General features: G+C 55.3%; 1 protein-coding gene and 1 long non-coding RNA gene across 3 annotated transcripts; one reads left to right on the top strand and one right to left on the bottom strand.

Moving 5' to 3' along the window:
• Positions 1–38528: 38528 nt before the first annotated feature.
• RUNX3 (RUNX family transcription factor 3) lies at positions 38529–101304 on the top strand. 2 transcript variants are annotated; one of them, XM_008532790.2, is made up of 7 exons: positions 38529–38668; positions 38916–38981; positions 72157–72443; positions 74279–74435; positions 82349–82453; positions 93299–93454; positions 98232–101304. In XM_008532790.2, the coding sequence occupies exons 2-7, from the start codon at positions 38924–38926 to the stop codon at positions 98774–98776; spliced, it is 1308 nt and encodes a 435-aa protein (XP_008531012.2). In that variant the 5' UTR covers positions 38529–38668; positions 38916–38923; the 3' UTR covers positions 98777–101304. The 2 variants fall into 2 exon arrangements, with proteins under 2 accessions (XP_008531012.2, XP_070453696.1); XM_070597595.1 differs by lacking the exons at positions 38529–38668; positions 93299–93454 and having other exon boundaries at positions 38794–38981.
• An 18341-nt stretch (positions 101305–119645) lies between these two features.
• Positions 119646–126963, bottom strand: LOC139078751 (uncharacterized). The gene is made up of 3 exons (XR_011531798.1): positions 126779–126963; positions 121304–121393; positions 119646–119800 (listed from the first exon to the last, which is right to left on the bottom strand). It is a non-coding gene; the product is annotated as an uncharacterized lncRNA (long non-coding RNA).
• Positions 126964–141082: the final 14119 nt, after the last annotated feature.

Raw genomic sequence — 141082 nt, forward strand, 5'->3', positions numbered from 1 at the left:
GCAACTTCAGAGGGAGGCGAGGGGCGAATCCGGCTGGGACTTGGGATCTGCGGAATTGTCCCAGAGGCGCTTAGTCGAGGAAGAAGGGGCAGGGAGTCTGCCAGCTTTTGGGATTATTTGCAAAACTTTACGAAGTTTCGGAAAATCTTGTTTCCCCCTTCATTGAAAGCATTGTTTTTCAAGGGAAATTGAATTAGAAGGTGGTGGCGGCTGGAGGGGGCCAGAGAGGGAAGAGTAAGCCACATGTTTTTCTAACTAACTGGGCGTCTGTCCTGTGCCAACAATTTCAGGAGCTCCTCGCATTCTGCGTCTGGGACCACCAGGGCTGCGGCCAGGGCTGGAGAGAGCCCCCAGCAGCTCTGGGGACAGTGGCAAGGCTGCGGGTGCCCCCCTAAATCGGCCCCCTTCATCTGGGCTGGAGGACAGCAGGATTTAGCTGAGAAGTGGGGTCAAGCCCCTGGTGCTGGGAGGTAAGCCTGGGAGGGGCTTTTGTAGAAAGGTGAGTGGCCTTGAGTGAGCATCGCCATCTCTCTGCCGCCAGTCATAGTGTCCTGAGTGGGGAGTTGATCAGAAGGCAAGATGGGACAAAAGCTCTTCAGTGAGGTGAAAAGAGCTGTTGTCTTCATTGAAATTAGCATCTCCATCATCAGCTTGTTAAGAGATGGCCAAACAGCATCATCCTTCAGGACAATACCAGGTGATGATAGAGACTGGCTGGGGTGCTACGGAGCTGAAACTGCTCAATGGGAGAAGGTGCAGGGATCGACTAGTGATGCCTGTTATGGATGTAGCCAGGGAAGAAATGATATGTGTGCCGGGTATTTGCCATCTCTAATCTAGTCCAATTTCTTCAACCTACTGATAAAGAAGCGGAGCTCTGAATAAGTAAAGGGACATCAAACTTTCAGAAAGTGACTCTTCCTGCCTCATACGCTTGTTGACAAGTCCTCACTCAAAAACCTTGGATGGCTCCTGCTGCCTAACGACTAAAGTCCCAAATCTTTAGCTGGTGATTCAAGACCCACTCTGACCTGGTTCCAAGCACACTTTCCAAAGGTTATCTCCCTCCCTAGGACTACGTTCCAGCTAAGCAGTGTCCCACCTCCAGGCCTTTGTCCAGGCTGTGCCTGTGCCTGGGACATCCTTCCGACGCCTCACCTGAGCAGCCTTCTCTCCCCCGACCCCCGCCCCAACCCCCCACGGCCCTCCCTCTCTGTTTTCCCTCCTGGACCTGCTCACACTTTATATTTTAACAATATTCCTCTGTGTTCTCTCCCCTGCCGAGCAGTAAGCTTCTGCAAACGATCAGGTCGGCTTCATTTCTTCCCTCCCCGTTTCCCAGCACAGGGCCAGGCACAGAGATCCTCAGCAAATACTCACTGAGCAAATGAAATGAATGTCTAAGCTCACAGAAGAAGGCAGTGGCCTCCTCGCACTAGACCCTGGGCCTCTGACTCCCTGTCCAGTGCTCCTCCCAGAGCCCCAGATGTCTCTCCCAGAGTCCGACTCTTGCACATTAGCTCTCTCCTGTCTCTCCCTCCTTCCCGCCCTCCTGTCCCCCTCAGAAGCATCAGGAGGACCCCATTCCAGGCTGGCTGGATCTGGACCACCGCCTGCCGGTTGACCCAAGAACCGAGAATGCCTGGAAGCCCGTACTGAAACCCACCATCATCTCCCAACCCTTTGGCTCAGGACATTCACCTCTCCTCGGGTGTAACTCCTCCCGTGGGCTGGAGAGGGGAACACGGGACCACCCTGCAGGGCTGATGATCCTTTATCCCGAGGCAAGAAGGAGCCCAGTGCAGAGGACAGAGCCCTGGATTGGGGGTTTAAGTCACATGCTCTGACTGCATGGCCTCGGGCAAGTCCCCTGCCCTCCCTGGCCTCACCTGCACAGGAAATCAAGGGACCCCTCCTGCTCTAACAGAAAACGCTCATTCATGCCTCCCAGGAGAGCAGGGGCCTGGGACCGTGCCCTGGAGGTGGAGAAGGGGCCGTCCTGCTGTGCCCTGAGGGCCTGGCCTCTCGGCCCAGCGGTCGAGCCCCCTCCTCTTGGGCCCGGTATGTCCAGCCACCAGAGAGGCTGTTTCTCATAAACCCAACTGTCACGAAAGCCTTCCTGGGCCACGTGATCCCTGAGCCGGAAACCAGGAGACAGCTCCGACTCCTCTCAGATTTGGCAAACTGAAATTCCCTTAAGGGGTCCAGTTTTGATTAAAGACATTTACCTTGTTCAAAAAAAATTATATATATACATATGTGTGTGTGGGTGTGTAGGTGGGTGTACATGCTCGTATAGACTCATTTATGTTGTAAAAAAACACATTCCTGCAAATGAAGGGAGGCTCCCACTGGGCATTCGACCCTGGCTCTCCCCCCGGCTCCAGGAAGCAGACCCCAGCGTCGAGTCTTCGTCCCTGCAGTGTCCCCACCTGGAGCGTCTTCCTGCCGGCTCAGTCTTGCCGTCCCTTGGGGAGGCAGGACTGAGTGGCGGATTCGGGCCTGGTTCCAGCCCTTCCTCTGCCATCTTCCTGCGAGTTACTTCACCTCTCTGAGCCTCAACACCCTGTCTGAAAACAGAGATGACAGCGACATCGCCCACGGGCTTTGAGGAGATGTGAACGCTCTCCAATGCTTGGAACGGTGTCTGGGATACACCACGTGCATAAGTTTAAGACGTTCGCTGTTAAATACTGATAAGGCCCGTCAGTGCTCCACTGACAGCAGCCTCTGCTGACCACTCAGCCCACGAGGCTCCAGCCTCACTTGGAAGGACTGACCCTGCATAGGGCACTGGGATGCAAGTGCCAGGGGCAGGAACAGGCCCCCCATGCCCTGGACACACAACGCCCAGCACGGTTCCCCGTCAGAGTTTGTGGATGAATGCATGAGTACTCGTCACGGCTGCCCCAGGAGCTGATTCATTGCAAGAAGCTTTGGTGGTGCACCTTCAGGACCCCGTGCTGGCATTTGTTAGCTTCATCTACGTCCTCTCCCTAAACCAGGCTGCAACCCTCCCCCCAGGATGCCCCTGTTAGGAATGCCTTGTTGCCCACGAGGCATGCATGCAGCGGGTGCTCAGCAAATGTTGTCACTGTGGAGGCTGCGGGTGGAGAGGCTGCAGCGTCTCGTCAATGTCCCAGCCTCTGGGCAGGCCTCACCCACAGCTGATCCCAGACGGTCTTGTCCATTTGGATTTTTGAAGCACATGACTGTGTCACTAATTGCCCCAGTTGCTACTGCTGCATAACAAATCACCCTAAAATGCAAGAGCCTAGTGCAACCACTTCATTGTGCTCACGATGGTGGCTCAGGAGTTCAGGAAGGGCTCTGCAGGGCATCCTTGTTTGGGATCCCATACGTAGTCAGATGCCAGCTAGGGCTGCATTCATCTGACGGCTTGACTGGGCTGGACGTCCAACCTGACTCACTCCCACAGCTGGCAGCTGATGCCACTTCAGCCGGGGGCTCAGCTGGACCAGCGACTGGAGCGCCTACACATGGCCTCTCCAGCACGGTGGCCTCAGGGCAGTCAGACGTCTTACACGAAACCTGGCTTCCCAAGCATGAGTGTCCCAAGGAACCAGGCAGAAGCCACATGGCCTTTTGTGACCTAACACAAGAGTCACATCATGTCACTTTTGTCACACTCTATGGGTGGGAGGAGACACAGCCCACTGCCCTGATTCAAGGATAGGGGACATATAAAGCCCACCTCCTGATGATAGGAGTGTCAAGTCATGGTCACTTTTTAACTTGCCACATCGATTTTAAAAATTGAATTAATTAAATTTTTAAAAAATTTAAAGAAACCTTATAACTCCACACCAAATAGAAAACCGACATCAAGTAACAGCAAAAATAAACATGAGAAAAGAAAAAACATGATACTACTTTCCTACTGCTGGGTAACATTTATCAGCTTGAATCAACACAACTGTATCCTCACTCAGTTTGCAGAGGTCAGGAGTCCAGGCACAGACTAGTTGGAGTCTGGGCTCAGGACCTTCCCAAGCTGCAACCAGGGTGTTGGCAGAGCTGAAGTCTCATTGGGGCTCCGGCTCCTCTTCCAAACTCACTGGTGGTGGCAGAATTCAGTTCGTGTAGCTGTGTGACTGTGTCTCTGTTTTCTTGCTAACTGTCAGCCAGGGACCGCCCTCAGCTCCCAGAGGCCGCCCACAGTTCCTCACCACGTGGGCCTCCCCAGGCGGTTCACAACGTGGCGTCCAGGCCAGCAGGAGCACACCACTTGACACTTCATCTTCTTTCAAAGGTTCCTCTGATTAGGTCAGGCCCGCCCAGGAGAAACCCCATCTGACTAACTCTAAAGTCACATGCACAGGTTCTACCCACACTCAAGGGGACGGGATGACACCAGGGGACGGGAATCTTGAGGGCCATCTTAGAATGCTGCCTACCACAAACGTTATGAGACTCCAGCTAGACACTGCAGTCGCTGGAGCCTCTGCCTCCGGGACTGTCTGTCTAGACGGGAGGCAGCAAGTCTGAGAGAGGTGTTTAGAACCTCCGGCACCCAGCTGAGACTGCTGCCCTGATGTAACCAGAGGCCCGGAGAAGAATGGAGACAGCCACCCTATCCTCACTCTGTGAGTCAGGGCCCCAGCAACAGCGCCCCGAATCACCCCACAGCCCAGCCTCTGGGGAGGAGGAGACCAGACAAGCTTCGGGCCTCTCCAGGGATGGACAACATCCCGCGATTCTGACAACCAATCTCAGCTCCGTCCTTTTGGATCACGTGGCCTTAGGCCGGTCACGGTGAGCCTAAGATTTGAGAACAGGCTCTGCAAACTGTTAAGTGCTGTGCTAATAGATGGAGTTAATATTATTAGTCCCGCCTCCTGAGCTAAGGCAAGCTGAACCTGGTAACTCAGGGTTCTCACAGCAGTTGCGCAGAACGGACTTCAGATCCCAATCAACTCTCAGGACATTCAGTAGCTTTCAGGGTTCCTGTTGCTGGGGGTGGCCCATGGGATCGGGCTGTGTCATCTCAGGGACCGGGGAGCCTCCAAACACATAATCCTCCTGATTACTCTTCAAGATTGTGTTATAAATGGTGTGCCGACCAGCACTGGCTATTTTTGCGGTTATTTAATATGTTTTAGGGGAAAAAGTCTCTACTGAATGAAACCTATGATTCCACAGACAAGATTTCTGAGGGTGAGGCTTAATTTATTTAAGTAACAAGAATGAATAAATTTTAAAAAATATGAAGTAAGGAATATTATGTGCGATATGAATCTAGGGTGAGAAAAGTCATAAAGTTGTTACCGGAATGACTGAAATTTGGAAAAAAAGCATCTTTGGGAAGACAGTTCACCACAGAGTGGCCCCGCCACCCAAGACTGTGGGGTGTGGCTGTGTTTCCTCCTGAGTCATCAAGCCAAAACTCAGGGGGTTTCAGACGGGTCCCTGTCCCCAGCCAAGTTCAAGATGCTCTTCTCTGACAATGGGCAGAGGCAGAGAAGCAGAAAGCGTCTCCTTGTAGATCTAGCGGCCTGGCTGGACCCGGCAGCACAGTGGCTCTGCTATGTTCCACAAAGTTGACCAGTGTATATAGTCTGCGGCCATCCCCACTGGGGCCAAAGGGCGACCTGGCCTGAGCCAGCTGCCCGTGGGTGCCAACCTCCTGCTAAGGACACCTGAGGGCCTGGAGACTCCTGAGTCTGAGTTCCGGTGGCTAGGGAGGGGACGTGGCGGGAGAGCTTGTGGCTAAGGGTGGAGTGGTCCATAGTGGGGTGGCTGGAAGACACGTCAACTCAGCACCGGGCAGGGAAAACCCAGGCAGGAAACATGGGCACCCAGCAGGCCTCCACCTCAGGGACAGAAAACCCAGCATGGGCAGAGTAAATAAACCGTCCCTGCCCGCCGGAGCCTGTGCAGAGAGGCCCCCCTTGTCTCTGGTGGGATGGCGGGCAGTGGCCGGAGGGGGACATGCAGGAGGGGTGACTTGGGAGAACCAGAACAGACACTGTGGACGGCCTGGTGTGGCCTCTTCAAGGTGCCCACGGACAAGCCCACAGCCCTGGGGACCACGTTCCAGGGACCACGAGTGCCCAGAGCTGGGTCTCTGCTGGCACACAGCGGGAAGCCCTCTCTGTTGTTGGGGAAGGCCTGGGAGGAGGGAGGCGGGATGAGAGGCAGGGCGGACAAGGAAAGGGAGAGGAACGCATGGCCGCTGAGCGTCTCCTCAGGGCTGTGATCATCGGAGCGGCTGACACCCGCTGAGCACTGACCAAGCGAAGGCTCTGCAGCATCATCCCACCGGCCCCTCCCGCCGCCCCTGGGAGGGGGGCACTAGCATCACCCCCACGTCACAGATACGGAAACCGAGGCCCACGGCTACAGGGCAGGGAGGCAGCCAGGCCCACTCACGTCCAGCCGTCACCTCTGCGCTCAAGAGCCAAAGCGCACTTCTACGGCAAGAAAACACATCCTTCATGTGAACATAATTTGCCAAGATGTGCTCAACCCTACACGCCGTTTTGTAATGGGCTTTTCCACTTGGCGTCCTGGGAACCTCTTGCCACACTACGGACCTCAGTCCTGACGTTTCTCAGGGCTGCAAAAACCCGGGCGCTGCGTGCCCAGCCCCGTGCCAGCATGGTGGGAGGAGGCGGATACAGGAGAGTATACAGCCTCCAGGACTTGCAGAGGGTGGAGCCTGACACCTGGTGACATTTAGCCAGGGGGCGTTTGCTGCTGTCCCCTCTGGGCCAGGCCCTGGGCTGGGCATGAGGGCATGGACACACACATGGCCGGCCCTGCACTTGGGAGCTCTCAGCCTCGCTGCAGCACGAGCAGGGCGTCAGATGGTTCCAGGACTAGAGCTGAACTCCAGGAAGAAGAAAGACCCTTAACCCTCCGAGCACCTGACCACACCAGGAACACCTGCTGAGGGACACTCTGCATGGGGGGAAGCCCCGGGTGGGGGTGGGGGGGGGAGGCGGGACTCTACAGATGGACCAATCAGAGACAGCTGCCTGGAAGAGCTCAGGCTGCGAGTTTCAGGAGGAGGCGTCTTCCTGGAGGGAGAAGCCGGAGCAAGGACCTCCAGGAGGAAGGAGTCTGGTGAACGATGCACCACCAGAGCCATACCCACTCGATGTACTGAGCGCCGGGCCGCCTGGCATGTGCTAAGCCCTGGACACACAGAACGTCACGTTAGATTCATGAGGGCGCCATCAGGGAGGCAATGATGCTCCCGTCTTTCAGAGGAGGCAGCTAGTGCAACCACCCATCCTGGTTGTCCTGGACTGTCCCTTGTCCCAGGAAACCCCTCCGTTCCAGGCCAACTGGGACAGTTAGTTGGTGACCATAGAACAGAGTTGGTAACCTCAGCACTACTGACGCTTGAGGCCAGATCATTCTTGGCGTGAGAGGCTGTCCTGGGCACTGTTGGGTATGTCTCTCCACTAGATGCCAGTTGCACCCCCCAGTTGTGAAAAACAAAAATGTCTCTAGACATTTCCAAATGTCCCCTTGAGGGGCAAAATCACCCAGGGTTGAGAACCATCGCCCTAGAGGAAACTGAGGCTGAGATTAAGACACTGATCCAAGGCCACACAGAGGTACAGCCAGCAGAGGGCCGTCTGAATCGCAAACACGTGGACTTTCACTGAGCCATGTGGCTGCTCCTGACGCTGGGTATCGGGTCATCTGGACTGGAGTCCTCGCCCTGCCTCTGATGTGCTCGGTGTCCCAAGAGAGGCACCCCCAACTCCCAGCCCGTTTCCTCATCTCCAAAGTACGGGCTTCGATTGGACAACCTCTGAGGCCCCTCGGGTTCAGATGCTCTGCCTCCCCTCCCAGGGACCAGGGCAGGGTCAGCACGGCTGGCATGGGTGGGATGGTGGATGTGGTGTGAGGCCAGGAGGCAGGAAAGCTGGAGGGGTACTGGGTGGTGAGTGTCAGGCCCTGCTGTCTGGGCTTGGCCACTGTCACACCTCTGCCCACACAGCACATCTTGTCTGGGCCCCGGAGGGCTCCGAGCTGCTTACAGTGGGCGCGTTCAAAGGAGAACAGAGGGGGCTGAGCAGAGGGAGTGAGAACACAGGTCAGCAGGGCCACACAGCCCTTCAGGAAGCCTAAGCCTGTTTCTGCAGCCATCACCATCGCTCCTTCCTTTGACTCCTGCCTGCCACGTCTCTGCACTTAGTGAGTGCTCAAGAAATCGTTTTTTAAGTGTATGAACGAGTGAGCACATGAATGTAACTCCCTCCCAGCTCCCCCCACAGCTGTGCAGAAACCAAAGTCCCAGGGACCCCTGAGCTCTCCCAGGCCTGCAGTTTCACCATCCCCCACCTCTGCTCCTGCCTCCCTATGCTGCTTCCTGGTCCCACCCTCCCCTTCCAGGCCTGGCACACCAGGGCCGCTGCAGGGAGGGGACGCTCCCCCACTGGGGTCAATCTCTCTCTCCCTGGCAGAGAGCACCTGGCATCTAAGCTAGGGGGATGCCTGGCAAGGAGGGGCTCGGAGCCCCCATGCTCCCCACCTCTCCCGCCCCCCACGTTGTGGTTTGCTCGCAGAGGAAGCAACAGCTGGGCCCGAACATGAGGCCTAGAGATGTGCTTGCTGGGGCCGTGTGGAAAGTTACAGCCGCCACCCCTGAGGTCTTTGAAGACCAAACTGTTTGTGTTCCCCACAGCTATTTGTGGCCAAGGCGCCCACCACCCCCCACCCGCCCTGGCTCAGAGCTGGAGACTGAGCAGAACTCAGAGCTCTGTGGCTAGCCCCCAGCCAGCCCGGAACCCAGGCCAGACCAGGTCAGCCCAAACCCAGCCCACCACACCAGCCTATCCCAAGCCAGACAAGCCAACCAACCCGACCTATCCAAGCCAGCCCAGTTCTAGAAACCCAAGAGACTATCCCATCCCACTAGCTCTACCCAACTAACCCTGCCCACACCAACCCAAACCAATCACCCAACCGACTAACCCAACCAAAGTAATGAGCTCAACCCATCAAACCATGCCTAACGCAACCAACCAGACCAACTCAAGCAGCCCTGCCCCACTAATCCAGCCTACTCAACTACTTAGCCCAACTCAACTCACCCATCCCAAGTCAGCCAACCCAACTTGCTATGGACCGAATGCGTTTGTCCCCCTAACTTCATATGCTGAAGCCCAAAGCCCCAGTGTGGTGGCCTTTGTAGGCGGGGCCTTGGGAGACAATTAGTCATGAGAGTGGAGCCCTCATGACGGGATTAGTGCCCTTATAAGGGGATGCAGAGAGCAGAGCTGTCTTCCCCCTTGTGAGGATACCAAGAGAACACGGCCACGTGTAAACCAGGAAGAAGACCCTCTCACCAAGAGCCTGACCATGCTGGCACCCTGATCTTGGACTTCCAGCCTCCAAAACGGTGCGAAATACATGATTGTGGTTTAAGCCACCCAGTCTGTGATATTCCATTACAGCAGCCTGATTGAGGCTCAACTCAGCAGCCTAACATAACTAACCTAGCTGAACGCAGCTAACCCGGCCCAAATCATCCCAACCACCCAACCCAACTGAACTAACCCAAACAAAGCTAGCCCAATAGCTCCGCTCAACTTACCTAAACCAACTCGACTTACCCAACTCAAGCCAGCCCAGCTCTCCCGATCCGGGTCATGTAACACTATCCAACTAAACAGGCCATTTCCCCAGCCGGCCCAACCCAACTGAGCCAACCCGACTCTACGAACTAGCCCAATCCAATTAACTCAGTTTAACTAATCCAGTTGGTCCCAGGTAACCCAGTCGAACCCAACCCGGTGGCCCGGCCCAGATAATTCAACTTAAATCTGCCTGGTTTAAGCTAAATCCTCCCCACCAGTTCATTCCTGTTTAACCGAATCCAGATCCAAACAGCCCGCCCACATCCTCCCGTCAAGGGGCACCCGGCTCAGCTCCATCCACCGTGTTATTATTAAGCAGCTGCTTTTCTTCAGTATTAAGCCCCTGAGGAGGGTGCAGAGACAACCCAGGCCCTGTCTGAGGACCCTCATGGTCTCCCGCACCAGCCGCATGTGATGGAGTGATCCCCCCTGTGTGGGCGCCCCTCCCATCTGAGCCAGGCCTGCAGGGTGGGAGTGGCCCGAGTCAGGGCTGCGGGAGTTCTGAGCACCAGGTACCAGGGCTGCATGACCCGTGTGCGAGTCTGCAAGGAGGGACAGGGCTTGACAGAAGGAAGAGGGGGGAAGGCAGCACAGGCAGAGGGAAGGGCAGGAGCAAGGCCTAGAGGAGGGGAGGCCCTGGGCCCTCCGGACAAGCCAAAGTGATGCGTTACGGCTGGAGAGCGGGAGGGTGGGGATGAGCGTGGAGGGCTGGGAGGGAGCACAGAGGGCCTTGGATGCTGCCCAGAGAATGGATCTCTACGTCAGAGAGGGTGCTGAGCAGGGTGGGGTCTGATCAGACACGTGCTCTTGAAGGTTCATCTTAAAGGACAGAGAGAAACAGGGGAGAGTAGAGCTGGCCTAGGTGAGCAGGCCACCAGGATGCAGCAGGTGGGATGCAGCAGGAGATGCCAAGAGAGGAGCAGCAGCAGAGAGGGGAGGAAGGAGGAAGGAAGGGAGGAGAGTCAAGAAAACATGGAGAGAACAGATTGGGAACACGCACGTGAGAACGCCAGCCTGGAGGGGCCCTCAAAGCTGTCCCAGCTCAGTGCCCCTTTTACAGATGGGGACACTGAGGGCCAGAAATCAGGGTGTGTCCTAGGCTTAGGACCCAGCCCAGCCCATCAGCCCAGGGTTCCTTGCCCAGCAAATACTGGAGCCCAGCTCTGGGGGTCATCATAAGGACCCTGTCTGCAGGCCCAGCTCCTGAGGTCCCCTTCCTGGGGGCCAGCCCCAACCCATAGAGACAGTCAAAGCCCCAGGGCCGAGTCCCTGACCCATGGGGAGCTGCAGCCTCCGTGGAAGACAGGAGCAGGCCCCAGGGATGGGGGCGGGGCGGGGGGGCCGGATATCATGAGGCCTTTTGAAGGGAAGTGGGCAGGAGTGTGTGGATAGGGGACAGTGATTGACACTCTGGGATGGCAGGGGCTGGGGTATGAAATGGGCCAATTAGACCCCCACAAGGGCCATGCCCACTCCATGAGTCCCCGGGGGACTGCAACATGCCCAAACAGGAGGGAGTATTATCACCACCATCACCGAGGGCAGAGCTGGACTGCCTGACTCATCATTGGTCTGACCTCCTCCTTTGACCCCTGGGGAAACTGAAGTCCAGAGAGCGCCAGAGACTTGTCCAAGGCCACACAACAGGTCAATGTGAGAGCGGGGTTCGGGGGGGGGGGTAGACCCAGATTGATGACCCCAGCCCAGGGCTGTCACCAGGCTACTCACAGGGTTCAGGGTCCAGGGCTGGAGGGGGACAGCAATGAGTTGAGGCACGAAGTTGCCAAAGCATCAGGATTGGCCCTGAGCCAGGAAGGTGCCCGGGCCTCTTCCTGCTCACAGGCTGGGACTTGCCAGCATGCTCTGCAGTCTTGCCAGGCCACTGGACCCTCCAAGCAAAGTGTTTCGGAAACTCAAAGGGAACTATTTCCTGGCTCGAAACCCTCCGCTCCCATCTGCTAGGCTGAGTCCCATTGATTTCAGATTTGGAGGAAAACAGCCGGATCCCTCGTGCTGACACATCGATCAATAGAAACAGCCCTGCTCCTCACCCGGCCAGACAGGCTCGAGTGGCCGATGGGTGGTGGATCTAAACTAACCCAGGACCTTTGGATCCGATTAAAGGAGGGAGGCGGGGAGACAGACAGCCCACTGCTTCTAAGAGCGAGTCCCCAGGCCAGCGGCCCGGGGGGGAGGGGAGGAATGGACGGCATGGGGCAGGGGTGGGAGTGGAGGGGTGCTAAGAGCCCGGCCGTTCCTAGACGGTAGACACGTTGATGGAGGAAAAGCGAGGCTCAGAGAGAAACCAAGACCTGCCCAGGGTCACCCGTGAACGAGGTCAGAGCTGGGATTCCCATTCTGCCTCCTTAAAACCAGAACCAACCAGGAAACCGGAGAGAGGGGCCAAGAACCACCACCCTTACGGCCCTTGCTCGGGGTAGGGATGCTGCCTCCCGGTTCAGCCAAGGTGGTAGCGTGAATTTCAGGGCATGAACGATGATGAATCACACATTTGAGTTCAAATCGCAGCTCCACCCCATATGGGCTGCGTGAACTTCCGTTGTGCCTCATTTTTCCTACCTGTAAGATGGACATAACCGCATTTATGTCAGATGTAAAGCGTGAGAGGCACTGGCCACAGACTGAGGACTTAATGAATCTTAGCAGTTACCACTATTTCCCGGAACTTGGCGCTTAACAAGTGTTAAATGAGAAGCCCTCTCCATGATCACAGACTTGACTCAGAGACAGAAATCAGGCTCTTGACTCCTGTTTCCATCTGTAGAATGGGGAAAACAATACTGAGACGGCTCCACAAACTTACCCGAAAAAGCGCCAGGCACGTGACAAACTCCCAACGGATCAGCAGTCACACTTGCTGAGATTCCTCCGCGGGGACAGAGGGTCAGGCTCTCATTGGCCCAACTGGGGTCACATGCCCGGCTGCAAACTAATCAGGGAAGCCCTAGGCGGCGGCTTCTGGGACAAGCGCCGCCCCGGAGATATGGGGCATGGCCAGGTCCGCCTGAGCCGCGGGACCTGGACCACCCGGGCCGGCGGGTGATGTTGCACAGAGAGGCCACACCCTGACGTCTACGACATGTGAATGTGAGCCGCCAGGAAGAGAAAGAATAGTAATTACCACCATCACTTTTCAGCCTTGGCCACGGGGGTGCTCACACCCATCCTATCGGGTGGGGGGACTGTTATAGCGCCCAAGTGGCAGATGAGGACGCCGGGGCAGCCCGCAGCCTGTTAATGATGCTGTCTGGGGGCGAATGCATGGAGACTGTCCTCACCAGAGGCCTCCTTAAATTTCAGGCAGCAATGTCAATGATGTGTGACACTGAGTGACTATTAGGGATGTGTAAATTACCAATAATAATAACTACTGACACTGATCAAGCACTTACACATACCAGGCATCGCTCTAAGCACTTTTCATTTATAATTCGTTTAATCAATGCAATACTCCTGTGCGGTACGTCCGGTTATAAACTCCACTGACACATTAGGAAACTGAGGCACAAATAGGTTAAGTAACTCGCCTAAGGCCCCACAGCCAATTATCGGAAGTTTCTCGTGGTTTTGCTGTATCACAGGGCAGACTGCAGTTAGCCTCTCCACAGAACACCTCCGATCCACTTCCTCCCCGCTGGACAGGTTGCTTGTGTTACCTCGGCACCACCCACTTGCCAGGCTGGGTGTGTCGCCTACAGTTAGCCTCACGGGCCAGACCCCAAAGTTGACTTCATCATCCCCATTTTACATATGAGGAAACCGAGGCTGGGAGAGGCGGAGTGGCTTGCCCTGGGTCACACCCCAAGCGGGAAGAGGTGGAGCAGGGCCTGGACCACGGGGAAGGGGGGCCCTCTTGCCCTGTGGTGAGGGCCTGGATAAATGGGGCGCAACTGTGGTGTGCGGTAGAATGTCCTGTCCCAGCCATCTCCCAGCGCATGTCCGGAAGACCGTCTCCAGGGAGGGCAGGGTGGCCTGGGCACCCGCGGGCAGCACTGTCTGAAGCCTCATTCCAGGTGACCTTGGCACTGGCTCGTCCAGGACCACAGCCTGACCCTTGTTTTGCTCAGAAACCCCACACAGCATTTCACACAGGAAATTCAACCTGGCCTTCTCACGTCCTGTTCTCAAGAAGAGGGGAAAAAAACCTGTAAAATCAGTCGCTGTGTTGTTTTTTAAACAGACTTTGAAATGTTTCCTGAGAGGGAGGGAGAGTACAAGAAAAGGAGAGAGAGAGAAAGCTGCAGAAAGAAATGGCAGGGAAGACGGTCAGAAGGACAAAGAATCCCAGAGAAAGAGAGACCAAGCAGAGAGGCTTCTGGGAGGGAGGCCCCGTGTGGGAAGGCGTCAGGAGTGGCCAGCAGAGTGGGCGAAGGGGAACCAGCAAGACGGAGGGAAGCACAGGGAGAATCTGAAACTGGTGAGGGTCCCTGCCCCACCTCCAGGGCCTCCCTCGCCGATCTCGGGTCCACCAGCCGGCCCTCCCCGCCTCCACCTGGTCCAGGGCACGGGGAGGAGGCCTCGCGTGGGGTCAGACAGACCTTCAGTGGTGTCCTGGGGCTGGCTTGTGCTGGCTGCCACCAGCTTGCAGGAGGCAATTGTGAAATACTTGGGAATTCTGCACACATGCTGTCGGGAGCTTGAAACCGGCCTTGGTGGGAGTATTTACACCATAGAAATTGGCCAACACCACAAATCAGGGCTTCCGTTTTTTTTTTGAGAGTGAGTTTGCCACCAGCACACCACTGCCTGGGGTCCAGTTCCAACCATGTCTCTTAGCAGCTGTGTGACCTCGGTCTTGGGGCACTCTCTGATCCTCGGTTTCTCCACTGAGCAATTAGAAGATGAATACCCATCTCGCCGGGCTGTCGGGGAAGTGAACACCGAGTCTGTGGGAAGCACCTGCACACGCAGGCCCCTGCATGTGCCTCCTTCTCCCCTGGGAGAGCTCAGAGGCCTGCCCCTCTTCGCCCCCCTCACTGCCCCTTACGTCTGAGGTGCCCCTGCTAGAGACAATGGGCTGAAGCCTCACCCTCATTCAGTAGAAAAATTCTAATCTTCCCGGTAGAGGAGACACTGGGACTTCCTAAGGCCTTTAGTCATCCTAATTCAGTAGCTGTTGAGTCCTTTCCATGCACGACATGCCAGGGAGGGCACGGGAAGGGGATGGGAGGAAGAGGAAAAGATGGAGGTGATTAAGACATATTTCCTAGAATCACAGGAAGGAGAGACGAGGCGGTACCTCCAGAAATGACTGGTGCTAAGGAATAAGTGACATGTGGCTTTGAAACATGGAAATCAGGGGAGGCTCCCAAGGAAGGTCACATTTCAACTGAGTTGTCCGTCCTTAATTCCTTCCTTCTTTCCTTCCTTCCTTCCTTCCTTCCTTCCCTCTTCCATCCCTCACCCCTTCTCTCTTGTCATTCAGTTACAATTTATCCCTTCATCATTCATTATTGAGCCAATATTTCCTGCCCACCTGCCCAGCCCGGGTGATGAGGACACAGAAAGACAGCACGCTCCCGTCTGTCTAGGAGCTCACAGGATGGCGTGGAGACAGGCCCAGCACAGCCAGTTTCAGTGAGATGTGGTCCCTTCTGCAGGCTGGCAGGAATCCAACAAATGGAGAAGGTCAGGAGGACACCCCAGGAGGAGGAGATGGCACAAGCAAAGGCCCGGGGGTTGGACCGGGCAGAGCATGTTCAGAAGTCCTGAGGAGCCTCAGTGGCTGGAGGGGAGCGCAGGAAGCTGGAGAGAGAAGTCAGGCCAGTGAGTACCTGAGGCAGGACATTTCTGCCTCATCCAGCAGGACCATTCCCAAGGACCGGCAGATAGAGACAGGCCGTGGAGGAGGAGGGTCCCTGGAACCCACGGTCCCTTCAGCAGAGCGGCCTTGCCCTACTCACCAGCCTGCTTGGGGGAGCTGGGCAGCCACCGCCCATCTACAGTGGACACCCGTGGTTTGAGTGCCCTCAGCATGCGGCCTCCCTTCCTTTGAGAACCATATCTGGATTTTCTCGTGTGGAACCGCCCCTCCTCCGTGCTCCTCCGTGTCGTTCTGCATCACCTGGTCGGGAGCCAGGTCAGGTCACTCCTCTGCTCAAAGTCCTCCTATGGCTCCCGCCATCCTGGAAGAGCAGACGAAACGCTCACGGGGGCCTTCCGCACGATGGGCTGCAGGCCCCGCCGGTCTGGCCCGAGTCACTCTCAGCTCCTCGCCCACCCTCCCCCTCGCTCCCCTGCTTGGTCACGCTGGGCTTTTCATTGTTCCCAGAACACGCCAAGCCTGCTCCCCACCCCAGGCCTTTGCGTGTGCTGTTCCCCTGCCTGGACGGCTCTTCCTCCGGAGGACAGTAGAGCTCACTCACTCATTTCATTCAGCCTCAGCTCACATGTCCCCTCATCAGAGAGGCCTTTCCTGACACCGGGTAACGCTCTGTCCTCTTCCCTGGCGCGTTGCTTCCTTTTTAAAGCTCCTGGCCGTCTGACCCAGTCCCTCTGCCTTTGTGCTTTGTGGTTCATTCTCTCTCTGACTCCCCCAGCAGAGGGTTGTCCGTGAGGCCGTGTCCCCAGGGCCTAGGACAGCACCTGCGACAGCCCAGGGGAGGGGGACAGTGCTGGGGGGCAGCACTGAGTGGCCGTGAAGAACCCGGAATCAATCACGGCTTCACATCCCAGCTCAGCCACTTACTAGCGTGTGACCTTGGGCATGTCACTTAACGTCTCTGAGCCTCAGTTTCCTCATCGGTTAAGTGGGATATAATAGCACCCACCCTGCAGAGTTGCTCTAAAGACTAAAGGAAATGAGATGCTACACTAAGACTCTTAGGAAGACGCTTGACTCTGAAAGCTCAGCATGTGTGTGCCGTAATTATTATTGGAGCCGCTTGGGCTAGGGCTCCAGCCATGTCCCTCTGTAAGGGTTCAAATCTTAGCTCTGCAGGCTCTGGCTGTGTGACCTTGGGTAAGTTCCATGACCTCTCTGAGCCCCTGTGTTCCTCATCTGCCAAAGAAGAATGTACTGCCTGACTCGTGGGGCTCTTGAGAGAACAGAGGATTAAGTGAGATGGTGGATGTGGAGCATGTGGCCTGTGCTCGGCACATGGTAGGTGCTGTTATTTACCTGTAACATCAACCAGCCAGGGAGGGACCAAGCTGACAGATGCCTTAAGTGGCTGTATGTCTTAGCTGGCTGGAGCCGTGGGCTGGGCTCAATTATTCATTCAACGAACAGTCTTTGAGTGTCTTTATGGGCCAGGGGCTGTTCTAGGTGCTGGGGACACAACAGAGAACAAGACAGGAAATGACCCCGCCCTCTGTGGAGCTGTCCTTTGCGGGATACTTGTGAAAGTGCTGGACTCGGGTCCAGAGCACAGTGGGAAGAGGCTGGCCTGAGCTGCCGTGTGTGGCGCAGGGAGCCAGCGCTTGGAGATGCGTTGTCTGGGTGATGTGGCTGCTAAAGGTGACGCTGGGATTCTTGGCTGTATTACTGAAGGTAGGGCACCCAGAGGAAGGAGGTGAGAGTCACCTTCTCCCCTGCAAGGCTCACACACACCCCTATCCTGAGCAATAGGGAAAGTTTGGTTCATGAGTGGACCTCCGCATCCGTGCTGCCATCCGTTCTGGCTTCTTCTGTAAGCAGCACCTTTACTCTCCTTTGGGGAACTCCCCTGACCTCATCGCTTAGCAAACACACACCGGCTTTCGGTCCATGTGGTTTGGGTGCAAATGACACCATTCTCCGGCTCCAGAGATGGGCATGTGACTAAGGCCTGGCCAGGCAGAGCACTGGGTCCCGTATCAAGCCACTGGATTAAGGGAGAGCACCAGACTCAAGCCCAGCCAAGGAGAGTCGGTCCTGGGACTTGGCCTAGAACGACAGACAGGGGAAGCGTGTTCCCCTGGGATTGCCAAACGGATAAAAAGTAAAACTTAGGCAGCTGAAGACCACTAAGGGGAAAGGCCTGCCTGAAAATGAGGTCAAGACAGAGGATAGCATGATGGAGGGCTGCAGAAGGAGAGTATAAGAGTCTGAGTCCTGATAATGTTGTTTGAATTTCTGGATCCAGCCATGCCTGAAGCCATATCCTCGTAGTATTTTCACTTAACTATTAAGCCAGTTTGAGAGAGATTTCCATAATATGGAACTATGAGAGTCCTGACCAATACCGTCCAGTCCTGGGCGCTCCACTTGGAGAAGCTTTGATAGGATAGCAGGGGCTTCTCAGAACTGTGTTGTCTGAGGAACAGTTGAAGGCAGGGTAGCCTGGTGGTGAAGAATGTGGGCTTTGGAGTCAGAGCAGGCCTCCTGCTCAGCCCCCTATGAATTGGGTGACCTTCAGCAAGCCCCTTTGTGTCTCTGAGGCTCAGTTTCCTCCTGTAAAATGGGCACAATAACAGTGCCCCGCCTCAGAGTGAGGACGTGAGGTCACAGGAGGAGTGTGCTCAGCTCAGCGTTGGACAACAGCTGCCAGGAGAGCTGACTTAGAGGCCTGGAAGGCCGTGGGGTGGATGAGGGCTTGGCATAGTGCTGGGCAGAGGAAGGAAGGGAGGATGGGGCGGGTAGAGGGCAGAATCGGGACTGATGAGTCCAGGTCCAAAATAGGACCCCAGCTCAACATGAAGCAGCACTTTCTCCCAGTCAGAGCTAGCCCAAAATGGCCTGGGCTGCCTTGAGAGGTAATGACCTCCCTGTCATTGGAGGTATACGACCACTTGGGAATGCTGTAGGAGGGGTTCAAGCATCAGGCAGAGGTAGGAACTGAAGGACCCCTGAGCCACAGCGGGTGGAGAGGAGTCCTGAGCCAGTTCCCTGGAGATTTCAGTTCCAGCCAAACTGCTCCCCGGGGGAATATCTGAAGCTCGGCTCCAGCATCACTCTGAGGAATCCTGGGGCTCCAGCACGTCAGCACGTTTTTCCTTCAGCTCTGCAGTTCCGAGTTCAGGCTCATGCAGTTCCCTGGATCTGCCTTAAGCTGGGGAGCAAATAAATATGTAGGAGCCGTTGTCAGACCACAAAAAGGATGGCCACCCGGACCTCTGGCCAGTGACGGGCCAGCAGTTGGCTCAGGAATAGTCACATGACCTGAGCGAGGCCAGTGGGTGTCAACCCCAGAACTTTTGCTGGAAAGAGTAGAGAAGAAGCCCCCTTTCTACTGTTTGCATAGTTTAGACGATGTTAGAAGTGTTGGCAGCTTCCTTTGCGCCTCCTGGGAGGGCCAGCTCGAGAAGGAAGCCAATGCGGAGGAAAGCAGAACCGAGAGGGAGAGGTCGTGAGGAACGGGCTGGCTCTATGGTGAGGGCTGGCAAGTCTCCATCTGCAGGGTTGGCCTGCAGGCCAGAGCCCCAGGCAAGAGCTGATGTTGCAGCTCAGGTCCAGAGGCAGCCTGCCGGCAGAATTCTCCCTTCCTCCGGGGAGGGGAGTCTTTTTTCTCTTCAGGCCATCAACTGATTAGATGAGGCCCACCTACATCCTAGAGGGCAATCTGCTTTGCTACTGATTTAAATGTTAGTGTCATCAAAAAACTGCCTCCCCAGCAACATCTGGACTAGTATTTGACCAAATATCTGGGTATTATGGCCTAGCCAAGTTGACGCATGATATTACCCACCACAGTTGGAAATAACCAACTGAGTCCTGACTGGAGGCAGGGAGCTGGGCCAGGTGGCCCTCTGCCCTTATCTGGCTCAGGGACTCCACCTGGCACAGAGGCAACGAAGGGAGTGTCTCAGAAAGAGTGCTGGATTTAAGGGTCAGACCTGAACACAAATTTCTTTTGTTCTAAGAAAAAAATAATAAAGAAGAAAGGGCAGGTTTGAAGCAAAGTCTGCGTGGAAACAGCAGACGCTCCTCTCTGCTTCTTCCGAGACCCTGTTCGATGGAAAAGCCACAGGGTGTTCCAGCTGGAAAGACAAAGTATGGAATAGAAACATGCAGATTCTGAACTCAGGAAGGTCTCAGAGTAATCTCAACTCTGATACTTGTTGGCTGTGTGACTATGGGGTATTCCTTAGCCTCTCTGAGCCTCTATTTCCTGTCATGGAAAATAGAGACAAGGGGTACTGACATCACCACATCAATCATGCAAATTTGAGGAGGCCAAGTAGGTGAAATTTAAGGCCTGCCTGCAGTAGGTGCATAATATACGTGAGCTAAATCTGAACAGGGTAGAAAATTCAACGAATGCAGTTACTAACATCCATGCTGCACACCGCACTGCGCCAGGCACTCAGGGGCACACACAAGCGGAAGCTGACATCTGGGCTACAGAAAGCACAGAAGAATAAACAAATGAGGTTGGCAGCTGGGGACTTCCTGGAGGAGGGGCATGGGAGCTGGGTCACGAAGGATGAGCAGGATTCCAGCAATGGCAGGAGGAGGGGGCACTTCTAGGAGGAGCAACCTGGTGAACAATGATCTGGAGGTTGAAAAGCGCAGAGCAGGTTCCTTCCTGGCCGGTGCAAGATGCACTATGAGAAACAGCAAGAGGGTTACCCGGAAGGCCTCAGACTCCAGGCCAAGGAGTGGGGAGGGGATGCTTTGGGTCCTAGGGAGCCATGGGAGGTTGTAGACCAGGAGATGATCAGGCATTTTGCATCCCCTGGGGCTGCCATGGGACTGAGGATTCCACCCCAGCCCAGGCTCCAGGAGTGAGTGGCCTCTGGCCACGCCCTCCCCAGGCTTCCCAGAGGCCCAGCGAGGGGGCGAGAACCACGGAGGGAAGCAGACAGCAGGCGGGGCCGTCTGACACCTCGACCACATACAAGACAAGAGGCTTGTCTGATGTGCCTTAACGTGCAGCGCTGACAGAGCAGGCGAGGGAAGCATCTTGATTTCTCTCTTGCTTCTGGCTAGTCTGCCTTGGAATACCGTAGCAGCCTCACTGGGGGCTGGGGGGTGGGTATTGGGCTGTCATTATTCCACCGAGAGTGGCAGGCCCCAGAATTATATCGGGGCCAGTCCCCTAATGGCCTGTGGCAGCTGGCTCTGAGACGCTGGGAAGACCTTTCTCCCTCCTCTGTCCCCCACTGCCTGGAATCTCAACCCCAGCTGCAGGCCCCTTGGCCTGAGGCCTGCGTTGTCCAGTGGCCAGCATTCGAGGGGTGGGAAGGTGGGTCTGGGGTCCAGGCTTCAGACGGAAGGCATCTCTATGGTTTTCTGGGAGCTGACTCTGATGGGGAGAGGATGGAAAAGCATGGAGATTCTGGAGAATGGGGGCAGGAAGAGTCAGGCAGGGTACAGGACAGACTGGGGCCCGGTGACTTCTGAAGCCAGTCTCTGCCTTCCTGGGCCCAGAGTTCCCCACAGGGCACTGGAGCTTCCTGTGCCTCCCCTATCTCCCCACCGCACCGGACCCCCGCCGGCCTCTGGGGCCCCAGGCCCGATTCACCAGCTCTTGGAAGACACAAGATCTTCAGGGAGCTTCTTTTCACCTCCCTCCTGCCCTGAAGGAGGACAGAGGACACCACCTCCCTGCAGCCCTCTGGGAGAGGCTGCCTCTCTGTCCACGCCCCACTACAAGGCTGCTTCCAGATGCTGCCCAGAGAGCCCCCGCCGTGTCTCCCATTGAACCCTCTGCTCCTCTAGGCTGTCCCCTTCTGGTCCCCCCTCCCCAGTCCCAGTCTCACCCTTTCAGGCCTTCGAGCCCTTGGCTCCTGGTGCGTGAGCCAGTGAATGGATGAGTGGATGACGAATATGGTCTGGCTTCTGCTGCCCTCTCCTGCCCTCCCCCACCGCCCATCTGAAATTGCACCTGATTGATCCCCAACAGCATCCTGGGCACCAAATCCTATGGCCACAGGTTCTCTCTCAGCATTTTCCCCTTTGATGACCTTCTGAGCCCTCCCCAGGAGCCCCCTACATTCCCAGTCCCCTTTCTGAGCTCCCCTTCCCCTCCCCATCCCTCAGGCTGGTGCATCCCAGCTTCCTGCCCTCGGGCTGGATCTCTTCAGGCCTCACATCTCAGGGCCCATCCTTCTCTCTTCTGCTTCAGAGCTGTGTGTCTACCAGCCTGCTGGACACCTCCTCCGGGAGACCTCCTCAGACACGGCAGGACCACCTGGACCCCTCACAGTTCTGGACCTCACAGGCTCCGCCCCACAGCCCCCAACAGGCCCCACCCCTGTGTGCCCCACCACCAGCCACCCAGTCTCCAGCCCACAAACCCAGAGTCGTTGTTGGCTCATTCAGCCCAGCTTCCTAAATGTCTTGTACCCACCTCAGCCCCTTCCACGTAGCTATTGTCCTGTTCCAGGCCCGGGTGCCCATGCCTGGCCATCACTGAAGCCTGGACATCTCCTCGCCTCCAGTTCCCCCTCACCTCCCGCCAGTAACTCTTCTCAGATGCGCTCGGAGCCCGTCGTCCCGCCCCTGCTCCATCCCCTGCACAGCTCCCTGCTGCCAGCCAGGGCCAAGTGCAGATGCTGTTGCAAGGAACACGGGCTGTCCCCTTAGAGCCGACCATTGCCGCTTCGGGGCCCACCTGTGCACGGTCCAGGCACAGGCCTGAGACTGCCGGAGAAAATGTAGATAAATTTGAATTTCAGATTCACAATGAACCATTTTTAGTATATCTCATGCAATATTTTGCCTAGTGTGTTTTTATTTGCCAAATCTGGAAACCCTAGGTCCAGAGTCAGCTCGAGCCACGCCCCCGACTACCAGTGGCCTCACCTGAGGGTGGCTAGGTTGACCCTTGGCATGCCACGCTGACCTCCTGCGGTGGGAAGGCCAGGAGGCCACCAGCCCTCCTCCTGTCCCCCCGCACAGCTTCGTTGTTGGGGTTCCCTCACCCCCTGGTTTCCTTCGGGTCTCTGTTCACACGTCATCTGTCGAGAGAGCTCCCTGACTGCCCACCTCCCTCCCTCTCTGTCCCTTTTCTGCTTTCTTCTCCCTGCAGCACAGATGCCCCTGCCACAGCGCGCAGGGCCCTGTCTGCTGTTCTCTACTGTCTGTCTCCCCGACGAGGACACACGCAGCTCCAGGATAACAGAGACCTCCCTTTGTTCGCTGTGAATCCTAGAGCTGAGATTCGTGCCTGGCACACAGTAGGTACCAAATAAATATCTGAATGGACGAAAGCAGTCCAGCCTTCCATTTCGGTTCACTGCCCCGAGGAGCCACACAGGAGGTGGCTGGACATGCCTGCCGGGCTCCAAAAGCCAGGGGGCACCTGGGGCAGCAGAGGGCTCTTCCCACACTCGAAGCCCCAGGGCTAGAGCAGAGCTGGGGGCTCTTGGGAGGGTCGTCACGCAAGGGCGGGCAGCAGCCGGGCTGCAGGGGGGTCTGTACTTTCACAAGCCCTGGTTGCAGGGGCCACAGATGGTTCCCCAGGGGACACTCGTGTAATCAGGGTCCTCATGCCAAGAGGCCGCGGGTGCAGCTGAGACCACATCGCAGGGCAGTCACGCCCCAGGGTGTCCCCAAATGGTTAGCCTTTCACAGTCACAGCTCCTGACTTGTGCTGCAAGCAGAAGAGGGGTCTTAACATTTATTGGGGTCCCAGGCTCTTTTGGGAAGTTTATGAAAATGAGGGATCCTCTTGCGGGAAACTCCTTGTTTTCCGTGATTTTGTGTGTGATTTTCCAAGGTCCCCAGACCCCTGAGGCTTGTGCACTCCAGGGAGGAATGCCCGTCGTGGAACAATATCTAGCCACATGGGAGAAGATGCGTGAACATTTAGGTCTGAGGATGACACTGTGGGAAAGGAAGAAGGAGAGAGAAAAAGACAGACGTTGACTCAAGAGAAAAGACAGACACCCAAACACTGATGGCGTCTCATTCCGGGTGATTGCACTGCTATCACGACAATTCTTTCTTTAGTCTTTTCAGATGTTCGGCCGTGAACCGGTGTCCCTTTGTGATTAGGGAGCGGAGATGAACAGAAGCACAGGGCAGGAGAAGAGCAGTGGGTGGCAGGGGTGTGGAGGGGGGACAGGGGTGGGGCTGGTTTTGTCTCCGGGCCTGAGCAGGGCGTCCGAGGGTTGGAGCCCAGCTCTGCTGGGCCCCCTGGCCATCAGGGTAGTTGACGTGCCTGGCCTGAGTCTTGGTTTTCCTACCCACTGAATGGGGACAGATGGTGAGAGAGAGCGCCTGTGGAAATCCAAGTGCACGGCACGCCGAGAACAGAGCTCGGCCCCCACCCATCAGCCCTGGGCCCCTGCCCGGGCCTCCGGGAGGCAACTCCAGGTCCTTGGTCTGTTCCCTGGAGAGGGAGACAACAGGCAGTGCTCCTGAGGGGCCGGGGCGGGTGGGAGCTGGGAACAGAGCGGGCAACTCCCCCTCAGCCCTCAGGAAATCTGGAGGGCACCTTCTACCCCGGGGACAGAACCATTTTCTGATGGTCCTAGGCCACACAAGGGGCCTCTGGGATGGGCGGATGGGCAAGTCTGAGCCTGTGCAGCTGACCCCTGGGGCCAACAGGACCTACTGAAACCGCCTGCCAATGAGTTGCCCGAATCCAATTCCCTGAGACCTTCCTGACCCTCAACTGATAATAAAACTTCAGAGAGGTTAAGACGCTGGCCCCAGGTGCACAGCTGCCACAGGCAGAGCTCCAGGTGAAACCCCATGCCGTCAGACGCCACAGGGTGATCGGATCCGGCCCCAGGTGTGGCCTCCTTAGGGCCTGGGCCCTCTCCATCTGCTGCCTCGTCGGAATCCACGCTGCCCTGCGAGATGAGTGCTGCGTCACCCCCACTTTACAGGCTCGGGAGCTGCGTCATGTGCTGTGGCTGACACAGCTGCAGTCCCTGGCAGGACGGGGGTTTGCACCCAGGCTGACAAGCCCGTGCCTTTCCACTTGCCAATTCCGTCCAGGGGACCGGGACTGAGCTGCTGCAGTGTGGTGAGCCCCGTGCTGGGCGCCCTGGAAGCGTCGCTTCAGCCAGGCCTCATGAAGGGAGGTAGGTGCTGTTGGCCCGTGGGCAGAACACCCAGCAGCCAGCCCAGGATGCCAGCAAGGGTGCTCTCAGCTCTGGAGGTCCACCGAAGCTGACGGGCTGCTTCAAACAACAGACATGCTTCCTCTCACAGGTCTGGAGGCCAGAGTCTGAAATCGGGGTGTCAGCAGGCCTGCACCTCCAAGAGGCTCTGGAGAAGGTCCTTCTTTGCCTCTTCCAGCTTCCCGTGGCCACCTTGGGCAAGTCGTGGCATTCCTCGACTTGCGGCCACGAAACTCCGGCCTCTGCCTCCTCCATCCTGTGTTACCTCCCTGGCCTCTTTCTTATGAGGACACATGTGACAGCAGTTGGGGCCCACTTGCATAATTCCAGATAATCGCCTCATCTCAAAACCCTTAATGTCATCACATCTGTTGCCGTACAAGTTCACACGCCATCTTTCGCCATATGAGGCGACGTTCACAGGTTCCAGAGGCTGGGATGGGGCCGCATCTTTTGGGGGATCAGCATTTAACCCGCTAGAGCCAGGCAGGCCTGGGGGCGGGCAGCTGGGAAAGGCCGCCCCTTTCTCCAAGGATGTGGGACCACCAGGGCGGGGTCCTGGGGGGCCGGTTTAGAGGAGACACGCTTATCTCAGGGGTAGTTGGCACGGGACCCCCAGGGCTAATCTTAGCAGGAAGCCCCCAGCAGAGGGGATGGGGGAGTAGACAAGGGGGGTCTCCCTGCCCTTCTGTCTTTGGCAACAGAGGGCTGCAGACTGCGTGCATGTGTATGGACGGACGCCCCGACCCCAGTCTCAGTCCCGCTTTCAACTAGCTCTCCTGAGAAAACTTAAAAAATGCAAATCTGATTGTGTCACACGCTCACCCCAAGACTTATCAACAGTCCTCACCTCTGGTCACCTTCAACAGCCCCCACCTGCCTTGAGCTGGTCCCGCCTACCTGTTCAGCCTCTCCTGTCCCCGGGGGCCCACGACCTCCTGTCAGCTCCCAAGCCAGGCCCGCCTTGGGCCCCCCTCTGGCCCTTGGCCCATGCTTCCTCTCCACCCGGCCCACTCTGCACAGACCCCCACACTTGGGTCACCTCCACTCCGGACGCTGTAAACGTTGCTTCATGTAAACGAAGCCTTCATGAGTAAATTAAATAAGTATTTGTGATTTACTTGCTGAATGTCTGTTTTCCCATCAGACTCTAAGTCCCACGAGGGGAGAGATCATGCCTGTGGTGTTAACTGCTGTATCCTTAGCACCAAGCATAAGGTATGCACAATACAGAGCTGTTGAGTAAATGAAATGAACGCCAAGCCTGGCTACCCAAGCTCCCCCTTCTTCATTATTTCAGAAGAGCAAGAGCATTCATTCAATCTCTTCTTTCGTGATTCGATCATGTATTCATTCAACAAACATTCATGGATGCCTGTGCTGGGAGCTGCGGACATGCTTCCTGTCTTTGAAAATTCACAGAGCGGTGGAGGGACAAGACATAGGAGGGAATGTGGCTGGAAATACGGAGAGGAACGGTTTCGTGGTGGAGTAACTTCTCCTTGGACAGGGAGCAGGGGCAGGGAGGTGGCAGGGAGGGGCCAGGGAGGGGCCAGGGAGGAGGCAGGGGGAGTAACAGCAGTGGCAAGTCACAGAGACATGAAGCCGACTGGAGCGCTGGCGTCACCACACGTGGTCTGCAAGGCTGGAGCTGGGAGGAACAGGTGGAGGGGAAGACAGGGTCTTCCCCGTGGGAAATGGGAAGCTGTTGAAAGCTGAGGCAAGGGACCGACTGGGTCCGCCCGCACCTACCTGGCTGACAGGTGGAGGGTGAGCAGCTCATACCACCAGAAAAGAGGGGGCTGGGGGTTATTTTGAAGGCAAACTCAACAGTAAATGCACAGTGGAGAGCAATCCAGGATCCAGCTTGGTGACAGGGTGGATGACAGTGCCATTCACGGAAGAAGGAGAAGCTGGGCCCTGATGAGGTCGCTGCGGGAGCTGTGCATTCGCATTGTCTGGGGACCTCTGAGTTCAGGATCTAGTAGGCGGTTGGCTATTTCCACATGTGTTTGTTATTCTCCATTCCCCTTGTTCAGCTCTGCTTTTCCCCTTTCTCTCTCCTGCTCTGTGCACCTGGCGGCTGATGTCGATGGCCTGCCTGGCCTGGTCTCTGTGCCCTCTGGCCTCCCAGCTGGGCTCAGCCCGTGGGAGACCCTGCAGGAGGTGCTCCCTCGCCCCCTGGCCAGCCATGGTTTGGGCAGCGCTGCATTCTCTCACTGAGTCGCCTCCTCTCCCAGAGCTGGTGAGTTCCTGTGCCGTCTCCCCTCCCTCGCCCCCTCGGGCTGGCGTGGTGGTTTCCCGCTGCTGCTGACTCTGGGTGCATCGGCACCCCTTGCTGGCTCCCTTAACCCAGCCCACACCCCCGCAAAGAGCCGCTTCATTAGATGCTCCTCAGTTAAACCCTGCAGGGTAACATCTGTTTCCTGCCGGATCCTGGCTGATGTCCCCTTGCAGTGGTGTCAGTTTCTGGGTTCTTTATTCTGTTTCATCGGCCTGGTTGTGGTCTAATGCCAGCCCCTGTCTGACTTCATGAGTATAATGTATCCTACATCCTGGTATTTGGTGGAGTGACCCACCTCCCTTTCTCGCTCGTTTTTTACTGAATCGTCTTGGCTTTTCTTGGCCTTTCTTGGCCATTTATTCTTCCACGTGAGCTTTAGGAATAGTTTATCAAGTTCTATAAAAAATCCTGTTGGGGTTTTGATTGGACTTGCTAATATAATTTATAAATTAACTTGATGGGGCCGGCCCTGTGGCCGAGTGGTTAAGTTCGCACGCTCCACTCGGCGGCCCAGGGTTTCGTGGGTTCAGATCCTGGGTGCAGACATGGCACCGCTCATCAGGCCACACTGAGGCGGCGTCCCACATGCCACAACTAGAAGGACCCACAACTGAAATATATGCAACTATGTACCGGGGGAAAAAGCAGGGGAAAACAAAAAGAAGATTGGCAACAGTTGTTAGCTCAGGTGCCAATCTTTAAAACATTTTTTAAAAATAAATTAACTTGGGGAGAATTAGCATCTTTTAAAAATGGAGTCTTCCCCAACACAAACAGGATATAGCTGGAAGGAGTCTTCCCCAACACAAACAGGATATAGCTGGAATCCTTGTTTCAAACAAAATCTCCCCCACAACCTAGAAAACAGAAAGGAGCGGACTCAATACGTACATTACCTCTGCCTCTGTCTATAAAGTGTCGTTGATTGGTTGGTGATAATATGTTTTCTGGTTTGGGGTTTTTTTTAAGCACATGGGCCTACAGGGTCAAAGAGAACAGGAGAAGAGATAACAGCCACACGGGGTAGGGACCTGGAAAGCGTGTGTGTGAGGAGCCACTGAGGTGACAGCCCTGAGAGACCTGAATCCCCATGGACACGGCAGCGGGGACGTCGGAAAGCAGCTCAGCTTCTTACACAGCAAAACCCCCGGAGACTCAGGGACTGGGCACAAGAGACATCAGCGGAAATGGGCGGAGGGAGGGACTGAGAACTGGAGGGGTATTTGAAAGTCTGTAGGAAGCCGTTGGACCCCCAGATCCTCTCGCCTGCCCCAGGAGAATATTTGAGGTTTACTTTTTGGAGAGAGAAAAACAGGGTCTCTGGTCAGGGTGAGGCCAGCCACGTCAAAGGCAGAGGCTGCTGTGCTGGAAAGGAAGGATGGAGCGAACACAACATGTGCTTATAGCCCTCTTACCCCAGGACCTTGGCAGGCAGTCCAGTGCCCTCCACGCAGAGGAGAAGAGTCTGCCCCAGGGAATCAGGGCAGACTGTGGGGGAAAGTCTAAAGATACTGACCGCGGAAATGACCGACCAGACGCCCTCTGTCAAGCCCGGAGTCAGGCAGTCCCACACGATGACACAGAGCTTCCAATCAGAGTTCGGTACCCCACTATTAAAGAGAGGCAGACAGCCAAGGCTCATGAGCCATATGAAGGAAGCCTCCTTCAGAAAGGACCAGACAAAACAGAATGAAAAAAAAAGTAACTTGAAGGAAACAGACTATGCAGGGAGATGAAATATTCTTTTAAAAGTCTATCATTAAGGGGCCAGCCCTGCGGCATAATGGTTAAGTTCAGCACACTCTGCTTCAGCAGCCCGGATTCACGGGTTCAAATCCTGGGTGCAGACCTACACTACTCATCAGCCATGCTGTGGCAGCGTCCCATGTACAAAATAGAGGAAGATTGGCACAGATGTTAGCTCAGGGCCAATCTTCCTTAGGAAAAAAAAATTCTATCATTAATATCCTTGGAGAAATAAGAGAAGGTACTGCATCTATGAAATAAGACTAGGCAGTTATAAAATGTAATAATTAGAAAACCAAAAAGTACAAATTCAGATTGTTATAATATAAATGAGAAACTCAATAGAGACATTGAAAGAAAGAGGTGAAGATCTTTCTCCCAAAAAAACTGCAAAAACAAAAAAATAGAAAATAAGGTTAAGAATTTTAGAGTTCATTGGAATCTTAGATTACTTAGAATTTTAAAAGGCCCAACAGAAAGAGAGAACAATGAAAAAGGAAGGGGAAAAACTATCAAAGAATTAATTCATGAAAACTACCCAGGACTGATCAACATGAATGTTCAGGTTGTAGGACCAATTGAATGTCCAGAACAATAAATGAAAATAGCACCACACAAAAGAATATGGTTATGGAATTTCAGAACACTTGGGACAAAGAAACTACCTTCAAAGCTCTCAGAGAGAAAAACATAGGCTACTTTCAGAAATTAAGAACAGAAGTCTTCAGAATTAACAGCAGCACAAGAAGCAAGAAGACTGGAAAAATACCTTTGAAGAGGGAAAATTATTTCAACCATGATTTCTATACCCAGCCAAACTACCTGTGAGTACAGCTAAAGACATCATCAAATGTAACAAGCTCAGAGGTAAATCTACCTCCCGTGCACCCTGTCTTAGGAAGCTACTGGAAGCTTTGCTCCATCAAAATAAGAGAGTAAACCAAGAAAGAGAAAGGATCCAGAAAACAAGGGCTCCAATGTAGGAGGGGGCAAAGGGAATCCCAGGACGACAGTGAGGGGAGATCCCAGGTTGACAGCTGAGCGGCAGGCCTACAGAGCAACCAGTCAGACTGGAACAGTTTAGACGGTTCCAGAAAGAAGACTCCAAAAAAGATGAAAGGAATGGAATACCTGATGTTATTGAATTTCCCACTAGGAGGTTTGGACAACTAATGGAGAGTTTGGGGATGAATTAGCAGTAAGCACACAGAAAACTATGCAAATGAAAAGTTAAAGAAATTATAACTCCAGGGAAAACAAACGGCTGTGCAATCGAGAACTTGTAATTAGAGCATACTCTCTGACTTGGCTGTGAAAAGCATTTACCAGTTGTAAACAGGTACAAACCAACAGTTAACCTGATCAGCATAACTCTCCTGGGAGATAGAAAGGGTGCAGAGTAAGGAGAGGGTCAGATAAAAGGAGCCAAATCCTCCTCCATTGTGGAAGGTCAGTAAATAATGCCTAAAACAGAAAAGTCACAATGAGCTTAGCAAGCATGTTACTTAGAGAAGTAGAGTGAATATGAAAAGGAACGGTTAAAGGAATTGGAAGTGGTTTTCTCCGAGGAGTGGGAAGGAGAGCCTTATAGAAATATTTGACTATTTAAACCATGAGCATGTATAACTTTGAGAAAAAAGTAACAAAAGCTAAAATAAAAATTAAAAGACAGACGAAACAGGTTTCTCTGGCCTAAGTGGTAAAGAGGACAGGGTCCCCTCCTCATGTTCAGCCTAATCCTAGGCACCTTCCTCCTCGGGGTGGGGGGTGAGGGGGGTCCCTGAGGCACTGCCTCCCGGGGTTCCGACAACGACACTCTTCAAAAACCAATTGCCAACATGCAGAAGCATGCATAGGGGAATCTCAGGCTCTGGGACAAGTGGCGTGGGAGCGATTGGGTACCCCACCTGCTGTGCCAACACCTCACTTCCCTGATGGCATGGCTGCTCAGAAGGACTGAGAGAGGAGATTGGTGAAGATGCATGTGAAACCATGGATCCTCACCCATCAGAGCTGAGAGACGCCCTAGGAATCATACACCCACCCGAAGAGACCCTTCCCCTGAAGGATAGGTTGGCCCGAGGAGGCTCTCGGACCTGAGTGAGCATTGCCCTGGGGGAGAGTCATCACTCCTGGAACAGGCTTCAACCCACGAGAGCTGGGAGTCGGTGGATACGAACCGCAGCTCCCTCTCCCCTGGGGAGCCGTTCTATGAGGTGCTCCACCCAGTTCCACAGAGGGGCCCAGTGGGGCTGAGCTCCAGGTGCCCACAGTGGTACACTGCTGCTGGCTCCTGCACCTCGTATGGGCTGCCTTCCCTTCCCCGTGTCACCTCCCCACTCCCCCACCCCTGCTTCCTTGGATCCCCTCCCAAATAAACTGCCTACACCTTGTTCCTCAGACTCAGAGTCTGTCTTTGGAGGAACCCAAACAAAGAAAACAATCTCACCCCTCCTTTCACAGAAGAGGAAAAGTGACCCAGAGAGGGAATAGAACTGGTCTGATTTCACACAGCAAGTTCCTTGTAGAGCCTGGTATCATGGAAAGAGCATCAGGCCTTGGGCAGGTGATGCAGATCTTGGCCTTAGCTGTGTGGCCTAGGACAAGTTCCTGTCCCTCTCTGAGCCTGGTCCCCCCAAGTGTCAGCCTCTGCCCGTAGCCTCCCCGATCAGGGCTCTTTCCCTGCTGTGGGAAGCCCCTCTTCCTACAGTGCTGCCTCTTCTGTGCAGATGCTCGAGGCGTCCTAATTCAAAGTTGAGAACAGGCACACACACAGCGACAAGGAAGCCACAGCCCTGGATGGCGGCTAATTCTCTAATTTCCTTGAGGGCTGCTCAAATTCCTGGGATGCTAGATCGGTGGCATACGAGATGCCCCACCATTTCCCGACCACATAATGACACCCCCCCTTCCTTTTGCCTGGGTCAGCAAATTTGCTGGCCGGCACACCCCTGCAAATGGGGTCATTATGACTGAAAGAGAGAGAAAGAAGAGGGGGTGGACATGAAGACCAAGCCATTTTTTAAAAAATTACAACCAGATCCTGGTCTCTCCTGGGACCCAGCCCCCTCGAGGAAAGCAGCAGGGGCTGGGGGCAGGGCAGGAGGTGGGGATTGAGGCCGCAGCTTCCAGCAAAGGCTTCGAGGATTCCAGCAGATGGGGTTCAAATCCTGACCCCACCACTTCCTAGCTCTGTAACCTGAGTCCCTTTTTCTCTCAGGCCCTCGGTTTCCTCCTCAGTACAGTGGGAGATGGGGAGAGTAATAGTGCCCCCAACACACACACCACTTGTTGGAAGAATTGACCAAGGTCATAGGAGCCACGCCCTGGAAGCCCAGAGGTCGGGGTGAGTGTTCTAGCCAGAGGGCCCTGGGTCAGACTGCCCTGTCATGAACCCTGACCTCATCATTTGTTGTCTAGGTTATTTTGGCCAAATTCGTCAGCTTCTCTGAGCTTCTGTTTCCTTAGCTGTTAAATGAGACTAAATAACGCTGTGATAGACTGTCTGGGCTCAAATCCTGGACCCGTCCCTTCTGAGCCGAACTTGGGCAAGTCAGCTGACCTCTCCAGCCTCAGTTACCTTATCTATTAAACGATCAGATTATTGTGAGAATTGAGTGAGTTAATTGATGTCGGGCTCTTGGAAGAGTGCCTGGCACGTGGTAAGTGCTGGTTTATGATTATTGTTATCGTTATTATTATTAGGTTTGTGAGGAGAAGGCACAGAGAGGAAATGGGGGTGGAGGAACCAAGGCCTGGCCCCAAACAAAGTGCCCCCTGAATGGGAAGGGAAGGAGCCCGGGCCGGAGGCCGAGCCTGCGGCGCTTGGAGGCCCCGCTCTGCCGGCCCTGCGAGGGGCGGGGGGGCAGGGGGGCACCCTTCCTGGCCCACCCAGCTGAGGATGCCCGCCTCCGGCAGGGTTTGTGGTCACACAAAGCCGGTCCCTCAGCAGGTCTAAGCCCTGGCAGAGCTCTTTGATGCTAAAAATAGATTATCCCACCAAAAGACCCAGAGAAAGATCGTTTTATGAGCCAAAAGGGGCTGCAGCTTGGAGTTTTCTTTCTGCCTCCGAAGGGCCTGGGACTCTGAGGGAGGGGAGCGTCTTACAGGCAGGCCTTTCCACGTCTTGAAGGAACACAAGAGAGGCCTCTGGGCTGACCAGCATCTCAGTGGCCTGAGGACCTCGCCAGCGCCCTGTCCTGCAACCTGGGACCCAGGTTCAGGCAGCCCTTGGCAGGGGTTAGCCTCAGAAGCTGAGGGAGCTCAGGCCCCTCCCCAGCAGGGCCTCCATGGGACTAGGTGGGAGGGCTGGAGTCTGTGGGGGGCACCAAGGACCTGGGGGAGTTGTGGGTTGGTTCCATGACCTCCCCAACAGCCCAGCTCTGCCCTCCTCCCCTCCACGCTCACCCACCCATCTCACGCTGCAGCCTGGACCCTGTGGCCACAGGACAGTAGCAGCAGAAGAGCTAACCTGGGCCAGGGCCTGCGTGCGCCCTTCCCAGGGCTCCCTGTGCATCTGCCTGCCGGAGGAAGGGAGGGGCTCGACGTCCCGTCTCCCAGGGGAGGGCAGTGGGGTGCTAAGAGGCCCCACTGATGTCACAGGGCTGGGATGCGCCAAAGCTGGGATCTGGACTCACTGCTTGGATCCCAAGGCCCCAGCACCTCCACCAATCTGGAGGGGACTTGTGAGAGAGTGAAGGGAAGTCAAGGGTCCCCGGGACGACTGGATGTGGCAGCAGCAGGCCTGCAGTTGAATCGCTCTTACCTCATGACCACATTGAGCCCTTCCCCTCCGCCAGCCTAGTTTCCCTGGCTGTAAGATGGGAGAACCCTGTCTGTCCGGCGGCTCGGCTTATCCGTGCAGGAGGTAGTGGACGGGGAGCACGTGTCATTGTTTGAAGCAGTGGGGACGCTCTGGCCAGGGAGAGAGGCAGCGCGCCCCTCAGCGGGGGGCTGGGGTGACCCAGCCTGAGCTCTTCCCACAAGTCTCTAAACCCCCTCAGGGGCCCCGTTGCTCCTCCACCCAGTTCAGCCTGCCTTGGTAACAGAGGACTGAGGGCTGAAACGCATCCAGACCCAAACGCGCACTAACAGGGGAACTTCAGGCACGAGGAAGGGAGCTCTTGGGGTCCCTGGTGAGGTGGATGCTGTGGGTAAAGACAGTCGTAAGATTGTCCTCCGTGCCACCAAACACGTGGTGCAGGAGATGTGAAGACACGGCTACACGGGGATGGCAGGGAGGGGTCCAGCAAAGGGGGCACCCTGGAGAGCGGCTGAGGCAGGAAGCTGGAGTAGGCAAGGGAGGGGCTTGGTTCTGAAGGGGGCATCATGAGCAGTTTTTCGAAACAAACAGGAAAGAAAGAGGCTGGGGATGGAGAGGGGAGAAAGAGCCCAGAAAGCAGGTGGCAGGCAGGCTGGGTGTAAGTCCTGCCTCGTCCACCTGCAGACTGGGTGACCTTGGGCAGGTCTCTTCACCTCTCTGACTATCCCTGCAAGCTGGCGGGACAACCACTTAGAATGGATGGCTGTCCTGAGAGCCCACCGTTGGAGACACTGTGCGCAAAGCTGTCAGCATGTGCGTCCCACGTGGTAGGTCCTCAGCTAATGATCCTTTGGCTTGACCTGGGTATTCCCGTCCCTGGGCGGGCTGTGTGTCCTGCAGGGGCTCATCCTCTACCCTGAGCGATGGCCTGTCCTAGAACAGGCGGATGACCTGGCTGGGGTCCTCTGTGCTTGGGCCCAGCCCTATGATTTGCTGGTAGAAAGCCAGAATTTGAACTCCAAGGCCAGCGTCCATCCAAAATCGCTACCCGTTTGGTCCAAGCTGGCTGCGCTGACTCCTGGAGGGAAAACTTGGGGTTAATCCCTGGGATGAGCCTTTTCCTCATCAGAAAAGTGAAGAGAGCCGCAGCTATCCTGCAGGTTGTTGGGAGGGCCCCATGGGTTGAGGGGTGTGCCGTCTTTGTAAACTGTAAAGAACATAGACGGGTCTCAGATCTCCCCCATCGCAGTAATCCAAGGTTGTGGTGAAAATACGAGCTCTGCACACACAGGTGAAGAAAACACACTTCACCACCACTCACAGGGGGAGCTTTCTTAAGCGACCTCCGTTAACCAGCTCACGGGGTTCATTGGCACTTCCGGTGTAATACGCCAATCGACAGATGCCCTTGGCTGGCAGGTCCCTCGCTAGGCTCCACCCCTTCTGCTCCCACCAGCCCACGGAGACGTCAACTTGCCAAACATCAGTTGGGTTTGTTCCCAAACCTGTTTACGCCAGTTGGGTTTTGTTGGTTACAGAGCTTCATTGGGTATTACGCCAGTCCAGGGCCAGCCTGTCCTCAGATCCATTCTACCCCTTCCCCTGTTTGGCTCTGTAATGCAGGAGTCTGATTCCACCAAGCCAGCTGGTTCCAGTTCCATTCCACCCATGGGAGGCACTGGGAGGAGACTGAAGAATGAGAGGAAGAGAGAAGTCCCTTTATTCTTTGTCTCGGGGGCATCTCCATAATGGCTGAGTTATGTGGCTCCAAAGAATGCTAGACTGGTCTACCAGGCTCCTGCTTCTGCTAGGGGGGCCCTGGCAACACCCCCTCTCCCATGTCCCTCTCGCCAGAGGGTAGCAGCGGCTTCCTGCTCTGGCCAGTCTTGGGGCTCCTCACCACCCCCCTTTGGTTTCTTAGCTCTTCCATCCCCTGTGTTGCCGATAGCCCCTGAATTAACTTCCTTCAGTTTCCAACACTCAAAGCAGCTTCTGTTTTCCTGATGGGCCCCCACTGAGGGCAATGCGACGTTATCAATAACACGATGCAAAACCAGAGTGTCGGTTTGTGAAACTAGGTTGAACACCTTGAAAAGACTTGGTCAAGTCAAGTTGCTTAAATATAAATTGAATTCAGTATGGGTGGGACCTTGTGAAAGGTTGGGGGGAACAGTAAATTTGAGATGCTGCTGGATGCTGATTGCTTCGTATGCGTCTTTACATGCACGTTCCACTTTAAAGAGGCCGAAGCTGGAAATGGTAAGCGACGCCTTCTGGGCTGGCTTAAGTCTGAAGAACGAGAGGAAGGCCATTTAAGGCATATTTATGAGTTTAAAGTCAAAATAAAGGGCTTAAGGAACTCAAATACTATTTTGTCATGATTCCCTTCTTCAACCCAATTTTTGGATTAACCTGATCTGATTGGTTCAGAGGCTTCCTCGGTGTCGGATACTTTTTTCAGTGGAGAACAGAGAAAACCCGAGTGCCCGCTGCATGCCGAGGGAATGCACATTCGGAAGTTGAGGAGCGAGAGTTCGGGAACGGGGCACCTGCAGTGTGGCAGGCACGCTCATGGTCATTTCCCATGTAAGCCTCTCTGCAGTTTTGGGCAGTGGGTACCGCCTCCCTCACAGGTGAGGCAGCAGGCTCAGAAGTGAAGCCTGCTGCCCATCTCACAGCTCGTAAGGACCAAAGTCAGGCTTCAGGAATGTTCTTTCTGCTCCCCCAGGCAGCCTCCAGGGGTTCGTTCAAAGTCTGGCCCAGGCTTCTGAGGCACTGTGTGGAGATTATAAGCCTCTTGAGGGAAGGACCGAGCCTGGTGCCCACCAAGTGCTGGCCACATTGCCCCAGGAATGTATTAAACCACCCGATGTGCAGCTGCGCCCTGGTCCAACACAGCCCGCTGCGCCCCTCCTGGTCCTGGGCCTGGACTCGGCTTCCGGTGGGGAGAGGCCCTCAGGGTGACCGACTTCTGGGGGCCATGGGGGGCCTGCTCTTACGTGTGGAAATTGCGTAGGGTGGTATGTCAGAAACTGGAGGTGGTGTTGGCAGAGTGGAAAGAACTCCTGGGCTGGGAAGCAGGCGCCCAGGTTCCACTGACTCACGGGGTGAGTCCCTGCCCCCTGGGGGCCTCAGTTTCCACTTCTGTTAAAGGGGCTCTTCCCAGCTGTGTCCCTCTGTGACCTATGTCACAACGTGGCAGACTCCAAAATGCTCCGAACTCAACCAGGAGGCCAAGGCGCCTCGGCAGGTCCACCTGTGCCCCTGACCCCCACGGCCCTGCCCAGACTGGGCCAGCTGATGGTTACGGTGGGGACCGTCTGTCCTCTGTGACTGTGGGGGTTCCCTACCTGAGCTTACTCATAGTGGAGCCCAAATGACGTCACCGAGACTCAGGCAAGGAAACCAACATCGACCGTGCCCCTACCCAGTTGCCTGTCCCTCTGAGAAAGGTGTTATCCCCATTTACAGCGAAGGAAACTGAGGCCCAGAGAAGGGGAGTGGTTGTCCCACGGTCTTGCAGCTGGAGAGAGCAGAGCTGGGAATGAAACTCGAGTCTGACTCCGGGGCACTGAGGGGTTCCCCAGAAACCTGCTCTCTCCCTGGGCGAATCAGAGCCCCTCCCACCACCCACTCTCCACTCAGGGACAGAAGCCTGAGCTTCCCAGGCTCCAGAGGAGGCGCAGACAGCGGGTTTCCAAGGGCATCTGGCCCCCAGGCCACCCAGTGCAGCTGTGAGCAGAGACGAGCCGCTCCTCTTCCCGGAGGCCCCTCCGGCTCCCTGTTGGCAGCAGAGAGCACCATGCGTCCGAGGCTGCTGCTGGTCCAGCCCCAAGCCTGGGCTCCCTGGGAGAGGCCAGGGCAGTGCTCCGGCTGCAGGGGGCTTTCTGAAGCCTCAGGACTTAGTTTAGAGGGCGCTGTGGTGTCATGGCGGAGGCCCCAGCTGGTGAGTCAGAGGCTGACCTGCACAGGCTGACTCCGACGTCCTGGGCCTCAGTGGTCTGAGCAGTGAAATGGGAGAGTAGAGGTTGAGAGAGAAATGGTCAAAGCCACCGTGCTCCCCCTGACACCTGACCTGGCTTCTGGGAACACAGAAGTATAGAGTTGAGTCATCGTCTGCATCCTTTCCACTTTTGAGTCCCTCTGAGCTTGAACCCTCTGGGACGTGAAGGATTCAAAAAGGGGCTGACAAAGGGCACCTGGGAGGGGAACAGCATGAGCAAAGGTCCTGAGGCAGGAAAGCCCAGGCACGTTAGGCTGGAACAGAGAATCCCAAGGGGATGATGCACCAGAGGGCAAATGAGCAAAAAGGGCCTTGAGTGACAGGCTCAAGCCTCAGAACCCAAATTCTACAGAGGGCCCCTTGGTCGGGCTGTGCCACCCGCTTTCAGGAGGAAGGCCTTTCTTGGTGGGCAGGCCGCCGGGGGACATGAGCGCTGGCGATGCCGCTTCATGTGTTTCCCATTTGTCCTTAATCCCAACTCCCATAAAATCCCCCTGAAGTGCCATCCAGCCACACATGTGGACGCCTCTCCTGGCAACGGTAGTGGTGGACAATGGCAGGGTGTCCGCCACAGCCCGGGGCTGGGGCATGGAGGGGAGCCCTCTGCCCGCTGGTGGCCCTGGGCTCGGGGCAGGGAGAGGGCCCTGTGGGACTCCCAGCCTGCCCAGGCCAGCAGTGGCCTGAATTCAGGACTCTTCCCCAGCATCCAAACCACCGCCCGGGCCCCCCCAGACACACTGCTTTCAGTTCTGCTTCTGGGCCGCGTGCTGAGGCCAGCCCCACAAATAAAAGCCATCACTTTTCTTCGCTCTCTTTCTTTTTTTTTCCGAAAAAGAGAGAGAGGCAGCCACAAGATCTTCTAAGAGGCCGTGACATCACGGCCCAGGTGACCGCAGCCCAGCCAATGGGCCAAGGCCGCGAGCTGGCTTCTTGCATCCTGTGAGCTGAGGTTGGGTTGACACTGTGAAGGCCTAGTCCCTCAACCACAGAACCACAAGGCCAGGCCCTCACCGCCTTCGGGCCCTGCGCGGGAGCTGGTTGGCTCCCGATCCTCCCCACCCCCGGGGCCGCCCTCGCACCCACTGGGGCCTGGGCTCCGCCGGGGGGTGAGCCTCATTCATTCATTCCCGGTGGCTCTGATGCTGGGCCTGGCTTTGCTCTTGCTGCCCTGCGAGCTCTCCGCCCTGGCTGCCGAAGGCCCCTTCCCGCCATCTAATGATACACTCTGCATACGCTTCTGTTGAAAATTTGTGGCCAGACATTCCTGTGGGACCGGGAATCCAAATTCTTGGGTACAAACAGAAACTTACTTTCCTTGGGGATTTTTTTTCTCTCTCGCTCACACACACACTCTCGCGTTCTTTCCTTTCTTCTTTTTCGTAGCAGTAGGGGGAGAAAACAGAGACAAAACAAAAAAAACAAAAAGCCATACCGCCCCCCCACTTTATTTTCAAAAGTAGCTAGGAAAAAATAAAACAACAGCCAGCCAAGTCAACCCCAATCCAACCCCCTGAAGGGCTGAATTCTTGCCTTCCTCAGAGCGGGGCATGGCATCGAACAGCATCTTCGATTCCTTCCCGACCTACTCGCCGACCTTCATCCGTGGTGAGTAACGATTGCCCAGGGCCCTGGGCTGGCCTTTCCGGGTGGGGAACTGTGGCCAGGCCGCGGGCCACGTCCCTCCACCGGCCAGCCTGGCTGCCTTCGTGTGTACGGCCTGTCTGCCTAAATCCAGTGGAGGTGGGAAGAAGGGCTGGGGGTCTCCGTGGTCGCCTGGAGTGGGACATCTCTGTGGGACTTTTACCCTCACCTGGTGGTGGGGGCAATGGCTACCATAAGACCTCGAGACCTCAAAGGCCAGACTTCAGGGGGTCCTAGGGTGGAGAGGACATGGGGGCTGTCCCTGTGCCCCGTGGCTTCCTGCCTCACTAACGGGGCTCCTGGGCCCTGCAGCCCCAGCCTCCAGCCGGTCCGGAGAGCTTGACCCCTCCACCTGGGCTCAGGCAGACACAGGCTCTGAGAGATGCTCAGCTTTCCCAGAGCCAGGCCGGCTTCTGACGAGAGCAGTGGAGAGGCGGGGGGCCAGGCTGCACCCGGCTGAGATCCCACTGGGGACCTTCTCCACAGTTCTCCGAGTGATCCCTGGGGTAGCGGGAGCAGAGGGAGGAGAAGAAGGCTGGAAGCTTTGGTTGGGAACTTGCACAGCTCCGGGTCGCACAGACGCCGGAGGGCCGTGGGGGGAGCCGGCCTCGCCAAGGTTTGTGGACTTGGTCACGGGGGGGACGAATGTGTTCCTGGGCGGCTTTTATCTCTATTTGCGGCCTGGAGGGATCCGGACCGCTGGGTTGAGCCCTTCGACAGAGATAGGGTTTCAGGATCCCCCAGTGGGAACCTCCAATGGAGGCTGGAACTCAAGAGACGGTTTTCTTGCCTCTGTCTGGCCCACAGGGCTGATGGAGCCTGGCCTCAGGCAACTCCCTGCTGCTTTCTCCCCGACCCCCCAGCCAGAGCCCAGAGGGGGCTGTGGTGCCTGAGATCCTTGCGCCCAAGTGTCAGTTCGGTGTCTACCTTGCTGAGCAGACTTAGGAAAGTTATTTAACCTCTCTGTGCCCCAAACAGAGGCACCTCTGGCTGTGACATCCGGATTGTCTGAGGCTGGGAATGGACTGTGTATGAGGGCAGTGCCTCTGGGTTGTGCATGGGCCCAGTTCTGCTCCAGAACAGAGGGGATGACTGGAATCTAGAATTCTGAGGTTTAGGAGCTGGGGCTACCCTTTCTCGGCTGAGGTGGTCAACTGAGATGCAGAAGTCAGTCTGAATGTCTGTCTGCCCTTCTGCTCATCTGCCTGCCCCCCCCCCCCCCCGCACTGGCTAGCAGGGTGACTTAGAGCCAGTCCTTGGGGGCCAGCTCTGGGCAGGGACTGAGGCACATTTGGGTGCTTATTGTCGCAAGTTTTCTGCAAAGGATTGTCTAAGAGCGGGACCCGTTCCTCCTTCCTGGAGAGAAGCTGAGGCAGGCTGTGTGGCTGCGGTCGGGGACTGGCGGGTGGGGGTAGAACGGGTCTACTGTCCCTGTGGCCGGGGCGCTCCCACCCAACCTGGTGGTGGCTGGTGACAAGCAGCAGCCCAGGGTCCGGGAGCCGCGAGCTGTGGGCTCCTTCTTCAAGCTGCTCCTATTATAACACTCTTTCCTTTGTAGCCCTCAGAGCTAATTAAAGGCAGTTCTGTGGCAAGAAAATAAGAGTTTATAAAAACCATTTGCTGGGTCTTTGTAATCTGTATTTCTCCCTCCAAGAGCAAGATGCAGAAATGTAGGTTTAAAACAAAGGAAGCTTGGGGTACAATCCTACAGGGCCGGCTTCCTGAAATGGGCTCCTGATGCCACAGAGCCCTGGCGCTGGCCGACAGGGAAATGAAGGGAGAGGGAGAGGAGAGCCGGCGGCTTTGGGCCCGGCGTGAGCCCAGACAGGAGGCCACTGGGCAGAGGGGCTGACTGCTGGTGGACAGGGATGCAGACGTGCCTTGTCAGCTGGGATCTGTGGGGAGGCCTCGGGGTCTGGGGTCCGAGGCTTTGCCTGCCCTTCTGGGGAGAGGTCCTGTCCATGCCGTCCGGCCCCCTCTCTCCTCCCCAGTTCTATTCCCGGTGCTCCACTTACAGCGTGCTCCCTTCAGGGGCTGTCTCCCAAATTCTGCCCCTGGGGGCTCGAGGGCTGCAGCTGCCCGTTGTGTCCCCAGCCTCTGGGTCCTGCAGAGCTCTGCTCCATGCTGCCCGGTGCAGGGTTCTTACCTTGTTCTGAGCCAGGGACCGTTCAGGAGACTTAGGAAGCCCACAGACCGCTTCTTAGAATCTCATTTTTAGAGACACAAAACAAAATCCAAAGAACCGCAAAAGAAACCAAATCTATGGAAACACAGTTATCAAACTATAAAAAAGCAAGTTTGTGAGATAGTGGCCATGGCCCCTGTACTAACCCACTGAGTGAAAAGACCTCGCAGAGGCCCCGGTAACAGCTGTGGTGAGCATTTCAGGATGATCTGTGACAGCCCTGATGAGACCGAAGAATAGCTATGATTTCTGGCAGTGACAAAATCACTGTGGAAAAAGATGCTCAGACGTTGTGAGATGTTGGTAAAGGGAAAGATGTCCTGTGTTTCCCCCCAAGTTCACAGAACCCCTGGATTCTGTGCAAGCAGGAACTCCAGGCCTGCGGCCCACGACCCTCCGCAGGATGGGATGGAACTGGTGGGTCTCAGGACACCGCCACGCCCAGAGAGCTTTGAAACACCTGGGTTCCCCATTCCAGAGTTCCTCTCAGCTCACTGTGGAGAAGAAGGTGGGGAGGTATTGGACCCCCGCTCTGCAGTTGAGGGCGAGGGGCAGACGAGAAGAGGGCAATGCTTAACACAAAGAGCTGGCGTGCTGATGGCAGAATCCCTCACACTGAGATGGAAGGCGTGCCCCTGTCCCTCAGCAGTTCTCCGTCCTTCCATCTCGTCTCCAAGGACTCTCCCAGGCAGGACGAGGGGTATTTATTCTCTCCTTGACAAATGGGGAAGCTGAGACCTAATGGCTGTGACTTGGACATACTGGGTCACTGTGGGCAAGGCCCTTCCTCTCTCCGGGCCTCGGTTTCCCCATGTGACAAATGCGGGTGATGGCCTGGAGGATGCCCACCCACAGCTCCACTGAGGGCCAGCACCTCTTCTGAATCCATCCCATGAGGCCCTTCTCTGCACCCCGACAGGCAAAAGCTCTCTCCCCAGGACATGGAGGGAGTGGGGGAGGGTACCACTCAGGGAGGAAACTGGAGGAAATGAGCCTAAACTGCCACATGCAGGATTTAGGGAACTCTGGGGACGCAAAAGTTTTCATTTATTCCGTAATTTCACAAAAGCTTGTCGAGGAGTAGAGTTTCGAGGTTCAGGGTTGGGCTCAGGAGTCAGACTCTCAGGGTTCGAGTCCTGACTCTGCCCTTCCCTAACTGTGCAGCCTGGGGCAAGTCCCTTCACCTCTCTGTGCCTCTGTTTCTCCATCTATAAGATGGGGGTGATGGTTACACCGACCTCACAGGGCTCTGGAGAGAATCAAGTGAGTGGGTGCCTGGCACAGAGTAAGTGCTCATTGTGCTAATGTCTTCCTTCTTCTCATGACTGTGAGCCTGGCCTCGTGGCAGGAGCTCAGGCACCAGGGCGACTGGGCCAGGCTCTCGGCCCTTGAAGAGCTCGTGGTCGGATGTGGAAAGAGATGGCTAAACGGAAAACTGCCCTGGGGTGTGATAAATGGAGTGGAGGGAAGAACGGGGGGCTGGGAGATCAAAGAGGGGCACTGGCCCACCTTGGGGAAGAGAGAACTAGTCTTGGAGAAGTGACACTCTAGCTGGTGTGTGACACTCCAGGTGGGGGAGTGTTACCTCCCCACCCACATCTTGCAGGGTGAGGAGGTGACAAAGGGGGACAGGACGTCCCAGCCAGAGGGAAGGGCCTAGGCCAAGGTGTGAAGGCAGGAGAGAGTGTGATGGCTCCGGGCGCCCCCCAGGATGCCTGGAGGGCATGGTGCAGACTGGGATGCTAGAAGGTGACTAGGACAGGCCAGCCTGTGTGGCTTCGACTGTCCAGCCGAGGTGCCCCTTGGCAGTGGTTGGGAAGTAGGCCGGCAGCTCCTCCCTTGGGAGAAGTGGAAAATGGTCTTTCAGGCAGGAGGCAGGCCCCTGTGGAGGCCAGGGGTGGGCACGATGGCCCTGGGCAGGTCTAGCCCGGATGCTCTGACTCAGAGGTCACTGGACATGGAGGAAGCTGCCCAGACCGGAGAGGTCGGTCACTGTCCTGTCCTGAGCTCTGGGCAGTGGCCAACAGCAGAAGACTCTCCCAGTTCTAGCCCTAAGAGTCCCGAATCCCAGGCACCCCAAGACAGTTGGTCGCCCTGAGCCCACGGCAGCCTCCCCCTCCCCCGCCACACTGGGCGATGACCCGACCGACCGCCAGCCGTCCCGCGCCCACCATGGCGCTCGCCTGGCGCCACGTCTGCTGGGCCCCTTTGGCGGCGGCTCCCCGGGCCGCCCTGTACACACCCGTCTCCCAGACCACCCTGTCTGTCCAAAGTGCCCCCCAGGCTGGAAGGGCATTCCTGGGAGCCCCCCACCGGCCACAGGGTCTGGGCGGGCGTGAGCCGGCCCCACACAGTGGGACTGTGTGTCCAGCCCTCACCCGCACCCACGACGGCGGCCGGCGGCCCCCAGCGGCCCCACCGGTCACATAGAGGGCCCATTGACGCCGCGGCCTTGAGGTGGCCGCATCAAAGCTGAGGCTTGCTGGATTACCTGAGAGGGTGGGGAGTTTACGCAGGGGAGGGGGGCCCAGAGAGGGATGCCCCTGAGCAAGAAGGCCTGAAAACCTGACCTTCCAGAAGGCTCTGAGAGGCAGGGGGAGAGCAGCGTCCTCTGATCCCAGCCTTGCTTCTGAGCCAGTCTAGACTCCTTGACGGGCGGGGAAACCAAGGCCTGGGCTCAGGGTCCAGGGTGCAGCCGAACCAGCAGGCCGTACTCCTGTCTCCTGGGGATGCATCGTCCGCAGACCCTTCCTCAGATCCACCACCCAGCGTGCACCCCTCTGGTGCTGGGGAGCCTCGCTCAGTGTTCAAGACTGAGCTCAAACACCCCCTCTGTCAAGAGTCTTCCAGGGACCACCTGCAGCCACCAGGGAGCCCTGGGCTCCTCTGAGGTTCCGGTCCCAGGGCCAGCCTCGGTGCCCCCCTCAGTGCCGAGTCGCCTGCCTTCCTCTGTGGAAGTAAAGGGAAGGGAGGGAGGGAGGGAGAGCTTTGGCTTTCAGTGGATTTGCAGCCTGGGCCCTCCATCATAGCCTTGAAATAGCACCTCCTGGAGGAAGCCCCCCGAGACAGCGCAGTGGGGCCATGGGAACTGTGGGACTAGGGCTGGGAGTGAGACCCCGGTCATACCTAAAAAAGTCACAGGGATCAGGAACAGCGAGCCAATCCAGTAGAGTGTTGGAGCTGGCACAAAAAGAGCGCCCCTCCTCACTGTATAGGTGGGGAAACTGAGGTCCAAAGAGGGGTGTGGGCTTGCGTGAGGTTGAATTCAGCAGTGGGAAAATCAGCTTTGCTCGGCTACCTGGGGACCAACCATCTGCCTTGCACAGAGTTACAAGTCAGACAGGCCAGGCCTAAGCTGCTCGGTAGCAGGGACACCCAGCACGTCAGTTCGCCTCTTAGAGTCTCAGTTTCCTTCCCTATAAGATGGGGCTGGGAGCTCTGACCTCAAGGGAGGTTGGGAAAAGTGAATGTGCCCCTGACCCGAAGCCCAGGCACAGCACCTGGTACACAGTGAATTCTCGCCCAGCACCGTCGGCCTCCTAATGGGCTCCACACCCTCGCCTGTGCCTCCGGTTTGATCACGTGCCACTTGGCAGATGTTCCCACATCTGGTTTTCTCAGCGCTGGAGAGGGGTGAGCATGGAGAGACTGTAGAGGGACTGTCGGGCCCTTTGTCAATGGCTCCCAGGGGTGGGGGTGGAGAAGGGGGCGCTCTTTGGGGAGGAGGCAACATAAAATGTGGTGACAAGCCCAGGCTGAGGCCCAGAGGCACCATTTCCTCACTATGTGGCCTCGGACGAAGTGCCTCACCTCTCTGAACTCAGTTTTCTCATCTTTAAAATGGGAAGAACAAACAGTAGCCACTTCAAAGCTTGTTGGGTGGACTTAATGAGATAATGTATATCATGTGCTTCCTCCAGGGCCTAGGGCAGAGTCAAGCCTTCCATACGTGCCAGAAGTTATTGCTCTTTAATGTTCCCCTCCTCCTGGGCGAGAGAATCTGTCTGACTCTGAGCAGGGTGGAGAAGCCTCAGTTTAATGGCCGCCCCTTCTGAGGAGGCTTCCCAGGCCCTTCACCTTCTCCTTCTCCCCTCCAGGCCTCGGGCAGACCCTGCTCCTGTCCCCACTCACCCCTACCCCCGGTTGTTGGGAGGGATGCTCCTGGGAGCAGGTCAGGCTTGCAGGAGCCGCTCGGTGTTTCTTGCTAAATGGATGGAGGAAAGGAAGGATGGATGAATGAATGAATGAATGAATGAACGAACGAACGAACCAATGACTGACCGGCCTGAGAGGTTTCCAGTGTCTCCCTCACTTCCCCCTGGGCCGTCTGGCTTGTTCTCTGAAACGCTCGGTGGGGAGAGCCTGAGCGCCCGCGTCTAATCGCGGCCAGTTGGCCCGGCGGTGTGAACATTCAGGTTCCTCTTTGGGGTTTTCTTTCACGTCTGGGAAAAGTGCTTTTGGCAAAAGGTTCTGAGTTACACGTGGGCGGACAGAACGGATGCCCATAACTTACGATATGCAGGGGTGACCAGAGTCAGCCCCCCCAAAACACCCTTCGATGTGTGACATGAGGGCTGAAACTCCACCAGGAGCACTTGGCGCCTTTGGCAGGAAGCGTTGCTCATCTGGGCTTTTTAAAATGCAGAGTCCTTCTGGCCACGCACACTTCAGCATCAGTGAGTCTGCCTGATCCGCTCCCCTGTGTTCAGAGGAGAAAGGTGGCTGGTGGAGAGCAAGCCAGGGATTAAGAGAGAAAGGAAGACTCAGGGCATTCGCATGGAAGAGAATGAAGTGAGAGGGCGGGAGGAGAGGAGAGGTCCATTTTGGTCATGCCCCTGCCCCAAACTCAGCTCGCCTGGGTGCCCAGTGGCTGAGGACCAACACCCCATGGCTCCAGGCAGTGCCCCCACCCTGAGGGTTTCCCTTCCAACCTCCCTCAGTGAACCTGAATTCTTCCCCCCACCACTCCCCCCACGGAGGAAGCAGGGCAGGGGGTTAGACCTGCAGAAGTTCTCCTGAGGCTCTGAGCCCCCTCGTGTCGTAGGTCAGCTCCAGGACAGCTGGAGTAGGGAGCCCCACGTTAGGGGTGTAGGGGGCCCATGGGGAGAGCTTGGTTCTCCCCTACAGGTCAGCCATATCCCTTCCTAAGAGGAAAAAGAAGCCACCTCTGAGAATAAGGCCACGTTAGAAAAAAGACTGGAAGGAAAACACTAAAATGGGATAGTTAATGCTATAGGGGCAATTGTGGTGGGGAGCCTTTATTTCTAATTCTGTTGGTGATTGTGTATTTCCCCAATTTTTAAACATTGAGTATATTACTTGTAGGTATAGGGGGGAAACTTTTTTTTTCTTCAAAGAGAAAAAGAGGAAGAGGCAGCCCCGCCCTCTCAGGAGCAGGTGGGCTGGGCCTCCCGTCAGCCCGGGCTGCAGCCGGGTCAGCCTGCTCCTGCCCAGCCAACGCCCCACAGGCCATCCTTCCTCTCTCTTCCTCTTGCCAAGTTGCTGCGTCTGTCCTCTTCCACCCCAGCCCCGCCCTATCAGGCTGTGGAGCAAGGGTCTGCCCTGGGCTGGACAGAGCGTGTATACAGCAGGTACTCGGGAAATGCTTGTGGTCTGCGCCGTGGCCCCGATCAGGAGAGGTTTCCCTGGAGAGGTGGGGCTGGTTTCCTTGGATTCTCACATTCCTGGTACCCAGGACTCGGGATCTGATGTGGGCAAGTTGGCACCGCTGATCATTCGGCAGACGCTTATTGAGCATCGCCTGCATGCCAAGCTCCATTCTGGGCACTAGGGATTCAGGGAATGAGCAAAATAGCAAAGATGCCTGCCCTTCTGGAGCTGACATTCTAGTGACACGTGGAAAGATTCGCCTCAGGAAAATGTCCCAGGGAGGTGGGCCAGCACCCCTCTGTGCCCTTCCTCTCTATGCAGAATCTTCTGGGACCTCTATAAACGCTCCTCTTCCCCCATTAAATCCTCATCACAGCTCTGGGGGCTGGGCATCACACCTCCATGGCAGAGATGAGTAAGCAGAGCGATAGGGGCACCTGCTGAAGCTGACATTTGTGAGGAGGAGCACAGCGAAGAAGGGAGAGGGGAACCTGGTTTGTCGATGACTTACTGAGTGCCAGGCACTGCGGAGATTCCTTTGCAAATGTATCTCATTTCACTTAATCTCAACAAAAACCCATGTAGTAGGTGTTATTGTTATTATTCCCATTTTACAGATGGGGAAACTGAGGCTCAGCAAAAGGAAGTGACTCGCCCAGGGTTAGACAGCTAGTTACTGGCAAAGCCCAGATTCACACCAAGGTCTGGCTAACATCAAAGCCAGCCCGACAAAACTTGCTCTTCTACCTGGCAGACATCTATTCTTCCTCAAGGTCCAGGCTCACCACCTCCATGGAGCCCTTCCTGATTCCTCCAGACAAAGTGACTCATATCCTCCTCTATGCAACCAGAGCACCTTCAGGCCTTTCTCAAATACTCTAAGAAGGTTTCCCAGAAAGGGTGGAATCTGAGCTGGGTTTAGAATAGGTAGATCCAGCAAGGAAGGAACCTTGGGGGTCCAGGCAGAGTGAAGGGCACGTGCAGAGGTGTGGAAGGAGGACCATGTGGGGAGGGCTTTGTGGAGATGGAAGGCTTGTGGGTCCTGTGGACAGGTTGAGGGGAAAGAGGCTGGGGAGGAGGTGGGCCCAGCCTGGAGGTTGAGCATGGCCTTCAAGGCAGCGGGGGTCCAGGCAGGATCCGAGCTGGGCAGTGATGTGGGGCAGAGCATCCCGGATGCACCGGGCTGCTCTCTGAAATAGGCCAGTGTAGACGTGCGCTTTGAGCTCATGTACGTGTGTGAACAGAGACCACAGAGGCCCTCCCGCACCCGCTCAGAGCCCTATTTTTATCACTCTCTAGACATACATCTGAGCAGCCGAAACACTCTTGTTCTGAGACACGTACAGGGCTCCATGGATGGGCATGTCTGTGGTCTGACAAGGACAAGGCGATGGTTCAGAGCAGTCAAAATGAGACCTATCCTGGGGAGAATCCCAGGACCAGCGCAGGCGACACAGTTTGCAGGGCACAGTGCAAGAGAAAGCAGGGAGCCTTGTTCAAAAATCATTGAGGGCCCGTCCGGTGGCATAGTGGTTAAGTTTGTGCGCTCCGCTTCAGTGGCCCGCGGTTCACGGGTTCAGATCCCCGACACAGACCTACACACGGCTCATCAAGCCACGCTGTGGCGACCCACATACAACAAATAGAGGAAGATTGGCACAGATGTTAGCTCAGCGACAATCTTCCTCAAGCAAAAAGAGGAAGATTGGCAACAGATGTTAGCTCAGGGCCAATCGTCCTCACCAAAAAAACAAATAAATAAAAATGATTGAGAATTTCAAAACGGCGACCACAGGAACATTAAACCAAGCGTGGGGCTCTTCTAGGCAAGGGACCCTGTGCACGGCGCGGCTTGCATGCCCAGGAAGCCGACCCTGCCCAGAACAGCCCTGGGCCTGAAAACAAACCTCTGTCTGCCTTTCTTTCTTTCGTGCTTCGTTCCTTTGACTTGTGCAGGATTCCACTCTTCATGCGTCCACAATTTTAAAAATAATAATAATGAATTAAGCCTTAGGCGAGATCATACCCTGAAGATTTTAGAACCAGCTAGAACGTTAGGGAAAGCATGAATCCACCCAACACCCCCACTCTACCTGCATTTTATGCTGTAGATGGCCTGAAGGATCTATGAAATTTAAAAACAAACTCTGTGCTTTCAACACCTAGAGAAAGCCGTTATCACTCGGTGTATTTCCTTCCAGACTATTTCCCCGGTGTCTGGTTTCTGCCTCTAGAGGGTCTCTTCCCTCCATGGGCGGCGCCATCCTGAGACATACGACGTATCCAGGAACCTCACCCGGGATGTTAATAACCATCGTGCACATGTGTCAAGATGTGTCCAGGAAGGGTTTAGAGCAGAGCCGTCCAATAGAATCGTGTGTGGTAGTGGAGACGCTCCGTGTCTGTGCTGACGGATCCGACCGCCGCTCGCCTCAGGTGGACATGGAGGACGTGAAATGTGCCGGCCCCAGTCCACAGCTAGTGTAACCGACTCTTCCGTCTTATTTCATTTTAATTATTTTAATGTAAATAGCCACGTGTGGCTAATAGCTACCTGTTGGACCCTGCAGATCTAAGAATATACACCAACTGTTAACCCAGGTTATCTCTTGGGGTGAGATTATGGAATTTTTCATTTTCCAACTTCAAATATTTGGAAAGTCTTATACACAGCAAGCATGGATTGCTTTTGTAATCAGAAAAAAGCTACTGAAGATTTTAAGTTTTTAATATATTCACTGCTATTAGGGGGGAAAAAACTTTAGATTTCTAAAAGCATATCCCCAGGGAAGATTGATCCTGGCAGAATGAGATCTATTTTTATTTTTCTTATCAATGTGCAGAAGAAAGAATGTGGGGTTTAGAATCAGACACTGTGGGTTTGTCTCCCGGATCTGCCACTTACTGGCTGTGTGGCCACTTAACCTCTGTGAACCTCAATTTCCTCATCTGTAAGATGGGGATATTGACGCCACTGACCTCCTCAGGTTGCTGTCGGGACTGAATCAGACAATGAAGGTGAGAACGCGGGGGGACCAGCTGAGCGATGGAAGCGAGTTACTGGAGATGATTTCTGTAGAGGTGGAACCGCTTGTCTCTGTGAGGGCGTTACTCACCATTTCCTAGAAACCAGGAAATGAGGGGGGCGTCTCTCAATGTGTCTTCGGCGTATGTGATCAGTTGTTGAGCAGAAGTAAAGGGGGCTCTATGACCAGATAAGACTGGGAGTGATTGCATCAAACGATGTTCAACAAAGGGTTTACTGCAGGACTTTTCAGAGCCTTTGATGTGCAAACAAACGTAGGCTTCTCGAAGGGGCTGGAGTGCTGCAGAGACCACTTTGGGAAAAGCTGCCCTCAGGAGAGCTATTAAGCCAACCGTGGCTACAGGTGTGCTGTGCAGGCGGGGAATTCTCTTTTCAAGGACCTAGGCAATTGTATGAGAGTTGAAAGGGAAATTTGCTGGATCCTAAATAAAAAAGGAAAAGTACAAAATTGGAATTAATAAATGCACAGTTGTCTAGAAAATAGAAATGATGACAAGTCAACTCTTAGTTATAGTAACAGCAGTAAACACTTACACGGCTCCTACCGCATGCTGGGCACGAAGCACTTTACACGTCTCCGCTCACGAAATCCTCACAACCCTACAAAACAAATGCTATTATTAAGCCTGTTTTATAGATGAGGAAACTGAAGCCTAGAGAAGTTAAACCACTTGCCCAAGGCCACCCAGCTGGGGTTCAAACCCAGGCAGCCTGCACCCGGAGCCTGTGCACGTCACCACAGCAGGGTCGCTGTGAGTTAATCCAGGCTTTCCTGGATCAAGGAACATCCCTCGACTTCCCTGGGCCCCTCTCCTGGGAAGAGCTGGTGGCACTGCCCTGAGCCCGGCCAGTCAGAATCAGCTCTGCCGCTTTCAGGCTGGTGGGTCACTGCCTCCTCGGGGCTTCAGTTTCCTCGTCTGAGAAATGCGCCAGTAATCATTGGAGGACCAAGCGAGGGGAGGTTTGCAAAACAGAGGGCACGGTCCACTCAGAAGGTGCTTGATGTATGGTGGTCCTCTCCTTCACCCATGCATAGTTGGGGAAACTGAGGCACAGGGGTGGGGTTCGGGGGGATGCTTGGCCAAGGTGAGCTCGGAGAGCACTCCAAGAAGCCAGGCCGACATGGTATGGCTGGCCAGGTCCACGCGAAGCGCAAAGGGCTTCTTTCCATCTGGCAGACGCCCGAGGCGCCCTTCTCATAACAGCACTCCGACCACTTCGGCGGGGGCCTCTCCCTCTGGGCTCCTCTCCCTGGGCCCCGAAGCTCTCCCAGGGGTCCCTCCCACCTTGTGCAGGTTCTGTTTGATCCAGCATCATGCCCCGAACCTACTGCCCTGGGCATCCCGCAGAAATCCCCTAGAATTCCCCCTTAGGTCCCCTCGTGGGGTGAGGGGTATGCACGCAGACACGCCTCTGCCCTGTTCATGGACCCCCGTGCTTGTCGGGGGTCCATTCCTCTGCCCTGAGTCACCTCTGAAACCAACTATACACCAGTCCCGGGCTCAGCACGTTCTATACGTCACTGCTCTCTCACAACCCCAGGAGGTCAATGCTTTTGTCCCCATTCTGCAGAGGAGGAAGGTGAGGCCCAGGGAGGTGAAGTCACTAAGTTCACCTAATTTATAAGCGGTGGAGGTGGGTTTGAACCCAGGCTCTGCTCCCCACTGCTGCTGGGTGGCCCCTGGGCACAGCCCAGCACAGGCAAGGCGGCTCCTGAACACGTGTGCTCGACCGCACACCCCCCCACGGCCCCTGCACCCCTGCATGCCAGGGGCTTTGTTGCTGGGATGGGAGTCAGGCGGCCGACCCTCCCATCTGAGCTGGGTCCCTCCCTCCGTCAGGGCCAGCTTCTCAGAGGGACACAGGGCTCCAAGCTCTCTAGGGGGCCTGCGTTTGGGTTTAAGGCTCTGCAGTTACCATCTTGAAAGTCGTAGTAATTTTATCTTTGGATTGGCGCTTTGTGAGTAAGGTCCGAGGGACAGTGGGGCTTGCTCAGGGACCTGGGGCCTGGGCTCAGTCCCGTTGCCGCCCCCCCGCGGGCGGGGCCTGCGCATGAGTACAGCCAGGAGGAGGACCAAGTTTTGGGGCAGGGCCTGGGTGTCTGTGACGGTCTGCACTCACACCACGAGAATCCCCATCCAAGTAAGTGTGACATTAAACAGCAAAAACAAAACACCATGACAGCTCAAGAGAGATTGCAAAAAAAGGAAAATGCTTTTTTCCTGCTTTTCGTCAGGGACCCTGTGTTTTCATTTTGCACTGGGTCCCGCAGATTAGGCAGCTGGCCCTGCCTGAGGATCGAGGGGAACACACGGGGCCCCCAGAGGTGTGGTGCAGACGAGACGGAGCCCAGCCCAGCCCTGCCTTTTTCCAAGTGTTGCTTTTTCCAAGTGAGAGGAGGAAGCAAGTGCTCCCCCGGGCTCCTGGAAGTCACCCAGTTTGAGGCCTTGGGGACAAGGATGCCCCCCCACAGTGGCTACCCAGAGCTCAGCAGTGGTGCCTGGGGCAGCTCGGGGGTGCACACCAGCTCAGACTCCCGAGGTGGCCTGACACTCTGAGCCGAGGCTCACCCTTCGGCCAAGCGCAAGAGGGGAGCTGGGCTTCTATGCCCCCTGGCTGGGCCAGGACCCTGCCCCAGGGAGGCTCTGCCCAGAGCAGTGGGCCTGAGGTGGTGGGTGGGCTCCTGATGGCCCCTGTGCCCACGTGGACAACGGACTGGTGAGGTGGGAACCTGGCCTTGGCTTTGGGACACACCTTGGTGGATGAAAAGCTCATAGAAGTCCCTGCTGATTGGAGCAGGTGGGATTATGGCTCAGTCAGTGAAAGCCTGGACTCGGGATCAAGGGGTGGTCCAGGTTGGGGCTCAGTCTGTGGCCATTTGGGAGCTCAGATTAGGGCCTCACCTGTGGTGTTCACAGCCAAGACCCCAGTGCTGAGCTAGCCTGACTCATGGGAGGTGCTGGGTCCGTCCTGCCAGAGGAATGAGTAAGTAAACACGCTTTGCCCAGCGGCTGGGACCCTGGGAGGTTTTGCACTTTCAAATTCGCCAGACCTGAGTTCACATCTTAGCTCTGACGCTTACTCCCCGAGGGAGATGCTAACCTCCCCTTCACCCTCTTCCTCATCTGTACAATGGGAGAACAACAGTTCAGAGAAGTAAGGTAATATTCAAAGTGCTCGGCTCCACCCGCGGCCCACGGGAAATGCTCAGTACGTGAGAATCAACTCGATTCCTGAAGCCGCGCAGACCCCTGCCTCCTCAAGGAGGCCCACGCGACTCCCTCTGGCTCTAAGATTTCAGCCTTCAATGTTTTTTGTGTTTTTCTGTATTTTCCAAGTTTTTTCATTGCGCTCATATGACTTGTAACACAGGGGCAGGAATGTGTTGTGTGAGGGGATTCAATTAACGTTATTTATTAGCAGTATTGTTGTAAATGGACAATAAATAAAAGGAGGCAAGTCAGAGTCAGTTCCCCTCAAGGATTCACTGGGGTCCCAGCTCCCTGGAGGCCCCGACAGCATTTGGGTCCTGTACCCTCCCTGACATGCACCCCTGCCCTACATGCACCCCTCCCCCAGGTGCATCCCCTCCTTGGGTTAGACCAGCACCAGCCAAGGGTTCTGGCTGGGATCCGTGAGTGTGGTGTGGCCTCTGTCACAAGTTGCCCCAGCTCAGCAACCAAAGTCTGGTCACACCCCCACCTTAGGCCCCTAGGCCTGTGTGCCCACCAACCTCCACACTCACCCCACCCCTACCATGTGCGTGTGAACACACACACACACTCACACAGGCAAACACATGTCAGAGGCTGCACCCACTGGAGAGACATCGACTTTTCAGGAACCCCTGCCTGTGGGGACCAAGGGACACCTGGTGGTGTGGTCTGAGGGAGGCCACAGGGGGAAGCTGCTTTGCCCCTACCCAGGCTGGTCCCCGCTTCTCTGACCAGAAAGTCCCTCCTCTTCCTGGGGGTCCCCAGACACCCGCCACTGGCCTGTCGCTGGGCCGGTGCTTCTGGAGGGATGAGGCCTCATGGGAACCCAGGACTGACGGGATGGAGTGGAGGCCCTAACTCAGAAGGAGGTTTTCCAGCTGGGAGAGGTCTCAGAGATACCTGGAGGGGAGCCATCATCTGACAAGTGAGGAAACTGAGGCCAAAAGGGGAGAGGCCTGCCCAGGGTCACCCCCAAAGGTGCAGGTGGAGGGCACGGCCTAGCCTGGCAGACGTGCCCAGCAGGGAGTGCATGGAGGAAGGCAGGCCTGGTCACACCTCTCTGCGCTTCAGTTTCCTCCCCCATCACATGGGGACCACTCAGGGACCTTCCAGCTCCAACAGTCTGATCTTCTGGGAGCTCTGGAAGGCTCCGGGGAGCTCCAGGTGAAGTCCACGTGGCTCCCTGGCTGGTGGGGGAAAGAGGATGCAAATAGGAAGGGTCCCCAGGGACGTGGGTTAACCCCCGAACTCATTTCTGGCCTCTTCTTCCTGTGGGGTGGGTTAAAAAATAGCCTCCCATCTGCCAGGGCTGGGGGCCAGGCTCCATCTGAGGCTGTCAGGTCCTCCCAGCCCAGCCTGGGACTGAGACCTGCCCCCTCCAACCCCCAAAACCAGACTGGCTGCTGTGGCGAGGTGGCTCGTCTGTCACTGTCCTTTCTCCCTTTGACTCAGCGCTGAGCGTCACCACTGCTCTGCTCAAGCAGCCACAAGCCCAGGAGGTGCTCTGAGTCCTTGCTCTCCCATTTCACAGAGGGAGAGGGTGAGGCAAGCGACCTCCCGGGGCACTCCTGGAGTCAGGACCGGCAGCAGGAGCTGGCTGCCCAGAGCTTAGTGAGTGCTTCCCAGTGGTGCCAGGACTGTGCCTCCGTCGGGTAGCAGGCAGCAGGTGTAATGGGGCGGGGTCTGCCTTTGCTCCCCTCTGGATTGCACAGCCCACAGCTCCCCAGGGCAGCATCTGGAGGATGGGAGAGTCAACTTCATGCCCAGTCAGGCCAAGCTGGGGTGGATCCCAGATGCCCTGTTTCTCTTCTCTGTGACCTCGGCCAAGCCTCTTAGTTCTCAGACCCTCGGTGTTCTCATCTGTGAGATGGGAGACAGCCATCCCTACCTCCGAGGGTGACTGTGAGGACACACTGAGATGCACAGCGCCTGTGTGTGGCGAGTTCAGTCGACGGATTATTAACAAGATGAAGGCTACGCAGGCCTGAGACCATGAGCACCCTCAGCGCGTGGTCGTCTCTGAGGCTGTTTCCATTGGAACCGAGCATCTGAGATGGGAACCACGAGCCTTAGAGCATCATGTGGACAAATGGCTGATCAATGGGTATTTTTAGCCCGGGTGGAACCAGTGAGGCCTTAGGCGTAGATGGGGCTTTTCTCCCGAGGAGGTCAAATAATTCTCCCAGTTTCTGCCAAGCCCAGAAAGCTGCGGCTGCTGGTGGGAGTGGGCTGGAGAGCAGCAGGCAGACAGTGTCCACACTGGGCTCCTGGTCCTGGAATCCATCCTAAGGGATAAATCAGGGGAGTGGCTAAGACATCCATACCAGCGTGGTCCCAGCAGTGTCTTCATAACAACCCAGAAACACCCTAAAGGGCCAACCACGCGGGAACACTACGATGGTCCAGCCCGTGGGGTGGGGTCTCCACACTCTTACCCCCACCACGCCAGACCAGCGACCAGCGCAGACATGTCCCCTGCCGTCAGGGAGAGGATATAATGACAGGGGACACATATGACACGTTGGTGCCATTCAAAAGCAGGTTCAAAACAACATGTCCTATATGTTCCCAACGTTATAAAAGAAAAGAAGGAAGGAAGGAAAGGAGGAGGGGAAAGGAGAGAAGAAATTAGACTCTACACACAGTAAGAATGCCAGAAGGCCACGAACCAAAACGCTACTCATTGTTCTGGGTGGCAGAATTATGGGTGGTTTTAATTTTCTTCTTTATAATTTTATTATTTGCCAATTTTTCTTTAGTTAATGTGTATTATTCTTACAATTAGGAAAAAAATGTGTTTTGTTTGAAGAGATGGAAGGGGGTTAGAGGTTGTTCTTCCCCTTTCATCTGCCCCAAAACTGAGGCCCATGTGGGAAAGATGTTCATTCGTTCACTCACCCAGCCACTCATTCATTCCTCCTCAGATGCTTCTGGAAACCAGAAGCGAGGCTCAGTTCTAAGTTCCATGGCCACAGAGCTGAAGGTGACCCATCTCTGTCCTCAAGGAGGTCACAGTCTGAGGGTATAGGACGCAACAGAAAGTCCTTTCAATTCATTCCATCAAGGGGCTGTGGGAGTAGTGAAAGGAGGGGGGCCAGGTCCTCCTGGGAGTGTCAGAAACGGTCTTACAAAGAGGGGAAATTAGGACAGGGCTTTGGTGTACGAGCAGGAGTTCTGCAGTCAGAGAATGGAGTAGAGCACTGCTCGCTAAGACACTATGGGCTATTAGAGAGAGAGGAGCCGCCCTTTGTGGGGCAGTGCGTCAGATTAAGCTGGAATGCTCTGTGAGCTGGGTTCTTCGAGGGCCTTGAATTGCCTGGCTCTGCCACTCGATGGTGGGGTGACTTTGAGCAGGTTACTAAACCTCCTGGGCCTCAGTTTCCTCATCTGGAAAATGGGCCAATGACCTCACTGAGTTACTGCAAGAACTGAGAGAGTTAATAATGGTGGCGCACTCAGAACAGGGCCTGGCGTATAGGAAGAGCTGTGAAAACATTTGCTTTCGTTATTTGCTATTAGTTCCACTTTATCCCATACACATTCTGGAAACCAAAAGGATCTTTAAGCTAGAAATTCATGTTAATTCGTTCGTTTATTTATTTCACTCATCCAACAGATAATTGCTGAGATCCTCGCAGGCACCAAGCACTTTTTTAGGCTCTGGGGACAGAGTTGCCAGACAAAATACAGGACACCTAAATTATTTGAATTTCAGATAAACAATGAATAATTGTGATATTTGGGACAACTCTAGCCTAAAAAAGTGTTTGTCGTTTATCTGAAATTCAATGTAACTGAGCACTCTGTATTTTTATTTGCCAAATCTGGCGATTCTGCCTGGGAATGCCGCACCAATGAAAAGCAAACCGTGGCCCCCCTCCCATCCCCGGAGGCTGAGATTCAGGGCCCAAGACCGTTCGTAAGCAAAGGGACGGTCCGCCAGACACCAAGGAAGGGAGACCATCAGCTCCCCATGGCTGCTGGAACAAACGACCACAAATGCAGTGGCTTAACGTAACACACACTTAACAGCTCACGGGTCTGGGGGCCAGACATCCCCCTGACTCTCACTGGGCTGAGATCAGGGTGCCGCAGGGCTGTGTCTCTTCTGGTGGCTCCAGGGGAAAGTCCATCCCCGCTTGTCCAGCCTCTACAGGCCGCGCTCTCCTCTATTGGTGGCTCTTTCCTCTGCCTTCACAGCCAGCAACACTGGGCCACGTCCTTCCCGTGCTACCACCTCTCTGGTCCCCCAGTCGGTTTTCCGTACCACCGCTCCCTCTGACTGTCCTCTTCGGCCTCCTGCTTCCACTTGCAAGGACTCTTGCGATCCATCGGCCAGCCCGGACAACACAGAAAAATCTCCCCATCTCAGAGTCCCCAACCTTCATCATTTCTGCAAAGTCCCTTTTGCCATGTAAGGTGACCTAGTCACAGGTGTGGGGGTTGGGATGTAGGCATCTTTGGGGGGCTTTGTTCTGCCTACCACAGGGGTGTAGAGAAGGCCTCTCCTGGGGGGCGATAGGGACCTGAATGAGGTGGGGAGCTAAGCCATGCAGACAGAGTGTGAAGGGCTCTCCAGGCAGAGGGAACAGCACGTGCAAAGGCCTTGTAGTGGGTGTGACTGGTGTGTTTGAGGACCAGCAAGGAGGCCAGAGTGGCTGGAGCAGGATGAGGGAAGGGGAGAGTGGAAGGAGATGAGGACAGAGAGACAGAAGTGGGGGGTGCCGTGCAGAACCCCAGAGGGCTGACTGGAAGGGGAGAATGGGTGAGGCCCCTGCCCGCTCCTGGCCTCAACTGCCCCCATCCCCCACCCCCGGGACCATCTGTTCTGCTGAGCTGACACCCACTCCACGGGTACTCACAGCAGAGGTCACACTCCTCTCAGAAGTATTGCAGGATGAGAAGGAAGCATCCCAGCAACATGAAGGATTCAAGTTAGATGTTTGCGAGAACTTCCTGTGTGCTTCCTGTCAGTTACCAACCAGGAAGGGTGGTAACATGTGGGAGAGCAGGTCTTGACTGAGGGTCAAGGGGGCCGGTGCCCTCAGGGGCCTCGCATGCAGGGACCAGCCCCACTCCTGGGATGACCTGGGGGAGTGGTGAGTCCTGACCTTGGACTCCCCTCCACCCCGGCCATCCTGTGATCTCGGGATCCACGTCCCCTCCCCAGACCCGTTTCTCCAACACAAGGGAGTTGGACTCAAAGATCTTCAAGGTCCTCCCAGCGGTGACCAGCTGTGAATCCCACACTCTAATCCTCTCTGATTCTAGGGGTCTTCTATTCTAGGACAAAACCTCACAACTGTGTGACCTCAGGCAGGTTACTTAACCCCGCTGAGCCTCAGTTTCCTCACCTGTAAGTGGGGATGATCACAGAACCACCTCTTGGGGGGAGTGCAGAGGAAGGCAGTGTTAAACCCCGTGCAGGGCAGACTCGCGCCTGGCACACAGTGAGTGCTCAATTAATGTGAGCCCCCGAAAAATGCGAGCCCCGAGATTGAGGATTCTAACGGCCTCCGCGTCTGGAGCCTGAGTCCGTGACCCCATCTCCGGGAGCCTGACATCTGCCAGCTGTGGGTTCCAAGTCTCCAGACGCCCCCACTGCCAGCGTGCCCCCCACGCCCTGGCCTCCCCCACGTGCTGGGTGGCATGCCTACCCCACGACCACATGAAAAGCCATTCCCCCAGGGTGTCCCCACACCTGGGAAAACCGGCAGCCTGCCCGGCGCTGGCCCCGCCTGGTGGCTGGAACACCGGGCAAGATCAATGGAGCCCGGCTGGGCTCCCGGTGCCGCCACCTTGTTCCAATCAGGGCTGGGCGCCTTCCGCTCCGGACCCCCGCCCAGCACCGGGCCCTGCCCAGCAGCCCCCGTTTCCAGCCCCGTGACCCCCAAGGAGCAGTGCCCCCACCCTGACTCCCCTCTGGCTGCAGCTGCCTGGACCCGAGCGGTCGACCAACACGCTGAACGATGGGGCGGCCAAAGAGTGCCAGGCCGGGGCGGGGGCCGGGTCTGGTCCTGGCCTTTGCGTGCCAAGGGATGCTGTAGCAGCCTTCTCATCTGCAGCCTCAGTTTCCTCAGCTGCAAGTCAGGCTACTTAAATTCACTCCCTCTGGTTCTCAGGGCTGTTGTGGGAGAAGCAAAAGAGATAAAGGGGAGAAAAAAGTTTCAGAAACCGTGGACACGCCTGGGGCTGAGGAGGGGGCAGAAAGCAGGTGGGAGAAGCTGGTTCCCACTGTGTGGTGGGCTCTCCCATCAGCTCCCCTCTCCTCTACTTGAGTCCTTCTCAACCTTCAAGTCTCAGCTCAGTTGTCACCTCCTGTCTAAAGTATCAGTGACCACCCCCTCGCCCCACCCACCCACCTGGTCCCTCTCTACCCTCTGCCCCAGTCTGTTTTCTTCAACATCCCAAGTCACTATCAAATATTGGTGTGTTTATTTAGCTGCCTCCTTGTTTATCCTCTGCCTTCCCTCCTGGGATCAAAGCTCCACGGGGCTCCACGGCTGTCTTGTCCATTGCTGTGTCTCCAGCACCTACAATAAGCCCTGGCACATAGTAGGTTATTGAGCACACAGTAGGTGCTCAATCAATGTTTTTTGATTGAATGAAGCTAGTGCCTCCTCCTCTGTCTGTTTCTTATTTCTCCTTTTCCTTTCCATCCCTGCTCTTCCCCTTCAAGTGTAGGGCTCCCTGAGGACAGGACTGGGAACATTCTCCCCTGTGCTCCTGGGATGGGGCCAGGCCTCTGTGAGCTAAGGACCTTCAGATCATTGATCCCACCTGATTTGACTGAGGCTCCAAGATGGGACAAGAGGGCCCAGTCCCCCCTTGGGTGTGAGCACATTCTATGATTCCCTTCCGGAAGCCTGCTCAGGAGCAGTCAGAGACACACAGGTGATAAACATCACATTCTTGCCAGTGACAAACTCAGGCCAACAGCAAATGACAAAGAGTGCCCAGTGTCCGAGCCTGTGGCCTAGACATGCCAGGTGGGGATTTATGAGCTTGCTCTAGCCTCTATTTGGCTCTGCCCACATCCTTAGCACCTCCCCAAGGACCACAGGCCTGGTGGGTGAGGAGGGGACACAGCTCATTGCCTAGGGCTGGTGTCACGCTGGGAGCAGATCTCCCTGGTCGCATCCCCCAACCCAGCCATCCACCCCTGCTGGCCTTGGTCCCTGGGGGTCATCTGTGAACCCCAAGTCACAGCTCTGTTGCTTCCATGATGTTTGTGCTCCCCCTGGGGCAGGGCAGGCAGCACAGGCTGCTAGGTTCAAAGCTCGGCTCTGACATTCACCTGCGGGGTGAGCTGGGGCGAGTTGCTAAACTGTCTGTGCCTCAGTTTTCCTAGGGTTATAATGGGGTTGCTAATAATGGTACCTAACACATTCAGTGGCTGTGAGGGTTAAATGAAATCAGACATGTAAACTGTAGATAGCGTTAGTTACTGTAATTGAGGGACCTGGTCCCTGGAGTGAGGCCCCTGCAGACAGCAGGGCACGATTTCAGCATCAATATTTCTTGGTCCAAATCCCAGCTCTGCCCCTTCCTAGCTGGGTCCAGGAGACTTACCGACGAAGTTCAGCTCCTCGCCTGTAAAGCAGGCCTCAGGACACATGCCTGGAAGGCTACCGGTAAGATTCAAGGAGCTCGGTAGGGAGTGTGCTCAGCAGGGTCTGGGTCCCCAGAAAGGCTCCGTGGGGGCCGGCGGGGGGTTGCCTTGATGAGGATGGCTCCAAGGGCCACCAGATGATTCTGCTGAGAGGGAGCTGACAGACAGAACAACTTGGCTGAAACAATGATTTGGCCAAGAATAAACACTCCCCAACCTTGATGCACCACGGGCAGTTTTGCAACTCTATGCAAATTTAAGCATTTTTGTCCATTCTTTTTTGAGAGGTTTGGGGGATGGTGGGGGGCTTTGTCTTTTTTTTTTTTTAATCTTTTGCTGTTCTTTTAAAATATTTTACTGTAAAATATAGTAACAGAAAGTGTATAAAATATAAATATTGTTTAAATAATAATAATAAAACAGGCATCCATATACCTACCAAGTAGCTTTAAAAAAACCCACTAATTGGACATTAGGGCTCCCTCCAGCATCCCCTCCCCAATCATAGCCTGCCTTCTCCATCTTCTCGCCGTAGCGGGGGGACCCGCTCTCCTCGCCTTTGTATTAACCATCATCTTACTTGTCTGTATGTTTTTTGCTTTCAATGTCATTTCCTATTTATAAGAGGAAACTTTTGGGATAAACTGAAAGGCAGCAATAGGGGATGCGAGCTATTGAAGCAACTGAAGGAGTTTACACAGAGAGAAGAGCATGGAAGATGGTCAATTCTCCCCATTTTACAGATGAGGAAACTGAGGCTTGGGGAGGCCCAAGGTCACACAGCTGGCAGGTGAAGATGCCAGGGTGGGAACTCAGAGCTGGTATGCCCTGAATCGCAGACTGTCAGGTCATAAATGGAGCTTTGGTTTCACTCTCTCATTTGTTTAATAAATGTTTACTGTGAGCCAACCCTAGGTTGGACACCAGTAGTTGGTCCAGCCTCCAGCCCCATCGAACACTTGAAGTCCCTCTATAATATCCTGGCCTCAACTTGAACACCTCCCACGACAGAGAGCTCTCTACCTCCAGAGGGAGGTGTCTCATTCCACCTCTAGCTGGCTCTCAACGCTTCTTTTCCCTGTATGGAGTCCAATACCCACCGGCCCTAGTTCCATCCTCAGGATCCACGTGGTCCCCTGCCTCCCAGGAGCTCTTCATAGATCTGAAAGCAGAGCGCTCAGCCCCCAGGACGGCTCTTCTCCAGGACGAAGTCCCCAGTTGCTTTAACAGTGCATCATATGACATGGTTTTCAACACTCTTCCCCATGCTGAGGTCCCTGGGGGTGTCACATAGGCCCTAACAGAGGGGGCTCAGGCTGATTTGCCCTCCAGAGGTCTCAGGGGTTTCTGAGCTCACACTGCACACCAGAAGCCCTTCATGACCCCCTTTGAGCAGCAGTAATTACTCGCATTTTGTAGGTGAGGTGGCTGAAGCTCAGAGAGGCCATATGTCATGCCAGGGCCTCTCAGCCTGATCCCAGGCAACGCTCTGCCCTCTAGCCCAGGCTGCCTGGAGGACCCCACCTGCAGCCCTCCTATTATAGCCACCTTTCTCTGGGCCAGGAGGGCAGGCTCTCCTCACCTCCATGGAACATTTAGGAGGGAGGGAGGTTAAAAGTCAGATGCTGGGGAAAGATCTGGAAGCTCCAGGCTGGCAAATCACCTAGAAAGTCAATGCCTCTGAATTCAGGAGATGCAGAAACTCCACAGCCAGCATTCAGCTCCTCCCAGAGCTGACCTGGAGAACAAATCTGAAACCCTGAGCCCGGATCCACACCTGCCTTGACATTTGCGTGTAGATCTGTCCACAGAATGGTCTGTGTCGACACAACCTTGATGTATGCCTTTGCCTGTGTGTGTGTCTATGCAACCCTGTATGGAGGCCTATCTGTGTCTACACTAATGGGTCTGTGCATATGGATGCGGATAGATGTGTCTCTTTATGAGAGTATCTTTGCACACACGTACACTTAACTGTTTACACGTGTGGCTGCACCATAACAGTGTTGGCCTCCGTGAGGGCGTGTCCACATAGATGTGTGTGGGCTGCCAGTGAGTGTGTGAGTGTGCCCATGAGGAGAGGGGGACGTGTGTGTATGTGTGCTCATGAGCATGTGCATTGTATGTGAGCATTCAATGCACACACCCTGTGTGCCTGGGGTCCAGCAGAGTCTTTCCTATCCTGGCTTCTCAGCATTCTATGCCTCACCTGGCCCTCAGGTCCTGAGTCTGACCCTTCCTCCTCATTTTCTAGCCATTTACAACCCCTGGAAAAGGGGCCTTTGTTATAGAAACAATGACACAAACTAAATGTGCATGAGGGAAAGAAGACGTTGACATTGCTGAGCACATGTTTTTCTAAAGAAGGTCTTTAGTTCTCACTGAGGACCCTTAGCTGTGGCTTCCAGACCTGGGCACTGAGGGTGCCCAACAGATCAAGGTGGGCTGAGGAATAGGGGGGAGGCCAAGACCAAGGCTGGGCCCTCCCAGGGCTCATGCAGAGAGAGCTGGGCTGGCAGGCAGGAGCCTCAGAGTCGGGTCCAGCTGGCAGTGAGCATCCTGTGTGACCTTGAGCAAGTCCCTGACCTTTCCTGGGCCTCAGTTTCCCCAGACTTGTCATAGATTAACATGGAATTCTAGAACACTGAAGCTGGACAGTCCCCCTGGGGATCAAGTGTGGTCCAATGCACTTATCACCCTGATGAGTTATCTGAGGCCCAGAGAGAGAAGGGACTTGCCAGGATCACCCAGCAAGGAATAAGGGGATTGCTCCCCTGGAGCCAGTAGCCAGGTCCATGAGCCTCAGGCCCAGCCCAGGTGACAGGTCATGACCATCTTCAGGCTCTGTTCAGCCACAACTTTCTAGGATTCATCTAGGATTGGGACTCTTTTGAGTTTATCAAGGTACAGGTGCAACTGCTTCCACAGCCAATGAGGGTGACAGAGGAAACCGGGGCACGAGAGAGTGTAGGGAGTCACAAAGAAGGACTTCCAAATGTTTAGGACAGAGAGCTTGGGGGGCAGGACTCCCATTACATCCCACCCCAGACTCAAGACAGAGACCCACACAGAGAGATCTAATAAATTTACAACTATACAAATTTACAAACAGCTATAAAACTGGGACCCCACCCCCACCCCCTAGCCAGGGATCCAGGCCCAGGCCCACAGTTGCAGCCCCCGGCACTGACTGTCTATGATCCTGAGCACCTTCACTCCTCTGGCTTCAGTTCTCCCATCTGTGATTCAGGAATAAAAAAGCCCCACCGCAGGCAACACTACCCCATGGGGCACAGCAAGGATGAAATCCTGCAGAATGCGGAGTGGTAAGACACCTGCTTTGCCATCAGAGGGACCTGACTCCAGATCTAGGCTTCCTTGCCACATGGAAGCCTCTCAGCCTCAGTTTCCACATCTGCTCAATTCACAAGGTCATTTTGAAGTTCATCTCAGATAATGTAAGCAAAGCAGGTGCTCAGAAGACATTACCGCCCAGGCCTGGGCACGTGGTAGAGGCCTGCAGACATGTGGCAATTGGCTGCTGGGGTGACCGTGGGCAGGACTGATTACATAATTTGGGGAGGCTGGTGCACAATGAAAATGCAGGCCCCTTGTTCAATAAGCACTGAAAATTTCAAGGAAGTGACAGCAGAGCCTAAACCCAGTGCAGGACCCTCCTGAGAGCAGGGCCCTTTGCGGCTGCACGGGGCACGGCCCAGGAAGCTGGCTCCGCTTATGGGACATCTGGGCGCCTCAAATCCAGTTCAGGTGACAGGGCTGAGGCCCTTCTGCTGTGGCTTCCACCCCTGTGCCGAGAGCTCTGCCTCTCCCCGGGGCTGCAGCTGGGATCGTGACCGCTGGCCCTGCCACTCTCGGTGGCCATCGAGGCAGCATAAAAGAACGACTGTTCTCCTCCTCGTTATGCCCCGTTTTTATCTCATGCCATGCATACAGCACATAGCTGATTTCTTTCCGCAAAGGGCTGCGCTTTTTTTCTTTTCCAAGGGCGACGCTGGAAAGCCATGTGGCTTTTATTGCTGGCAGGAATGTCTGAGGCGTTCCTTCATGCCCACATGAAACGGAGCCGTAATCTTCATCTGTGCAAGGCCAAAGCCCCCGGTCTCCTCCAAGCCATCGGCCTCTGAGATTAATTAAGGCTTCACAAGGGCTGACAGTCATTAGGACCTTTTTGGGGAGGTGGAAAATCCCTAATGGGACCGACTGGGCCCAGGAGCCCCTGGGTGGGCGGTGGGGCAAGGAAGGCCTGCAGCAAATTGGAAGACACCCTGGACCAGAGTCAGTGGGAGGTGGCAGGAGGGGATTCCAGACTCTGCCCCTGGCCTAGGCTGTGATCTCGAGGGAGACCCTTCTCTTCCCTGGGCCTTGGTGCCGCCATCTGATAAATGGGAGGTTTGGATGCGATATCTCAGAGGCTTGCTGAGTCTGACATTATAAAATTCTGCATCCTGCCTACAGTTCTCACGCCAGAATTCTAATTCTATTCCATGACTGTAACTTCAAGCATCTGATTCTGGTCCATGAGAACAGAGCGTGGTGGTCAGGAACGTGGCTTCTGGGGCCAGGCAGCCTGGTTGGAATCCCAGCTCCACAGATTCCCAGCTGTGTGACCTTGGGCAAGTTGCTCAACCTCTCTGTCTTCAGTTTTCTCACCTGTAAAATGCGGGTGATAACTGTACCTCCGTCGTAAGAGTACTGTGAGGCATAGAGTCGTATAAAGTGTGGTATGAGGCCTGGCATGCTGGAAGAGCTTAAGTGTTGTCAGCAACGATTAGTCAAGCTCAGGATTCTAATCCCATGGTTCCGATCCTATTCCAAATATTGGTTTCTGACTGGCTCCTGTTCTTGCCACCTGGTTAAGGTTTGGAGGCATTTTGAACATGGAAATCCTCTGCCTTTCCTCCACTATAGGGGATGTGAAAGGTGACAGCCACTCAGAGGAGCCCTTTCTCTCCCCGGAGCTGAAGCACCATCCTGGAGCTGGGGAAACAGCGTGCCCTTCCCAGAAGCCCTCCTGGGCCCTAAGCTACCCAGGTCCCTCTCACCCCTCCCCCAACCCCCCCTCCCCAGTGGAAGAGTCCTCTGATGTGATGGCTTTGCCAGCAGGCAGCTCGGCACCGCCCCCCCCCCCCCCTGCTGTGGACAGAGTCTAAGGCACTGCGACAGCCAGCAGAGCAAAGAGGGAGCCTAGACCCCAGAGCCATGTTGAAGGAAGGGCCCTCAGGTCTGAGGCATTGAACGAGGAAGATTTTTATTCCCGGAGCCTCAATTTCCACATCTGTAAAGTGGGGAGAACAAACTTTCTACCCTGCAGAAGCACCATGAGGTTGGTGATAACTGGGGTAAAACTCCCAGCACAGAGGAGGAGTCCAACAAATTAGGACGATTATTAGTCATAGACCAAAGGGCTCTGCCAGACCATTTCCCGTTTCATAGTCGGCAGAAGTGAGGAGCAGGGAGGGCGGCAGGAAGACCAGACCCGGTGCTGGGAGCCGGAACCAGAACCCACTCCCCTGGCTCCTGAGGGGCCTGCCTCCTCTCCCCTGCGCCAGGCTGCCCGAGCCCACCTCACTCCCTTCCTCCCCTCCCTCTCCTTCCATGAGTTGGCAGCTGCTCACGGTGACCTACCGCAGGGTGGAGCAGGAGCGGGTGTTCCGCGGCTGCAGGGACACGATGGAGCCTGGTGCCACCTGAGGAGGCGGCCAAGGGCCCGAGGTCACAGTGAAACTCATCAGGGGTCCAGCGGGGAGCCGGCCCTGCGCCTAGAGGGACCGCAGAAGTGCACTCCCATCGATCCGATGGGGACGCTGAGGCCCTGAGGGAGTCTCCGGCTGACTCTGGCTTTTCCCCCCCGAGAGATGGGTGAGGCGAGGCTCAGGGCTGGCCCCGGGCTGTATCCGCGCTCAGCCGGCCCGGGCTCCACATTCGGGCTCCAGCCACCGGCCTGGGCCGTGCCACGCTGCCCCCTGCACTTGCCAGAGCTCAGATCGAGTCTTGCTTCTTCCTTGGTGACTCAGGTCACGTCTCGCCCCCTTTCTGAGCCTCAGTGCTCCCATCTGAAAGTTGGGGGCTATAGCTGAGTCCACCTCCTCGCGGGCGGGTTCTGGGGCCGAAGGAAAGAGCAGAGTGGGTGGGCCTCAGCAGCTGACCCGGTAGCCCGTTCCTGTCCCCCAACCCCAGTTTGAAGGATGTGCTGATTTTCAAGTCCATGGCTGTTTAGCAGGTTTCATTGCCTCTGGCTCCGCCACCATCATAATAGCTAAGGTTCGTTCAGCACTTTTAATATCTATATACCCGGCTCTTCCCATGACTTTATTCAACCAATGAGGGGGTGGGGTAAGGGACATGTGCGCAATCAGGAGGTGCCTCCGTTCCCCAAATTTGGAGTCAGACCGGGCTTGTAAGCCGCCTCTGGTCCTCCCTAGCCCAGAAAACGTTGAATAAGTTACTCTTCGTTTAAATGCACATAACACCTACCACGTACAATTGCTGTGAGGATGGAATGATGCACTCAAAGCCAAAACTTGGTGCCTGGACACCAACGCCTCAGGGAACTGGCTGTGACTGTTCTCCCATTTTACTGCCCAGGGGACCAAGGCTCAGGGAGGGTGAAAGTTACACAGCCAGTCAAGGGCAGAGCCAGTAGCTGGGACCCGACCACAGCACTCTCCCAGCTCCCCCTCCCTCCCCTCCGAGTCTGGCTCTTCCCCCCCCCCAAAAAAACCGTCTGTAATTTGATAAGCGCACTTGTCCTGCACCTTCAGGAGCCTTCCAGAGAGGCTGCCCTGAGGGACGGCCCCAGAGCTGGACTCTCAGGTGTGAGGGCCCCCAACCCTGTAGGCAGCAATCCCTCGACCATATTGCTGTTTTTCATGACCCTTTCTCACTAATTGTATATATTTTTAGTGCAATATATAATACATATTATTTATAATTATATATGTATAAATATATGTATCTGAAATCGGGGCACAGGCAAGTTCTAGTTTAATTAGCAGGATTTCCCTTCTTTTTCTTTCACATGGAACAATTGATGGCATTTTAGTTACGGTGAAACACAATGCCCCTCCCCTCCTAGATGGCGTCTTTAACGCTCCGGATTGTGAAATAGAGCCATTAGAATGACTTCCATTACCAGAAGAGGAAACCGAGGCTAGGCCAGGGGGTTCACCAGGGGTCCCTCCAGAGGCGAGTGTGGAGACCCGATGGGGAGAAATCACTAGCTTCTAGAAGATAGTCCTCTGTGCTAGTCATGGGACTGGGGCTCCCGTGAGACTCAGGATAAAGGGTACAGATGCCTCCTGGGGAGCGGGGAAGGGGGAAGGTGGCCGACAGTGTCGCTGAGGCCTGTTCCTATTTAGGAAAGTGTCTGCCTGTGGGGGTAAGGGGTGGGGGCCAGTGGGTTTCCAGGGCGAGGGTCTGAGAGCCTAGCGGAAGGCGAGTCCTCAAGATCCAGGCTCGGAAGTCCCTGTGATGCTAAAAAGCCCTCCCATGAGGCAGGTCACAGACAGTCCTGACCTCCCCCAGGCAGACCCAGGCGAACCAAGGGAGACAGGACGGCCACGGACTAGGCTCTGAGTCCTGCAAGCTTTGAACATGCGAACTGGATATTTCACAAATGGCAAGTGTGAGGCTCAGCGAGGGGAAGAGACTCGCCAAAGGGTCCGGGACAAGGCGTGATCAGGCCTTATTTTTCAGTCTAACAACAGTGACAGCTCGCATGGATGGAGCACCCCCTACGTGCCAGGCCTGTGCTAAGCACTCTATACGTTAGCCCATGTGGAGGCCACCATCGTTACCCCCCTTTACAGGTGAAACAGATGAGGCTCAGAAGTTTCGAGCAATTACCCCTAGATCACCGTGACTGGTGGAACAAGACAGAACTCAGGCAGTGGGACTGCGGACCCCAGCTCCTTCCACAACCAGTGGGCCTCTTAGAACGTTTCCAGAGCACAGAGATCCACTGTCTGGCCCCCGGGGGCATCCTCACCCCTCCCCAGGCACCAGGACTCTCGAGGAATCAGACCTGCCCTTGGAAGCTCTCTGGCTGGTGGGGAGCCACGTGCAGGGACCTCACTACCAGGAATGCAGTCAGAGCGCACTCCTAGACACCCTCAGGTGGCAGGAGGAGGGCGCCCCAACACTGGGTCATTCTGACCCCATGGATCCCCTCCCAGGGTGAAGGATGCTGGCGGGAGTGGCCCCCAGAACCCAGGCTCTTCGGGCTCCAGGTTGAGTCTCGGTTTACCCAGCTCTGGGCCAAGATGGGGCCCCACCTCCAGCCCTCCTCGCCCTGCTGCCGACAACTCGGGTGCTCTTAGGTGGAGTCGTTAGAGAGAAAGTGGGCTGTTTGTTCATCTGTCCAGTGGGAGAAGGAGAGGAGATGGCTGTCCACACAGGATGGGGAAGGAGAGAATATCCGCGTGTCCCAGGTAGGGGAGTGGGAGCTGTCCAACTGTCTTTCGAAACGGTCGGGGGGAAAAAAATGACCCTAGGTCTGTCGCTCTGAGATCGGGAGGAAGTAGGTTGGCCATAGGTCGAAATTGGGAACGAGCTGGTCTGTTCTTCTGTGTCCTCCCTGCCCTCGGCCCCCCAGAAGCGGACGGGAAAGGACTGTGCATTTCTAGAAGGGAGAACGTTCCGCGGGTCGGAGGGCGCAGAGACCCTCGGGTGTCAGAGATGCGAAGGCAGAAAGCGTCCATGGGAAGGGCAGGCTTCTGTCCGACACAAAGCCACTGGTTTGTCCGAGACGCGGCCGCACAGACGGTGAGGAATCGGACGGCACGTCTGTCCAGGAGCGGCAGCGCACAGGAGGCGGCCCGCCGCGCCTGGACGTGGGGACAGACCGCAGCTGGCGCACATCTGTGCGCGTGGCCTGGCCGCGCAGCTCCGGGGCTAGCAGCGTGCCGGCGCCTACTAGCGGTAGCTCCTGGAACTGCTCCCACCCTAGAGGCTTCGGAGACCTGTGGCTGGGGACTCGAGCGCCAACAACTCGGGTCCCCTGGTAACGGCGCCCACCGGCAGCGAGCGCCCTCCCGAGGGCTGGAGCCGCGCCCGGTCCTGTGCCAGGGCGCCGAGACCCACAGGAGCCCCATTCTCAGGAAACTCATTTGTAAACCCGCCGTAGGAAGAGAGGGAGAAATCAGGCGGAGGGGCAATTAAGGGCATGGGTGCAAACCGAAACCACTAGGCGAATCGAATTTACAAATCTCAGACGCAGCGGGCGCTGGCCCCACAGCTGCCCCAGGGCAGCACGCGTCGCCCGCCTTCCCTGGCCCCAAGGTCCTACCTGGCCACGACGCGGCGGGCCTCTCTCGGCGGGAAGCTCCCAGAGGTAGGACGCGCCAAGGCCCCGGTCCCTCGCTTCTTCTGGTTCTGCTGCTAGTGCCAGCGCTCCCTAGAGCGCGCGGGCCTTGGCCCCGGTGGTCTGCCACTCTGAGGAGCAGGCTCTATCAAACGATCCAGTAAGGGACCCTCACCGTCACCGCTCTCGAAATGACCTGAGGGGCTGCTGTGAGGCTCTGAGAGGGGTAGGGACCAGCTCTCCAGGTAGTCGAAGTCGGGCCGGAGCCCGTCGGCCCTGGAGCGCACGAGGGACTTGATTTCGTTTGGCGACGATGAGATGGCGCGCACTGGGCGGGGGCCAGATCCAGGGCAGGATCTCATGGCCACCATCGGATCCTACGCTTCTTTGCTCCCGAGGCTTGGAATTCGTCGTTTTGCACCTGTCGAGCGCCGGCAAAAACGAAAATCCAGCCCAGACTCCAAAACGGCGGGGAGATTCGGCACGCGTTCGTTCCCCAGACTCCAGGGAGGTCAGCTGGGGCGACAACCCAGCGTGAACGGGGGCTGGATCTTTCCAGTTGCCCTTCCCAGCCTGCTCGGCTGGCCTAGGGGCGGGAGAGGAAGGGATTGTTGCTGTGGAGCCCTGGGAGAGGTTGGGCCGCGCGGCTGAGAGTGGCAGCGAGGCCCCAGGGCCAGCGAGAAGGCATTACCTCCGCAAAGCTGTCTGTGACCCGCGGCGCGGCCGGAGCACACCGCCCGGGGAAGACAGAAGTGGGTTTGGACCCGTGCGGGACAGTTTGCATCCACGTGGTGGAAGAAAATTCCTTTTTGGAAGCCGGGGCCCTTAGCTTTGCGGCCATTCCCGCGTTCTCCGCACAGTTTTCTTCTCGCCACGGACTCGCGTCCTCTTCCACGATGCAGAATCGTGGTTACATGCGCGGGGGGGAAAAATCAGGGAAAAACACTAGAGTTTTTCAGGCCCCAACGTGTTTTTCAAGCAGCCACAGGCCGCCACAACGAAGAACAACAGGCCTGCGCGATCCTGAAAGTTGTCTTGAGGGCCGAGCGGAGAGGAGCGGGTTTAGTCGCCCCCAAGTCGGATGCAGGCCCAGAGGGGACACCCTTCTCTCTGTCCTCGGGTTGTCACCGGGGCCGCCGAGGCCGCACGGGGCTGGGAGCTGCAGAGGCCGCTGGTGCGCGCAACCTCGTGTGCGATGGAGCCTCTGGGGTCAAAATAATTTGCAGGGCGGAGGAAGGGGAGTAATGAGAAGTCTCTTTGGGGCAGCTCCCGGGTTGATGTCACCGGCCCTGGAGCCCCGTGGCCCCAGCTGAGGGTGCAGGCAACACAGGCCGAGAGCAGCAGGAGCTGGGGAGGCCCAGGCGCGGGCAGCGGGGAAGGACGCGAGGAGGGGAGCGGCGGGCCCCGCGTCAGGGACGCGCGGCCCCGAGACAGCGGCACAGGAGCCTCTGCAGGGTCTGGACGTTTTAAACAAATGCTTCGCGTCGGGCCCGGATCCCCTGAACTCCCGGGGAGCCCGGAGCTGCCGCGCGGGCTCCCGACCCCAGGCGGCCGCGGGGCGGGGCCTTCCGCCCCTCCCCGTTGGGCGCCCTTTGGCGGCCCCCGGTCCGCCCCCGGCGGCGGTACCGAGGTGCCCGCGATGGGGGCTCCGATTGGCTGCGCCACGCGTCGCTCGGGCCGGCCCCGCCCTCGCGGCCCCGGGGTACTAACCCCGCGCGGGCGGCGGCGGCGCAGCCACTTGATTCTCGAGGATTTGTGCCGGGGCTGCGGCCGCGGAGTCGGCGGGGCGGCCGCGAGCGGGCGGCGGGACCGGGAGGAGGCGGCGGCACAGCCCACGCGGGCCCCGCCGCGGCCGAGGCAGCCGGGACCGGTGCGAGGGGGCCGCACGCGGGCCGCGCGCCCAGGATGCGGGAGTAGCCAGCGGCGGCGCGCGGCCGTCGGGGCGGCGAGGCCTCGCTGCGGGCGGGCCCCGGCGGGCGGGCCCAGGCGCCGCCCCCTGCGCCCTGCGGCCCCGGCCCGGCCGCTTCTGCTTTCCCGCTTCTCGCGGCAGCGGCGGCCGAGCAGGCACCCGCGCCGGCCGCCCCCGGGGGAGCCGCGCCGCCGCCGCCGCCCGGCGCGCTGACGGCCGCTGGTATGCGTATTCCTGTAGACCCGAGCACCAGCCGCCGCTTCACACCTCCCTCCACGGCCTTCCCCTGCGGCGGCGGCGGCGGCGGCGGCGGCGGCGGCGGCGGCAAGATGGGCGAGAACAGCGGCGCGCTGGGCGCGCAGGCGGCCGTGGGCCCCAGCGGGCGCGCCCGGCCCGAAGTGCGCACGATGGTGGACGTTCTGGCGGACCACGCGGGCGAGCTCGTGCGCACCGACAGCCCCAACTTCCTCTGCTCCGTGCTGCCCTCGCACTGGCGCTGCAACAAGACGCTGCCCGTCGCCTTCAAGGTGAGTGCGGGGCCCGGGCGGGAGGACGCCGGCAGAAGCCAGGGCCCCGGGAAGGAAGGGAGGGGACGTGGCCCGCGACCTCGCGGCGAGAGCGGGGCGACTGGGCCCCGGGCGCCTTCGGTCTCGCCGCGCGCTCCGCCCGGGGACTTCGGCGTTCCCTCTCGGATGCAGCGGGCGGGGATGACTTTTAGCGGGTTTGCCTCCTCCACCTTCGGGGAGCCCTGCGGAGAGCCGTTCATGCAGAAACGCGCGGATGGCTCTTCGCTCCCCCGCGACCCCGATCCCTCGGACACAGCCCTGCGGGCGGCGGGCGAGAGGAGCCCCCGGACCAGGGCGAGGACCCCGGAGGTGGGGTGCGGAGGGTGGATAGGGCCTAGCCTCCGCTGCCAGCACCCCTCCTGCAGCGCTTCAGAAGCACTTCCTGCTCGCACCCTCAGCCTCTGGCTTCTGAAATTTTATACCGGGCGACTCTAGGCCGGGATTGGGGACCCTCATCCCTAAACGGCTGCAGCCGGGATCCCGAACGTCAGGCAGAGATTGGGGGCGCCTCCACCCCCGGCAGCCCCCAGTCATTCAGAGGATCTTTTTCTCTTTGCCAGGGAGTAGGCGACTGTTTCATTTTCATTTTTTTTAAGGGGGCAGCGAGATGAAACGAAAACGCCTTGGTTTTCCCCTAAACCTCACAGCTGCCGTGAGAAAGGGCAGGGCAGGAAGGGCCAGCAGCGGCTGGGGGTGGAGGTGCCCGAGGTGGCTGGAAACAGCGGCTCCTGGCAGCTGAGGCCGTCCTTGCTCCCATTAAGACGACTCCAAATTGGAAAAAAGGATGAGTGGCTCTTTGAGGTCTCCCGGGTGACATCTTAAAATACCAGTGGGGAAAATCTCCCGGGGAGGAGGGGGAGGGGGAGGCCCGTGTGACTTTAATCCTCAGATCGGAGGTTTTACTGTCACTTGGAGCTTAAAAGGAATCTTTGAAATTAAAAGAAGACAGGATGTTGACAGGAAATCTGGCCTTTTTAATCAGACCCCAAACATTTTCTCCTTGAAATTTTTACCATCTGGATCCCTGGTCCCTGCACGCGGTGGCCACGTTTAAATGGCTGTGACTGCGTTTGCAGTCTGATTCCTTTTCAAAAGGCATCTGCCTCTCCAGGGTCCTTGGGGTGGAAGGGTGGGGTAGACTGTATTGGGGGAGCATCTCCACTCCCATCCTGCAATTCCCAGCAGGTGCGTTCTCCTCCATCAAAAGCCCCTCTCTCACTTTAAAGGGGTTTTCTGGAAACACCAGCTTGTTTTGCATTTTGCGTTTTCCCTGCACAACGAATTCAGGCTTTGCAGAGGCCCGTAGACTGGGCCTGGGCCCCGTTTCAGGGCCAAATTTCATACCCCAAACGGCTCTTGCATTAATTGAGTGTGGGGAGCCCTGCCGTTCTTATTGTTGTTGATATTATTTTTACTTAGAGACTTGGTTGCTAGGAGCATGTTGATTCCTCTTTCGATCAAGCCGAAGGGAAGAGGGAACCTGCCCCCCGCACGGTAGTGACCGGGTTCATTCACAGCTCTCGAGCTTAGATTTAATTTAATTGAAAGGATAATTTCTCAGGACATGGCTTAACCATTTCATCTAGCATTTGGGTATGGAAGGTAGAGATTTCATCATCTTGTTTTTGTTTTATTTGGGAGGAAGATCTGTATGGTTTTTAAGCCTCTGTCTACCCCGAATTTGAGAAATCCGCAGTGCGCCTGGGACTGGGGGGAGCTGCCTGGCCCAGCCCCTCCCCTCCTCCCCCTCCCCTCCCACTACCTTCCTAAGCTGTCTCCTGCCCCCATGCCCTCAGGTGGTGGCGCTGGGGGACGTGCCAGATGGAACGGTGGTGACCGTGATGGCGGGCAACGACGAGAACTACTCTGCTGAGCTGCGCAATGCCTCGGCCGTCATGAAGAACCAGGTGGCCAGGTTCAACGACCTGCGCTTTGTGGGCCGCAGTGGGCGAGGTGAGCGGAAGGGAGACCTCGCCAGCCCACGCCGGCAGTGGCAGAGGTGGGGGAGCTGAGAGCAAAGCCTTGGGGTCCCGATGGGGGCCCCAGAAACAGGTCTCTCCAGGCCCAGCTCTGCCTAGAACAGTGGTTTGGAACCCTTTAGGGTGTTGCGGACCCCTTTGAGGGTCCCTTGAGGGTCTCGCCAGAAAAAGAGAATTTTCTCCCACTGGAGCCTTCCGTGGCTCCCCTCTTTCCCCGTGAAGTCTCCAGTCTCATAAGAGACGCTGAGAGAAGATCGTGGATTAACACATTCAAAAGGGGCCTTCTAGGTCTTTTTCGATAGATGAGCTTAGAGGCTGGGTTAGACAAATCCTCCGTCTTTGGGGCCCAAGCACCCCAGCCGCTCTCCCCACTGGGGCGGAATCTGCCCCCCTCCCCCCCCCAGCCTTCGAGGCTGCCTCTCCCCAGCTGTGGTCTCCTAAAGCCACAGTTTCCCCAGGCCTTTGAGCCTTCAGGCGGTTTAGAAAAGCAACAAAGCCGCGCAGGAGGCTGAATGTTGGAAAGCACAGCTTGAAGGCTGCCGACTCCCACCCCAGAATCAGCGCTGGTGTGCCACTCTGCCTGTCTGATCTACCTCACGCAGTATGCAGGAAGGCAGAACCAGACGCCGCTGTGGCTGCCGCCAGGGGCTGTGGAGTGGGAGGCTGCTGGGACCTGAAACCCATCATCACTTCTGGGTGGAGGAGTCCTAGAAACCCTGCCCAGGCGAAATGGAGAATCTAGGCTCGCTGGCCCTTTAAGACCAGCTTGCTGTACAGTGGGGAGCACCCTTCCCCAGCCCCTGCCCCTCCAGCTTTGTTAAGAAAGTCAGCTAGGTTCCCCTGCTCCCAGTCTCCACAGAGGCTGAGGCAGGATTGTACTTTTCATCACCAATAAACAAGACCTTCTCAAGGTTTTAGTTCCCTCTCAGCCGCCAGCCCTGCTCAGAAACGGGCATCTGGGCACCATTTTTTCCTCCCCAGCCGTTCAGTGTATACATACAAATGTCAAACATATTTTGACTTTTCAGCATTAATTAAAACCAGGGCATTATTTGCATGTAATAACTGTTTACTTGTTACTTTTTATGAAACTGAAATAGTTTACATTCTTTCAAACATTTCCTGTTCCTGTTGGCTCCCTTCCCCACGCACAGATTTCTTTCAAACGTTGCCCTTAACTGGTTGCAGGTTGATGGATGGAAAATGCTTGCTTTTATGAATTAAGCTTTCATTGCTGCTCCTCATTAGTCTCCAAGCCCCTTTTGTCATCCCAATCTCGCAAGCCTTTTGCAACTTAATCCCAGCCCCAGCAGTGAGTGGAGAGTCACTTGCCACTGGGCGGGGGTGAATGCAGCTCCACTCTGGGCGGTGGCCGGGTCCGCCGGCCCAGGTGGTGGCGTGGGGGAAGGCCCACTCTAGCTGCAGCCCCTTTCAAGGCAAGCAGGAGAGGTCAGTCCCGGGAGCCCAGCAAGGCATCAGGAATGTGGTACCCTACTCCGTCTCCTGGGAGGTGAGATACAGACAGAGATGAGATGGGGATGCTCTGAGTTACCAGAACCTTGTCTGGCCATTCTGCTGCTAAAAACGGTTTCTTTGTGGCATCTGTGCCCACAGACCTGCCCCCACCCTGCGAGGCCTGCCGGGGGGAGGTGAGTCTCTGAAGCATCGTGCAGCAGCATGCACTTAGAGCAGGCACCGCTGAGGCTGGGATTGTGGCTCTGCGAGAAGCAGGAGGCTGAGTTTATGAGCCATCCTGGCAGCCCTTCTCTCCCCAGTCTCAGTGGTCCCGGGAGACAGGACGAGGCCTGTGGGAGTTCCGAGCCCTGTGGACAAGACTTTCAGACCTCGGGGGCTCGTGGTGTTAAACAGCCTGGGCTCCTCATCCAGCCGACCTGGATTTCACTCCCAGCTCTGCCGGTGACTTGCTGGATGACATTGGGCAAATGGCTTAACCTCTCTGTGCCTCAGTTTCCTCATCTGTAAATGGGGATAATGACGGTACCTCCCTCCTGGGATTTTGTGAGGATTAAGGAGATTGGTACGAGTGGATCAGATGGTACATATGGAGAGCTGGATACATGTTAGAGATTTGGTTACTTCAGATGCCTGGGACAGGAGATCTTTGAAGTCCCTTTGAGTGGTGACAGTCACTGATTCTCTTTGATGGTGTGGTTTGGGCGGGGGTGGGGGAAACCCAGAAGGTGTGAACTGTTGAGTGGGAGAAGAGGAGGCGGCTGGCGTGAGGAGGGGGGCGCAGGGGCCTGCGGCGTGCAGCAGCGCGTCTGCCGGGCCCATCCTGCCATCGGGAAATTCCCTCTGAGAGAACAGATCAGAGATTGACACGGACAGTTTGGGCCGCTTTAGGAGGTCGGGGTTGGGGATGGAGGCTTCCCCTGGCTCTCTGACTTCTGCCAGGACTGAGAAGCCAGATGGAAACTTCTGCTTGTTTCTTTGCTTTTATTCCTTGATTCTGTCTGAATTCCAGGAAGATAGCTTTCCATGAAAGACACACACACAGCACGTGCCAGAGCGCTCGCCATGAGCCTCAAGGTGTGAACTGTGAGGGCGTTGTGTCTCCCACGGCGACTAGGGCCGAGGGTCCCACCCTGCCAGGCGCAGCGCCCCGTCTTACAGTAAAGATTTCGTAACTTGCCCTTTACCATCCTCCCATGAAACGTGTGGATAACGCAACCCGCCTCTTACGTGCGGTTTCGAAACCCATGTAATTTCATAGCTATGATGGAGGAACAAAAGGAAGGGAATCTGTAATAAAATATCTACTTGAACATGTAAATGTCGGGACGAGACTCCGCCACCAGGTGGACAGACACCCGCGCCTCTCAGCAGACCCGTGAGCGCCACGGCAGGCCAGACAGGCCAGGTGTGCGTGACTCAGAGTCTGAACGCGACACAGCCATCAGTGACATGATTTTCTGAAGTTGTGAACAGTTCTTGGCAAAGTTCTTAACAAAATTTAAAAAGAACTGTCTTCCCTCCTGGAAAATTCAATAGATAATTAAAAGTGTGGGGAAAAATTTGCCTTGTTCTATGTAAAAGTGAGTTAGGTTTGTGGCTCAGTGGATCTTTATAAGCAAGTTGTTCACACCCGGCAAGGATGAATACTTCGTTAGTGTTCAGCACTGGGCTTTTGCGTCCCCCACCCCCTACCTCCCACCTGAGGACCCCACGCCACAAATCTCCAAAATGCCTTTGAGGAGGCGGCCACTGGCCTAGACAGAAATGAAAAGAGCATGAGTTGCTCGCCTGTCGTTAACTGGTTGGAAGGAAACCGTAGTGTGTGCAGAGAGATTTGGGATGACGTGTGTGGGTGCAAGCGTAGGCGGACCACTGGTGGCAGAGGAGATAGATGGCTTCTTGGCCGATGTTGAGAAAACCCAGAGGTCCCCTGAGATGTGTCCCCTCCTGCTGTCCCTGAAGCCCCTGTGCTTGGGGCTTATCACACAGGAACCTGGGCTGAGAGGGACAGGGACTTGCCCAAGGGACAGGCCTGGCTGTGCATGCTGATTGGTCCAGGGCTCCAGGTCCTGCGGGAATGTCTGGGGCCACTCAGAGCCCCAAGGGGCAGCTATTTCCAGACTAGGACTTCTCCCCCTCCCTCCGGGGCCAGCCTTGGAGCACCTTGATCTGCAGTTCCTGGAGTCCTGGCTGATGGCAAGTTAGCCCAGGGTTCCTGCACAAAGTTGTCCACCTCCTTCGTCTTTTCGGCTCCCTTCTGTAAGGCGGGGAGAGAGATGGGTGCGTGGGTTTGCCGCCAGGCAGAGAGGCGAGGGGCCCTCCAGGAGACAGCTTTCCCCTACTGGTGCATCATGGGGTCCCTGCCTCCTGTGAGACCTGACACCTGCCCCTCCCTTGCACTCCTGCTCCCAGCTCCAGCCCCTCCCTTCCTGCCTCCCTCCCTCCTCTCTGCGGGTACCTGGGAACGGGTGGTGCCAGGCCTGGAAACCCAGCGGAAGCTGAGGAGGGCTGGCGGCCTCAGGGCTGGCCTGTGGTTTGCTGCCAGGTGGGCGTGGGGACTTCTCACTCCCTAGGAGTGGGTCCGTAGTGTCTGGTGGAGGGGCAGGCTCCAGCACATCCGAACCTCTCTGGGCCCTGCCCGGATACTGTGTGACCTAGGCAACCCGATGACCCTCTGTGAGTCTCAGCTTTCTCATCTGGAAAATGGGAGCAGTAATCTCTGCCCTTAATTCATTTAACAAACATTTATTGAACACCTACCATGTGCCAGATGCTGTCCTAGAGGCTGGGGACACGGCAACAAACAAGACGAAACTTCTTGCCCCCAGAAAGCTTGCAGTCTAGTAGAGGGAGACAAAATAAAATAAATGTGTAGCGGATGATGAGGAGGAATAGACATGATGGGGACATTCAGGCAGGTCAAGTGGGAGTGGAGGGTCCGGTGATGCTTCAGATTGAACTTCCCACCCTTTCTGCCCCATGGTCCCCTTTGGCAGTCAGGCGAAGCCCACATCCCTTTGTTAAAATAATGTTTTTTTAAAGAATAAAATAAAATACAAAGGATTGCAATAGAAACCTATTATATTAAAACATAACAAAACGTTTTTAAAAATTGTGCTGCTCTGTTAATGTGTTAAATAACAAGATCTAGCAACGGGCCTGATGATGACTGATTTTGAAGTTGTGATGAGCACAAAAGATATTTAGAGAAACCTGCCCCGTCTGTAACGTGATATCCGTGTAACGTAAATGTCTGTGACGTCTGTTGGTGACAAGGTCACAGGGACTGCTGTAATGCTTCTGTGGTTTACTGCCTATGTTCATACTCGAGAGAGATGCTAAATTTCAACGAGCCCTTAGGGACGATGCAATTTGTTTTCTGTCCCAGTTCCTGGGCCCACTCGGTTCTAAGAGGCGGCCACAGATGCCAAGTTAAAAACGCCTACCATAGATAAAGTGACCGGGGGGGGGGCCTCCCAGAGCCGGTGACTTTTCAGTGGAGACCTGAGGCAGTGAGGTGAGAAAGAGTGGCACTTCAGGAAACTGGCCAGCGCTGCTGTGGGCCAGGGCCACTGCTCCAGGGGATGGGGCCCATCCAGCCTGGGTGTTCGACCCTGTCACTCGGTCTCTGGGTTGTTTACCTAAACTCCCCATCCACTTGGCACCCTGCAGCACCAAAGAGGTGACGGAAGGGTCAGAGCCCAGGAGAGGACCTGACTGGTTGGGGGTTGGGGTCCAGGAAGAAAATGACCTCAGAGTAGGAGGAAGGGACGGTCCCCAGGTGGGCAGGGGCCCTGAGGCCACCTGCCTGGCATTTTCCTAGACCTTCTGTACTTTCTGTTTCCAGAAATCATGGAAAGTGCTCCTGTGGTCTGAGAGTGAGGGGCCAGATTTGTTCCTCTGACCTAGGACTCCAGGGGCAGGTGTGGTTTGCATTTCCACTCCTGCCTCCAGCCGGCTGGCTCAGGAAAATTCTTCTAGAGAGGCCCCTGTTTGAGTCACACCTCCATTTAAACCCCAGCCCACCCCCAGGGCCCCAGTGTCTCAGAAGCCCTTGTGTTTCTTGGTGTGGCCCCAGCAGCTGGGCTGGTTTACTTGTCTGCTGGATTCTCCTGTTTCTGGGGCTGGAGTTTTCACTTGCTCACTGGACCAAAAAGGCCCCATCGGGGTAGAGACAACCGTAAGCTGCGGGTCCCCGCCCTGAGTTCTCAGTTTCCACCTGTGAAGTGGGGCTGTCAAAGTCTGCCTGCCCTGGAGGATTGTTGGGAGCACAGGCACAGCAGACGGGCCCACTGGGGCTGCCTCACTCAGTGCCCACCCTGGGCCAACCCTGAGGGACGCAGGTGCACTAGGCCATCAGCCCCTCCCCTCGGGGAGTCCCCAGGTCTGTCCAGAGATGGGGGTGCTTGGAGGCAGGGGAAGGGGAAACCAAGTCCGACTTGGGAGATCAGCGAGGCTCCGCCCACACGCTCCGCTGTCTCAGAGGGCATGGAGGCTTTGATGGAGAATGGGACAGGAGGGGCCCGGACATCAGTGGCGGTGCTGGGACTGTTGGGTTGCCCTTTGAAGAAAGCTCCTGGGGCCAGCCCGCTGGTGCAGTGGTTAAGTTCGCACGTTCTGCTTTGGCAGCCCGGGGTTCGCCGGGTCGGATCTCAGGTGCGGACATGGCACTGCTCATCAAGCCATGCTGTGGCAGGCATACCACATATAAAGTGGAGGAAGATGGGCACGGATGTTAGCTCAGGGCCAGTCCTCCTCAGCAAAAAGAGGAGGATTGGCAGCAGATGTTAGCTCAGGGCTAATCTTCCTCAGAAAAATAAATAAAAAAGAAAGCTCCTTATGTTCTACCATTCCAACCAGTAAACCCAGGAGAAGCAAAGAATGAAATGCAGAAGGTAGAAAGAACACTGTTTGTGGAAGGTAAACCTTTAAAACCTTTACCTGCTTGTTCCCTGGGGAAGTCTGCCTCAACATGAAAACCATCGGAGAAATCACAAATGAGAGGGAGAACCGAAAATGCAAAGCAGCTCGGTGTCAGAAAGTGACACGTGAGGCCAGTGAATGGGGAAGACCGATCGCCACGAATAGGACATGGAAAGTGTTAACACACTTAATCTAGAGCGATCATTCCAAGGCCTGAAACCTTCATAGCAAAGGACAAAAGAACAGGAAGCGATAATCTGTGTTGGATTAGGACAGACGATAACGCTATAAAACGTTTCAGTCTCACTGGGAACAGAAGAAAGACAAATGAAGTCAGGAGCATTTCAGATCTTGCGCTGGATAAACTGGTCACGGTGCTGCTGGCACGGCAGCGGGTGGGACAGCGGGATGCGGCTTCACACCAGTCACCAATCATGGTGACTCTCTGGAGAGTCACCTCACCAGCGACATCAGGGCCGCTAAATACGTCCCAACCCTCTGACACGATGAAATCACCCACCACTTCTTGGAATCTGTTCTAAGGAAATAAGCAGAGATGTAGACAAAGATTTTTATAAACAGAAGGTCATTTTCGTTTTATTTTAAATGGTAAAAAGAAAAAAAAATTATTATTTTAAAAGTTTTTCCCCTCTCAGGAATTTTGAATGGAGACTTTGGAGCCAAATGTCTATCTAAAAATAGACCAGAGTTCTGGAAATAACAGTTGTGTCTACAAATGAAATGTCTGCAGCTCCCAGATCAGTCCTTTTCAGCCCCAGCTGCACACACCAATAAGAAATTAGCAGCGACATAAATGCCCGAGAGTAAGGAGGTGGATAGATAAAAGATGAGGCTTCAATGAGTTGAAATATTTTGCAGCCATTAAAAATCAAGTTTAGGAAGAATTTTTAATGACATAGGAAAGTGCTTACGATGTAATGTTAAATGAAAAAAACAGGGCATGAAAATATGTATTTTAGTATCCCTATAACTATGTAAATACACAAACGCACATAAAAAGGACTGGAGGAGAAAACACCCAAATGTTAACAGTGTTTATCTTTGGCCAGTGGAACCACAGGTGATTTTTCTCTTGTTTTTTATATTTTCTGTGTTCTCAAAGTTTTCTATAAAGATCACTAGTTACTTTCAGGAAGAAAAAAGTATATAGACCCATCCTTGCTCCCCCTCCCCGGATCTTGAGGGTCTCTGGATGGAAGGAGCAGCAAGAGCAAAGGCCAAGAAGCAGGGAGGAAGTCATTCAGGGTGAGCAGGACGTGGGGCAGGGGAAGGTGCCAGATCTCCCAGGGCCTTGAATGCCGACCCCAGCAACTTGAACTTTACCCAGAGCGCCATCGTCTGCCCAGGTTCAGGAAGGAGAGAGACCTGCCCCTTGGGGAAGGTTAGGGGCTTCCAGGGGTGATGCGCAGCAGGGTATTGTGAACAGCTCCGGGTGCCAACGTCCTGCCTTTGTCCCCACTCCTCCAGGAAAGAGCTTCACTCTGACCATCACTGTGTTCACCAACCCCACCCAAGTGGCCACCCACCACCGAGCCATCAAGGTGACCGTGGATGGACCCCGGGAGCCCAGACGTAAGTGCCGAGGCCACTGAGCCCCCTGGGCAAGGGCGGCGGGTCTAGCGGGGAAGGGCAGCAGCCGAGGCCAGAGAGATGGCACTGTGTCCTGGGACCACCTCTCTGGGAGATTGTGGTCTCTGCTGTACGTGCCCACACACTGCGTGCCTGCCAGCAAAGCCCTGAACATTCTGTGCTTAGCCCCAGACCCCCAGTAAGGAGGCTGGGAGGGGAGGTGGCAGAGTCCGCCTGACCCCGTCCCCGTGGGGTGGCTGCCCGCTGGGGGCTGGCGGGGGGAGTGTGGGTTTGCATCTGTTAAGGAAAGTACAAGGGTGGGACAGCCTTCAGATAGGGTGTCTGTGGGCGTGCGGGTGGGTGTGGGTGTGTTCGGGGCCGGAGGTGGGGCCAGATTTGCTGTACTCCACCCCAGCTTCCTCTGCCAGCGGCTGAGGGAGGGAACCACCAAAAGCAGGAGTTGGTCTGGCTGTGAGGCCACATCCCCTCTTCGGAAACTCCTCTCTGAATCTCAGTGTGTGACTTAGGTCTCACACAGCGCAGGCGCTCTGAGCCCAGGACCCACACTCCTGAGATCAGGAACGCTCGTTTGAGTCTGCGGATATTTATTGAGCACATACTATGCACAGAGAGCCCTGGTCTTTGCATTTTAACATCAGAGGGTTTGTGTTGAATTGCTTCTGCCTGCCGGAGGCCCTGGATTTGCAGTCAGCTTAGGGAACCTGGAGGGGCAGCTGCACAGAGTGGGCCAGAGACCTGTGTTCACTGAATGAAAGAGTGAATGAATGAATGAATGAAACAGAGGACCAGCTTGCCGTCTCTGGACTGGCTGCTTCCTGAGCTCTGACCAGAGCTGTTGTCTGGACTGCCCCTGCCGGAGCATTTTGGCCTGGTGGATCGAGAGCTGCCCAGTCTTCCTTTTTCTTTCTACTTGTGGCCCTTTGCAGTTTAGAAAATCCTCTCAGAATTGCTATCTCCTGGGATCCTCGAGGCAGCAGGCCAAGGGGTCACCCACTTCCAGCAAGGTGAGACTCCAAGCCTGGGGTCGTTGTGAACCCGGCTGGGACCTCCCACTGTCTTAGGCGGAGGAGGCGCCTGGTCTTCTGGAGGCAGCCTGTGACCGACCCCCCGACAAGCTCCTGGTCTCTCCTCAGTGCCCAGGAGGCTAAGAATGGGAGTGTGGCTGTGCCAGTGTGTCATCAGTGAGGGCCACCAAGGCCTGGCCCTGGGCCGGCCCTCTCTCCTTGGGAATTAAGCAGGCCTGGCTCCCCATCTGTCCAGTTTCTGGGCCCACTCCAGCATCCTGGGAAAGGCCCAGAGCTGGGCCGGGTGGCCCTGGAAGGGTTTTCCTCCAGGCCTCTCAGGGCTACCTGCTCCGGCCTCCCTTGAGCTTCTGTATGTGGCCGTCCGGCCGGCAGGCATTCAGCTCCCAGCCCGCACCTGCTCTGGCTGAATTTCTGCTGGGATTGGATGTGGACGCGTCCGTGCCCCTGGCCTTGAGCTGTGTGGCCCTGGGCAAGTCTTATCTCCTTTTGGCTTTAGTTTTGTCATTTGTGAACCGGGTCAGTGACCCCAGGAGTGTCAAGACGGTGATGGCTGGGAAGTCCTTGTGAGTCATAGTCCATGTGAGTCATGGTGGTGTGGAGAGCAGATTCTGAGCCATTTGCCTGGCTGGGGGCTTTGGGCAAGTTGCTGACCTCTCTGGGCCTCAGTTCCCTCCTCCAGGAAGTGGGATGAGACACACACACACACACACACCCCTCCCCCACTGCAGGCCTGGAGATCAGTGAGGGCATGTGGATAGCACTGACTATAGCAGAGGGAGGGTCCTTGTGAGTCACTGGATCCGTGGTGTTAAGTTATCACTGGTACCTGGCCTCCCCCAGCGCTCCTACCACCACCACCATTAGTCAGTGGTGGACCTGTCTGGGTCAGCAGCAGGGTGGCTGCAGAGAACCCCAGAAGTCTCCATTGAAGGAGGCAGCATCCTGCTCTCAGCCTCAGGAGCAGAATCAGGGTGGCCGAGCTGCAGCTGGGCTGGTGAGATGCTGCCCCATGGAGGAGCCACTCCGCAGGGCGGCACGCACCAGCACAGGGGCACGGAGCTGGTGTCTCAGAGCTCACTGGGAACATTCCCAGGGGCCCAGAGTCCCACAGACCCTGCTCAGCCCAGAGCTGCCCACCCTCCCCCACTGAGGCCCCTGGATGAGGGCGGAGGCTTGGCCCTGCCCTTGGGAGCCCCCAGTCCTGAGGAAGCTCCTTCCTGGGGTGGGCTGTTGGGGAAGGGATGGCACAGGACAAAGCAGCTGAAGCTGGAGGAGACGAGGCAGCAGGAGAAAGGGAAAGAAGCTGGGCCGGGAGACAGGCTGGAGTCGGAGGCCAGGCTTGCTGTGCACCCTGAGGCAGATGACATTCCCCTCTAGGCCTAGGCTTGGGCCAGATCAGTGGTTTTAAGGTGACTTGTTCAAACAAAATCTTATCAAAAGCTCATTAGTAGGAAAGAGCGGACGTGGGCGGGGCCAGTTCTCCAGGGCTCCCCCCTGGGGACCTGCTGCTTGGCACCCCCCTCCCTGGCCCTCAGGCAGCACCCTGATTCCAGCTCCAGCCTGCCCTTCAGTCTGTGACCTTGGACAGATCCTTCCCCTTTCTGGGCCTCTGTTTCCCGCCTGTAGGAGGTAAGAGGCCAGCTCAGCTGCTGCTGGTCACCAAGCGCTCCCTGTGAGGCAGGCCCTCTGCGCAGTCTCTGTTAGCTGATCCTCGACAACCCCAGGAGGAGACGGGCCGGGAAAGCCGCTTGCCCAGGGCTGAGCTGCGGTGCACCCTAGGGCCTCCAGCCGGGGCTTAGGGAAGTGAGGGCCACGCCTCACTGTGCTCATCTGTCGAATGGGGACGATTTCATAGCATCTCCTCTGGGGAGCTGTGAGCTGCCCCCGGCCCGCAGGAAGTGCCCGAAGGCCCCCGTGGATTGTCGCCGGAGTTCCTTTCTAGGCTCTTCTCCTGCCTCCTGACCCCCCACCCCATGTGAGGACCAAGCCTTCTGTGGGGTGAGGTGGAGTGGGGCCGGTCCCAGGAGCCAAGGAGTGGGAGTCTGCAGATCCCCGAAGCAGGGCTGTGGGTTCTGTGGCTGGGTCGTTCCCCTCGGGTGCCCTGCGGAGCGTGCCCCATCTGCAGCCAGGTGGCCGGCTGGGTTTGGAGGCTGGCTTGGTGGCTTCCTGCCTGTGTGGCCTCGGTTTCTGAGGTTCTCAGTGCTGGTGTCCCTCGCAGTCACTGGGGGCTGGTTAAAAGGCAGATGGCTGAGCAGGATCCAGGATACGGGCGGGAGGCCGTGCAGGGCCTGGCAATTCTGGTGTGGACCACAGTTTGGGAACCGCTCACCCCGTCTTCCAGGCTTAGCAGGTACTGCTACCTGGAAGGGTAGGCAGGACCCCATTCGTAAACCTGTCTGAGACAGAGGGGGTGCTTCTAGCATCTCGCCTGCGGGCCCTGCCTCCCCAAAATGTCCATGGAGTGATCGCAACCAGTATTTTCCTGGGCACCTACCATGTGTCAGCCACTGTTCTAGAAGCTAGGGACACTGTGATGAACCCTACAGATGGGCTGTGGCCCTCTTGGGTCTCACCTTCTAGGAGTGGGGAGAGATGGTAAACAGTTGTCTTGTCACCATCATGGCCCACAAGGCACCGCCTCATCTGTCCCCCACTCTGGCCACCCTGACCAGTCTTCGAACTTGGCAGCCACACCCCTGCCTCAGGGCCTTTGCACCACTATTCCCTCTCCTTGGAACACGCTTCCCCAGACACCCCCAGATGTGTGGCTCACTCCTTCCCACCCTGAGGTCTTCATCAGACTTCTCAGTGAGCTGTTCCCTGACCACCCCATTTCGGTCACACACACAGCCCTCCCCTCCCCCACCCCCTCTCCCCGTATCCTTCCTGGCTTGAATTTACCTGGAGCAGTAGTCACTTCTGAGACGCGCTATAGTTCACGCACTTACTTCATTTATTCTTCACCTCCCTCCACTACTGTGTACTTTCCATGGGGCAGAGGTTCTTCCCTTGGCTTTGCCAGGCATGGTGTAGACCCCGGAACACCCTGGTGTAGACCCCAGAGCTCAGACATGAGCACACAGTAGGTGCCCAGTAAATCTTTGTTGAATAAACGAAGTGAACAAATGATCAGCTAATGTAACCAGGTTGTGAGAGGTCCTGTGAAGAGAAACGAAGCTGGGGGAGGGGTGGGAGTGTGGGCGATGGGACATGGCAGGGGGACAGGGGACAGGGAGGCCTCCTGAAGAGGTGACATTTGAGCAGAGGACTGAAAGACGAGAGTAAACAGCCATTGTGGCTGCCGGGGGCTCAGAGGGCACAGGCAGGAAAAGGGACCCTAAGCTGCTGCTGGGCCTTCAAGGGGCCTAAAGTTGTCACAGCTGTGTCCTCAGCTCCAGGTGTGGAGGGCGCGGGGCCGCCGGGATTGAGGAGAGGCAGTGGCTCCTGGCCTCCGGCTCCCAGGACCCCCATGGTCCCCAGGGAGTGCAGCCAGCAGGAGGGAAGGGGTTAACCTCAGACCTCCTGGGTTCCCCTAATCAACCCCAGGCCGCTGGAAGCCCCAGTCGCCTCCCTGCCCGCTGGCCCCCCGCCAGCCCCACTCCCTGCCCAGCCACGGACCGCTTTCATCTGCTCACAGGGGGCCGATTCACGGCAGGCCACCCCGGGCCCAGCACCCGCCTGCCGTCCGCACGGTTGTTAAGAGTCGGGTGTAAATCTCCTGACAGGCCACAGAGTGGGCCCCGGGCCCGGGTGCCCCACCCCACGGCTGGGCAGACAGTGGCTGCTGTGTCTGGGTTGTGGCCACACCAGGGCCAGGCCGAGCAGCCGAGGAGGCGGCCGAGTGGCTTCAGATGGGCCCACATTGTTCCCCACAGACGACGCTGTTCCAGTGGCCCTGCCCAGCTCTGCTGCTCCCCACTCCCGGCCTCCGCTGGCCTCCTGTCCCCATCCCACCAGCTGAGGCAGGACGCTGAGCTGCCCTCTCGCCAGTCAGACCTCAGTGCCAGCACCCAGCTCTCTGCTCTTGGAGGTCCTGGGGAGCCAGACCTCAGCAGCCAAGCTCCACACAGTGTGCTGACCATTCAGGTGTGAGCTTGACCACGTGCCACCACGTTCCCATCTGTAAAGTGGGGGTGACGGCCCCAGCCTCTCAAAAGGTTGTGGCCCTGGGAGACGACACGCATGGCCCACCTGGCATAGTGCTTGGCACCTGGCAGATGCCTGCTAAAGCGGTTGCTGCTCTCATCACGGGGCTTCTGTTGGGCCAGGGTGACGACGGGGGATGGCCCTGATGCTCCCTTGGTTCCCCCAAAAGCATCAGGTGGCTGGCAGATGTGGGGGCCGCTGTGCTGGCCCAGCTGCTGGTGATGAGGGATGCCCTGGGGATGGTGGTGAGGGAGCCCCCAAACCGGAATCCAGCCCTTGTCTCTGGCTCTCCCATGCTGTGTGACCCTGGGTGAATCACACAGCCTGGCTGGGCTCAGGCTTCCTTCCGCCGCCCCTGTGAGGTTGGGCCCCCCACTGTATATTGGGTAGAGGGCCGTGGAACCCACAACGCCTTCCCCGAGGGCTGGCCCCCCGTGGACTGTTTAATTCCCGCAGCCTGTCCTCCTCCCTGGGAGTTAGAGTACCATCTCTGTGTAACAGATGAGACAGCTGAGGCCCAGAGGGTGAGCATTGGCTGGTACAGCCCTGGGCCACCGGGCTCTGCCCCCATAAGCGAGGGTCAGTAACCAAGGCGACGGCTGAGGGGCTGCCTGGGATCAGGCGACCCTGCCTTCTTTCCTTCAGGGGAGCTTGGCTGCTGGAGGCCGACAGGCAGCCCAGGCCAGGTCCCCTGGGCCGAAGTGGCACTTTCCCCATCCTCCCTGTAGTTGCTCTACTTCTAAACACGCAGGGTCTGTCCTCCAGCTCATCCTCACCTTCGGGGGTTAGCTGGTATGATAAGCACTTTACAGTGTGGAAACTGAGGCCCAGAGGAGGAGAGGGACTTGGTGGGTTAGAGCAGGGCATGGTTAGAGTTGGACTCTCAGGGCTGAGCTGCAGAGCAGAGCAGCAAAGGTGGGGTCCGCTGAGACCATCTCCTCTTCCTTTCCCTGGGCCTGTCCTCCTGGACCTACAGAGAGCCGCTCTGTGCCCTGGGCCTGGGCTGGGCCCTAACACCCATTGTCTGGAGCCCCTGATTTTCAAAACCCAGGCTCCTTTCCTGAAGGATGGGCTTCGGGAAGAGAAGGTGGCCAGTTGCCTTCTGTGTCACCTTGACCTGTCACGGCCCATCACTGAGCCTCAGCTTTCTCACCTGTTAAGTGGGGACAGTAGCCCCCCCTCATGGGGATGTGCAGGGGGAGACAAGGCCGTGCGTGTCAGCTTCTGAGGCCTGGAGTGGCAGAAGTGCTTGGAGGTCGGCTGCTGTTTGCATTTCCGCTCCTCCCAGCTACTGCTCTTAGCCTGCAGAGGCACTGCGGGGGCTGGGTGCTGGGAGAAGGGGCCTTCCTGGAGGAGGGGCTCTTGGGCTGGGCCCCAGAGGACAAGAAAGCATTCCTGGCAGGGGCTGCACCTGAGCTGTGGCCCTGATGTGTGGGAGGTGAAGAATATTCAAGAAACTCTGGGAGTAGCAGCAGCAGGAGGTTGTGGTGGGTGGGCCCTGGAGCGGGCAACCCTGCCTTCTTTCCTTTGGGGGACCCCGCTCGGACCCGTGGCTGATCCTTGCAGTCTTAAAACAGGGACTTCAAAGCTAGAGGAGCCCCAGCGAGCAGGCTATGCAGAAGGGAAACTGAGGCACAGAATCTGCACAGACTGGGCCCCAGGTGACCAAGTGAGCTGAGCCAGAGCTCCCCACCCGGCTCCCACTGTGGCTGCCGAATGAAAGAGGCCTTTCTGCAGGCCCGTCTTTCCTCGGGCACAGGAAGTCCCCTTCTGCTCCCCGTGGACGGCCTGGGCCCCGTGGCTCTGAGACTCTCTGGCGTCCTGGCCACGTGGAGCCGCCTCAGCTTCCCTTTGCCCCTCCCTGGCAGTGGCTTCAGCATTCCACAGCCACACAGAAGCAATTCCTGAAGTGCCGTTAAAACTCCCCTCCTCCTGAGTGCCTGCCCCATGTGAAGGCAGAACAGCAGACTGTGGGGGCCAGGTTCTCTGACTCATATCCTGGGTCCCAGACCAGCCACTCTGCGCCGGTCTCCACTTGAAACCTCAGTGGCCTCATCTGTACAATGGGAGCAAAAAGGAAAGTGTCAAGAGAAAGCGCGCTGGGCTTGGCATTGGGGGTCTGGGTGCCCAGTGCTGGCTCTGCATCCCAGACACGATTTAGCCTCCTGGCCGAAGTGTCCTGGTCTCTAATGTGGGGGTGATGACCCTGCCTCCCTTGGCACAAGCAGAGGCAGAAGTGACAGTGGTGATGGCAGTGACCCGTGTGCATGGAGAGTGTCCACAGACCTTGTTTGGCTGACAGCACGACCTGTGAGGGTGCCGTGATGGGGGCACTGTGGCTTAGGGTGGGGGACAGGGAGTGTGACTTGAGTGAGGCCACCAGGCTGCAATAGCAGGGCCCATCCTCAAACCCAGGCTGGCTGTGAAACCCGCCCTCCTTCCGCCGGGCCGCAGGAGTGCCTGTCAACCATACACAGTGTGACTCAGAGACGGGACTTTATTTGCCAGTGACGATAACAACAAGGCCTGAGGTTTTGCACTGGCTTTTGTGTAGCCTCATTGGCTGCCTTCAAGCTTGTGGGTGACTAAGACACCCAGATCCTTTGCACCCAAGCTGCTGTCAGGTCAGTCTGCGGTCTTCACGTCCATCCAGCCGCCTTTCTGCCTGTTGAGATTGTTCTGAATTCGTTTGTCCTCCAGCTCATTCACAACACCCTGGCCTTTTCGGTGGCCTCAGTAGCAAGGGCAGCATTTCCTCCGAGGCCTGCCAGGGCTGAGGGCTGAGCCCTACGACTCTCCCCTGGAGACCACCTCCCGAGGGACAGCCTTCACTCAGTCCTCAGTGACTAAGACGACACAACCAACCAGAAAGAGGAATCTTGAACCTGGAGCTTGCAAACTGGCAGCCCCCTGTGCAGGCCAAGTCCTACAGAGTGGCTGATGGTTTTTGTTTTCTTTTTCAGTATTTGAATTAATTGTCAACATGTAAGACATGGGAGATCTCACATAAATGCAGGTTTGTGGCTTCTCCTGGTGAACTGAATGTTCTGGCAACACTGGGCCCACCCCTGGCAGGGTACCGGTCAGCTGGGCTGCGTGGCAACGGCCCTTCTCCAAGGCACAGCCTCTCCAGTCTGCCCCAGTCCCCACCCATCCCTCTTGCCTCTTTTGCATGACTTGCCTGGACCCCAAAAGCATCTGAGTTACGTGTAGCCCCAGCTCCAGCCAAACTCACCTCCTGCCCATGTCTTTCCCTTGTTGCCCAGGGTCCTGGGAGGCAGCACTGGGGGCCTGGCTGGAGGCCAGCTGGTCTCATTCTGGCTGCCATGTGTCCCTGGGCCTCCTTGGAGGAGAAAGTGGGGTCCCTGGCTCTTGGTGCCTTGCCGAGCCCATCGCGGCTCCCAGGACTCCCTGCTCCATTCCTCAGGGCTCCCAGGTGCCCCCTTGATCTGTGGTGAGGTGTGCAGGCAGCTGGGGGCCTGTGGGTACCAGAAACCATGACATCCCCTTTTGACGAGCAGAAATCAGGCCCCTTCGAAGGCCTCTGACTCGGTCCCCTCATTCCCAGCGGGGGCGACAGTCGCTTCACACTTTGCCAGGCCCCCAGGGCACCATTTTCCAGGCCTCTGAGAGAACAGCAAGTGATTGAATTCCACTTCTCATCTTCTTCTCTCTTCTTCTCTCCATGTCAATCTAGAAAATTCCACGTCACTCAGACCCAAGGTCTCAGGCAAGCCTTCTGCTCTTCCTTAGCCCCTTCCCACGCTTCTTTTCCAAGGGATCCCAGGTCCAGGAAGTCCTTCCCCCTTCCTTGCTGTGTGACCTCAGGCAAGCCTCTTCACCTCTCTGAGCCACAATTCTCTTGTCTGTGAAAAGAGGGCTGGGCCACCCTGCTGCCTGGCCTCCTCTGTCACGTCCTGTGGAGCAGTGAGCCAGCCTCCGATGTTAGGCTGATCAGGAGAACCCAGGACTCTTGGGCCCTCCGAGTGAGCCATCCATTCGGAGTCTGCCCTGGGGAAGCGCCCAGACACAGGGAGGGGTGGATGGGGACGTGCCTGGGAGCCCGTGTCCGCTGGAGAGGAGCGGTGAGTGGACTGTGGCCCGCGGATGTGACAATCAGGAACAGGGACGCAGGAGGCACGGCGCGGCGGTGCACGCTTGTGGAGCCCTCCCTCTGCCACAGGGAGGGCCCCAAGGGTTTTGCAGGGACTCTGCTCTTTCTGTGGGGCCGGGCTGCTCTCCCCATTTTACAGAAGAGGAAACATGATGCTTCTATGTGTGTCTGGAAAAGCGGGTTACAGAATGATACAGCCGGGCAGAGACCATTCAGGACAGTTCCTTGAGAAGCTTGCTGTGTGTTTCCTGGCATGTGAAACCCAAAACAGGCTGGAAGAAAGACTCCAAACCGATCACGTGGAGGACTTCCGGGGAGGGGGCGGGGCCGGTCTGTCATGCTTTGATTTTTGTAGATGTTTATGTGTTCCTTGAGAAATGTAAAATGAGTCGTTGGAAAAGTGGTGTGTGCGTGCGTGTGTGTTTGTGTCCCTGCAAGCGTGATGTCATTCAAGAAGCCTTGAGGGGCCGGCCCGGTGGCGCAGAGGTTAAGTGCACATGTTCCACTTCAGCAGCCTGGGGTTCACCGGGTTCGGATCCTGGGTTCGGACATGGCACCACTTGACAAGCCATGCTGTGGTAGGCGTCCCACATATAAAGTAGAGGAAGATGGGCATGGATGTTAGCTCAGGGCCAGTCTTCCTCAGCAATAAAAGAGGAGGATTGGCAGCAATTAGTTCAGGGCTAATCTTCCTCAAAAAAAAAAAAAAAGAAAAAAAGAAAGAAGCCTTGAGGGTGCCCCAGCTGGCTGTTTGAAGGCAGAGGAATGGCCTTGACCCCGACTGCACCTCTGGAGCGTGGGAGACGAGGCTGGCATCCTTCCTGTGCGGGCCGTGGCAGAGGGGTAGTGGGAAATGGTGGCAGGTTCTCCAGGGGGTGATGCCCCAAGCCAGGTGTGCTGGTGCCCTGTCCCCAGCTTCAAGTCAGAGATGGCAGCGCAGCCCCGACTCGCGCCCCGCTCCGCTTCCCAGCATCCTGGCCAGTCACCCCTTCTGTCTGAGGCCCAGAGAGGAGGAGGCATGTGCTGGGTCCCGGGGTGGCCCAGGGCTGGAGCAGCTGGCAGTCACATTCCGGCTCCCAATATTCTTGCGGATGTGTGTGGAGAGGGGGTCTGAGATGCTGGTGGCCGAGGGTGGCAGCATTCCTGGGTTCCCCCCTGCCTCCCGCGGGACCTGTTTGAGCCCCTCTCCTACCCCATTGCCGTGGGTCCCGTTCTGCCACAGAGTGTGTTGTAGGGGGCTCCGTCACAGGTTTGGTTTAAACACGGAGTTCACATCTCAACTCCACAACTTACTGTGCCTGTGGCCTGGAGCCCCCTTCTGAGTAACCCTGTTCACACAGGAGGGTGGGACCACGGCAGCCCCCCGGCAGCACAGAACCATCCTTCCCTGTTCAGAAAAGAAGGCAGTGGTGACCTATGGGCTCCCCCTGTGGAGACACTGGGTTAGCCCTCAGGAGGGACTTCCCAGTGGACTAGGCATTTCTGTCCCCCCTCCCGAGACCCTCGGGGACCAGCTGCTGATGAGCTCCCCGTGCTCCTCAGGGCACCGGCAGAAGCTGGAGGACCAGACCAAGGCGTTTGACCGCTTCGGGGACCTGGAACGGCTGCGCATGCGGGTGACGCCAAGCACGCCCAGCCCCCGGGGCTCACTCAGCACCACAAGCCACTTCAGCAGCCAGGCGCAGACCCCCATCCAAGGTACGGCCCCGCGGGGGCTGGCGTGGGGGGCAGGTGGACAGGGGACCTGGAGGAAAATTCGTCCGAGGGTCGTGCACTGTGCCGCCCTCGTTTTGTGAAGGAGGCGGCGGGTGCTCACTCGCTCTGCAAATATTCCCGGGGCCTGCTCTGTGCCCGGTCCTGGGCCAGGCCCTTCATTCATTCACTCCGCAAACATTGATTAACACCCATGTGCCATCGTGGTGCCTGGCCCCAGGGATCAGCATGACCAGACAGCCACAGTCCCTGCCCTTCAGGAGCCCCCGTCCCCTGGGGGACATGGGCACTGATCCCACAGTGCCCCCACTAAGATTGGGCAGGACTTGCCCAAGGAGCCTGCGACAGACACGTCCCTGCTGAGGACACCCGGGTCCCCCAAGCCTCGGGTTTCTCATCTGAAAGTGGGGTGGTGGCGGCCACCTCGGCCTGGGCCCGGGAGACTTTCAAATGACATTCCTGCACTCAGGCAAACTTTGTAAGCCAGCGGGTGATGTTGCAGCCCTGTAGAGACGCAGTATCACCTGGGAAGGGTCCACCCACCCAGAGACCCCTCCCAGACAGGAAGGCGGAGGGAGGCCTCTGAGCTGAGGCCCGAGACGAGGTGTCTGTCCCCGCTGCCTGGGATAGACAGCACGCACAGTCGAAGCTCGCCCTCGGCAGGCCTTCCAGGGTACACAGCCGCGGGGCACGCAGCAGCTGCTGGGCAATGGCGGGGTCGGGAGTGTCTGCTGCTCTCCAGGTTTTCTCGGGCAGTGGGCTGGGGCGCAGGAGGCTAAATCACGGCTGGCCCTCAGGCCAGGCCGGGCAGAGAGCGCTTGTCACCAGTGCTGCACAGAGGCAGGAGGGCTGGCTGCTGTCCGCACTGGGGGGAGGGGGGGTCCTTCTTTCTCGGGCCTCCAGGGTTAGACCCCCCCCACCGGGCAGATGAGTGAACTGAGGCTTCAGCAGTTCCAGGCCACCCTTGGGCTCCACAGCACCTGTCCCCAGGAACTTCCTGCACTTCCAAGGGTACAGGAGGGGATCCCGAGCTGGAAGAGCCTGGGGTGGAGGTGCAGTCCGACTCCCGCCTGCTGCACACCCCTCTCCTTCACGATGCTCCAGGCTGAGCTGCACCGGCTGGGTCTGTGCGCAGGGAGGCCTGGCCCCCAGCCCTAACATGAGCGTCAGGCACGGGGCTGTGGCAGGGGACCTGATGCAGCCCCTCGATGCAAAGAGAAGGGCCTCCCCGTTCTGGCCTAGGAAGCTAAGCCCCCAGGGTGGGAGAGGCCCCAGGTCCAGCTGCTCTGAGCCCATGGGCTGTCGTGTGTGAGGTAGGCAGCAGCTCTAGAGCCCAGGGTGGTGCGGGGGGATCTGAGCTCAAGAGGCAGTGGGAGGAACCCTGCACTCTGCTCACGCCCACCCCTGCCCAAAACTGCCTGTGCTCCTATCCCCCAGGGCCGGCATTTGTCAAGATACGGTAGCCTGAGCCTCCAGGCCCTCCCCTGCGGAGGGCAGAGCCGGGGCCCTGTGGGTATCGGGTCCTAGCCAGGGAGCCCTGCAATCCAGCAAGTGGGGGTGAACAGTGGCCTCCTGTTTAGCAGCTCCCGTGGAAGGAGAGCCCCCCTCTGCCCTCGCACACTTGTGTGGACATGGCCTGGGAGTCAGTGCCTGAGGGAGCCTCTGGCAGGCCCAGCCACCCGCTGTCCAGCCCCAAAGGGCCGGGCCGGGCACCGCAGCAGGCAGAGCCCCTGCCTCCACCAGGCTGGGAGGAGATGAGGTCAGGCCTCTGTGGGACGGCGGCTGAGCCCGTCCTTCCCCTTCTGCTGCGTCCTGAGGCAGGACCCCCAGCCCCTCCTGACCTCCACACAGCCCTGGGCCTCGGGCGGCTTGTGTGGCCCTTCACCCCAGCCTGGCCTCCGCTGCCCCAGGCCTGTCACCTTGGAGTGAGAGGAGGGCCCTGGATGCCAGGACCAAGGAAGGAGCGTGAACTTTGCAGTGGGGGACCTGGCCAGGAACTTCGGCTTTACCAGGCACTGGCTGTGAGATCTTAGGCAAGTCGCTTCACTTCTCTGAGCCTCTGTTTTCTGGTCTGTGAAGTGGGAAGAAGGAGGTACCTGCCATAGAGGGGTGTTGACAGGGCCAGCTTGGGGAGTCGCTGTTTCTGGCGCTCCCGTCCTGGCGGGAGCAGCCTCTGCCTTCAGACCTGTCCAGAGGCTGCCTGTCAGGACACCCCACCAGCACTTCTCTTGTGCCTGTTAATAGCTTTGACCTCAGACTTTGGTCACTGGCAAGCAGGGCCGAGGCCCCCAGCCCTCCGTACCCCAGCCCCAGCCCCCGGCCGCGGCCGCCCACAATGGGGGCTTCTCCCAGCTCAAAGGGCCCATTCAGCTGCCACGCAGCAGCTGGGGCAATTTGGAGAAGAAAATAAACATTTCCTCCCAGTGTTGGGGTTGGCTGCTCGACAGCGGCCTGGCCAGCTCTGGTTTCCTGGGGCTACTGGGCTGGAGGGGCGGGGGCGGGAGCCAAGGGGGTGCTGAGGGCAGACGCTTCGCCCAGCACCCTGGGAGGGAGGCAGGAGGGGACAGTGGCAGGTCTGGGCAGGCCGCCCACAGCTGGGTGAACTCCAAGGGCCGCACACACCCAGGCCCACCTCGCACAGCCTGGGGTCCCCGTCTGGGTTTTCTCTGGTTTGAAAATGGGGCTCCTGTGGGGCGGGCGGCACTCACTTCCCGGGGCTCAGAGCGGAGGCGGTGGCCTCACGCTCGCCATGCTTGGGGTGCCAGGCACCGCCAGCAAGGGCTTCTGAGACGAGGGCGGGCACCTCCCACCCCCTAGGCTTCCGCGCACCGCTCCCCAGCCAAGGGACCTGTGAGGGGAGGGTCCCAGATGTTCCAGAAAGCTCCACTCACCCTGACTCTCGCCCCTGTCTCCCCACCTTGAGCCCAGGAGGAGCGTCCTTCCATTCTGATCCACACCCAGGCCCGGAGCCTGCTGCCGAGGGAACACTCCCGGCTGAATCAGGAAGACCCCAAAGCCCAGAGAAGTCACAAGTCTCACCTCAGGGCACACAGCCCCTCAGGCAGATCTAGGGAAGCGAGAGGCGTGAGGGCACCTGCGCCCATATGAGTCCCAGCAGGCAGGGCCCCTGGCACTGGCCAGGCCAGAGGCTGGTCATTCTCCCTCTCCTGGCTTTTACCCTTTGCTGGGATGGGACACAGGGGTTGGGGCCAGACAGACTTCACCTCGGGACCACTGCTAGGGGCTCGTCCACCTCCACGCTGCTGCCCAGAGTCGCACCCGTGGCCAGAATACAAGGAAGGCCCGTGTCGGGCTCCTCTTTGCAGGGCCTGGAATGGGCCACTTCTCCTGGGTGCCCAGAACATGAGGTGTCACAGCCTCCGCAGCGCCAACCCTCATCGGTCCTACTCCATGCCCAGTCTAAGTGCTTTACATGTAGTAACTAGTTTCATTCCTCAGAACTGTTCTTGTCTCCATTTTTCATGTGGGAAGACTGACACACAGAGAGGTTAAGTGACTTGCCCAAGGACACACAGCTAAGAAGTGTCAGAACCAGGATAAGTGTCTAGCCACAGACCACACAGTTAACTTCCATTCTCTGCTGCTTCAAAGAGGGGACGGCTGCCTATCAGGCACATATCAGGGCTCAGAACCAGGAACAGTAGGGTTTTGTGCCAGGTCCAATGTGCTGTGTGACCCTTAGGCAAGTGCCTCACCCTCTCTGGGCCTCAATTTTCCTACCCAGGGAGTTAGACTCAATCCCGAAGTCCCTTTGAATGCTGAGGTTTTGGGGATCTGTGATTTTAAAGGTGAGGGGCAGAGACTGGGACAGCCTTGTCTTTGAGCACAGTGAGGAGTCAAACTCTTGGGGAAGCCAGGGCAGGGCCTGGGCGGGACACTGGGTCTCCCTGTGACAAAGGCAGGGTCCAGGCCGCCAAGCCCCTCCAGCTGCCATCTCGCTTTGCTGCCGAGGCAGGTGAGGGTGGCATCTGATCGTTGTCTGGCTCCCAGTCTGTCAGCCTGAAGGGCAGCCCTGGACACACAGGCCCAGGGCGAGGGGCCAGGCAGGATGGACAGAGCTGCTGCGGACCCAGCCCCCACGACACAGGCATGAGCTCAAGTAACCCACCTGAGTGCCTCCGGGCAGGAGAGGGCGGGAGCCGCGCACGCATGCCCAGCAGAGAGCAGAGGCCTCAGATGAGTTCCGTCCTGCACGACATCAGGAGCATCCATCTTTCTCCCTCGCTGCCTGTTTCCTTATCTGCAAAAGCCCAGCCCACTCCAGTCTCGCGGGCCCCTGGAGACCCTCTGCACATCCGCGCTCTCGCCAGCTCTTAACCATGAGGGAGAGGGGGAGGCGGAAGCTGCCGGCCAGGCTGCTGGAGCCTATGCTGGCCCCTCCCCGGCTCCCCACACCCCCCCACCCCGGCCCAGCTGGGCCCCCTCCACCCCTCAACCGGCCTCTGTGGCGCTCGGCTGTGCAGAGGATCCCATGAGGGGAAGGAAAAGCCCCCTCCTTCTCCACCTGCCGGGCAGGCCCCTGTGGCCCACGCACCTGCCGTCACCTGCTTCCCAGGTGGGGCCACATTCAGAGTCAGGCGGGCTCCAGCCCCCGAGCAGCCCAGGGCAATAGGAGCGGAGCAAGGTCTCGAAACAGGGATCCTCCAGCCGGGCCTGGGGAACTGGGGCCCCTTGGTGGTCCTTAAAGAAGGGCCCGGGGGGTGTCGGGCTGTGACTGACTGCCCTCCTTGCTGTCCTGCAGGCACCTCGGACCTGAACCCTTTCTCCGACCCCCGCCAGTTTGACCGCTCCTTCCCAGCGCTGCCGACCCTCACGGAGAGCCGCTTCTCGGACCCCCGGATGCATTACCCGGGGGCCATGTCGGCCACCTTCTCCTACAGCGCCACGCCCTCGGGCACGAGCATCAGCAGCCTCGGCATGGCCGGCATGCCAGCCACCAGCCGCTTCCACCACACCTACCTCCCGCCGCCCTACCCTGGGGCCCCGCAGAACCAGAGCGGGCCCTTCCAGGCCAACCCGGGCCCCTACCACCTCTACTACGGCGCGTCCTCTGGCTCCTACCCCTTCTCCATGGTGGCCGGCAGCAGCGGCGGTGGTGACCGCTCGCCCACCCGCATGCTGGCTTCCTGCACCAGCAGTGCCGCCTCCGTCGCCGCCGGCAACCTCATGAACCCGAGCCTGGGCGGCCAGAGCGACGGCGTGGAGGCCGACGGCAGCCACAGCAACTCGCCCACCGCGCTGAGCACGCCGGGACGCATGGACGAGGCCGTGTGGCGGCCCTACTGAGTGCCCGATCAGAGCGGACGGCTCCTGCTGGCCGCGGGAACTCCAGGAACCTTCCCGACTAGTGGCTGGCCCAGCTCCAAGGCTCAAGGCAGGAAAAGGACTTATACTCCTGGGCCATCATGGGCCCAGGCTCCACGGTCCTGGGGCGCAGGGCTGGTGGGGGACTCAGGGAGCATCTGGTCCAGCCACATCTTTGTACAGAGGGGTAGGGACCTCCCCCAGGACACTGCCCCAGCCCAGATCCTAGTCATCTCAGCCCACATTCCTATGGGAAAACTGTCCTTCTCTTGCCACCTCCTCTGGAATGACCTGGCTGTCCCCAGCTGTGCCCGGTGCTGTCATGGGGTCCAGGTCTCCTGGGACAGAGACCATCTCTGTTCCGGGGAGAGGTGGCATTTGCCTACCTGGCTTAGCCTTTTATCCACAGGGCCCTGGAACGCCCTCCCCAACCCCCACCTTCCTCAGAGACCCTGCACCCCGTGGGCCCCGCCCTCCCTCTGCATTTATGCAAATCGAGTCAGAACTGGAAGTGCCCCCACCCTGCGGAGGGGCTCCCCTCACTGTATAGATGGGGAAGGAACCCACCCAGAGGACTCAGAAATGGCTGGCAGAGATGGGATAGAACACCCCCAAGCCAGTCCCCTCAGCTCTGCTTCCCCACAATTCCTAACAGCTAAGAAGCCCCCATCCCCGTCCCGGCTGTCTGTGGGTCCCAGGCCCCAGAGTCGAGTCACCCATGGCATCGGGTCCCTAACACCAGGGAAGACACCTACAGATGGGTCCTCCATGCACTTTACCAGCCTGAGGCATTCACCTTCTGTTCTCTTGGTGGGGGCCAGGATGCCCCTTCCCCCTAGGCTGGTCTCCAAATTGCCATTTTTGGAGAGAGCACAGGGACCAGATAGGACAGGGCCTGGCAGAAAGCACTAGCGTGAGAGGTCATGGGGTCAGATGTCAGCATCCCGGTCTCACCCAGGTCCGGCCAATCTGTGCACCCCCAGCCCCCAGCCTCATGGGACGGCCCAGTCAGCTCTTCCGGCCTCTTGACACTGCTCTCCATCTTCAGCCAAGCTGTGCTCTGAAAGCAGTCTTGAACAAAAATTAGTTTTTAAAGCTGATTGTAGAAAAAGAAGCTCCAGTCAAACGTTTTCAAACACACAGTCTCTTACAGGTGAAGCCCCAGGGTAGTGAGCAGGGTCCCCGCCCATTCTGAGAGTGTGGAATTGCTGGGGTCTCGGCACCCCCTCAGGAGGTCACCTTCCTTCAGCAGCATCCTACCAACCTCCGCCAAAAGCCGACCCTGGTGGGGACCACGGCAAATGCTGGTGACATTTGCCCGAGGGGACACGTGGGTGTCCTGGTAGGGCTGGGTGGGGTGTGGGCGGTGGGGAGCTGTGGCTGTGTGACGGCAGCACAGAAGAGCTGCGAAGGGCGCGCCGGCCTCCGCCCCAGCCTCACTGTGCCGGGGGTAGAGGATCGCCCCTTCGTTTGCACGTGGGGAAGCCCGGCTGCCCCAGGCTTCAGGCTGCCTGGATTCTCGTGTGAGTTCTTAGTTCCAGGGCTTAGTGGAAAAGGACGAGCAAACTCTTCTAAGGGCTAGAAAGCGTGTGGTTTTCAGTAATTATTTCAGCCACATCCTCTGTGGACGTGGAGATCTCCCCTACAAAATGCTCCTTAGTGGTCGTTTCTGTAACAGCACTTGGCCTGCCATCCCACCCCCAAACTGTAACCACATCCAGATACCCACACCGGATACACACTTGGGCAGGCGAGGAAGTCCTTCTGGTGGTCTTACTCGGACTCCTCCTGCTACAGTTTCTCTTGTCCTGTGCTCACTGGAAAGAGCAGTCTCCATCTCATCAGCATGGCTGCTGGGGGCGTCCTGCTGACCCCCGACACCCAGGGCCTCACCACCCCTTCTCAGGAAGCAGCTCCAAATCCATTGCCCTTGGACCTCCACTCCTGTTCTCTGTGGTTGTAGACTGGCTTCAGGCCCACGTGGGAGGCCCCCCTTGGGTTCCCAGTGCCCAGCACTTTGTAGCCCTCCCCACCCCGCAGATTACTCCCCCTTCCTGATATCCAAGCCCTGGTGGGGGCAGGGACAGGAAATAAATTGACCCCCAGCCCACCCCCTAGGCGAAGGTGATGGCAGCCATGCTGGGTCTGTCTTTTAAGGCCCGTAGTGGGTGGACAACCCGGGCTGGTAAAAATAGGTCCTTATTTACAAGGCTGCTTTAAGGTTGTGCAAGGCAGACACACAGGTGTAAAGCACAAGGAGATGAAGAGCTTTTGACACCACGTTACTGTAAAGCTGTTGGTGGTGGGGACAGATCCTTTGTGACATATTGTCATGCTGAAGCGTCAATACCTGCCACAGTCATTTCTTCCGTCAAACCGTCCCCAAGCTGGGAAAAGGGTGGGGAGGGGTGGAAACCGCTTTGCACTATAATTTGCTGGTGTGTTTGTTTTTAATGCACAACTTGCTTGTACAGTAAACTGTCTGTCTTCTGTACTATTTAACTGTAAAATGGAATTTTGACTGATTTGTTACAATAATATAACTCTGAGATGTGTTGAAGGATCGCAACGCCAGACTTCTGGGGCTGTGTGCGTGGGGGGGGGGGGGGTGGATGGAGACCACCCCCAGGAGGCAGGGAGGAAGGGGACGGGGGCCCGGGGCAGGGACAGGACTAAACCTTCTGCTCTGAAGGTGACCAGTACTTCGGCCTTCCTGCATCCAGCTCCATCAGGAATGGCCACAGAGACCACCAGGCCAACTGCAGCTGGTGAGGCCTTCTCCTGGTATGGCTGGAACTGCAGGGGAACGTCAAGATAGGTCTTCAAGGTGCCACCACCCCTTCTCCCCTCACAAGTGGCCCTTAAGGAGGCAGTGCATCTGATCCAGCCTCTTCCCTGGGCTCGGCGTGAGGAGGGGGCAGAGGCAGGTGGAGCGTCAGGCAGCCTTGGGGAGAGCCCCCCCGGGGACCTGAGTTTGCTGGAACAGTGGCGAGTTAGCAGCCATCAGAACTACAAAGCAAGCAGCTACGTCAACTCCTTGTTCTGCAGACGAGGCGACTAAGGTGCAAAGAGGGGTGTCATCTGGCCCCACATCTCCCCAGAGATGTTTGTGGCTGATGGTGAGGGCTGTGGGTGTGATGGTGTGAGGACCTGGCTTGGCAGCCAGCAAGAGGCCTGGACCACTGTACCCGACCAGTTGGGCCTTGTGGGGGGCACTTTTCATAAAACAGACCTTATTTTCAAGTGAAATACTTCAAAAGCTAATCCCAAGACTTGGCCCTGTTCGGTTAGGTTGGTCTACCTGAAACCCAGCGCCTGACAGGAAGTTCTGGTTTCCCCAACCTAGACCCTTGATCCCGCCCCTCCGCCCCACAGCGTCCCTCCTGTCCCAGGATGGCCTCCTGCAGGATCCCAGCCACAGCTGCAGAATCTCTGCTGTGGGTCTGCTCTGAGCGGCGCCTGCCTAGGCTGAGCAGGGCTCGTCCCCGAGCGGCATCTGTAGGCCAGCACTCTGCTTCTGTATGTGTGTTTATTTGGGGTCACTTTGTAGGGAATGAGGGGACCGCAGTTCAAGCCCCTCCCCACCAGCCACACTTTGGTGCCACAGCTGATGGGAGAGGCACCCTGGCCTCCAGAGACCCCTGCTCAAAGCTCCTTCACCTTCACCCCAGCGGGCACAGACCAGCCCGCCCAGCCTCCCAAGGAGAAAACGCCCAGAGAAGGCCAGGACTCGCCCAAGGTTTGAGAGCCCTGGGGAGCGCTGCAGTAACCACAGCGGCCTGTAGGTGGCAGCAGGCAGGGAGAGAGTGGCTGGTCGCCTGCAGAGAAGGGAGTGGGGGCTGCCTCAACTGCAGCCAGAAGGCAGGTTAAGTCCCAGCAAGACCTTCTAACCTCAGGGCGTCATCTGCGGAAGGGCCTTGGAAAAGTCTTGATGTGGAAGAGGAGTTTTCTTTCCTCCTTTAGCTACGTGGCTGTGGGAGGTCCCTGTGCCTCTCTGAGCCTCCTTATTGATTCGTGAGCACCCACTGTGGGCCAGGTATGCCGTAGGATCGCAGGTCCCCTGATCCTGAAAGGGCCTGCTTTGGGACCGGGCTTTGCTCGGTTTGAAGCAAAGGTTGACATCCCTGGGCCAGCAATCCCAGCCTCCTGGAGCCCTGGCCCAGGTCCCCTCTACCCCCCTGAGCCACTAGCAGGAGCTCAGGACGTGAAGCAGCCAGCCCAGGGTGATGAGGCCATTTTGTTCCAGAGTCTGGGAGCCCTTGGACTCCAGAGTCGCATTTTAGCGGCTCTAGAGTCCTCCGATTCGGGCTGGACCCACAGAGTCACCAGCCCCAGCCCCACAGCCCGTGGCTGGCCTGGCGATGGGCTGAGAGAAGTGGTACAGGCCTTGGGGCTCCCAGAGGTGGCCTCCTGGGGCTGGGCTCTGCTTGGCACCTCCTGAGGGGGAAAGTGGCCCCAGATAGCCCTGTGACTGCTGGGCTTCTGGCCGTGGGGATGGCTCTGGTTTTTATTCTGAGAAATGGACATCCTGACATGGTTTCACTGGCCCGAGATAATGACCTGTGCCCAAAGGGAAAATTCTGAGGGTCTGAGGGGACTGCTGCGAGGGCTGACCTGGTGCAGGGCCAGCACCAGTGTTATGGGGAAGGGCAGGGCTGGTCACAGACCCAGGCCTGCCTCACCCCTCCGCTGCCCCAGGCTGCACCCCATAAACACAGCCTCCCAGGCCCCCCAGCCTGGCCCAGGGGCAGCTCTCAGCCGCACCAGACGCCCAGCGTGGCCACGTGAGCAGGGAATGCACCTCAGTGGGTCGGTTCATTTCGGGGTCGTAAATGAAATGAGCTGTCCAATGGACGGGGGTGGGGGAGCAGAGTGAAAGCAGGAACTGTTCCTCATGGAAACCCAGAGAGCCCCTCGTTCCTCCCCACGAGGGCTGGGGAGCCGGGCAGGGATGGGGGCCACATCCCCCAGCATCCGCATCCGCACCTGTGTGGTCCAGCGGCTAGAGGAGCCTGCAGAGCCGGGTTCCAGGCTCCCTATTTTTAGTTCTGCAGCTAAACGTGCACTGTTTGTTTTATGTATTTATATTCGCCCGTGGAGAGAGCCTGCCCTGGGCCCGGCCTGGAGGAAGACCTCGGCCGAGGGGAGTGGAGCAGCCCTAGAGCCAGCTTTCTGGAGCCACCCTCCCTTTGTGCCCACACCGACTGCTGGAAACAGTTGTGGCCTCACTGGTGTCCTATGGCTGGCAGCTGTTTGGGCCACCCCACCCCGCTCTGCTCATTGGGCCTGGTGTATGCGAGGCCTTGGCCAGAGTTCATTCACTCATTCACCAAACATAATCCAAGGTCCGCCCCACCCACGGGTGCCAGACAGCAAGGAAAAAAGGCGAGTAAGTCGGAGCCATGCCCCTGGGGAGCTCAAGGAGCAGACACACAGGGAAACAGGTGTGCTGACCCGTGGGATCCAGAGTGTGGCGGAGAAAAGAAGGAAAGACCAGCAGAAATTTACCAGGCAGAGAAGCAGCAGGAGGGCCTTCTAGATGGAGGGAAGCGCGTGTACAAAGACCTGGAGGACAGGAGCGTGGCTGGGCTGGAGAGGATGGTGGGGAGGTTGGAGTGACAGCGATGGGATGGGGAGACCAGCAGGCCCAGGTCATGGGGGCTGAAGGCCAAACTGAGGGGCTTGGTTTGGTCCTCTACGGGCACTGGGGGGCCAAGCTGAGAAGTGACAGCACATGCTGATGGGTGTGTGTTGGAGAAGATCGCCATGGTGGCGAGGAGTGTGGACTGCATGGGAGTGCAGAGACCTGTTCACCGGCTACTGCGATAGTCCAGGCAGGGAAGGGTGAAGCCTGTGCAAAATGGTGGGAGAAGGAGCTAAGTGTCCTCTAAACCATCTTTAGCACTGAAATCCCAGGAAAGACTCTGTGCCCCAAACCTCAGTTTCAAGTGTCTCTCAGTTTCTCAGCATTCGTGGCATTAATGGAGCCATTGGGGACAAGGTCTTGATAATAGTTTTTGTTGTGGCCGACTGTGCAATAACAACAGCCCTGCCCTCTCCCTGGCTCCCCACCCCACAGGTTTGTACTGAAGCCTCATGTCGTGCCTCCTGACAACCCTCTGGCCACACCCGAGGTCACATGCAGCCTCTTTGACTAGAAGGCCCAGGGCTCAGAGGCTGGTCCAGCCACCCTACTCTTCTCTGGTCCAAAGAAGTCATGGTTATGAGAGCCTGAGTCCAAGGGTCCCAAGTTCTATGTATTAAATTTTAAAGTCACATTTTAAATTACACTAAATAATACATAGTCATGGGAGAAAAAGTAGATAATACAGACTGCCAAAAAGAGCACAGAAAAATTACCCATTATCCCCCTCCTCCAAAGATAACCGTTGTTATTTTTTTCCCTATCCAGATTTTTATTTTCTATAAATATATAAATACTTTTCTAAGAATAAACATTTTTCTAGCCAGGTACACATTGTATATACAGTATATCAATTAATATAATTTAAAAATAGAAATAAAAGTCATCTAGAATGAAATCACTGGAAGGATGGGGTTATTGCTGTTTTCTGTTTTCTTTATATTTTCCAGTGTTTTCCAAGTTTTCTACAATGAGCATTTTTGTTAGAGGGGTAGTGTATTAAACTCCTAGACCTTAATAAATATCCAAGCAGGAGAGTTCAAGATCACGCTTGGGCCAACTCATTTGACGTTAGCTGAGGCGTCACCTCTTCCAGGTAGCCTTCCCTGATAACCCCATGCTGGGTTTGGTGCATTCTCTGTGCATTTATCTTTGGAATAATAATAATAATAATAGTTAACAGCACATGCCAGGCACTATTATAAATATTTTGCCATTTTTAACTCAGTCCGTTGAGGTATATATTATCATTACCCCCATTTAACAGATGAGAAAACTGAAGAACAAAGTCGGAATTCCCTCATAGTCCTAACAAGGGCAGAGCAATGCCTGAAAAGGTTGAGTGTAAGTTTCCCATTGGCTGAAGGTATTAGAGGCTCAAAGTGAGAATTAAGTTGACTTTAGGAAAAGGATGCTATTTCTCGAACACCTGAGTTTGTGTCCCATGACTCATACTTGCTCTAAAGACAAATCATCAAGGGAGAAAAGGAGGAAAAAGCAGTGAGAAAAGGTCTCTTTTTTTTGAAAAGCAGAACAGAAAGGACACAAGGCTTTCCCTGCTTCTGAGGGTGACGCGTCTGCCTTTCTGAGTTGTGATTCTGAGATTTCACGAAGCGTGAAATCGAAAGACAGAAATCACTGTCTCTGTTCCCTCCAGTAGCCCCCAGCCGGTCCTGCCCCACTCTCGGGGACGCCCTGTGAATGAGGCCTCCCTGGAGGTGGGTCCCAGGCCTCTTTATGGCGGGGCTCCTTCACCCTGGATATGCGCACAGGGGAAATATCTGCCGAGGTGGCAGTCTTCCCCTGCCTCAGTCAAGTTCTATTTCTTTTTCCATGAAAACAAGTCGGTCCTCAATCACCGACGCCTGAAATTAGAAAAATACGAGGTCCATATTATCATAAAACTATTTTAACACGGTGGGGCCCCCTCGGTTGCAGGAGGGGTGGCCGAGAGTTCCACAGCCGCCCCTTCCAGTGGCAGCCCCTAGAAATGCTCAGAGGGACGAGAAATTTGGTTTTCATTAGCGGCGAATGTGAGGAGTTCTGTCGCTCTGAATGGACCTTTGATTCCGGCTGCCGGTGGAATCTTTCCAGGACCAGTGAGTTTTGTTTTGTTTTGGTTTTCTTTCACATAAAATGGGCCAGGCCCTTCTAGCTTATATCTCCCCGAACTACGCGGGAATGGGGCAACACCCCAACCTCTTGACTTCTAAAGTCAACAGCTGGGGCCAGCAGGAGAGGCACCCGAGACCATTCAGCTTTATTGACTCTGAGGTTTTATTAAAAATGTTATGTTTCCTTGAGGTCTGCGCCAGACCCAACAAGAAGACCGGCCAGTGTGGGGCTGGCACGAGCCACCTGGAAGGCAGCCCGCCTTACCTGCTTTCTCCCAACCCAGTGACCCCAGAAATGGCCTCCACTTTAGAGGCTCCACAGAAAACCCTATTTCTCCCCATGTGTCTACTCCACAGGAAAGAACACCGGCCAGCTCTTTGATTCGTTCAGTACGTTTTGGTTGAGCCCCTACGACAGCTCTGGGTGCAGCCGTGAACATGTCAGACAAAGACCTCAGCCCCATGGGGTTTATGCCTTCGTTAGAGAGGAAGGTCATAAACAAACAAATAAATATATTGCATGATTTCAGATAGTATTAAAGGCTATGGACAATAAAATGGGAGGCTGTGATGGGGGAAGACAGAGTTGGAAGGCCGCATTAGGCGAGGTTCCTCCCGGGTGACTGCAGCCCACCATGAGCGTAGCCAGGAGTAGCCCAGCCTCAGCCGCTCTGCTGGAGGAGTGTCTTTACTGGGGCGGATCAACACGGTGTCTGGAATTCGGTAAGCAGCCATTGATCTGGCAAAGATTCTCTTCACGATGTCCGACAGCAGAGGGGAGGCAAGGCAGTTCGCCCACGTGGCGGGGACAACAGGACAGCCTCAGGGCCCTGCCCAAGGGCTATGCTAACTCTCCATTCCCATCATACATCACTGCCAGAGCCTCTCTTAGCTCAGAGTCCCAGAAGCAGATTCAAAGATAGGGGTTTTTGTGGGGTGGGCTTTCAGGAGAAGTGGAATGAGGGAAGCAGGACAAAGCAGGGGAAGCGAGCTAACCCAGGATGTCTTCCGCCTGGAGACTGGCCTCACGCTCATCTCCCGGGGGCCTCTGGAGCATGGAATGCACACTGAGTTGCCCCGCAGGGAGTTGGACTTTTGTTCTCCCATGTCAGTTGGCCAGACAGTGTGGCTGGCTGACCCCCTGGAGGGGGTGTAACCAGCCCGGTAATATAACCTTACTATTTGGCAGAGAGAAATTCTCTAGAGAAGGGGGCAGATATGAGCTGTTAGCAGCCACTACTCCTGTGATGTCACCATGGTGGACCTGGGTGATGCCTGTGGTGTGTCAAGATGATCGAGGATATTACAGGGAGATTCTGCTGGTAGGCTGCCCGGACCCTCCTCACTGGGCCAGTGCCCCATTCCCCTGCTGCTGGGAACCTGAGGAACGGGAAGTGGCAAGAACATGCACGCTGGAGGGTGGGAGACAACCCCGTGAGGATTCAGGGCTCCACCATGTTGATGAAGCTGTCAAGGAGCCAGTGAGCCAGGGCATGCCAAGCCAGCCCCTCTAAGATAAAAGACGAGTTGCTGCACCTGGCTCCTTCTACCACGCAGTAGGCCAGAAAATGCCACCCCAAAGAGGCGTCCATGTCCTCATGTCTGAAACCTCTGACTATGACCTTATTTGGAAAATGGGTCTTTGCAGATGTTATCAAGTTAAGTATCTCAAGATAAAGACGTAGTCTTGGATTATCCAAGCAGGCCCAATGACAAATGTCCCTGTAAGAGACACACCAAGAGGAGGAGGGAGCCATGTGCCCCTGGAGACTGGAGTAGTGAAGCCGCGGGCCAAGGACTGTCTGGAGCCACCAGAGGCTGGAGGAGGCAGAGAATGGATTCTCGCCTGGAGACTTCAGAGGGAGCACAGCCCTGCCAACGCCTCGAGTTCAGACTTCCGGCCTCCAAAACTTTGCGAGAAGAAATTCTATGTTTTTGTTTTTGTTTTTTTAAAAAGATTAGCCCTGAGCTAACATCTGCCGCTAATCCTCCTCTTTTTGCTGAGGAAGACTGGCCCTGAGCTAACATCCATACCCATCTTCCTCTACTTTATGTATGGGACGCCTGCCACAGCATGGCTTTTGCCAAGCGGTGCCATGTCCGCACCCGGGATCCGAACCAGCGAACCCTGGGTCGCCGAAGTGGAAGATGCGAACTTAACCGCTGCACCACCGGGCCAGCCCCAAAGTTCTACTGTTGTCTAAGCCACCCTCTTTGGCCTCTTCAATTTTGAAGCAGCGAGCACCACACCCGGGAATGCTGCTCTGACCTGTTGATCATGTGATCAGGAAGCTCTCCGTTTGTTTTTGTTGGGTAAAATCCACATCACACAAAATGTACCATCTGAACCATTTGAAGTGTACAGTTCGGTGGTGTTAAATACATTCACACTGTTGTGCAACCATCACCACCACCCATCCCATAGCTCTTTTCATCTTGTAAAACTGAAACTCTATATCCATTAAACAATAACTCCCAGCCTCTGGCAACCACAATTCTACTTTATGATTCTGACTACTCTAAGTACATCATAGAAGTGGAGTCATACAGTGTTTCTCTTTTTGTGGCTGGCTGATTTCCCTGAGCACAGTGTCCTCAAGGTTCATTGATGTTATGGCATAAGACAGGATTCCTTCTTTTTTCAGGTTGAATAATATTCCATTGTATGGATATACCACATTTTGCTCATCCATTCATCTGTTGATGGATGCTTGGGTTGCTTCCGTGTTTTAGCTATTGTGAATAATGCTGCTATCAATGTGGGTGTACAAATATCTCTTCAAAACTCCACTTCCCATTCTTTGGGGTGTATACCCAGGAGTGGAACTGCTGGATCATACGGTAATTCTACTTGTAATTTTTGAGGAGCTGCCATATTGTTTTCCACAGTGGCTGCACCATTTTACATTCCTACCAACAGAGCACATAGGTTCCAATTTCTCCCCATCCCCACCCACATTTATTATAGAAAGCTATCAGTTTTGACACAAAGAAAGAGATAAGTCTGCAGAGGTCCAAGTTACCATGCAAGCTCCCTGCTGTTTAAGCTGCATGACCGGGAAGTTTCCACGGTGCTCGAGAAGGATATTGGGTGGAGTCTTCGGCAAACTCCAGTCAAAGAGTGCGGTGCAGACTGCTCGGGGTTTCAGGGGCAGAGAACGACTCTCCTTTTGAGAAACAATCCCCGGCGTGCTGCTAGACCCTGGGAAAGACAATGCCTGCCCCTGAGACTCCAAGCAGCCATACTCACCCAGCTTCCATTGTGAGCTGGGTATTATCAGATCCGCAAGTCACCGCATCGGGAGGGCACAGAAGCACTCCATTGTGGAAGGGAAATGATATACTTGGAATTGGGAGTGGGCGGGTCCAGTGGGTCCACATAGGTTCCATGAGGAGGTGTGCTGGACCCCCATGCCCCCTCGTTCTGTTGCATCTATACCTATCCCTCAACACACACCTGTGGCCTCATGGTCACAGTTCCCTATGACCAACTGTCAGAGGACTAAAGGACTCAGGTGTAGTTCATGGGCTGGTACCCAGGACTATGAACAATAGACTCGATCATCTCATCATGGAGGAAGACGTGCCACGTCAGCACTCTCTCCCTGTGCTGGTTGGTCAGCAGCCCGAAAGGACAAGATTAGAAGATCTTAGATGGCATGGTGGCTGAAGGTCCAGCTAGGGAAGGAACAATTGGGCGGAATGTGGGGGAGACGCCTCAACACTCACAGAGGGCTTTTCCATTTATGAAGCCCCACCACCCATGAATCACTGAGTCTCGGGACCCTGGGAGGTGGGTCCTTCGTGACTCCCCTGGGCTGGGTTTCCGCATTGGTCCTGGCTACCTCGGGCTCTAGGAGTGGGCACCTGTCTCATGTTGGGCTGCCCAGAGTGCACTGTGAGAAGAGGATTCAAATGAAAGTGAATTTCTCAAGACAAGCCACGAACAGGGTGCGGGTAGTGGACACGAAGAGTGAAGGAATCAACATGAGCCTGATGAGGGCAGCACTCTGGAGTGTTAGCTACACCTCAGAGTTTGTTCCAACTCGGGGCAAGGGAGCCAGGCTTGCATACACCTGCATGCGCACCTGTCAGTCATTATCATGCTAAGATGGACCCAGGGACATGAACGCCCCAGCACTTCTGGCTCTGTGTGTGTGTGTGTGTGTGTGCGCACGCACGTGAGCGGGGCAGCTCCAGGAGGTCTCCAAGGAGAGTAGAAGTGCAGGTGATCAGAAACAAAGGCACAGAGGAGGGATGAGCAGAGACAGAGCGGCAGCTCCAGCCTCCTTTCCAGCTTGCCCTGGCATTGCCCCTGCACTGGGTCACATGGTCTCCCCCCCAAAATTCATGTCCTTCCTGGAACCTCAGAATGTGGCCTTATTTGGAAATAGGATCGCTGCAATGATCTTATTGCTAATTACTGATGAGCAATGATCTTAATGACTAATAGTCAAGATGAGGTCACACTGGAGTAAGGTGGGCCCTTAATCCCCTGGGACTGGTGTCCTTATGCGAGGAGAAGAGACACAGGTTGAACATTATGTGAAGAAGAAGGCAGAGGCTGGAGTGATGCCTCTGCAAGTCAAGGGACACCAAGGATTGGCGGCAGCCACCAGAGGCACGGCATGGATTCTCCCTCAGAACCTCCCGAAGGAACCGGCCCTGCCGACATCTTGATTTCGGATTTCCCATCTAGGATTAGTTTCTGTTGTTTGAAGCCATCCAGTTTGCAGTGCTTCGTCACGGCAGCCCCAGGAAACGAACACACCGGAGACAGCCTGGGTGACGGGCTCTGACAGGGAGGCCAACAGGCCTGCACTGTCGTCATTCACCCAGAGAGACTCGGAAGGACACTTAAGTTCCAAAAGCAAAATGAGAAAAGGAAAAACCACATTTCCACCGCCTTCCAGGAGGGAGGAGCTGCCACCCAACCCAACAGGAACCTGGTCCTGTTTGTGGACAGGAGCGCCATTAATCCGGGCTGGAAAATATGGCCAAATGCTCCTGAGGTTGTTTTTGGAATCTCATCTGGCCAGATGGGAGAGGCGCTGGGCCTGGCAGCTGGACCAAGGCCCAGTTAGGGGAAAAGGAGGGTGTGGCTGGGTATCAGGTGAGCTTGGAGGCGGGGGATCGCCCCCCTTTGCTCCCAGAGACCTGTTGTCCGTGAATGAGGCCTCAGAAGAGCAGAGGAGGGGAAGGCTGGCTGGGGTCTTCCAAGTGGCCCTCTGCGAGGGAGACCAGTCTCCATTTCACCTCGTCTTAGCATCTTTTACCGAACTGAGCATCTGCCCAGGCTAGAGAAAATCGTCAAGGAGCAAGAATCCAGAGAAACAGCATCTCCCCAACCTTACTCACTCGAGTACCACCCTCCCACTTCTTGCCATATCTGGCACATATCAGCTACACTAGTATTTTACTTAATATTTTTCTTTAAAAAGTTGCATCTTTCTAAGTCTCTTCAACAAATGATGCTGGGACAACTAGATAGCTACATGCAAAAGAAGGAAGTTGGACACTTACCTCACACAATATACAAAAATTCACTTGAAGTGGATCAAAGACCTACACGGAAGCATTAAAGCTGTAAAACTCTTAGAAGAAAACATAGGGGTTAACTCTTCATGACTTTGAATTTGGCAATGAATTCGTAGATACGACATCAAAGCACAAGAAAGAAAGAAAGAATAGACAAATTGAACTTCATCAAAAGGAAAAATTTTGTTCATCAAAAGACTATTGGCAGAGTAAAAACACAACCCATAGAATGGGATAAAATATTTGCAAATCATATATCTGATAAGGGATTAATGTCCAGAATATACACAGAAATCCTAAAACTCAACAACAAAAAACCAACAACTCAATTCAAAAATGGGCAAAGGACTTGAAAAGACATTTCTCCAAAGAAGATCTACAAGTGGCTAACAAGCATATGAAAAGATGCTCAACACTATCTGTCATTAGGGAAGTGCAAATTAAAACCACAATGAGATACCACTTCACATTCACTAGAATGGCTATAATCAAAGAAAAAGAAGAAATTGCAAGTGTAAAGAGGTTGGAACCCTCGTACATTGCTGGTGGAAATGTAAAATGTTGCAGTCACTTTGGAAAACATTCTGGCAGTTCCTCAAAATTTTACCTCGTGACCCAGCAATTCAGCTTCTAGATATATACTCAAAAGAATCAAAAACAAGTAGTTAAGCAAGGACACAATTATTCATAGCAGCACTATTTGCGATAGCCAAAAAGTAGAAACAACCCAAATGTCCATCAATGGATAAGTGGGTAAACAAAATGCGGTGTATCCACACAGCGCAATATTATTCAACAGTGGAAAGGAATGAAGTGCTGATACACTCTGCACGTGGGAGAACCTTGAGAACGTTATGCCAAGTGAAGTAAGTCAGGCACAGAAGACCACATATTATATGAGACATCCAGAAGAGTCAAATCCACGGAGACAGAAATCACGTTAGTGGCTGCCAGGGGCTGGGAGAGGGGGAATGAAGAGTGACTCCTTTGAAGGTGATGAGATATTTTGGAAATGGATAGAGGTGACAGTTGAAAAACATTGTAAATATATTAAATGCCACTGAATTATATATTCAGTGTACAATGAAATTAACAAAAAATGGAAACAATCCAAATGTCCATCAGGGGATGAGCAGGTAAACAAAATGTGGTATATCCATACAAGGGAATATTATTCAGCCGTAAAAAGGGATGAAGTAGTGATATGCGGTACAATGTGGGTGGACCTTGAGAACATTATGCTACGTGAAACAAAAGACCACATATTATATGACTCTATTTATATGAAATATCCAGAGTAGACAAATCTGTGGAGACAGAACGTAGATTACTGGTTGCCAAGCGCTAGCAGGAGAGAGGAATAGGGAGTGATTGCTAAAAGGTACAACGTTTCTTTCAGGGGCAATGAAAGTATTCTGGAATTAGTGGTAATGCTTGCATGACCTTGTGAGTATACTAAAAACCACCATATTGTACTCTTTGCAAAAGGGTTAATTGTATGGTATATGAATCATATCTTTTTTTAAAAAAAAACTGTCTTTGGGTTTGGAGAAATTGGGGACCAAGCAGCATGACCGAAGCTTTTACTCTTCAAGACGACAATCCTTACCTCATAGGCCTGGTGAGCAGGCTAACGAGCTAACGCTGTGATTCTCAGATTTAGGTTCTGGCAGAATCTCCTGGAGGGTTTGTTAAAATGCAAACTGCTGCCGCACCTCCAGGGTTTCAGATCCAGCGGGAGCCCAAGAATTTGCCTTTCTAACAAGTTCCCGAGTGATGCTGACGCTGCTGGTCCCCGGACCACGCTTTCAGAACCACTGAATCGATTCGTGTAAAGTGCTGGGTCTGGCCCCGGAGCAAGGCCTCAATATCACCTGAGCACGTTTTAATTATTCCCACAACCATAACAGGGAGGTTTGCGGGACCAGGGTTATTATGTTGGTTTTCCAGTTGGGGAAAATGAGGCCCAGAGAAGGCAGTGACCACCCGGAGTCATGAGGACAGGAAGTGGCAGGGCTAGGACTTGAGCCCAGGTACGGTGGTTCAAATTGAAGGCTCCTTACCAGCCAGGAGCAAATACACTTCCCTCTGAATTCCCCACAGTCCCTGAAGGACATGCTAGGTCCACTCCAGGCCCCAAACATTCCAACTCTCTCACGCCATCCTCAACAAACTCATTGCGATCGCCATGCCCATTCCGAGGTCTGATCTAAACCCACAGCTCTGGATTTGCTTCACTGTGGATGCTGCTTCCTGCCACCCCTGCCCCTAGCCCCTGGAGCAGGTCTCAGCCTGGTCCTCCCCGCCACTCCCTGCCTTGCCCAGGGATCCAGGCCTTGGCCCTCCCCAGGGGCAGGGAGAGTTGAGGTAGGGCAGCTCAAACAAGTCACAGAAGGAAGGGTGGTCCCAAGGTCTCCAAAGTGGTCACATAATGATGCTCACAATTAACCCCTCAGAGCTCCTATAGAGCCATTTTGCATTGTCATCTCAGTTGCTCCCGTCAATTTTTCAGAGCAGTGGCTTTCTCAAGGGCCGCAGTCAGGCGGGCTGCAGAGTGAGGTCTCTCCACGCCTGGTCTGTCACTCGCTCACTCATTCAAGTATTTCCTGGGCGCTTGCTCCGTGTCAGAAGAGCGCTGGGCTTTGAGTGAACACAAGGTGATTAAAACCCAGTTGCAGGAGCTCACAGACAGATTGGGAAGACGACGTTGACCCTGAAAGTCATCACAGGGGTGACCTTCAACAGTCCCCAGAGGGCCCAAGCCCAGCCTCATCTGCACCCAGAGAAGACTGTCCCAAAGCAGCCTGGTGTCTGAGCCACGCTTTCCCACAGTGTCCCAGCCCTCTCTTTCCAGACTGAGACCAGAGGTAGTAACACCTGGCTGACCCCAGAGAAGTGGACAGACACCACCTGCCTGGGGACTGGATGACCAATGAGAGTGCTGGCCATGAGGGGACGGAGGCAACTCTGCTTTATGGGGCGTAATCATCTGATGAGCTGCTCCTCAAAGGAAACGGCTCCATGAAGGAAGGCGTTCAAAAGAGTAACAAGGCACTGTCTTTCAGCGGTTCTTAGAGGCACTGTCTCACGTTTTGCTATCTCTGGAATCGGGGTGTGTCTTACAATAGCTCTTGGCCAGGGGCCTCTGGAAGGCGTTGTCCCTGCCTGCTCCAGCCAAACATCACTCTAGGACGGGTTTCTGTGGCTTGGAAGAAAACCCTGGAGACAATAGACGAGCATTCTTCTAACCTCTAGGAACCGAGCGGCTGTGGTTCCGGGTGGGGAGAGGGGGGAGCAGACGTGTCCAGCAGCATTCCGCACACAGGTCGGGAGGGAGTCGAGGTGGAGCGAGTGCTGCACCGGGCAGAGCCGGGAGGGCCCAGTGCCAGGGGCTCTCAGTCCATCTGCGGATTCTTCTAAGAAGTGCTGCTTCAGAGCGTCCCTTGGAGGGCAGGGGAGGGGGCGGGGGGGGGGGCTAAGAGGAGGCTTCCGGGGGTGCTGGCTATCTCCCCCCTGATCCATCAGCGGAGTGCTGGTAAACCAGTCTCTGAGGGGGACAAAAGCCCTGAGTTGTTGCCAGTTTCCCTGGTGTAAATGCTCCCACTATGGCTGACTTTAAGCGACTAACAGTTTAAAAACTGGTTTGCAAAATCCTTGACTATTTAACCACCGGCCCACCAGTGGTCACAGCTGTATGCAGGCACAGAGAAAGACTCATCAGATATAATTTGTGCACGTTATCATATGTAGGCTTCAGCTCAATAAAATGTTTTTTAAAACATGGACCCAGCCCCGTGGCCGAGTGGTTCAGTTCGTGTGCGCCGCTGCGGCAGCCCAGGGTTCCACCAGTTCCCATCCTGGGCAAGGACATGGCCATGCTGAGGCAGCATCCCATATGCCACAACCAGAAGGACCTACAACTAGAATATACAACTATGCACTGGGGGGCTTTGGGGAGAAGAAGAAGAAGAAAAAAAAGGAAGAAAAAAAGAAGATTGGCAACAGATGTCAACTCAGGTGCCAATCTTTAAAAACAAAAATACGCACAGAGAAAGAGAGAGAAATGTGTGTCACCGACACTTGCTGGCACAGAGGACAATATTATGTGAAAAAGCGTGGGCATTGGTCACTCTGGCAGATTTTTGAATGTGAATTTTATTTTCATCTAAATTTAATTTCATTTCATATAAAGTTATTTTCATATAAACATTCCTTTAATGTATGCACAAGAGTGGTATACACATATGAGATGAATCTAAGTCTAAAAGAGCTCTTTTATTAAGTATAAGAAAGTACTGTATCTTAGTTTAATTGACAGCATTTTTATTTCCTAGGGTATGTAAAATAGTGATGTGTCTATATTCAATGATGTCGTAGATTTGTCGAAATATAGTAATGTGTTTTTTTCAGTTTTGTGGCTGTTCTCGAGAGTTAGTTAGAACCCTGGAACAGGAATCAAGAGATAGGTTCCAGGTCTGGCCTTGCTGCTGTGTGACCTTGGGCAAGTCAATTATCCTCTCTGGGCTTCAGTTCCCTTACTTCTAAATTAGGGATAGTAACACTATCTACCTCATATAGCTGTTGGGAAGATTAAAGGCAATTCTGTATGTGGCATGGTTTAGCACCGTGCGTTAGTCACGCTAAGAGATCAATAAAGGGCAACTAATCATTGTCATTGTCATTTCTGAGACTCTCCAAGCCTCCATCTGTCAAACAGGCCCAAGTCCCAGGTCTGCTGGGAAGATCCACTGAGCTGATGTGTATAAACGTGCTGTGCAAACTGGAGAGTGCTCTGTGGATGAAGAAGATTAAGAACAGTCTAAAGAGTGCAAGCAACAGATGTGAGACACAGCAGGGCCACAAGACACGTCACGCAAGAGAAACAGCGAAAAGAGAACCAGGAAAACCTGCGCCGAGGCTCAAACCCACTTGCACACGTGGAAACAGCCGTCAGTCTGTGGTTAGACCCGCCGTCCCGGCCTGGCCTCTTGGTCGTTTCAGAATGGAGAAGTGGCCATGGGAGCGGGCTCCGCATTGGTAAGGGCTGACGTACGGGCTTGGACAGAGAGTGGGGGATGAGGTGCAAGAAGCTGAACTGAAAACGTCCCCGGTGAGGCGCCTCTTGCCATCCCGCCCGCTGCCCAGCTGCACGGCGGCAAGACCGCGTGGCCCGCGGCTCGGGAACACAGCCTTCACGGCCAGGAGAAGCTGGGTTCAAACTCCACCTCTGCCCCCCGCTAGCCGAAGGGGGTGGAGCCCTCTCCTCTCTGAACCTCAGATTCTCTAGCTGAGAAATGAGGATAATAATACCTACTTTGGGGGTTGTTGGGAGAATTAAATTAGATGATGCATGCAAAGCACTTAGTAGGCCCGGCACACTGTAGGTGCCTCAGAGAACGTCTCTACGACGTGGTGCTAGTGCTGGGGAGGCAAAGTCAAGTCCAACAAGCTGTGTACCCCCAAAGAATCGGGGAGACAAACAGGGAAATTCACGTTGAACATGATGTCGTTAGTGCTAAATAGAGAAGGGAGCATGAGGTGCCACAGAAGGGCACAGGGCACTGTCCCCCAGCATGCGGGTTCCAGAAGGTTCCCTGGAAGAGCTGAATCTCATCAGAAGGGTCAGGGTTAACTGGGCAGCCGATAAGGGGAAGGGCATTCGTGGCAGATATGACAGCTTGAGCAAAGACAGGGAGCATGAGGCCACCAACTGTCCCAAACGAAGGGCTCATGCTCCAGAGACAAGCCCCCCGTCTCTAGGTTGGGAGTCCCAGGGACACCAATGTTTTTCCCTTATTCTAAACCAACATTCATACTCAGCTGGCAGCGAAACGGGCTGTTGCTGCCACCTCTGGAGTTAAAGAGTGAGCTCCCCAGCACGGGAAGCATTTAAGAACAATAGTCACTGGGCCAGGTCCGGGCCTCCAGCCTCAAACATGTTCCTCTCTGTGTTGCAGGGGGCTGATGTCCGTGGGCTGCCTTGCCAGGCTCCCATGCTGGCGGGTTTCCAGCTGGTTCCGCCAAGGCGAGGCACTTGGGGAGAATGAGAGGGAGGGAGCGAAGAGAGAAGCTAGACTATTCCTCCCCGTTCACATCTGCCCCAGTGGGATGCCCAGCAGCAGCCACATTTCCTCTGTGCTCCAGCTCCCACCCAACGAGGTTCCAGCCGGCACAGGTGGCTGGGGGTCTGAGCTCTTCAAACCCCGCCCCTTCCCAGTCCCTCCATCTCCTGGGTGGGGGCAGTTTCCCACAGTGGCTGACCTCGGGGTTGACTCATCACCCCTCTCTGGCTTCACGGCTCTCCCGTAACCTGTGTGACCATGTCCCTCCATCAAGTCCCCTTATCTGAAATCCCTGGGCTGTTTCTGTTTCTTGACGGGACCCTAAATGACACAAGCCCTTCCCAGGGCCACGTGACAGGACTTCACATCCTGGACAGGAGGCTGATTAGGAACCCAAGCCTCCCGCCAGGCCCCCCGGCCCCTCCTACACCAGGGCCAGCTCCCCTCTGAGGGGCACAGACGGGCCAGCTCCACCCGGGCATGTCCTAGAGCAGAACCTGAACCCCACCCCTCAAACCACCAGAAAAGTCCACCAGCCTCTCACAGTGACCAGAGCAGAGTCAGTCCCGGAGAGCAGGCGGCCGCGCTCGGAGAAGTGCCCTCACTCTGCAGTCCAGCCTGCCATCCCACTGCCAGTCAGGAGGGGCCTCAGGGACCCTCCGGGCCAGCATCCCTGCTCCAGGGGGAAGAAACTGAGGCTCAGAGAGGAGGAGTGACTTTGTCAGAACCCAGGCCTCCTGGATCCTGGCCCGGTGCTTCCCCCTCTGGTGTTACCTGGGCCTCAGGAATCAGGGTTCTTGGGGCCACTGGGACAACTATGTCACCCAGCAACCAGGTGCAGCTGTGGCCCAGCCAGCCCACTTCTGGGGCCCCACCATTAGGAATATGCCCTCCACAGGCCGAAGGGTGTCTGTGCAGTGGGGGCAAAAGTGAAAAGCTAAACATAACCCAGGTGTCATCAGCAGCAGGTTGTCACAAAGGATGGCGCGCCCACACCTTGTGCTCCTGGGCGACATGAGACCAGCACAGGAGACCCGCTCCCTGCACATTTCCACAATGGAGAGCCCATCGGGGCGCCGGGAGAAGTCTGAGCTGGTCAGTGCGGGTGGGACAGGGGCTCTGCTGCGGGAAATAAGTCGTTTTTCGGTGTAAGCCCTTTATGCTGTGTGTGTGGCTGCCACAGGCATAGCTTTCTTCCAAAAACAGTTAATACAGTTGTTTTTCATATTTCATTGAAAAAATAAGACAGAATGAGATTGAGCTCTGTGTGCCAACGTGGAAACGTGTCCCTGATAAATGAACTGTCACTACGGGTGGTGTCCCCTATGAGAGGAAGAAAAATTTACTTACCTGTGGAAAGAAAATTGCCCGGGAGGGGCCACACCAACCTGTCAACAGGGGTAAGATCTGGGGAGGGAGAGGGAGGAAAAAGGGCTTTGCTTTTTACTCCATATGGCGCTTCTGAATTTTCACATTTTTTCAATGAACTTGTTTTATTTTTGTAATTAAAAGAAGAGAGGAAGTGGGGCCAGCCCGGTGACATAGTGGTTAAGTTCGTGCGCTCTGCTTCAATGGCCTGGGGCTCACAGGTTCAGGTCCCTGTCGTGGACCTACACACTTGTTCATCAAGCCATGCTGTGGAAGCATCCTGCAAACAAAATAGAGGAAAATTGGCACAGATGTTAGCTCAGGAACAATCTTCCTCACAAAAAAAACAAAAAAACAAAAAACAGAGAGAGGAAGCAAACGTATTTTCAGTTAAAAATCCCTGTGGTTTCCTAGGGTCTCCTCCGGTCTCCCGGCCCATGGCTGGCTCAGCCTGACCCTCCTCTGGCAAAGGGAGGAAGAGGAACAGCCTGGGAGCACCGCCTCCAAGCTGCACACAGCCAGGCCTGTCCTTTTAGGATGCCCAGAGAAGGAGAAGAATGAGAGAGAGGAAGAGAGAGAGGGAGGGAGGGAGAGAAGGAGCTGGCAAAAGCCATGGAGTCGGGTAGGTCCACCCCACACAGCGAGGATGCCGAAGGCCCCGTACCCTATCTGCACTCTGCACCCAGAGTCTTGCTTTCAGTCCCTCATGGAAGAAGGATCCAGACGAATGCAAGGGTCGGCAGGTGGGAGGTAAGAAGAGTGAGGGGCCTGGAGCATCACAGTGGAGGATGGCTGGAGGGACCAGAGAGGAGGCCCAGATGGCTGCAACGTGTCAGCGGATGAGACGTGCGATGTGCTCCACGCAGTCCTGACAGAAAGGACTGGAACCCGTGGAAGGAGACCCCCGGCATAGAAAGCAGGGCTCCATGTCGGGAAGAAGTGCCCACAGACCTGCCTCAGATGGAGCCAGCTGCCATGATGGGTGGGGAGAGAGCGTCCTGTCATCGGAGGAGATCAAGCGGAGGCTGGGCCCTGCCTAGCAGGACACCATAGTCACAGGAAGGAGGGGTGGGTTCTGTGACCTCCAGGGTCTGTGATCCCATGGCAGGAGGAGCCAGGCCGGGGACAGCCCACGTTTGCTGAGTCCTCACTATGGGCCAAGCGCTGTGCAGAGGGCTTTTCAAACACCAGGGCCTCAGCCGGACAGCAACGCAGAGGCAAGGTGCTGCCGTCCCCTCTCACAGACGGAGAGGGCTAAGGGAGCCGGTCCTGTCCACTCCACACCACGGGGCAGTGGGGGGCACCATCAACCTCCGAGAACCCGGGGCTCCCCAGTCAGCAAGGGCCGCTCTGCCTCGCCCACCCCACTCCCTGCCTCCCCGCCCTATCCCCAAGGGGACACTTTACCAGTCTGTCTGTGTCTTTATAAAATGCATTGCTATAATTTGCACAAAGGCATTGTGCTGACTTCTTTAGTATTCTATTTTACTTTAACTTTGAAAAAAATAAGCCGTCAGAAAAGTGGCAAGAAAAACAATAAATCCCACTATCCCTCTCACGTGGACTCACCAGTTGTTAATATTTTGCAACTTTTTTTTTTCCTACCTCTTATGGAATTCTGCTGCATGGGGACCCCTCTGCCCCAATGTTGCGGGGCCTCCCGAGAGCAGGGACGTTCCCTTACATAACCTGCAACAGCGATCGCCTTCAGGAGAGTCTGCCTGACACAGTACTGTTCCCCACCAGAGTCCACGTTCCACCCGCCCACCGTCCCGACACTGACCTCACATCACTTTCCCGCGGGCATGTTTCCAGTACATGGAGACGCCTTCGTGCTGGGTTCTCGTTCTCTTTTCTGCTTCGTCCGCTGAGCCTGCAAGGTGGGGTCCCTGCACATCCCTGCGGCACGCAGCTGCCTCACCTCCACCTGCTGCACGCCCTCCTCGTTTCCCTCCCGCTCCCCCAGTGAGGGACCCCCTGCCACAGATAAGGCTGTGATGGACGTCGGCGCACCAGCCCCAGACCAGCACGGCTCCCACTGCAGTCCACTGACAGGTCACCCGGGTTCTTGGGAAAATGCAAAGTCGGACTCAGCAGGACGGCGCTGGGGCCTGGAAACCTGCCCTCTGACCCAGTCCCAGAAGATGCTGACGCTGCCAGGCCACCGACCATGCTTGGAGCTCTGAGGCCCTTGGGCATGGGCTTATGTGTGCTTTTTGGGGGGTGGGAGGTGGGGGTTGGACCCAGGAGCACAATGGCTGTGTCTCTGAGCTTGTGGAACCTAACGTCACAGAGCATGGCTCCGGTCTGAGCGCCACAGTGGCTGCCCTGTATGTCCACGCTCCCACGAAGGCCCCAGCTCTTGGCTGCCTCCCTTGCCCCACCCCCAGACCCCCTTCTGCCCCGACACAGAGCCCATGGCTAGTGACAGAAGCAGCAGCTTCCCATGGTGGACGCAGCTCCCTCTGGATACCCAGCCTTGAACAGCAGCTGGAGGGCTGACGGACCTGCTGCCCAGCCTCCGGGTGAGTCGCACACAGTGTGAAGAGAAAGGAACCTGGTCTGAGGCCCAGCATTCCTGGGACTGAGCATCGGTCATCACCACGGTCACGGACCTCATCCAGCTACCCTGCTTTCAGCTCTCCTCTGCTTTGCACACTGAGGAAGCAGAGGCGCAGAGAGGTGGAGCAACGTGCCCAGTGCTGCACAGCCAGAAGGACGGAAAGACTGGAGCTGACTTCACCCAGGAATGAAGAATAAGGACAAAGCCAGCTATCCAGGGAGCTTAAAAAGTGAGAATTCCTCCGATCAAACTTATTGCACTGGGAGCAAAAGACATTTCTAGAAAGACCCGTCTCGCAAAGGATCATGATCAGTGGATGGGCACTGGACGTTTGGGGTGTTTTGAGGGTGTGGGACCTCCAGGTCGACCCGCCTGAACCCCTGCCTCTGCTGGGGGCACCCTCGAACCTGCCCTGGAAATGCTTGCCGAGCCTCTGTGGGACCTGGTCCTGGTCCTGCCATCTCAGCGCCTGTCTGGGCTGCCCGCATCTCCCCCCATCTGTGGCTGTCAGCGCTCCTCCTGCCACTTGCTTCCCAGGCCCCATTTCTGCCCTTGAATGCTGCCCTGCCTCTCGTCTTCCTCTTGGGTGCAGCTCCCAGGCACGAGGGGCTTGGGGCCGTGCCTCGCCCTCCGTCCCCACCAGTGGCCCTGCCTGAGGGCCCCTCCCACTTTCTCACCTGTCCAAGCCTGGAAGCCCCTCTGCTCCCAGCAAAGGGACACATGTCCTCAGACACGTGTGCCCACCTCCTGAGACCTTGCACACAGGCCCCGCCCGAGGGTAGAGGCGCTGAGCCACATCAGCAGCCCCAGCGAGCCATCTACTGTCGTCCCTGCATCTCCATCCCTTGTGTCCTGTAGACTCCGGCCCTGCCTCCCACCCCTCTCTCCACTCTGGCCACCCTGGCCTTTTGTCCCTCAGCCACACCAGTTCTTCCCTCTGCCCATGACACTTCCACTAAAGAGCTTCATCCGCTGACCTCCCACCTCTCATCCTCTGTCCAGATGTCACCTCCCCAGAGAGGCCTCAGCTGACCCCCCCATTCAGCAGCCCAGCCTCCAAGGCGGGCTCCATCTGTCTGGCCCAGATCTGTCCGCACCCTCATCACCACCCCTGGAACTGCCTGACTGGTTTCCCAGGTGACTATCTGGCTCCTACTGCTGGAAAGTCGTCTCTGGGGACCAGGACCTCGTCTGTCCTGTCCTGCTGTATCCCCAGGTCCTAGAGAAGGGCCTGGCATGAAAGCAGGTACGTTATAAATGCTCGTTTCAGGAACAAATAAGCATCGTTTACAGTTTCCATGTGTTTTCATGTCCACAACATGCTCAGTCCCCACAAGCCTGCAGGGTAGGGAGTTTCTCTCTGCTTTTGTCAACGAGCAAACTAAGGCCCAGAGAGGTGAAGGGACTTGCCTGAGGTCACGAAGCCAGGAAGTGGCAGAGCTGGAACACGAGCTCATGTCCTTCTGACACCAAACCCCTTGGTCTCCAACTCAAGGTCATAAATTCCGTCCTGGTGACACCTGCTTTGTGCTGTTTCTCCTCTCATGCGAGGAGGCTACCCTGAATCTCTGCCCTGCCTTGTCCGTCATCCAGGGGCTGCTGTGATCAGTGTCCATTTAGGGGCCAACAATGCCCCACAGGGGTCAGCTGCACTTTAGTTCAGAATCCACGGCAGCCCGTCCGGGCCACGTGAGCCTGGGCGGCCACACCCCTCTTGGGCTTCAGTTTCCTCGTCTGTAAAATTGCATCACAAGAATCCTCAGCCTGCTACAGAGTCGGAGCTCAACAAATGGAGATACTGTTATTTATTTCTACACACTAAAATATATACTAAATAATTCCAATATATACTAAATACTAAAATATACTAAAATATATATTAAAATATATTTAAAATATATTTAGTATACTAAAGTATACTAAAATAATTCCAATACGAAAGTAGAACCTCAGTACATTCCTGTTACAAAAAACATCGCAAATAAAGCAAAAGAGCTCCTGGCAACCACTGTTGGTTTGGTGAGTACTTTCCAGAACTTTTTCTCCTCATCTGGAGGGATGAAGGTGGATTTAAAATAATAAGCACCACCATTCTGTGTCACTCGGTCCTAAAGAGATTTTCCCACTCAGAGATGTCTCCAAGTTCATCTTCCGCGGGGTGTCCACTCTGACCCTCACTGTTCTGTGACAGGAGCTGGGCAGGCGATATCCCCATTTTACAAGTGGAAAAACTGAAGTTCCAGAAAGTAAATGACACCTGTCCAAGGTCACACAGGAGAAAGGGGTGGGGCCACATCCCCAGAAGGATATTCTGGCTCCGGGTTGGCTCAGCATGAGTTTTCTGGGATCAACCACCCACACAGGGACAGCCTGCTTGGCACAGCTTCATCCATCCATCCATTCATTCAATCAGCCCTTGCCAAGGGCCCGCCATGAGCCAGGCCTCCTGCGGGGGTAGAGATTCCAACAGTGGCCTCCGTTAACTTACATTCCAGAAGGAGGGTTGAGAAACCTATAGCTGCTCCCAAGACAGCACAGATCGGGAGAGAGATTCAGATGAGAAGAAGAGAGGATCGTGGCATCTATACCGTTTATAGTTTGCGAGACAAACATCCATTTCTCTTGTTACTATAAAGAAATAAAAACACAAAGCCAGAAGAAGTCCACAGACAGAGGTCCAGCCAGGGAAAGCCAGAAGAGAAAGGGGGCAACCACAGGGCTTCAGGGGACCCCAAGATGCCCCAGATCGGAGAGGCCTGGCTCGCAGGCGAAGTCTCAGCTGTGAAGCCGCAAAGCAGGGGAGCGGGGAACTGTCGGTGGCACTCAGACCCCATGACAAACGTCCCGCAAACCTGAAGGTCATTTCCTCCTGCACATGGAGGTATTTATTTTACATATGTGGCCAAACGCGAGGAGAAACCCAGGCGTTGGAGCGGAGGGGCTGAGAGAGAAAGAGGAAGAAAGAAAACAAGCCAAGGTGGTGTTTTACGAGTGCCATTAAACCCCTCGCACGAGGAGGTAGGTGGGCCGCTAACGAGGACAACTCCGGAAAATCTAGGGGACCAAGGCAGGGGAGACGCAGGAAGTCAGATGAAAGTGGGGAAAAACGCACAGGTGCTTGCACACACACACACAGAAAGAAAGCTGTGCTGAGGAAAAAAAAAGGTGTGCAGGGAGAGGAGAGGTTAGAACTCTGGAACCATCCCAAGAAGAATCGCTCTGTGTAGAACCTTCTAGGGTCGGGGGCTGTGGACAGCGAGGGAGAGACGCCACTGTCAGGTGCTTGACTCAGCTCCCCCAACTCCCCAGGGTCACGGTCACCTGCGGGGAGCCACGGGTCTCACTTCCTGTCCCCCACTGCCCCCTCCCACGTGGCGTGGGAGTTTGTGCAAGACCTGGTCTCACACACACACACACAGTCATTCACACACACACACCACTTCCATCTCTTTTCCTCTGGGAGAACATCTTGACCAACCATCAAGACCATCAAAAGGCGTCCCGCTTTTTCCAAAATTGCCAGCCCCCACCCCGCGGGCCGCAGAGGGAGATAGTCTTGCCCACACGTGGGGCGCGGAGGCTGATGGTGCTTAGAAGCACCGAGCACAGCACCTGGTACAGAGCCTTGGGAAACCGGAGGTATTGTTGTTGCTCATGTCGTGTTATTATCGTTAGCAGGGACCTGGGAAAGCCTGTGTGGGGGGGCCGGAGGTACAAAGGACAGAGGAAGCTGGAGCAGGAGTGAGGAGGGAGCGAGAGCGGAGCAGTGTCTGGCTGTCCCAAGGGGCCGGGAGGGAGGGTCTGCCATGGGGTTAAGGCCTCACACCACTGAGGGAGCCCGTGTGGGGCCTGAAGTCACTACAGGTCACCCAGACTGGCGGTCAGAAAGGAAAAGGAGACGTGGATGAGAGCAAGGACAATGGGGACAGCGCAGCCACTGCTGAGCATGGGGGAGGGGAAACCCAGGAGGAGGGGCGGGTGGCTGGAAAGATGCCCGGTGTCCACTAAGTTGTTCACGGGAGCTTTGCCTTGAACGGTGTGACTCTGGGCTCCCCACTGACCACCCTGAGCCTCAGTTTCCTCTCCGGGAATCTGGGGGTCTCATCTCCCCACAGATCTATGGCTCAATCTGACGTTACCCACCATCCCTACCAAGGGCGTTCCCCTCGCCCACAGCCACCGCCCCTCGCCTCGGAGCTTTTACAGCTCGGGGCGACGGCCAAGAATTCCTCCTAGTTGCCTCTCCCTCCAAAACAAACCAACCAGGAGCCAGAGTCGAAGTGTCTTTTGGGTCTGCTGCCTGGCCTCCTTGAAGCCCTGCCCCGTTTCTTCAGGCCCAGTTACACAAAACGGCAGCTTCTCTGACAGCTGAGAGGCAGCCCTGAGTCCCAGGCGGGCCCCGAGGAGGGGGTCCTTCTGGAGAACAGGTAACCTGGCGAGTCCTGGACTGGCGAAGGCAGATGTGAAATCATCCGAGGCCACACCCCCGCGCCCCAAGGCTCCCATCCAAACTGCAGACCCTCGGCAGTGACTCTGTCAAAGGGACATCTGCCTGAGGGGGCGCTGGTCCCAGCCCATAGCCCATGAGCCGATGTCCTGGCAGCGATGCCGTAAACTGCCCAGCGTCTGAAGGACGGGCCGTGGGGGTGGCATCGGGGCTGACAGCCTCAGAATCTGCCCCCAGTCCACGCTCACCTGCTCCTTCAGGAAATATGAGCTGGAAGCTTCAGGAACCTCGACATCGGCCACCACCCCCCGCAGCCCCGCCAGGGCTTCCCAGGTCAACGGGCACTGCCAGGGCGGGGAGCCAGCCACGTCACTCTGTTTTCTGGGGGAGCCCAGGGCAAGTCTTGCTCCCCAGCCCGCCCAGGGCCACTCGGCTGGCAGGGTAGCCAGGATGGCGGGGTGCCCGCATGAGCCACACCCACCCCTCGTCCTCCCTGCCAACCACACCCTGTGTCTGATGCCGTGGGGACAGGGTGTGACGGGACTGCGGCCCTGCATGCCCAAGTCACAGAATCCCTGATGCCTTCCTGAGCCCACGTTCGCCTCCAGGTGACTCGACTTCCTTCTTGGGGACTTAGAGTCAGCAAACAGCGGCCGTCAGTGACAGCGGCCGAGAGGGGGCTGGGCCCGGATTTCCACGTGTCCGTGCCACCCAGTGGTTCCTAACCAGCGGGCACATCAGGACCCCCTGGGGCAGGGTGGGGTGAGGAGCTTGGTGGAAATCGACTGCTCAGGCCCACCCCAGACCTACTAAACGGGATCCCCGATGCCCTGGCCCTGAACTGGGCTCCTGGGCCCCCTAACAAGTGCTGTGGGGACACAATTCTTAAGGCACAATCCCAAGAGCCAACAGATCCAGGATAGAGCGCCCATTCAGCCCCTTATGAGCTGTGCAGCCTTGAGCAAATAACTACACCTTTCTGAGCCTGTGTTCTCTTCCCTAAAGTGAGGATAATGCTGGCACCGATCCCACAGAGTTGTGAAGGAAACACGAGAGAAGTCAGTACAGCCCTGAGCACAGGGCTCTGCACAAAGTAAATGCTCAGTAAACACCAGCTGTCATTGCTACTGATACTGGGTGGCAGAGCCCCCCGTTGACAACCACCTTGCTGCTTTCAGACCAGAATCTCTCTGCCCTACCTTGCTGGCCAAATCAACTCTCCCAGTCAGGGTTGCCATACGCTGTTGCATAGCTTGTGCACTGCACAAAGTGCTGTCACCAAATTGGGACTAAAATTCAGCCTGACTCCACTACACTGGTTGGACTGGCATGTGAGCTGTGCCCACAAGGGGCACGTTTTCTAATCTGCCCAAAAGTACCCCACAGCAGTGACTGGTGTTGCAGAGGCCCAGTCACTGCCGGTCACAGGACCTGAATCAGGGTTTTCCAGGTATGGTCCTCCAGCCTCCGCTCAGGCACCTTCAGAAGGTGGTGGCTAACGTCTGGCTCCCAGTCCCTCCCTGCCAGGAATATCCCTGTCCCCAACCCCACCCACACCTCCACTTCCACAGTTCACACGGGCTGCAGAAACGTCAGAGCCTCTACCTGCCACAGCCACTGTCATCGATGGGGTTTGAGGGGCTGGCCCAGGTGGAAGAGAAGAGAACCTTGATCCACTGGGGCCTGGTTTGTAAAACTATATATATATATATCTGGAAGACAGTTCGAGAAATTTGGAAATCAGTTTATTGTTAGATGAGAATAAGAAATGATTGTGAATTTTCTCAAGTACTGAGTTGTGTAGGAGACTGTCCATATTCTTAGGAGATGAATGTTGAATTATTTAGGGGGAAGTGTCATGATGCTTACAACGTCCTTGGAAATGTTTCAGCCAAAATATCTGGGTGGTAGATATAGACATGCATGGTGAACTATTAGTGTATCTTTTCTATATGTTTGAAACTTTTCATAATAAAAATGTTTATATAACAATAATAATAATTTTTTTAAAAGAAATGGTGAGAAGGGGGCTCCAGGGTCATCTGGATTGTCTTTGTGCTTTCTCCAACCAGCACTGCTGTCTTCACCTTGGGAAGGGACCCTCCTGGGTGACCTCTGCCTTTAGGGGGGGTGGGGGAGGTCCTCCCAGGGTGACACATTAGAGCCACTCAGAACCTGGTGCCCTGAGAAGGGCAGGTCATCACCGTCTCTGACTTGGTGCCCCCAGAGCAGTGACGATGAGTCGCTCACGTCCCCTCACCCCTCACCCTAGGATGCTCCTTGTGGAGTGAGAAACTCAAGAAGGCTGTTCCTCACTATATTTTGCACAATCAAAAAAAAAAAAGGAAATAGCCTAGCTGTCCATCAGTAGGGGACTGGTGACCTTAACGGCTGTTTATCTGCACATTGTGACATGAAACTTTGTTTGTGATATTCTGAGTGAAAAAGAAAGTTGCCGAGTAATATGTATGATACGGTGTTTTTAAAAGAAAGCACTAGATATATGTGATCACCGTGTATTTCTAGAGAAAGATCTGGAAGGTGGCCCATGGAACGGCTCACAGATGTGGTTCTGGCCAGTAAGAGTAGGTGGAATAGGAGAAACGCTCACTTTTCATGTCAAATACATCTGTGTTTTTGGAATCTGTTTGCAATCCTAAATAGCACATGTCTCAGGGCACTGACTCCGTTTCAGACACTATGGGGACACTGATACTCACGTAGCACTTCCTATGGGCCAAGTGCTATTCCAAGGGCTCCATGCACACTAATTCATTTAATTCACACATTATTACTACCATCTTTCCCAGTTTAGAGATGGGTGAGGCACAGAGCAGTTAAGTAACTTGCCCAAGCTCACACAGCCTGGAAGTGGCAGAGCTGGAATTTGAACCTGAGCAGTTGCTCACTCCCGATGGTGCCAGAACAATTCTATCACATCCCCCCAGAGGCCTCTGCACGCATTTTTTCATTTACTCCTCACAAAACTCCTAGAGTGGCTCCTTGCCTGACTCAAGTATTCCCAGAGCAGCTGAGGAGGCTGACACGAGACAGCCCAGGTACTGACATGATCGGAGGCTTGTGGGAGATCCATGTTCTTCTTTTCTGAGAAGGAGAGGGCGAGGGCACTAGAGAAATAAAGAAGATGTACGCGTGTGCAAGGCCCTATATGCTCTGTGGCACTTTTCTTTCACAGACTACTGGGACCGCGGAACATCAGCCCCGGAAATCAAGGCCCAGCTGCTCATTCGACAGATGAGGAAACCGAGGCCCAGAGACAGCAAGTGCCCAGAGCCTGGATGCGTTTGGCCAGGGCCCTGCAAGGGAGCGGGGGAGAATAAAGGCCAGGCCTGCCCTCCGTGGGGCTGCTGGCCTTGCTCTCTGAGGCCATGAGGACGAATCTTGAAGTCCCGTCTGCTTCACAAGCGCTGCAAGTGGGGTGCCGCCCCGAGGACCCCATCCCAGCTGGGACCCAATGGCTCTGGCCCTCACCCCACCCCCAGCGTTGTTGGGGCCTGGACAGAAGTGTCACACTGCCCCGGAGCCACACCTTAAAGTTCTGAGAATAAGAAGTGGCCCGACAGCCCCGAGGAGACACACCCAAGTGTGCGCCGTGGCAGATCTGGGGCGTGAAATTGCGGGTAATTTTTATTTCCTTCTTCGTACTTTCCCACAGTTTCCAAATTTTTATTCAGTCAACGTATATCGCTGTTATAATGAGAAGAAAAACACTGTACTTCTTTTTCTCCAGGAGAAGCCAAGGACGTGTCACAGGAAGTATTTCAGCCGGGGAGCGTGGAGTGCGCCACCCTCCTTAAAGGAGGAGGGACAGGAGGGGGAGAGAGGTGGAGAACTGGCGTTCGAGGGGCTACTACACAGCAACCGAGGTGCTGGGAACGCTGCATCCATCGTCTCCTTATTCCTCACGACCGCCCTGGGAGTTTGGTGTGACGATCCCATTTCCCAGGCGGGGATACCGAGGCACACAGAGGGAAAGCAGCCTGCTCTTTCCGCCTCACCATGCTGGCTTTCCACGAGGTGGCAGAAAAGGCAATTGCAAAACCAGTTTGGTTTGAGAACGTCCGGAGGACCTATTATCTGGTGCCTCCCAGAGAAAAGTCACCAGTTCCTCATGATACAGACGCCCCCCAGGTGTCACCGTATTGTAGCCCAGAACATGGACTGGTGTCGATTATTTGCCATTTCCTTGATGACAGGGGACCATTTTACATTCCATGTACAGCATTTTGTCTGGTGACATTAATGCCTCATGTAGACAAAGCTGAAGTGGACTCGGTCTACCATTTGGTTGCCAGCAGCCCTGAAGATTGGGACGATCCTTTGGGAAGCAACAGGTGACAGTGGAGAAGAGCTGTAAACAGGTGAAGACCTTGTGACTCAGGATTTCCATTCCCAGGACGTATTTCCGAGAACGACTTCAGCAGAAACAGAAAGCTGCGTGCACACAGACGTTCGTGTCAGTATTAACTACAATAGCAAATCATGTATAATATGACAGTGCGATGGGGGTTGCTACCGAGTGACCTTTTACAATGGAGAAAGTTTATCCAGATGCGGTAGCCGGCCTCCAAGAGGCCCCCCAGTGATCCTTGCTCCTTAGTTGCAGGCTCAAGAAGTCCCCTCTCACACTGACTTGGTGGTCAGCGGGATATTGTGGAAGTGATCATGGGTGACTTTCAAGAAGTCATAAAGGATGTTGCAGCTTCCCCCTTGGTCTCTTGATCACTCATTCTGCGGGAAGCCAGCCACCATGTCATGAAGAGACTCAAGCTGCACTCCAGAGAGGCCCACGTGGAGGGGTGCGCCATCTTGGAAATACATAGCCCCAAGCCCCAGTCAAGCCTTCAGATGATGGCAGCCCTGCCCGACAGCCCAAGCGCAGCCTCACAAGAAACCCTGAGCCAGAAGTGCCCCGCTGAGCTGCTCCTGACATTCTTACCCATAGAAACTACAAGAGGGGATCAATGCTATTGTTTAAGTCACTAGGTTTTGGGGTAATTTATTCCACAGCAACAGATAACCAATGCCCAGTACAACAGACTCCCATAGATCAATAAAAATTAGTGAATGCGACCCTCAGCAACCTGGGTGATTTCGCAAACATGATGGTCAGCAAAAGAAACCAGATGCCGAAGAGGACATCCTTTATGATTTTATTGATAAAAAGCCAAAAACAGGCAAAATTAATCTATGCTGTCAGGGCGGTGGTTCCCTTTGGGTGGGGGAGGTTAGCGATTGGGACCACTGTGGGGTGCCTCCAGGTGCTGACAATGCTCTGCTTCTTGACCTGGGGGCTGTTTAGTTTAGATTGTGGTTGTGTTTAGTTTGCAAGAATGCATCAAGCTGCACATTTATGATGTGTGCCTTCTGTACGGACACTGCATTTCAATACAGAGTGTTTTTAAATGATATTTCTCCTCACTGTGTAAAATCTAGGCACCTCTGATCCAGCGCTGGTCGGTGAAAAGGGCAGAACCTCAGGGGAGCCTGGATGCGGATTTGCAGCCCAGAAAAATGCACACCACATGGAAGGCAGGAAAAAATGAAATGTTTGTGTTGGGAGGCAGGGATTCTGGGTAATTTAAAAATCTTTAAGGATTTCATTGAAGAATGTATTGTAGTGTCTTATCAAAGAGAATGAACAAAGGCCGAGACGCAGAATACATTTCCCAGGGCTGTCTAACCAGAAACTAAAATGTAGTCCTCTAAGGAGTAAGCTTTTTATTCACCAAAAACTTGGCCACCCACGACAGCTCCTTCCCAGAGATCTCACGAACTGTTCAAGTGCGGCTTCTGTAGCAGAATCGGTTATGGAAACTCCCGTTTTCATTAAGGCAGAAAAGTGGAGGCCTCAGCTCCAGGTTCGCGGTCCGGCCGGGCTTGGACGGCAGCCAGGCCAAGCGAGGGAGAAGGTGTCGGCGACACGGTGGGCGGACAGCAGCAGGATCGACTTGCGGTGAAGTCAGAAGGAGACCAGTGGGCCTGGGGGATCCTTCCCGGCTCTGAGAGTAACAGAATCAGAGAGAAACATCACCCTCAAAGCCCCAAACAGCTGCCGGCTCAGAAGAAAGTGGAGTGAATTCTCAGGCTTCCCCGAGCAATGAACTTCACACTTTCCAGAAGAGGGTCCACGTTGTTCTCGGTAGAAACCAAATTCTCCAATATTCGGGAATCATCCTGAGGACACAGAATCTGTTTTGCAGCCCCTCCATAGGCCATCCTCCAGCTCAAGAACCATCGGGGGCCCCACGCCTGTAACCCTGAAAAGCTGTGCCCCATCCGGCCCCAAGCACAAGTCTACTCCGTGTTCCCCAAGACTGTGTCGCCTCTGGCCTCCAGGCCAGGCCCAGGGGCTCCCTCACCTGGGAACTCCCTTCGCCTACCGATCTTTACACGGGGCAGGGCTTTCTAAGCTTCAAAGCCATGGAAGAAACCACAAAGGAAATCTTTGACAGATCCATGCTACATAAAAACAAAAAATCCCTGTGTGATTAAAAAATACAAGCAAAATTAAACGATAAACAACTGGAAAAAATGTTTGCAGCAAATATACCACAGATGGGTGGTTAGAACCCTTAATTTATAAAGAACATACATAAATCAATAAAAAAAAAAAATACAAAGATGCCCATGGATAAAGGGGCAAAAGACATGATAAAAAGCAAATATGAGCGGCAGTGAACATTCAGGGGGAGAAAAATGCTCAATCACTCTAAGGGCGAAAAAATGCAAATAGCAATAAGATAATATTAAGTTAACGAACTCATTGCCGCCTGGGGCTAAAGCACAGAGAAGGCATCGCACAGGCCCTGGTTGGGGGGGAGGGGTCTGCTTGGTGATGTTTATCAACAGCCTGAAAAATGTTCCTCCAACTGGTCCACTTATTTTTTTGAACCATTTCCTTAGAAACTTTCCAGCAAATAATTTGGTGATATGTATCAATCTTCTTAAGATGTGCATACTTTTGGTTCACATTTCTGATTATTTCCTGCAAAACCTAGAAGTGGAAACACGGCCGAAGAAGAGTGTGCAGAGATGTCCACTGCAGCGTAAATGTGTCATAACACCAAGCTGGGAACAACCTAAACCCCGCCGGGGCGGAGTGAGTCAGTTGTGAAATGGCCATGTGGCTGAGAGCACGGGGTAAGCGGCCTTGGAGTAACCGAGAGTTCCAGATGACGTGGGAAAGCGCTCATGAGATCACAGCTTTGTAATGGAAAGTAAACTCTAAAATTCTTAAAGAAAAAAAAAATCCTAGCCTGTAGGCTAGAAAACACACAAATGGGCTACCTCTGGGTGGTGAATTTGGGGGAAATTCATATATATGCTTCTTTACTCTTTTCTGTACTTTCCAAAATTTCTACAACGAGCAGAACTACTTTGATAATCATTTCAACAGTTCAAAACCTTTGCCGAAAGTATTTTCCTGATGCACTGTTGATTTTCCTAGCGAGAAGCCATGGCTCCCTTTATGAATCGGCCCCGGGCAGGTGAGTGAGTGAGTCGTGCTTTTAAGTCTCTTGTGAATCGTTTCCCACCTTCTCTGCTTTTATTGCCTGGTTATTTGTGTTGGTCTTTTCTCCCTTGTGATCCTGGAAGCCCCGAGAAGGCAGAAATCACGTGTCTCCATTTATTTGAATCCAGCCAGTGCCTTGCACCCAGGAGGCGCTCAACAGTGTTATTTCTTAATGAATAGAGCATCTCATACCCTTAAAGCGTGTTTTAATGTGAGATAAAGATTCTGGATGTCAAGGATTATTTGTTCAACCCATTCCTGATAAAGTCAGGGAACTCCCTCAAAGCGGAGGAGAGCGGATCAAGATGCCGTTCCAGTGGCATCTCCGCCCCTACCTGGTTTATGCCAAAATTTGCTGTCTAGTCCCGAGAACACTCGCTGTCCTAGGAGTCCCCATTCTGCAACTAATGCCCTATGGGGCCTTGGGCAAGTCGCTCACCCTTAGTTCCTTCACTGACAGGCCAAAGGTGCTGGAGTATTTCCAGCTTGCTGTACCCATAACTTCTAAAAAGCACATGGTAATCGAAGTGGGTTTGGAATATCAAGTTGAAAGGCGTCATTAGAACATTGCAGAATTTTTCTTTAAAACAAAAAATCTCTATTGATAATCAAGTCAATACTGTGCTCCAGTGAATTGGGCTCCATGTCACTTTATTTACATTTTTGTCTTTATCTCTGATTTTTGAAATAATTACATTAAAAATAGGCTACCTCAAGAATCAAGGATCATAGGAGTCTTGGAGCTTGTGTAGAGATTAGGAACAATTCCTCTGAAGCAAACCATTTAAGCGAATGAGTGTCCCATGAAGGAAGGGACTGGAGAGAGACCTGGGCTTTTCTCCTCCTGCCCCTTCCTTGATCAGGGACATCTCCCGTCAGTCCACAGCAGGACGGTTTTGCCAGCTTACAGTGACCTCTGCAGACAGCAGGGAGTTGCTGGTCTCGCTGAGCCAAGGACGTGCAGCGGCGGTCCCTTCTGCTCTCCCTGCCTCCCACAGTCCCCTCTCACCAGACAGGACCCTCCCTTTCACACAGAAAATGGAGCACCCATGCACTTAGCGCACAGCGTTGGAAGCACTGAGTTCCACCTGCGTTGCCCTCACCTGCCTGGGAGCTTCGGAGGCTCGAGCTGGGCTGGTGCAGCCATGAACTTCCTGAATGTCCACCAGGAAAGTCCACGTGGGGAGCCTGGCCCTGCGCTACTGGGCCAAGAAATCAGCCTTCCTTAGTCCCGGCTTGAGCCCCTCCCAACACAGGGGAGGGGGGACAGTGTGGAGCCCTGGAACCAGATGACCGCTATCAGCTCCTCAGTGTGGCCTTGGGCAAATTATTGAACCTCTCTATGCTTATCTTTAAAAATGGGGATAATAGATTGTTGACAAAATTGAAAGATTTGAAACATTTTATTTATATACAAATATATTTTATATAGTTATATTTAATATAAACAGCGTAGTAACTGGCACATAGTGTTTAATGAAAACTATCCATTCTTATTTGACTCAGGAAATCAGAGAAAGAGGGAACACTGGAAGAGACTGAAGGGCCTCCATTGCTTACTGTATAAGAAGTGGAATCAGAAATGTGTCCCTGGCTTTCCCCGTTTCTCCCCCAAAGGATGCCCCAAGCCAGGGGCCTCGCTTGGTGCCACGGCTCCCCCGGGGGAGCATTTTCTCGAGTCTGCAGCCGGGGTTGGAAGGGCCGCTCTTTTCCCAGACCACGTCATCGTCGAGCTCCGGGCGCGGGCCCCTCCCGGGGGCCGTCCCCGCCGGTCCTGTAAGTCCGCCCGCCTTCTCTCCGGGGGCCCTGATCTCGGTCTGCAGGGATCTGCCCGGCGTCCGCGCTGTCACCTGCGGGCGCCCCGGGACGGCGGCGTCCCACACCTGGGGCAGCGGCGACACACCGAGGGCCTCGGCAAACAGCCTTCGGTCGCAGGGACGTTCGGGGGCCTCCGCGCCCCCGGGCAGGGGTGGAGCGGGGAGGAGCCCAGGGACCACCCGCAGCGGGGCCCCTGCCCGCCCAGCCCCGCTCGTTCCGCTTTCGACGCGCTTCGTGCAGCTGCCGTGCCGGCCGCCCGGAACCGAGGGTGTGCCGATGCTGAGATCTGCAGGAACCCCGGCTCCGGGTCTGACTGCAGCCCCAGCGCACGGGCGTCTGACCTCACGCGGGGCCCTGCCCCCAAAAAGGGCGCGAGCGAGGCCCGGGCGGCGCCGATGTGCAGATTAGTGGCTGCGCGGAGAGCGCCCGTTCGACACAGGAAGGAGGGCAGGAGGCCGGAGGTGCCTTCGGAGCCCGCGGCGGCCCTGACAGATCTGATAAAGAGGAAGGAAGCCCGCGACGCTGCGGCACCGGGCTGACAGCTCCCCAAACCGACGCGGCCCTGCAGCTGGCGCGGCCGTTTGCAGCCGCGGCGCCGAAAGGAGGGCGCCTGCGCCCCCTGCTGGCCGCCTTGGAGTAGCGCCCATCGCCGAGTCGCCGGCGCACCCGGCCGGGCGGGTCCCTCCCCCTGCAGGTGGGGAGCGGTCGGGGAGGCAGGGCTGGTCCGGCCCGGGCCCTCCACCTTCCGCTGCTTGCAGGAGACCAGCCCCTGAGAGCAAACGCATGAATAGATTTGCGCCAGCTGCAGCTCTGCTTACCAGGCAACCCCATTACCTCGGCCGTCAGGGGTCAGAGAGCTAAGTCCCCCGCAATGGGAAAAGCAGAAGCGCTTCTAAAGGTCTCGAGCACGATCCGCATATTGCTGCATTCCTTGGGCTCTAATTTTGGCTCTGTCACTTACCTACTACGGGATCTTGAACAAGTTTCTTAGCCTCCCCGTGGCTCAGTTTCCTCATCCATAAAGTGAGAATCATAGTCTCTTTCTCATAGGATTGTTAGGGAGACTGAGTTAATATATGTAAAGTGCTTAGAACAGTTCCTGGCTTATTGCACGTGTTTGTTAAATTAAAGTGTTTAAATTTCAGCGTAGCTTGTAGACTTGTCGCAGTTGCTGTAACTCGTTCCTTATTCTGGGGATTTTCTGGCTGTCTTTCAATCGTTGATTTCTAGTTTAATCCCCTGTGGTCAGAGAACATACTTCGTATGATTTCATTCCTTTGAAATTTGTTGAGGCTTCCTCCATGGGCCAGCATATGGTCTACTTTGCTAAAAGTTCCACGTGCACTTGAAAAGAATGTGCATTCTGCAGTTGTTGGATAGAGTATTCCAATGTCAATTAGGTCAAATTGGTTAACTGAGTTATTCAAATCTGCTATTCCCTACTTGGTTTGTGTGTGTGTCTGGCTTTTCCCCTGGCTTGTTCTCAGTTACCAAGAAAGCTATGTTAAAAATCTCCAATTATGATGGTGTATTTGTCTATTTCTCCTTTTAGCTTAGTTAACTTTTGCTGTATGTATCAAGGCTATGTTATTAGATGTATATAAATTTAGGACTGTATCTTCCTAGTGAATAAAGCTTTTGTCATTATAAAAGCTATTACAAATGTCCTATATTACAAAATGTTCTGGGGCGGGCCTGGTGATGCAGTGGTTAAGTTCACATGCTCTGCTTCAGCAGCCCAGGGTTTGCAGGTTCAGATCCTGGGCGCAGACCTATACATCACTCATCAAGCCACGCTGTGGTGGCATCCCACATACAAAATAGAAGAAGCTTGGCACAGATGTTAACTCCGGGACAATCTCCCTCTAGCAAACAGTGTAAGATTGGCAACAGATGTTAGCTCAGGGCCAATCTTCTTCACACACACACACACAAAAGTTCATCTCTAGTAATACTTCTTGCCTCAAAGCTTGCTTCATATGAGAAATGGTTACATCTGCTTTCTTTTGTTTACTGTCAGTGGATTCACTATCCCATCTTTTAATTTCAACCTTTCCGTGTCCTTATAGTCTGCTTCTTATAAAAGTCATATATTGGGTTTTGATTTTATTTTTATCCAGTTTGACACTGACTTTTAGTGGATTGTTTAGCCCACTTACATTTAATATAATGGCTAATGGTGTAGGGTTTATAGCTAACCTTCTGCTGTTTTTCCAGTTTGTCCTTTGTTCCTTTAGTCCTCTTGTCCTGCTTTTTTTTTTTTTTTTTAAGATTTTACTTTTTCCTTTTTCTCCCCAAAGCCTCCCGGTACATAGTTGTATATTCTTGTTGTGGGTCCTTCTAGTTGTGGCATGTGGGATGCTGCCTCAACGTGGTTTGACGAGCAGTGCCATGTTCGCGCCCAGGATTCGAACCAATGAAACACTGGGCCGCCTGCAGCGGAGCGCGCGAACTTAACCACTTGGCCACAGGGCCGGCCCCGCTTGTCCTGCTTTCTTTTGGAATCTTTGGATTCTTTTTAAATTCCATTTTCCCCTTGAATCTTAGGTTTTTATTCTTCTATCTTAGTCGTTATGCCAGTGATCACAATATTTACCTATGATTTATTATAGTTTTCTTAAATTAGTACTTTTACCACTTGCCAAATAATGTAAGGATCATATAAGCACCTAACTCCACTTAGCTTCCGTCTACCCTTTCACCACTGTTACATATTTATAATATATAACCACTGTTATAAATTCTACATGATATAATTCATAGCAGTTTATGTCTTCAAGACCCTATTGTTCGGTCAATATTCTTTTACATTTGCCTACATAGTTAGCCCATCCCTTGTTCTCCATTCTTCCTTCCAGTTCTACACTTCCACCTGGGGTCATTTTCCTTACGCTGAAGTAGTTCCTTTAGTATTTTTCGTAGCACAGATCTGCTAGTGCCAAATTCTCTCAGCTTTTGTCTGTCTGAAAATGCCTTTCTTTTACCTTTGCTTTTGAGAATATTTTCACTAAGTCTGGAACTCTAGGTTGGCAGACTTTTTTTTCCAGCACTGTGAAGATTTCCCTGTCTCCTGGTTTCCGACGTTTCTCCTGAAAAGTCAGCCTTTGGTTTCATTATCGCCCCTTCAAAGGTTGTGTGTCCTCTCTGGCATCTTCAGGATTTTCTGTCTTGGTCTTCAGCCGTTTGATAATGACATTCTCAGGTGTGGTTTGTTTTTATTCCATATAGCGTTCACTAAGTTTATGAATCTGTGGGTTGATGTCTGTCAACAGTGGCAGGAAATTCTCAGCCATTACTTCATCTAATGTTGCTTCTGCCCCGTTCCCTTTCCATCTGGGACTTCAATTACACATATCTTTAGACTGCATTCCACGGGTCTCTTACACTCTTCTTGTTGTACTTTTGTTTTTTTGTTGTTTTGTTTTTGCATTCTTTTTAGTCTCTTTGCTTCAGTTTGGATTTTTTCTGCTGACCTACCTTCAAGCACTAATCATATCTTCTGCTGTGTCCATTCTGCTGTTAAACTCTTGCAATGAATTCTTAATTTCAGATTTGTCCTTTTTAGCTTTTATTTTTAAAGATTTTATTTTTCCTTTTTCTCCCAAAGCCCCCCAGTACATAGTTGTATATTTTAGTTGTCAGTCCTTCTAGTTGTGGCATGTAGGACGCCACCTCAGCATGGCCTGATGAGCAGTGCCATGTCCATGCCCAGGATTCGAACCGGCGAAACCCTGGGCCTCCAAAGCAGAGCGTGTGAACTTAACCACTCGGCCGCAAGGCCAGCCCCCCATTTTAGCATTTTTTTTTTTTTTTAAGGATTGGCACCTGGGCTAACAACTGTAGCCATATCTCCCCAAACCCGCCCTGTACACAGTTGTATATCTTAGTTGCAGGTCTTTCTAGTTGTGGGATGTGGGACGCCGCCTCAATGTGGCCTGACGAGTGGTGCCATGTCCGCACCCAGGATCCGAACCCTGGGCCGCCGCAGCAGAGCACGTGAACTTAACCACTCGGCCACGGAGTGGCCCCTTTTCAGCTTTTTTTTAAAAAAGAAAAGCTTTACTGAGATATAATTTAAAAGCTGTAGAATTCAACCATTTTAAGTGAACAAAATGGAATGACTTTTAGTAAATTTATAGAGTTGAGCAACAATTAGCACAATTCTTTTTTTCCTTTTTCCCTTTTAAGGATATATTTTGGATGACATTTAAATTGAACTTCAATTCAAACACAAAGGAAATCCACATCACTAACTTTGCCAACCAACTTAATACATTGATTATCCAGAACTCTAGCAAGGCAGAATTTGTACAAATTGTATAAATTGAGATATAATTTACACACCATACAGTTCACCTTTCTAAGGTATACACTTCAGTGGGTTTTAGTATATTCACAAAGTTGGGCTATCATTGCCATTATCTAATTCCATTTTCGTCACTCCAAAAAGCCCCTGTACTCACCAGCAGTCACTCCCCATGCCCTCCTCCCGCAGCTCCTGGAAACCACTAATCTGCTGTCTCAATACACTTGCCTATTCTGGGCATTTCATATAAATGGAATCACACAACATGTGGCCTTTGGTGTCTGGCTTCTCTCACGGAGCAGAATGTTTCAAGGTTCATTCACATTGTATCTTGTATCCATACTTTTCAATGGCTGGATAGTATTCTATTATATAGAATATATTTGGTTTATCCATTCATCAGTTGATGGATATTTGGGTTGTTTCCATTTTTTGGCAATTATGAATAATGATGCCATGAGCATCCATGTACAAGATGACTGAACCTAAGTTTTCAGTTCTCCTAGTTATAAACCTAGAAGTGGAATTGCTAGGTCATACGGTAGCTCTGTATTTACCTTTTTGAGGAACTGCCAAACTGTTTTCCAAAGCAGCTGCACCATTTTACACCGCCACTAGCAATGCATGAGTTTTAACTTCTCCACATCACTGCCAACGCTCACAAAGTGTCTGTCTTCTTGATTACAGCCATCCTAGAGGGCGTTTTGGTGTTTTTGATTTACACTTTCCTAACGATTAATAATGGTAAGCTTCTTTTGTGTTTATTGGCCATTTGTATAGCTTCTCTGGAGAAATTCTATTCCAATCCTTGCTCATTTTTACAAACTGGGTTGTCTTCTTTTATTGAGTTGTAAAAATTCTTTATATATTCTCGATACCAAACCCTCATCT

This window comes from Equus przewalskii, chromosome 2, assembly GCF_037783145.1.
Source record: "Equus przewalskii isolate Varuska chromosome 2, EquPr2, whole genome shotgun sequence".
Classification (NCBI taxonomy): domain Eukaryota; kingdom Metazoa; phylum Chordata; class Mammalia; order Perissodactyla; family Equidae; genus Equus; species Equus przewalskii.

Bases quoted from the DNA above. Each gene is read 5' to 3' on its own strand.
- RUNX3 (XM_008532790.2), top strand. From the start codon at position 38,924: ATGGCATCGAACAGCATCTTCGATTCCTTCCCGACCTACTCGCCGACC. The intron at 72,444-74,278 runs GTGAGTGCGGGG...CCATGCCCTCAG, and splicing joins CGCTGCCCGTCGCCTTCAAG to GTGGTGGCGCTGGGGGACGT. The intron at 74,436-82,348 runs GTGAGCGGAAGG...CCACTCCTCCAG, and splicing joins TGTGGGCCGCAGTGGGCGAG to GAAAGAGCTTCACTCTGACC.